Below are 144,179 nucleotides of genomic sequence, written 5' to 3'. Positions count from 1 at the left end.
ACATTATAACAGCTGCTGAACTAAAAGACTTGGTACACTCCATGGGAAGATGCTGTAAGGCCGTAATTCATGCTAAAAGTTACCCAGCTAAGTATTAACTGACATAGTGATCATTTTTGCATATTTTGTTTTTTTCTCTATGGTAATAATTTATATACATATCGCTTTTCCTACGTTTCACTTTTCTTCTTTATACTGTAACTGCTATTCTAATATCAAATCCTTCATAAAAGTTATTGCATTACATTATTGATTAAATTATCTTTTCATTGATATATACTTTTATGGTACTTCTCCAAAAAAAAGTGGTGTTATTAGCTAGTTTTAGAAAACACACTTTTCCCAAAAGGTTTCCACAATTTTGGACACTACTGTAGAGAAGGAGTAATATCTGAGTCTCAGGTGGAGCACAATATCTTTACATAGAATGCTGCTATGGTAGGAGATGGAGTTTGTTGCCAACCATCTGCACAAAAAACTTTGCAGATGGTTACTAGTTGGTTATTAGAAAACTGTGCAGATGGTTACTAGATGGTTATTAGAAAACTTACTAATGTTGGTGTTTCTAAAACCATATGACCTAGCATCTATGAAACTTGATATAAAGAACCACATAAGTGTGTATAAGTTATAGGACCACCCAATTTTTCTTGAGCAGTTCTTGCCTGGGGATCTTATAAATGTGTGATTTGTTTAATGAATCTAAAGGATGCCTTCCATATGAGAAAATCTTACCTGTGGGACTTTATAATTCCTCAAAACATTGGCTATGTGTTGATAGATGTGAGAGGTTGGTCCTGCAATTACAGCAACTGTACTATCCTGGCTATCACACTTATAATTAGGGATGAATTTGTCCTTACTGGAGAGAAGCTTCATCGAAGCAAAATAAGTCCACCTTGCCATGAAATAGCTGTTGAAAATTTGGATCCCTAGGGTGATGTTAGGTAAGAGAGTAGCCATTTCATTGATTTCATTGACAGTGAAAGCCAAGGACAGGATATGTTGGTAGTTCTGCAAGAATATCCTAGAAAAAAAATTAGACCCTTAGCCATAGTACAGTGTATCTGATTTTTAAAAATGATTTTTTTTTTTTTGGTATTTAAACATTTATGCTAGCAGCATTTGTTTTATTTATTTACATCCTGCCTTTATTTATTTATTTTTTACAAATAACTCAAGGTGGTGAAGATATCCAACACACCTTCTTCCTCCTATTTTCCCTTCAACACCAACCCTAAGAAGTGAATTGGTCTGAGAGAGAGAGTGACTTAGCTGACTTTTGTGGCTAAGGCAGGAGAAAACTCACCAGAATATTGAAAAAGCATTTAGTCTCAGTGCCAAAGTTTGCAGAAGGGCACTCGTAAGGATCATGTTACAAAATCCTTATTGAGAAATAATGAAGAGACTCTTAGGGAAACGAGCACAAAAAAAGTAAAAGCATAAAAGTACAAAGATGATTAGGGGACAGGAGGTTAGAACATATGAAGAACGGTTGCAGGAACTGGGTATGTCTAGTTCGATAAAAAGAAGGACTAGGGGAGACATGATAGCGGTGTTCCAATATCTCAGGGGTTGCCACAAAGAAGAGGGAGTCAAACTATTCTCCAAAGCACCTGAGGATAGAACAAGAAGCAATGGGTGGAAACTGATCAAGGAAAGAAGCAACTTAACACTAAGGAAAAATTTCCTGACAGTTAGAACAATTAATCAGTGGAACAACTTGCCTGCAGAAGTTGTGAATGCTCCAACATTGGAAATTTTTAAGAAGATATTGGATAACCATTTATCTAAAGTGGTATAGGGTTTTCTGCCTAAGCAGGAGGTTGGACCAGAAGACCTCTAAGGTCCCTTCCAACTCTGTTATTGTTATATTTGCTTCTGATCACACAAATTGTGTGAATTGCTGTGAATTGCCCCTGCAGTGATCATGCCATTCCATTTTTAAAAAAGGAGGACTATTAAAATAAGCAACAAAAGAATATAGATTACTGAAAACAGCTCTAGCTCTAGCCGAATAACAGGATGGTCTAGGGAATATTCCAACAGTCTGGATTCAGATAGAATGAAACATTTAGAATCAACTCTACCCAATCTTTTCACATTAACCAGTTCGATCTCAAGGGACTGGGGAAAAAAAATACAAAATGAAGTGGGAGAGGTTTCTCTGTGGCGGCACCGGCCCTTTGAAATGAGCTGCTTCTGGGGTTGCACCAACTCCCCGACCTCCGGACCTTCAAACGTGAACTTAAGACTCTATTATTCCATCGAGCGGAACTGGCCTAAACATAATTTTAAACTGAAATTTTAGATGGGTTTTATGTCGGTCTATGACCATTTTAGTTTTGATTCGGCCTATTAAATATTTGTTTTTAATTCTGTTTTTTAAACTTGTTCTTTGTATTTTGTGTTTTAAATATGGCTGTAAACCGCCCTGAGTCCTTCGGGAGAAGGGCGGTATAGAAATTAAATTATAAATAAATAATAATTAAAAAATCATATTGCAGATTATGCAGCCTTTCCTCTTAGCCCCTATGATACATTTGCAGTGTTTTAAATGCCCACTGATATATTTGTCAGAAGAAGCACATTAAATGACATTGGAGAGAAAAAAAAATGAACGGAACTATTTAGCTTCTTTTAAAAAAATAGTGCAGCAATCATTTGGCCTCACTGAGATGTAATTAAATCTCTCTCTCTCTCTCTCTCTCTCTCTCTCTCTCTCTCTCTCTCTCTCTCTCTCTCTCTCCTTCTCTGTGTATGCATTCTGGACTGCCATATAATATGATGACAATTAACAACTCCATACATGACATCCCCAACCGGCTCCTCAGATATATCTCTTCTGAATGTTGTCAGATCTGAAAGCGTGTAGATTTGAGAAATAATGCCCCCAATGATGAGATCTCCTGACTGATAATATTTATGTTGAATAGGAAGAGGTGTGCTAACAATACATTTCTTTTCAGGGGTACAGGATACCCATTGGGGTAATAACATCAACACTAGCATTATGAATGATGCCATGGCATGCCAACATCTACTGACACTGAAGCACCTGTGAGAATTGCTTTGCTGCCCAATAACCATCTGACTTCAAGCCATAACTGGATAATGCAGTTCTTCAGCTTCCTAGAACTGTATGAGTCTTTTGTCCCAGCTATGACTGAAACAGGGAACAATGACATCCAAGTCTTATTTCATTGTTTTTTCCAGCCACCAGGTGACATTGAGGATTGAAGAAACAAGTCAAATTAATCATAGTCATTTTACTAATTACAGGGAAGGTAACCATATGCGGTAGTTGAAGCGTCTTTGTAATACTGCAGGGAAAAAAAATGAACTGCATTCAGATTTAAGAATATTTACATGTGAATTAAATTAATAGCATCACATCCATGTCAATGGGACTTTTCCTAGAATACATATCCATTATTACATTTCAGAACACACTCACTGTACACAAAAGACTGGTTGATTGTTTCGACTCCACTATCATTGTGTTACCATCACAATTAATGTTGCAGGTTGGGGGCCTGCTACACCCTCGTATCAATAAATAGAATATAGTAGGTGGATTGAACTGGGAATAAAGTTTATTTGTCTTTCATGAGGGGCAGTGGGTACATATTTTCCACACAGACTCTGTTTAGCCCCCCCTATAGTCCACACATAAGTGAAGTACTGGAACAGTACCGGGGCAGTGACTTTGGGTCTGGCAGGTTGGATGAAGCTGCACTCTTAATGTTTGTCTATGAAGTTGCAGTTTGTCTAGCTCACGGGGCATGATGGTTTTTGGCAGTGTTGCTCCAGGGACAATTTCAGTGGCACAGTCCATGTGTAAATGGAGAGGGAGTTCGTCCGACCCAGTCTTGCTAAACACCTCTGCCTGGTCATGGTACTCCTGGGGGATGCCCTGCATCTGCTCGCACTTTGAGGTGGCTGCCACTTCCTTTCTGTGGTTACTCTTCACCTTGCAACTTTCATCTCTTGGACTTTCTGTTATGTCCTCAGCCAGGCTAGTTGCAAGTGTTCTGATTGGCTGAGACGCAGGCACTAAAAGAGCGGGAAATTGGAGTCTTCCTATTGGTTGTCTGTTTTGACAGCTAGTATTTAGTATGTAGTAGCACTTTAAGGTTTTGGTTACCACCTTTAAAGTGCTCCATGGCTTAGGGCCTGGGTACTTATGGGACCACCTGCTGTTACCTTATGCCTCCCACCGACCTGTACGCTCACACAGAGAGGGTCTTCTCAGGGTGCCGTCCGCCAAACAATGTCGGCTGGCGGCCCCCAGGGGAAGGGCCTTCTCTGTAGGAACTCCTACCCTTTGGAATGAACTTCCCCCTGGTTTGCGCCAATTACCCAACCTTCGGACCTTTCGCCGTGAGTTGAAAACGCATTTGTTTATTCAAGCGGGACTGGCTTAAATTTTTAATTCTAAACTTTTAATTCTAAACAATTTTAATCAGGGTTATTATTTTTAAATTTTAAGGGTTTTTAAATTTGATTGTTTTAATTTTGTCCATTTATGGATTATGTTTGTTTTAAGTTTTGGTTTTAATTGTATATTGTGTTGTTTTTATACTTTGGCTGTACACTGCCCTGAGTCCTTCGGGAGAAGGGCAGTATAAAAATCTAAATAAATAAATAAATAAATAGTATTAAAGCAGCTGTCTAGTGTGTCTTGTTGTTCTTAATGTGTGAAGCCGGCGCGAAGTTGATTCATGGTTGTTATCGTTCCTGTCAGTTATTAAAGTATTCTTGCATCAGACAAGCCTCTGCGTTATATTAATAAGTCCTTAGGACAGAATAGTTTCCCCTTAGCCTGGAACTTTAAGAGCCACTTGGTCAAATCCACTCACAGGTTCCATTTTTAAGCCATGTCAGTCCTAAGACCAGAGGCCATTCCATACCTGGTGCCACAATAAAGGTAATTGTCTCAGAGTGGCGAGTTTGAAGGGTTCTGTGGCAAATGTGGCCGGGACTCCCCTGGGATGGACCCATCAAGCTGGCAAAAGGTGATGGGCTGTTTTAACCATCTCAGGTGAGTCCCCAGCTTTCCCACTAGGGTTCGGCTTATTAAGTATCAGGTGCACCCAGTGTCTAATAAGGCCGTCAATGCCAATTTCCTCCCCAAGTTTGGGATTAACATTTCTATGAGTATGGTGATTGGCTTGATCGGCTCACTTACCAGGTGGTAATCATCATAGTCACTGTTCAACAGGACTAGTTCTTCTTTCTGTGGGATCAGAGTTCCAGGTCCTTGTTTAGGAAGGGACCAGAACTCTATGTCTGTTGTGTCTGCGCCCCCGAGCTGGCCCTCCTGCAAGAAAGTGACTTGGAGCCAGGCCTGCTGCCAGAAAGTGACTTGGAAAGTGAGGGGAAAGGGCCATTAGGACTTACTTCAGAAGCACTGGCTTCCCTGGCTCCGCTCCAGGAGCCAAAAGCAGGACAGGTAGAGAGATAACGAAGCCTCCGTCTCCTGACTCTTCCTCCCCCAGGCCACGCCTCCAGACCCAGCTGATGGCAATCAGGCCTGGCTGGACCCTAGGTTTCGTAGACAGGAGAGGCGGGAACAACAGAAGCAGGGGTGGGGCAGGCCTAGGAAGTGCTGAGTCATGGAGCCACAACCCAAAGGATATAAAAGTCAGCGAGAGCTGCTGTGTCTCTTTGTAACAGGCAAATCCATTGAATAACTAAGAGCTGAAGTTTGTTCCTGGGTGACTCACCAGCGTCGTGGAAGATAACAGAGGCTCTTGGCAGATGCTGGCTATTCTGCTGCCAGAGTTGATAGTGCCGGCTAATTAAGCCATCACTCGGACAGAGGCAAAGGAGGACAGAACAATGTCCTTGGGATGCTGCAGTGGCTTCACTGGATTCCCTCCAAACAGTCGGTCTCCCTTTCTGGTGGGAATCTTTACATGACACTCCACAGCATGATGGGCTTCCTTCCTGCACTTGAAGCAGGCAGTTGAGCATGGCAGTGCAGATTGAGGCTTGGCCACCTCTCTTTTACTCTTGGGTGGAGACCGCTTCCAAGACCTGCTTGAGTGGTACTGGTTTCATGCTCAATCTCTGCCTCCTCTGCCAAAATGTACCAGTTGTAAAGATGGTCTGGGGCTCCCCAGGTGATGCAGGCATGGTACAGGTCATCCTTCAGCCCTTCCTTGAAGTAGCTCACCGGTATTTCTTCCAACCAATCTACATGGCAGGCCAGGTCTCGAAACTCCTTCGTATGTTCGGCAAGGGGGCTGACCTTGCTTCATGATTTTAATATGGTCCCTGGCTTTTTTTTGTCAGGCAGGGGGTCTTCAAATCTTCCTCTCAATGCTATCATGAATTAGTCAAGGTTCCGGAGCTCTGGGCCATCCACATTGTGGAGGGTCACCATCAGGGGTAGGATTCTGCCGGTTTAACAACTGGTTTGATGATCGTGCACACGCTCCACGTGTGTGCACAGTTTTACAAATACTAACCTTCTGTGTTACCACTTGGGGGTAACACAGCTGAGGCGTGGCAATCCACTCTGCTGTGCCAATCAGCTAAGAAGATAAAGGTAAGTGAAGTGCAGGGGCGGGACAACCTGATAGTTGGAGCAAACCAGTTCACTCCTAACTGATCATCGGAGCTACCTTGTAGATGACCCTCACTCTGTCAAGGACCTTGCAGTACTCATATCTAATGATCTAAGTGCTACTGTAACAACATTGCCAAAAGGGCAGGTAAAGAAGGGGCTGGTTGCTTCAAGACCCCTGAATCACTGATCTGCAAGACCAACAATTTGGCAGTTTCAAAGGAGCCTCATCCTTTCTTAACTTCTTTCAGCCCTGACAAGTGACCTCTAGCTGAAGGGATAGCAGGAGAAACTTCTTAGAGAACTAAGAAGCAAGTGGACGATGTGTGACTCTTTAATTTCACAATACAGTGGAAATATCTGTCTTGCAAGCTCCTTCCAATGTGCCTCTAATTTCTGATTTAACGGAAGACTGGTACTTGGAATACACTACCTGACTCTGTGGTCTCTTCCTGGAATCCCCAAAGCTTTAACCAAAAACTGTCTACTATTGACCTCACCCCATTCCTAAGAGGTCTGTAAGAGCACAAGCGTGCCTACCGTTCCTGTCCTATTGTTTCCTTTCATTATATCCAATTAATATAGTTATTACATACTTATGCTTATATATATGCTTATATATTGTATAGTTATTTCATGCTTATGCTTATATATACTGTTGTGACAAAATAAATAAATAAAATAAAACAAACATAAAGAGTTTGCATTGTGGAATTACGGGACCGCCTGCTGTTACCACATGCCTCCCACCGACCCGTACGCTCTCACAGAGAGGGACTTCTCAGGGTGCCGTCCGCCAAGCAATGTCGGCTGGCGGCCCCAGGGGAAGGTCCTTCTCTGTGGGGGCTCCCACACTCTGGAACGAACTTCCCCCGGGTTTACGCCAAATACCTGACCTTCGGACATTCTGTCGCGAACTGAAGACATATCTTTTTATTCACGCGGGGCTGGCTTAAATTGAATTTTATTAAATTTTAAATTCTTATTACTAATTTTAAATGGGGTTTTAGTTCATTGCATATTTTTACTTTTCAGGCCAATTTTAAAATAAGTTTTTAATTGCATTTTAAATTGTATATTGTACTGTCTGTTTTATTTTTGCCTGTACACCGCCCTGAGTCCTTCGGGAGAAGGGCAGTATAAAAATCAAATAAATAAATAAATAAATAAATAAATATACTGACGACACAAAACCTCATATTGGCAGAAGACCATACCCAACCTTTTCATATAGATGTTGAATGGGAAAAGAGAAAGTCCTATGACACCAAACAAAGCAGAGGGTAGGGAGTGGCCTCTTCTTCAAAAAACAACATTGATTGGAACAGGCTCCAAAGAAGGAAGAGAATTTCTGTAAAATGATGCTCCCCAACTCCAAACCACCAAAGCTGAGATGAAGGATACTGTGCTCAGTGATATTGAATGACTCCTCTTAGAGGCCAGAGAAAAGGGAAGAAAGAAAGAAAGAAAGAAAGAAAGAAAGAAAGAAAGAAAGAAAGAAAGAAAGAAGGAAGGAAGGAAGGAAGGAAGGAAGGAAGGAAGGAAGGAAGGAAGGAAGGAAGGAAGGAAGGAAGGAAGGAAGGAAAAACCAAACAAACAAAGAAATGCTTGCAAGCTGACTTGCATCATTTAGAATTGTTGGAACTGAAGTTATTTTTCATTAGAGTAAGAATTTTATATTCAGAATTTATGCCTCCAAAGAGCGAGAGAGGGCCTAAACATGAAGATGCTTGCCTCCTTTCGGAAGGTTGTGAGTTTGATCCTAGGCAGCGGCAGATGTTTCTCTATTTATTTAATTTTATTTATTTATTTATTTATTTATTTATTTATTTATTTATTTATTTATTTATTTATTTATTTATTTATTTATTTATTTATTTATTTATTTATTATTTAGATTTTTATACCGCCCTTCTCCCGAAGGACTCAGGGTGGTGTACAGCCAGATTAAAAAACAGTACAATATACAAATTAAAACAAAAATTAAAATAACATATTCTATAAATGGCCAAAAATTTTAAACCGTCAAATTTGACCCATAAAAGTCATAAAATACCCCAATTAAAATTATTAAAATTCAAAAGTTTAAAAAATTAAGCCAGTCCCGCTTGGATAAACAAGTGCGTTTTCAATTCACGGCGAAAGGTCCGAAGGTCAGGTAATTGACGCAAACCAGGGGGAAGTTCATTCCAGAGGGTAGGTGCTCCAACAGAGAAGGCCCTTCCCCTGGGGGCCACCAGCCGACATTGCTTGGCGGACGGCACCCTGAGAAGACCCTCTCTGTGTGAGCGTACGGGTCGGTGGGAGGCATAAGGTAACAGCAGGAGGTCCCGTAAGTACCCGGGCCCTAAGCCATAGAGCACTTTAAAGGTGGTAACCAACACCTTGAAGCGCATCTGAAAGACCACAGGTAGCCAGTGCAGACTGCGCAGGAGCAGTGTTACACGGGAGCAATGTGTGGCTCCCTCAATCACCCGCACAGCTGCATTCTGAACTAACTGAAGCCTCCGAGTGCACTTCAGGGGTAGCCCCATGTAGAGAGCATTGCAATAATCCAGACGAGAAGTGACAAGAGCGTGAGTGACCGTGAGTAAGGCATCCTGGTCAAGGAAGGGGCGCAACTGGCGAACCAGGCAGTCCTGGTAAAAAGCTCTCCTGGAGACGGCCGCCAAATGGTCTTCAAATGACAGCCGTCCATCCAGGAGAATGCCCAAGTTGCGCACCCTTTCTGTTGGGGCCAATGACTCGCCCCCAACAGTCAGCTGCGGTTGCAGCTGACTGTACCGGGGTGCCGGCATCCACAGCCACTCCGTCTTGGAGGGATTGAGCTTGAGACTGTTTCTCCCCATCCAGACCCGTACGGCTATGAGGGCACAAAGAGAAAATATCTGCTATGAACTCTATGTAGGCATCAGGAAGGGTATCCATCTAGCTCAGCTCAGTCACCCCAACACAAAGGGATTAAAGAGTCATAAAAAGAAAAAAATGTCTGCCTCAAATGAGCATAGAGTATTGTTCTGTAAACAATGTATGTTTCTCGTATGAAAATTGGGGTTTGATGGGGAGTGATGTCCTCACAACTTGATAATAGTTATGAGAAAAACATTAAAATCACTCAAGATAAATTACTATGTTTTCCTTGATTTGATGGACAATTTAGGAATGGCTCACATATGGAGGGCGAACTGCCTTGTGCTATTGTTGTGGCTCCAGCCCCCCCTCCCCCGGCCCTGGCCCCCTGCCAGAGAGTGATTCAGAGAGTGAGGAGGAAGGGCCGTCAGGGCTCCCCTCTGTAGGGCCGGCCTCTCTGGCTCAGCTCCAGGAGCTTGGGCCACTTCCTGAGGGTCTGGCTCACGGCACGGCAGAGGAACTAGCCGCAGCATCAGATGTTTTTTTTTCTTTTTACTTTTAAAAGCATTTTTTCTTCGGCCAAAAATGCTTTTAAAAGTAAAAAAAAAAGCCTCTGCTGATCATGAGGCTCAGCTGGGATCGTCAGAACCCTTTAAAAGCATTTTTTCTACAAACCTCAACTGAAGAGGTTGTAGAAAAAAATGCTTTTAAAAGGATCCTCTGGCAATCCCAGCTGAGTTGTCTGATCATCAGAGGCTTTTAAAAGTATTTTTTTACAACCACTTCGGCCAAAAAGGTTTTAGGAAAAAATGCTTTTAAAAGTAAAAAAAAAAAAGTTGACCATGCCCAACCAGTCACATTACCCCCCTACCAAGCCACACCCACAGAACCAGTAGTAACAAATTTTACATTTCACCCCTGCTATCAACAATTTGTCTCGGTTATTGCAATAGCTGACTTTTGCCACAATAACTTGTCCATCAGCTAATTGTTTTCCTTGCAAATAGTTTCTGTCTTGCAAATAGTTTTTTCTTTGCAAACAGTCTTTCTTTAAATGTGTCTTTTTACCACAAATGAAGTACTGCTGCTTTTGCTAGGCTATAATCTGATCTCTTCTGCTGCTACATTTATCTTTGCAGACATCTTGTCTGTTGCTCTAGTCTCTGAAGACAGCCAGTATGTGGAACTTTCTGTTGCTTTTATCTCTCTGCTCCTTGGACCCCATTTCACGAATTTCTCCTCATGGCTTCTCCTAAAATGGCACTTGTTCTCTTCAGCAATCAGATAAGTCTTCGAGGCCTTCAAACACAATTCCTGCTCTGGTTTGCACTCAAATACTGCTGAAACAATGTCCCATGTTTCATCCAGACTGTTTAACATCAACAGCACCTTTTGAGATTCAGGAAACTTCAATCCACACTTTTCTAACTCCACAAATAAAGTTTGTATTTGTATAAAATACTGCTCCATAGAATCATATGTTTCAAGGTGGGCTCTGTATAATTTTCTTGATAATTGTACAATATTGCATGCTGACACACTCACATGCACACTTCTCAACTTCAGCCAGACTTCTTGTGCAATCTTTAAATCAGCTACATTGTTGTTGTTTTACATTTATACCCCGCCCTTCTCCGAAGACTCAGGACATTGATAATTTGTTCTTCTTCTAAACTCAAAATAATATAAGCCATTGCTTTATCATAATGTCCCTGATCTGCAGCTGCTAATGGTGCCTGGGGTGGATTAACAATAATATCCCACCAATCCTTATTTTTCAGGAGACATTTCATCTTTGCAGCCAAAATTATATAGTCCTTCTGTCCCAATTGAGGCAGAGAGTATAAAGTATGTAAACGATGTATGGAGATACTAATAAATTTCTTTTATGAAAATTGGGGTTTGATAGGGAGTGATGTCCTCACAACTTGACAATAGTTATGATAAAAATATTAAAATCACTCAAGATAAATAACTATGTTTTCCTTGATTTGATGGACAATTTAGGAATGGAGGGAGAAAAATGGCAATTCAAAAGTACACCTACTTTTCTGAAAGACATAAATCTTTTACCAGAATGAGCATGATTTGGATTTCAAAGAATTTAACTACAACTGCATAGATCGTGAGACAACATTATCAATGAGAAAACTACATTTTCAGTATGATTCTAATATCCCTCTGAACTTCAAATATTCCAGAATCGAAACTGACGCAAACTAGAACTGGCAAAGTCTAAGTGTTACCATACAAAGACAGATTAATATTAATAAGTGTTTCTTTCCAGCATATGGAACTTTTAAATCTTTTAAAATCTTTTTATTGATTATTCAATAACTTTTTTCCCATTCCAAATATAAACAATTCCAAAGAAAACCTCCCCAAACAAAAACTTATCCCATTCAGAGAAACATTCCATATCTTAACTTTCAACTGTGACACATCCACATTTTGCAAATATAAAGTAACGCCAATATTCTGACATGAATAAAAGACTAAAGTTTAACATAACAAAGAGAAATAATTCACCAGACTTCCATAGGTAAAGGTAAAAGTAAAAGGTTCCCCTCGCACATGTGTGCTAGTCATTCCTGACCTCTAGGGGGTGGTGCTCATCTCCGTTTCAAAGCTGAAGAGCCAGCATGGTCCAAAGACATCTCCATGGTCATGTGGCCGGCATGACTAAATGCCAAAGATGCACGGAACGCTGTTAGCTTCCCACCAAAGGTGGTCCCTATTTTATCTACTTGCATTCTTTTACATGCTTTCGAACTGCTAGGTTGGCAGAAGCTGGGACAAGTAACGGGAATTCAGTTGCAATTGGTATGATTACATCTACAATTTCCCATCTGATTTTAGGATTGGAAAGCTGATTCCATTTTTGACATGCCACACCCAGAGTTGAATAGGTACTTGGTATAAAGTAATGATAAATAAATTCAAAATAAATATTGAAATAGAATCAAGTCCATGATTTCCATATTAACAATAAATTCTTGATGTTGAGAAATCCTCCTGCCTTCCCTCCCTCCCTCCCTCCCTCCTTCCTTCCTTCTTTCCTTCCTTCCCACAAAATCTGTATATGAGAGCCATAATTAAGTAAAAAAAAAATCAAAATCCAATTTAAAAATTCTTAATTGGATGTTTTGAGCCATGTATTGTAAATATCTGTAAGTCATTCTTTATTTTTATTTATTTATTTATTTATTTATTTATTTATTTATTTATTTATTTATTTATTTATTTATTATTCACATTTTTATACCGCCCTTCTCCAAAGACTCGGGGCGGTGTACAGCAAATAAAACAACAATAATACAAAAACCATTTAAAATACCATAACAAAATTAAAAAACTTATTAAACTGCTGCATATTTAAAACTATTAAATAAAAATACAAAGATAAAACCCCTGTTAAAAACCCACTAAAATCCCTAATTATTAAAATCAATCAATCAGGCCAGCCCCGCTTGGTGGAAAAAGAAAGTCTTGAGCTCGCGTTTAAAGGTCCGAAGATCAGGGAGAAGATGGAGTCCCACTGGCAGCTCGTTCCACAGAGCCGGGGCCTCCACAGAGAACGCTCTTCCCCTGGGGGCCGCCAGCCGACATTGGTTGGCCGATGGAACCCTAAGGAGGCCCTCCCTGTGAGAGCGCACTGGACGCACCAGACAATGGGAGGGAACTGGTGGCAGCAAGCGGTCCCGTAAATATCCCGGTCCGATGCCATGGAGCGCTTTAAAGGTGATAACCAACACCTTGAAGCGCACCCGGAAGACCACCGGCAACCAATGCAGCCCGCGCAGGAGAGGTGTTACATGGGAGCTACGAGGAGCTCCCTCAATCCCCCGCACGGCCGCATTCTGTACCAGTTGGAGCCTCCGGATGCTCTTCAAGGGGAGCCCCATGTAGAGAGCATTGCAGTAATCCAGGCGGGAAGTGACGAGGGCATGAGTGACTGTGCATAACGACTCCCGATCCAGGAAAGGGCGCAATTGGCGAATCAGGTGAACCTGACAAAAAGCTCCCCTGGCAATGGCCGTCAAATGATCTTCTAAAGACAGCCGTACGTCCAGGAGAACGCCTAAATTGCGCACCGATTCCCTGGGGGCCAACGATTCGCCCCCCACAGTCAGCAATGGGGTAAGCTGACTGTGCCGGTGTTTGGGGACAGAGCTCTCTGAAGTAATAAATGAGATTATACTAATTTCCTTTATACTGGAAAAAGACATTTATAAAGCACATACCCTTGAAATGTAAACATTTGTAGTTTGCTTGGGAAATTCACCATATGCCTAGAATGCCTGTTAAGAGTTATCACCAATTATTTGAGAGCAGTAAAGCAACACTGAAATAATATTTAAAATAAAAAAAAAATTCTTTGCAAACATTTTGATTTCTGTTTCCTTTATGCTTTGGAACACAAAATCTACCTTAAAGAATAAGATATATATTTTATGCTTCTCTTAATCTACAATCTGATTCACCTGTCATGCTCTGAAGAAGATACCTGATGCTTTAACTTGTTGCAATAACTCAGAACTTCTATTCTGTATCCTGTACTTGCCATAAAGACAATTATTAAAAATCCAAAGATGGAACTTTCAGGTTCCGTGTCGTGGACAGTAATTTATACCTAAAATAGACATGATAAATAAAGGTGCAATGGCTCAGTGGTTAAAGATGCTGAGCTTGTCAGCTGAAGAGCTGACAGTCAAAGTTTGAGACCCAAGCTCCACACAATGGGGTGAGCTCCCATTCTTTGGCCCAGCTCCTGCCCAATTAGCAGATCAAAAGCATGAACATGCAAAAAGATTAATAGGTTCCACTTCTATGGGAAAGTAACAGCATTTTGTGTACCTTTGGCATATAACCATGATGTCCACATGTCCACAGAAATTCTCTTCAGACAATGCTGGTTTCTTTAGCTAAGAAACATAGATGAGCACTGCTCCCTAGATTTGGACATGAATGACAGGAATAGAAGAATTTACCTTTAGAAGAATTTGCTTTATTAGCACTTCTCTTTACACCAGAATATTTAATATCTAAATACAAGAGTGATGCCCAGAGTAAATGTAGTTACTGTTATTTAGGGTCCTACTGCTGCTGTCTTTATGGCAAGCATGCTCTGCATCTATGAGATTTAGATGAGTCATTCATCAGTGCTCTAGGGACTATATAACATTTTGCAGATAGAGGCCTATTATTGTAAAGGGAAGTAACTTCATTTGAATTATAATACCACTTAGAATTGTTTCAGATTGATGGTGGATACCATTATATAAAGAATAGGTAAATACTGATGGGTGGGCTGCTGAGGGTTCACAGGGGTTCAGAAGAACCTCTAGCTAAGATTCTGTGCAGTTTGGAGAAACCCCAAATTCTGCTCCTGGCTGGCCCCTCCGATCCCATCCCTTGCCTTCCAGGAGTCCCCACTTTGGATGCAGATAAGTGCAAGGCACACACGGACAATTGGGGATGGAAAAAATGGGCTTACCGGAAGTTTGGGAAGGCCAGATATGGGCCTGTTTCTGGCCTCCAGAGGGCCTCCAGTGCCTGGGGATGGCAAGGAAAGGCTCCGTTGCTAATATTTTACAATCTCTGAAGAAACTTCCCTACCTCTTTCTCACTCATGAAAAAAAATATATATGATGCAATCTTAATTCAGAAATTTAAAATAATTCTTAAGCATGTAAAAGCTCAAAGATTTGTGGTGTCCTTCAGCACTTGGAAATGGATTGATGATGTGAGAGAAGCAGTGACCAAAATTAAACTCCAGAATGTTGATGCACAACAGAGAGATGAACTTACATGGCATTTATTAACATTCAAGTGTTTGCCCTTTTCATGGAAATCACAGACTTGATTCTATTTTGAGATTTGTTTATTTATTATTTATTTAACATAATTTTATACCACCCATCTATACAACTCTGGGTGAGGCATATCATAAAACATTAAAAATGGAGCCAGCTCTCCAATCTTAAAATTAGATGGGAAGTTGCAGATGTAAGAATAGAATAGAATAGAATAGAATAGAATAGAATAGAATAGAATAGAATAGAATAGAATAGAATAGAATAGAATAGAATAGAATAGAATAGAATTTTTTATTGGCCAAGTGTGATTGGACACACAAATAATTTTTTCCTTGTCTTGGTACTCTCAGTGTACATAAAAGAAAAGATACCTTCATTAAGAATCATAAGGTACAACACTTAATGATAGTCATAGGTTACAAATAAGTAATCAGGAAACAATCAATATCAATATAAATCATAAGGATACAAGCAACAAAGTTACAGTCATACAATCATAAGTGGAAGGAGATTCCAAGTAATATGTCCCCAGAATAAAAATCCAAGGGGGGGGATTTTTCATCAAAGCCCATTTATTAGGAACGTATCAAATTGGGAAGGTCTTGGTGTAATTCCGACTCTGGCCAGACTCCGGAATTACACCCAATAAAAGCAAAAGTTTTTTTTATATATAAAAAATTTTTATTTTTACAATCATATCCAACAACTCATCCAATGTACAGTCATATACAATTAGTCTGGCTTGCCCAGTCACCACCCCCTCCTTTTAACTCTCTTCCCTCTTCTACCTTCTTCTACTTTCCACACCTTCCTCCCCTTCTCTTATCTCCCTCCATCCATCCTCTCCTCCCTCCGCCCTACACCTTCTTTCTCCCTCTTCTACCCCTCTTTCTTCCTCTTCTCCTCTTTCCTACCTCCTACTCTCTCCTCCTTTCTCCCTCCCCACCATTCTAAAATGGTAGCTGGGCAGACCCGACCCCACATTAATTATATTTATACATCTTCAATAATCCCTGTACATTAACTATCACTCCATCCTCTACCCTCACCCCCCCCCAATTCCCGTCCCCCTTACCCCCCACCCACCCCTGACTTCCCAGAACAAAATGCGGGGTATCAAAACTAACAATCATAATCCAAAATAAATCTTAAATTATAATCTCTAGTCACTCCACACATAACAATAAAAGCAAAAGTTTGAAACTTCCCCCTTAGTCACAGTCTCCAATCAGCTCACTGTCCCCCAACCCGATAACTCCAAATTCCACCTTCCTCGAGCTGCAGGCAACTTCTCAGTTCCCATGGGAAGGAATGCCATCTAGCCATAACATTCCCCCTTATCTCTACAACCCCGCTTCCTGGTGCTAGAATGTGGCGAGCCTGAAGCCCCATTAAATTCCTTTGCAGAAAACCTAAAGAAAGCTAAGAAAAAAAATAGAAAAAAATCTACAATAAAATATGGCTACACATATGTCAGCTTCAGGGTTGACAAAACTCCACAATCTATCAGGTTTGGTGGGAAGAGGCAAGGCAAGGAAAATGCTATGGGATGTTGAAAGCTACCACTCAGATTGTTTGTCGTGTATTTTAAATGAAACTAAAATAAAAATCTCCTTGAGCCAAGCTCATCTTCTGCTAACACAAGAATAGTTGTGTAGTTTTAGAATGGAATGGAGGAATTTTGTCTTTGTCTTCTTTGTGGGTTTATTTATTTATTTTTACTTTCAACACCCTTGGGATATTTTCATTTTTATTTTTTTTTTGGTATTGTGGGAACTAATAAACCCAACCATTTGACTGAGCTTGTTTCCATATGAATTAAAGTCTGTTAGATTGCTGGCATGTGCTGTGATTTAAGGCAATATATGATTATATTAATGGAGTGGATTGTATTCTGCAAAGGTCATCATGGAATAAGGAAGTAGGTTCGAAAGAGAGGTATTTGTTCTGATTCGTAGATCCTTATCGGTTACATTGAATTAGTTACCTTTTTCAATACTATATAACTATATAAAAGCTTTATTCAAATGGTTATGTTATTATATCACTTCTGAACTTTTTTGTAACTTGGAAGCAATATTGATAAACATCCTTCCCTATAATATTAATCAGTACAAGATATCCCTAGTGCATCTCTTAGTCCAGCTTCAGGAGACAAATATTCCACATCTCACATCTATTCTGCCTAGTAGGTAATGTTATCCTGGATTATCTAAATATGAATTTCAGCCCAACCTGGTTAAATCTGATTGGCCAAATGATGGCTTCCTCATGGATCATTAATGTGTCCTCTTGGGAAGTCGTAGATCCTATTCCACCAATTTTTACTTTTAAAAAGGTTTTATTTGGGAATGTGACCCAACTGATGACATCAAATCCAGCATCTAGTTCTCCATTTTGATTGAAAGATAGTGTTTCTCCTTTAGTATGATTGAATGATATGCTTCTTACAATTTCATTGAGCTACAAAACAAAAACCTAAAGTAAGAAACAGAAGAAACCTCTATGGCTCAGACTGGTAAGACAGTCTGTTATTAACAGCAGCTGCCTGCAATTGCTGCAGGTTCAAGCCCCACTAGGCCCATGGTTGACTCAGCCTTCCATCCTTTATAAGGTAGGTAAAATGAGGACCCAGATTGTTGGGGGCAATAAGTTGACTTTGTATATAATATACAAATGGATGAAGACTATTGCGTGACATAGTGTAAGCCGCCCTGAGTCTTCGGAGAAGGGCGGGATATAAATGCAAATTTAAAAAAAGCAATTGGTCAAGGTCTAGAAAATAGTGAAAGTCTTATTTCATTTCAGAAATAAATGTTTTTGTATGTAGTTGACTCTGCCTTCCATCCTTCCAAGGTGGGTAAAATGAGGATGCAAATTGTTGGGGGCAATGTGCTGACACTGTAAACTGCTTAGAGAGGGCTGTAAAGCACTGTAAAGTGGTATATAAGTCTAGGTGCTGTTGCTATAATCTTATACCCATGCACCTGATGAAAGTCCTAAATACTTAGTGTTATTGCTAAGTGCTATATCTTAACTGAGGAGATAAATGCTTGCTATCATTCTGTTACAAATTTTCAAAGTCATACAAGAAGCTTATTCAAAATTGACAATTTGAGTCTGGCAAAGAGCTAGAAAAAAGACATTGTAGTTTGTGGGAGTTTTAAGAGTTGGAGGAAGGAAGGAAGTTAGAATGATCTAAGGAGTTTTCAGGAAGAGACTAGTTAGAATGGAGATGACTAGAAAGCAAAGTTCACTTTAAGCAGTATCAGATGCAGAAGGAAGCTCCTCCATGAAAGATATTTAAGTAATATTTATTTATTCATGAAAGTTTATATGGTTGCCCAATTCAGTGACTCTAGGTAACTTACAATAGCAATAGCAATAGTATTTTAGCATTTTATAGCACTCTCTAGACAGTTTTCAATGTTGCATTATTTGCATATTGCCCTCAATAATCTGGGTCCTCATTTTACCAACCTTGAAAGGATAGAAGATTGAGTCAGCCTTGAGCACTGAATCAAACTCTAGGCTGTGGGCAAAGTTTGCCTGCAATGGTACACTGTAACAACAAGGATAAAAGCCCATTACAAAAACAATGAAAAATCAATAACGCACCCACACCCCAACACTCTGGTAACACTCTGGTAACAAATATGAGAACAATAACAAATTAATTTCTAATCTCTTTGGCAGTTAGAAGGAGAAAGAAGAAATATTTATCTCATTTAGCAAAGAGCTCCTCTGTTGTCTGCAGAGCTATTTATATGAAAGAATTACACTTCTAGATAAACCAGCGTACTTATAATTATTAAATGTTCGATATAAAAGGGAAAGTAAAGTTCACCAGATGATTCTTGCACACTGTCACTTGGACAATTCTGAAAAGTTCCCCTTACACACACGCCCATGAGAAAGCTAACAGAAAAAGATCTTTATAGAAATACTTTTCTTATCAATACGGTATTTTTCAGAGTATAAGATGCACCGGAGTATAAGACGCACCTTAGTTTCTGGGGAGGAAAATAAGGAAAAAGCTGATTGGCAGGTGGGTTGGCCTCCCGGAATACTCCCAATCAGCTGTTCCCAGAGGTGAATTTTAGCAACAGGTTCCTTGGTTGTGAGCTCTGTGCCTTGCTTTTTTTTTCTTTTTGGCTTTTTTTTTTCTGCCTCTGAAACTTCTGAAACTCCATTTCAGAAAAAAAAAATTCTTTTTCTGCCTCTGAAAGCCTCCGAAACAACTTCAGAAAAAAAAAGCCTCTGAAGCTCTGTTTGGGGGCTTCTTTTGTGAAGCTCTGTTTGGGGGCTTTTTTTCTGAAGCTTCATTTCTGATGCTTTTTTCAGCCTCTGAAACCTCCATTTGAGAAGCTGGGCAGGGCTACATTCGAAGTATAAGACAAACCCAGATTTTCACCCTCTTTTTTGGGGAAGAAAGGTGCATTTTATACTCTGAAAAATACAGTAATTACAAGGATATGGTACATTGCTATGGGGGGAAATACCACTGAATAATTAAAAGCAGTAAACAAACTATTCTGAAATCCATAAAAAGATGTTAAACAAAGGATAGGGTCAAGAAAACAAAATCTTATTTAAATGAAGAGGAAATCTGTGACCGAAAGCAAAACAACATTGAACTATGTATATAATTTGACTGCTATGATGATATAGAGATAAAGCTATAAAGCTATATACTTGACACCTCACAGTGCCCTTGAGACATTACCTTCCATGGGTGAAGTTTCAAAAGCTCAGTAAGTCTTAGTTTGCCTATCCTTGCTCTGTATTTGAAGGTGGTCAACTGAACAGTGTGTATTGCCTGGGCCAAAATATAGGCTGCATTGTAGACGCTATAGCTGTGTCCAGTCATGTCCATTTCAAAAATAGATGCTGGGAGGGTCTCTAGCTTCTCCTCCCCAGTGCAGATTGGTTGATTTTCCATCATGGAGTTGTGTTTCTCCTCCACTATGGAGTCTGGGAATACACATCCAAATGTCTCCTTCCAAAAAACCTGAATAAAACTATCTTCTTGGTTGAAGTTTGGTTTTATCATCCGAAGAAATTTTTGAAACCCTAGCATCTCTCTTGAATGAACGCAAAGGATAGAGCACCATGGAGAAAATCTAGGTCTTCCCATCTCTGAAAGGGAAGAGATGTGAAATCCATTGTCATAATCCAGATTTTACTCTTTCCTTGTAATGGTATCTCTTCATATTTTGACACCGCAGGAATCATTCTCAAAATTATCATTATATCAATTTCACCTTGAATCAACACTGAATTGACAGTGCTGTTCATCACAATACTGTACATTATCATCCCTTCTTTCACCATAGCGTGAATGTCAGTAGAATAAGAAATTAAGGAAAATCTTTCAACGAAGTCAAAGCAGATTCCACTCTTGGCAAACATGGGAATCACATTTTGTACAAACTTTTCCCCGTTGTCATTATTCACGCATACTACCCCAATCCATGTCCACATAAAAGGCTTCAGTAACTGAAGAATCCCCTTATACTGAAAATCCATATTTGGAAACATTTGGTGAGAGAAACCATCCCGTTTGTGCTTATTTGTTGCTGGAGCAGAACCATACATCAACTATAGAAAATATAGAGAGACAATTTAAAAGGAGACAATAAGCTTTGATTTTTTTTTAGAAAAAGTATGTCAATATTTTTTTTTCTAATTATAGTGCACAACACAAAAGTTTAGTCTTATTTTGTAATAACAGATTTAGATTTGGCAGTTGAGTTCCTTGAACACTTTCAACCATAATCTTTTAAGATCAATTGTGCACAGTAATCAATCTTTGCTAGTCTTAAATTTGCTTACATTTCTTTGTCTCTTCCTATCTGGACATATAGTTCAGTCTATTGTATGAACTCAGGGCTAAATTCAGTTATTAAGTATGTTCTGTGAATGTATCCAGTAACATTTGGTACATCGGGAACTTTCTAGGTTTTGTTACTATCATGAGGTTTTCCAATATTATTACGCATGCAATTGAAAAAGGAGCAGCCATTAACAATGTATGTTTCATAGATTTCAAAATAGGTATAAAAGAAAAATATTCTGCTTGATTTTACTTATGGTTTACTTTCTCCCAGGCACCAAGTGTTATTTAAAAGAAATGTTATATTTCACCAGATTGTATATGTACTCCATGTACATGGTTACCTGAGGAAACTTGTAGATATGCAGATTGGTGGCCACATGAAGACATACTTCTGTGTCAGGTCCTCCAATGATTGCTACTGGATATTTATGGATGTCACAGTTGTAATTAGGGATTAATCTGTCTTTAGACAAAAGGAGTTCCATTGATGCATGATACATCCATTTTGAAATAAAATAGATTTTGAAGCCCAGTGTAACATTGGGTAAAATCTGGGGATTAGTATTGATCTCCTTGACAGCAAATACTAAAGCGAGGCTGTGTTGGTAAATCTGAGTTATGACTCTGAAGAGAGAGTTACATGCACTGCTATAATATATTTAACTCAGAATATGTTATCTATTTTGTCTATCCTTTCAGCGATAATACAAGGTGTGGTATATGTGTATGAAACGATAGGTTTCATTCATGCCACTCCTAGAATAATCAAAGCACTTCTTTTAAAAATATTTGATTATCATCAGATTAACCAGGTTTCTACTGCTCCTGCCTGGTATTCCAATACATTTGTTCTAGGAGTGTATTATGTAGGCTTTAGCATGCCAGTGAGCCATTTTTTATGGCTGTTGCTAGTGAGATCAACATGGAGTTCTTTGTCATTCAATTTTCTTCAATTCCATCTTTTCTCTGGAAAGATCTACATGGCATGAATAGAATATTTCTCCTTGTTTAATTAGTTTAGGATGTTCATCAACTGTGGTTGATGGATTAAGAGAAGAATCTTCCTCCCCACCCCATGTCCATTCCCTCTCTTCCCTTTATCTTTGTAAATGTAATTTGTTACTGCTATTAGGAATATTTATTATTCAAGATTTTATTGGATTCTAAGGATTGTAAGCCACCCAGAGGCACCTTGAAAAGAGATAAGTAGTAAATAAATATTAGAGAGAGAGAGAGAGACAGACAGACAGACAGAGAGACACACACAGAGACAGACAGACAGACAGAGAGAGAGAGAGAGAGACAGAAAGAGAGACAGCAGAGGCAGAGAGAGACAGAAAGATTATTAAGGAAGAAAATTTTGCTTGTAACTCCCTTCATTCAGTTTTTATATTATGACAGAGGAGGTACTCTTTGGATAAATTTGTCTATACAAAAATATAATTAAATTGAGTATATGGTACAATATCTCCAGAGACTAGACCCTGGCTAAATCTAACTTTTATGACATTTAGGTAATGGGAAAGGGGCATTCTAATGATTACCTCAATAAAGATAAATATCTGTTTTCTAACATTCCTTGTTTGGCGATACAAGATCTATCAAATAGATGAAGGCTATAATTATATAGAAAATATAAATGCCATCAAATCATTACGTATATGTATATGCAAAGCCAGTGAATACAGTCCATGCATATATTACATAATCCGCAATTATTTTATACTCTACATAAAATAAAATGTTATACTCTACATAAAAGTACTCGGCCTTATATTCAAGGCCAAATGCCACCCTTTATGCTAGATATCTACCTAGATGTGAGCATGATGCTTATGTGATACAATTGAAGGAATGCTCTTAACTCTTACTCACAATCACATCTGCTTTACATGCATGCATCTTGCCATTACTGAACACTTACAAAATATCTTCAAAGAGGTCACTAGAAGGAGGTTTCTTGAAGTCCATCATCATGTAAAACAGGTGGATCTGAGAAATGATGCCAGCAATGTTGATGTTCCCTGCCTGGTATTGCTTGTGAAGGATAGGCAGAGGTTCGGCAGTGCTGCATTTACTGTGAGAAATGTTACATATGACTTGGGGCCAAAGTATTGCCAGGAATGCGGAAGACACACCGCATAAAATGAAACAATTCATTCAGGATTCACACCCAGCTTTTGTGTCCGTGTGTTACTAGATTTTTCAATTGAAGAACCCCCCCAAAAATACTATTTGGTCTGCATGTGTGTGTGCATGTGTGTATGAAGAGGATGGGAAATTTAGATTTTAAGGCAGAAATAATTGGCTAAATTTAATTGAAGATAGGAATGGAGCACAGTGCATTAACAGTTTTTGATTCACTGGAGGTATCTCCATGTCTCCTGACAATCATAATTAATACTAGTCATTAGATTTGAGGTAATCACTAACAAGAATGAGCATTTTTTTTCCATCATTCCTCAGAAAAAATATTTTTCTGGCTACCAATAAGCAATAAGCTACCCAAGCATGGCATGGGACCTGGATATCTACGGGACCGCCTGCTGCCGCTAGTTACCTTCCATCGACCAGTGCACTCTCACAGGGAGGGCCTCCTTGGGGTGCCGTCGGCCAACCAATGTCGGCTGGCAGCCCCCAGGGGAAGAGCGTTCTCTGTGGGGGCTCCGGCCCTGTGGAATCATCTACCTGTGGGACTACGTCTTCTCCCTGATCTTCGGACCTTTAAGTGCGAGCTCAAAACCTTTTTCTTTTACCAAGCAGGGCTGGCCTAATGATAAATTTTAATTTGAGGGTTTTTTAGTGGGGTTTTTTAAGGGGTTTAATTTATTTAGTAACTTTTATTCAGTAATTTTAATATTTAGCTTATTGAATCAGATTTTTAATTGAATATTGTATTTAAAATTTTTTTGATATCTATGTTTTATTTATGCTGTACACCACCCTGAGTCCTCGGAGAAGAGCGGTATAAAAATATGAAAAAGAAAGAAAGAAAGAAAGAAAGAAAGAAAGAAAGAAAGAAAGAAAGAAAGAAAGAAAGAAAGAAATTTGCAAAGGCTATAGCAAGTCTCAAAACAAAACAAAACAAAACAACAACAAAAAAACAACAACAACCCAACAAGGATGGAAAAAGAAGAAAATTCAGACATGAAAGAAGGGAGAGTCTTTGTGAAGTCCACAGTAAATAAATGCTTTCAATCACTTAATCAATTATTTGGTCCAGACAAACTGGTTTATTTGTGCATTCTCCATAATGTTACAAACTGACATTGCAAGATGTGTTTTCTGTAGTTTCATGTAATGATTCTGCACAGTTCATACTATGATCAAACCCAAAGCTCAAAAACACAGTTTTTAGAAGTCCCTTCCTCAATAAAAGCTCTCAGCTGTTTTGCTCATTCCTGGGACAAACCAGGGGTAAAATCCAGTAGGTTCTGACAGGTTCTGGAGAACCGGTAGTGGAAATTTTGAGCAGTTCAGAGAACCGGCAAATACCACCTCTGGCTGGCCCCAGAATGGGGTGGGAATGGAGATTTTGCAATATCCTTCTCGCATGAGTGGGGAGGGAACGGGGATTTTGCAGTATCCTTCCCCTGTCACACCCACTAAGCCATGCCCACCAAGCCACACCATGCCCACCAAGCCATGCCCACAGAACTGGTAATAAAAAAATCTGGATTTCACCACTGCAACAAACCTGTTCTGTACCCCTCCCCACCTCACAAATAAGAATGCATGAGTGAGCATCTAACAGTCATTAAATTTACAACCGACCTGAATTTCATTTTGTGGATAAAAGACTTGGCAGCTGCAGTTCAAAGGCCTGCCAAGTTACTTATCACTTGGCAGAGACAGGAGTCCACGTGTCAGAAGCCATTGCCGGGGCAGCCAAGAGTTCACAGAAAAATTCCTTCACACAGTCCAAGCCTTAACTCAAAACCAACCGATCCTACGGAGCAACTCCACCCGCTTTTATCCCCTGTGGGGTGTGGCTCAGTGACTCAGCAATCTCTGGGCCTGCCACACCACTTCTTTTGCTGTGCCCGCTTCTCTTTTCGATGCTGCCTGGGATCAATCCAGGATTGATCCTCCTCTCCCTCTATCTGTGGGGGCTCCGACACGCCTTCTTCCTGGCCTTCCGCTGGAACCTGTGGCATTGCCAGAAAGGAGGGACATGAAAAGGGAGGCCTTGTCGGCTCCTCTCCCTCATTCTCAGAATCATCCTCCTCCATGAGAACAGGCTCGGGAGCTGGAGTCACAACAAAACCTCTTTGAGTTCTCTTAAGCTAGACTATTCACTATTGCTATTCCCCTCCCAATTTTTCCAGAACTGAATCCCATCTAATGTGATTTCCTAGCAACAGTCACTCAATGAACTATCTGCCTAATCTCTCTCTATATATAAATAGGTGTGTGTGTGTGTGTGTGTGTGTGTGTGTGTGTGTTCCAGCATAACTCTGGAATGCCTTGAGCAATATCAACCAAACTTGTTACATAGTGTAAGCCACCCTGAGTCTTCGGAGAAGGGCGGGATATAAATGCAAATAAAAAAAAATAATAAATAAATAAATAAATAAATCATAAATGAGAAAATGTCATGGTTATATTTCTGTACAAATATTGTTTATGCTCTTCCAGTGAAGTAACAAGAAATGGCAGGTACCATAGCTAGTAGAAGAACTCATTTGGGATTAGAACATGCAATTGAAAAATATCTTGGTAATTACAAAGGAGAAATGTCCAATTTAGAATTTAATAAAACATAGGAGGCAACGTATTAGTCACATCTCTCCTGACCTGATATTCTCCACTGTTATAATAATAGTATAAGAAAGGTCTTATTAAGAGCAATATCATAGTTGTCACTCCAGTAAGAATGTTAGGAAAAAACAAACAAAGTAAGTGAAAGTGGAAGGAAAGGAAGAGAAGGGAAGCGGTGGGGAGGGTTAGGGCAGTGGTGAAATTCAATTTTTTTTACTACCGGTTCTGTGGTCGTGGCTTGGTGGGCGTGGTGTGGCTTGGTGGCTATGACAGGGGAAGGATATTGCAAAATCTCCATTCCCACCCCACCCCACTAGCCTGCTTTCCAACTCCATTCTCCTGTGTCCCGATCAGCTGGGACTCGGGAGGCAGCGAATAGATCATGGGAAAAGACAAGGAAGAGAATATAGAGGAAGTGATCAGATGTAATGGCAGAAAGACACAACATCAGGAAGAAGGAATACGAGAAGCTGGAGAAGTATCAGAGCCTGAAGGAGGAATGAGAAAGCATGTGAAAAATAAAAGGCAAATTGGTACCAGTGTTGATAGGAGCACTACGGGCTGTGACTCTTACGCTTTCATAACAGATATAGACACACTGACACATACAAACATATCAAATACATTAGTAAACTCTATTTACTAATGCAGAAGGATTAGGGATCATCCAGCTTTACATTCTTATGTGGGTGTTTTTATGCTTAGCTTTTGTTTCTTGTTTAGATCAGATCTCCATATAATGATAAAACATTTGGGGGAAAAGATGCAAATCAATATTCCAATACTGGAGGCTAGGATAGAGAAAATCTCCACAGCAACCATGTATTTTCCTTTTGTGCTCAGGTATGTTGGAACAAAGGACAACCAGACGCTGCAGAAGACCAGCATGCTGAAAGTGATAAACTTGGCTTCATTGAAAGCATCAGGCAATTTCCTTGCTAGGAAAGCCAGTGTGAAGCTAACAAAGGCAAGGAAACCCATGTAGCCCAAGACACAGTAGAACATGTAGGTGGATCCTTCATTGCATTCCAGGACTATTTCTTCTACCATTGAACTCATGTTAGCATCAGGGAACGGGGGAGATGTTATCAGCCACACCGTGCATATAATCCCTTGAACAAAGGAACAGCCAAATGCTACAGACATAGCAAGTTTTTTCCCCACCCACTTGGTGATCTTGGTCCCAGGCTTGGTGGCCATAAAAGCCAGAACCACAATGATAGTTTTGGCTAAAATGCAAGATATGGCCACTGAGAAGACAACCCCAAAAGCAGTTTGACGAAGAACACATGTCATCTTGGATGGTTGGCCAATAAATAGCAAAGCACAAAGAAAAGATAACAAGAGAGCAACCAGGAGAACATAGGTCAAGTTCCGATTATTGGCTTTGACTAGAGGAGTATCCTGATGTTTAATAAAAATCCAGAAGATGACAGCTGTAATGAAAGAACAGAAAATAGCAGAGCTGGCTAAAATGGTCCCCAAAAGTTCTTCATACATCAAGAATGTTAACACTTTTGGGAGACACAGATCTTGGCTGTTGTTTGGGTACTGATCTTCTGAACAATGAAAGCAGACATCCATATCTAGAAAAGAAACGATTAGTTTAAATATAGGGTGGTTCTGAAATTCTTTTCACTAATCAAATGTGAACGTGACCATCATCAAATGATAATTACTATATTTTTCAGAGTATAAGATGCACTTCCCCCCCAAAAAAAAACAGGTTGAAAATGTGGGTGCATCTTATACTCTGAATGTAGCTTTTTCAAAACTTTTTTCAGCCCTAAAAAAGGCACTAGCGATCTTCCGTGTGCTCTCTCCACCTCTCAGCTGTGTTTTAGCTTTTTTTCAGCCCTAACGAGGTGCTAGTGATCTTCCAAGCGCTTTGCCTGCTCCCTCCGACTCTCAGCTGTGTTTTAGAAGGTATTTTTCAGCCCTAATGAGGTGCTAGCGAGTGAAGCAATCTCCGTGGTTGCCTGCTTTTCTCATTGCTTCTCACTCCAAAGATCAGTTGTGCTTTAGAAGATGTTTTTTATTCCCAAGCGGGAGATAAAACCAGCAAACTAATGTGCTGAAGCTGACCAGACTAAGGATGCTAGCTAGATGAATACCTGGTAGGCAGATTTCCTATTTCCCCCAAAAAAATACTAAGCTGCATTTTATACTCCAAAAATACGGTGGTTAGAATTTGAGAACCATATAACTTTCCACTATTTGCATAAAGGTCTATCACCAGAAATGACTAATAAGTCAGGACATGTGTTGCATTTCAAATAAATGCAATTCCTAGGCAACTCTCAAAATTTTCTTCAGAACAAAAAAGCAACCAAACAAAATTATTCTATTTGCTTCTTGTATATTAAAAAGCAGACGTGGTGTACCCGTGGTTTGTGAACTTGTGGTATTTGCAGTTGGAATTTGTAACTGGAATTTTATTTTGTAATCTGAAAATATTCTGTTTTTGCTTGGCTTTCTAGCTTGAAGTCTCACTTGTAGTGTTGAAAATCACACATTAAAAATTGACAGCTGGGGATCATGGAGATAGAGTCTAAAATTATTACAATTGCAAATAAATATGCACTTTTTTTTACAGTACTGATCGTTTTAATTTTCAAAGGAAGATTAAAAACTGTTGTGACACCTTGAGACCATTTGCAGACCCTTTCTAATGATGCTACCAGATGCAGGTAAGTTTGACAATAAATGACCTCCAAATGTTATCAATTAATTGGTCCTAACTCATAAAATAATAATCACAACATTAAGAATGATTTTACTATTTATGAGTTCGGAAAGAGGCCAAGAAATTCAGTGTGATCTCTGCTTTTATTTTAATTTGCATGACCAATTTTATATGTCTATTTCTAAAACAGTTGAGAAAACAAAATTGTTATATCCAGTTATACCACAAATAAAATAACCACAAACAATGTCATTAATAACAATCAAATAGCCACATATTTTGATTGCATTTGGGATTTTTGTCCCTCTATTGGTTTTTTCTGTGGACTTGGAAAAGGCAGATGTTGATGTTTGATGATGTTAGAGGTATTGTCAAGGGTTTAAGCTGTTTTGAGTAAACTTGCCTTTTGCAATTGACCAATGGTGATTTTCTCAGTGGTGTTTAAGTGGTGAACCCAGGGCACCTATTATTATTGGTTACGTAGATTACGTAGTCACCTATTTTCCTAGTAAGTAGAATTGCATAATATCACCTCATGGGTGAAGGGCAAGATTCACTGCTACTATTTTTCTGATTTTCCTATCCAGGGCTTTTAATTTTGTGTATGTCCAGTTTACCATTCCAGCTGTTTATGTGATTCGGTTGTTGTGGTTCTCTGAGCTATCTTCTGTTCCTGCAGACATTTCATTACCAGGCTGAGTAACATTATCACTCTCTCAGAGAAGAAGTTTGTGTCAGGGTTCCAAGGGTAAATGGCTTCCAGGCCTGACAGTTTGCTGATTACTTCTAGAGCAGGGGTGTCAAACAAAAGGCCTGAGGGGCTAGTTCCAGCCCATGGGTTGCTGGGGCCATCCTGGAAACAGTGAAGGACCGGCCCACAATGCCTCTGCCAGCAAAAACAGAGGTTGGGAGGGCTGCGTGCAGCCTTCCCGAGTTCTGTTTTCACTGGCAGAGGATTGCAGGAGGCCATCACAGCCAGAAACAGAGCTCGTGTGGCTCGTGGGCCGTTGGTGGCACTCCCAAACTCTGTTTTTGATGGCAGAGGGTTGCAGGAGGACATTGCAGCTGAAAATGGAATTCTTGAGGGCCACGGGTGGCATTCCCAACTCCATTTTCACTGGCAGAGGGTTGCAGGAGGCTATTGCAGCCAAAAACAAAGCTTCTGAGGCCTGTGGGGTGCACTTCCTAGCTCTGTTTTCACTGGCAGAGGGTTGCAGGATGCCATCACAGATGAAACGGAGCTCAGGAACCCATTTTCTCTGGAAGAGCACTCAGGCCAACACAGGTGTCCATGACATGAATGACGTCGAGCTAGCCACACCAACCCTGGCCACGCTCCCCCCCCAGGTCAAACACAACCCTGATGTGGCCCACAATGAAATCGACTTTGACAATCCCATTTTAGCGTACAGTATGTGGTTTACAGCTCCCCCATGCATTGATGATGTTCCCTAGCTTGATAATGAAACATCTGCAGCAAGCAAAGGAAACTTAGAAAATCCAACAGGGATTCTATTTCTGGTCTTTGTTTAATACTGTGATATTCTGTGAAGAATTAAAGTATTGTGATCATCAACTCCTTTTGGATAATAAAAGAAGGCATGCCTTTGAGTATTGCTGTCAATATATCTTTCAGCTTTCTATGCAACATCTCTTACCTTCCTGGCTAGCAATCTTCCCATCAGGACATCGAAGGCAATCATAGCAGCAAAATGGCTTTGATTCTATCCTTTTTTTACTGTATCCTGAGCGACATTTGTTATTACATAGAGAAAGTGGCTGGACCTGTCCATTAAGAAAGGAGAGAATGCTCTTCATTGGACAAGATTGTGCTACTACTATTTATTTGCATATTGTTACACTTTCTTGTGGCAAACCAGAAATGGAGGATACCTCCCAGGCAGAGGTGGTATTCAGCAGGTTCTGATCAGTTCTGGAGAACTGGTAGCAGAAATTTTGTGTAGTTCAGAAAACCGGTAAATATCACCTCTGACTGGCTCCACCCCCATCTATTCTCTGCTTCCCGAGTCCCAGCTGATAGGGAGGAAATGGGGATTTTGCATTATCCATCCCGTGGAGTGGGTTGGGAATGGATATTTTACAGTATCCTTTCCCTGCCACACCCACCAAGCCACACTCACCAAGCCAGGCCATGCCCACCAAGCCATGCCCAGAGAACCAGTAGTAAAAAAAAAAATTGAATCCCACCACTGCTCCCAGGGCCTCAACAACAAGATTGGGTTCATGCCTCCCTTATTTATGTAATCCAGTCAGATATTTCTGTCCTAAAACTAAACTGGCCAGCAGAAAAGAAGTTATCACTCACTCACAACCAACAAAAGATAATGAGGACTCAGGCTTTGCAAACACTCAGCAGCAGGCCCGCTAAGGAAATTGCAACAGTGTAGTTGGGTGAAAATTCACAGACCTTCCAGTTCTAGATTAAGAGCATGCACCTAAATCCCCCATCACTCGTTAGCATGGACAGACCATTTCCAAACACTGATTTATGAGCCAAGGTGGCACAGTGGTTAGAGTGCAGTACTGCAGGCTACTTCTGCTGCCTGCTGCCTGCTGCCTGCCTGCAATTTGGCAGTTCAAATCTCACCAGGCTCAAAGTTGACTCAGCCTTCCATCCTTCCAAGGTGGGTAAAATGAGGACCCAGATTGTTGGGGGCAATAGGCTGACTCTGTAATCTGCTTCAAGAGGGCTGTAAAGCACTGTAAAGTGGTATATAAGTCTAAGTGCTATTTCTCCTTAGTAAAAATATGAACATTCCCTCCTTTCATAAAGTAAAAATAATTGGACCCACCCTCTGTGACACTAGATAACTTCCAGCAAATAAGAACCCAAAGGTTTCCTGCGCTCCCATCGAAGTCTTTCACATTCTTTTGCTCCCATTCCCATTTCTCCTATGAACTGGAACCCAATGATCATGGCTTCTAATAAGGAGTGATCATTTTCCTCAATGTTGTCTTTTGAATCTACAACACTTTATACTGACACAATCAAGAGTAGCTCCTGGTGGTTTGTAATGGAAATATCAGCTAAGTATGAAATCATGTGATACATGATAAGCAATTAAGAATCACTAAAACAAGACTAAAATAACTACTGTGTTTCCCTAAAAATAAGACCTGGTCTTATTTATTTATTTTTTGCCACCAAAAAGGCACCAGGTCTTATTTTTTTGGGGGGGAGGGGTCTAATTACTGACTCACCTCATAGAGGCAGTAATGACAGCCCCACCCAGAAGGATCCTGCTGCCAGCCCACTTCTTCTGTGGCCGCTTGCTGCCACTCACGTGCATCATCCCTGGCCTCTGTTTCTCCATCAGAAGCTTCCCAGAAAGCTCTCTGCAGCCAAGAAATGGATTCCGGATTGACAAGCACAGTGCCTTCCAGTCCTTCTTTCACCATTAGAGACATTCTGCAAAGCCCTCTGCAAGCAATAACAGAGTTCTGGATTGCTCCGGAGCTCTATTATTGGCTGCAGAAAGCATTCCTTTGATGGCAAAACAAGGCCAGGAAGCACTGGAGCTTTATTATTGGCTGCTGAGGAAGGCCTCTGATGGCAAAATGAGGCCAGGAAGTCCCCATGCGTCAATCCGGACCTCGTTTCTTGGTTGCATGTAGAGGGCCATCCGGAAAGCCTCTGATGGCAAATTGGGGGCCGGGGTGATGCATGTGAGCAGCGGCAAATGGCCACAGAAGAAGTGGGCCTGAAAGTCAAGGCATGTTCTGTCCCCCCCTCGCCTCCGTCCAAGTAATGGCTTAATTAGCTGGCACTATCAGCTCTGGAAGGAAACTAGCGAGCATCTGCCAAGTGTCTCTGTTATCTCCCTTGATGCCAATGAGTCACCCAGGAACAAACAGTACTTCAGCTCTAGTTAAGCAGTTGATTTGCCTGCTACAAAGAGGCATAGCAGCCTTCGCTGGTTTTATATCCTGTGAGGTGTGACTCCATGACTCAGCACTTCCTAGGCCTGTCCCACCCCTGCTTCTGTTGTTCCCGTCTCTCCTGCCTACGAAACCTAGGGTCCAGCCAGGCCTGATTGCCATCAGCTGGGTCTGGAGGTGTGGCTTGGGGGGAAAAGAGTCAGGGAATGGAGGCTTGTTATCTCCTCCACCTGGCCTGCCTCTTGCTCCTGGAGCTGAGCCAGGGAAGTCGGTGCTCCTGAGGTAAGTCCTGATGGCCTTTCCCCCTCACTTTCCAAGTCACTTTCCGGCAGGGGGCCTGGCTCAGGGGGTGCAGACACAACAAGGCAGGAGTCGGAGTCAGCAAAATCTGGTAAGCAGGGCAGCTCCACACACCCCATCCCCACCTTAGCTTAATTTTTACCTGTGCACCTCGCCTCACCCTCTGCACCCTGGAATGGGTGGGGGTCTTAATTAGGTCTTATTTTGGGTTAGGGCTTATATTGGGCGGTAATTCCAAGTCATAATTCAGGAAAACACAGTAGACAGAAAGAAAACATAGTATAAATCACTATGAAGATTTCATTTCAAATGTCCCAAAACATCCCGGGACAGGATGTTCTACACACTAGGAACACTACAGAAAACATTCTCTCTATGTTCCCCTGATATCTCATAACAGATTGGGAAGATATTTTTGTATGTCTTTTTATCCCATTGTTTCCCTTTTTTGGAACACAACACAACTTTTTGTAAAAAATGGCAGAATCATCTTTAGATAGTTGACTATGATAGTCCAGTTTAGTAAGTTATTTCAATAAATCAGAGTTGCTATATATAAAAGGAGGAAAAAAAGCAGATATAAATGGATATTGTTGAACTCCTAATGAGCTGTTCTCATTATCTCTTAAGGCTTTGTGTGATATTTGTGAAATTATTTTGTCTGTTAAACTATTTAACCTTTAGAATAAAAAGTTATTCTAAACCTTTTAATTATCTTTTTTCTTCTTCTTTGGTCTTTGGATAACATGTGACTTATGAGATCCCAAACTATCTTCTTATCAAATTCACATATGCCACCATCAGTGGTGACATTGAAATTTTTTACTACCGGTTCTGTGGGCGTGGCTTGGTGGGCATGACAGGGGAAGGATACTGCAAAATCTCCATTCCCACTCCACTCCAGGGGAAGGATACTGTCGTGTCCCACTCCTCCGCTGACGGCCAGGTCAGGGAAATCTGAATCAGGCGTGCCTCTGCAGCTCTGCCAAAGTCCTAGCAAAGTCCTCAGGGCAGGCAGGAGACCAGAAAGTGACTTCAGCATGATATGTTTAGACTTTGCCTGACTCAGAAAATGCCAGAAAGCAGATCCTTTATATAGGCCATGGGGTGTGGCTCCATGACTCAGCACTTATCCAGGCCTGCCCCTCCCTTGCTTCTGTTGCCCCCGCCTATCAAGTCTTCTGATGCGAGGGTCACTCTAGTCGGCAGCTGTTGGCAATAGACCTCCCTCAGGCTCACATGCTGTGGAGGAGGGGGAGGGGTCTAGTTGCTCCGTTTGCCTGGGCATGGAGCCAGGGCTGGGGGCTGGAGATATTTCCTCCTCTTCAGCCTGTCTGGGCATGGAGCCAGGGCTGGGGCCGGGAGGCACACTAGGACATTCCTCCGTGTTCGGAAGCAGATAAGAAGGCCCCGGCTGTGGTGAGATTGGGCGAGACACAACAGATACTGCAAAATCCTCATTCCCTCCCCACTCCTGGGGGAAGGATATTGCAAAATCTCCATTCCCACCCCACTCTGGGACCAGCCGGATGTGATATTTGCGAGTTCTCTGAACTACTCAAAATTTCCGCTACCAGTTCTCCAGAACCTGTCAGAACCTGCTGGATCTGGACCTTTGGCCACCATACTTTTTCAAATATTCATATGTCTCCATACACACAATGACTCATGGAAAATGTATGGGAGTAGGAAAAAGCCACGGAGGGTTTTATTTCTGAAGGTAACAGGAGGCTGGGATGTTGGATCTGTGAATACTTCTAACAATGGAATAACAATGAAAGATAATCTAAACTGTAATTGGACCATACCTGATTAAATCTCCTAGGCCACACAATGGATTCTTCAGGAGAAGAAAACGTTATTTGTTGAGAATCCATTTCATTGATCCCTCCAATTCTGACTCTCAGAAAAGACTGGTTTGGAAATACGATCCAGTTCATAATATCAAATCCAACCTCTAACTCTCCGTTCTGACTGAAGGAAACTTTTTCCCCTGCACTATTATTGAAAGACACCCTCCTTACAAATTGGTTGAGCTAGATGTAAGAAAAAAGAAGAAGAATTAAAAAAAAAAAAGAGTACAGTAAACATTCCAGTACATTAAGAATAATGTTCTCTCCTCTTTGTCTTCTTTAGCACAATTATCACTTCCAAACAGAATAAAACATATAAGAAGCAGCACCAATTAATAAAAGATACACATCCATGAAGAACGATTGCATGAAAACTGTATAAGAAACTCCTGTTTTTCATTTTATTTCAGGAAAACATTAAAATGATTATTTTTGATCGTATTTGGGTAAGGAGAAAAAAAATTGCAATTACGTTTAAAGTTGAAGCTTTAAATATCTCAACTTTCTATGGATTAAAAAAAATAAAGTCAGCATTTCCTTGAAGATAAGTTCAACTCCTTATGAATTGATGAAAATATCACTGTTTCTTTTTGTGGAGGATAATATACGAATTATAGATAAGGATTCTAATGTTAGATAAAGTTGAAAGAAGAAGACCAACAGTAAGATTTATGGGCTTAGTTACAGTAATAATAAATGCAGCAATGGGACATGTTCAATGAAATAAATAAATTCCTTGTGTGTCCAATCACATTTGGCCAATAAAAAATTCTATTCTATTCTATTCTATTCTATTCTATTCTATTCTATTCTATTCTATTCTATTCTATTCGATTCGATTCGATTCGATTCGGTTCGGTTCGGTTCGGTTCGGTTCTAAATTACAAGAGCCCTGGTAGTGCAATGCTTAAAGTAGGCAAACTCTGCCCATAGTCTGGAGTTCGAGCCTGACAGAGCTCAAGGCTGATTCAGCCTTCCATCCTTCCAATGTTAGTAAAATGAGGACCCAGATCCTTGGGGGCAATATGCAATATTATTTGCAATATGCAAACAAGGTTTTGATGTTGTAAACCAATCAGAGGGTGTTGTCAAGCTCTATGTGGCAGTATATAATAGCAGGGGTGAAATCCAGCAGGTTCTGACAGGTTCTGGAGAACCAGTAGCAGAAATTTTGAGTAGTTCGGAGAAACGGCAAATAGCACCTCTGGCTGGCCCCAGAATGGGATGGGAATGGAGATTTTGCAGTATCCTTCCCCTGCCAGGCCACGCCTACCAAGACATACCACGCCGACAGAACTGGTAGTAAAAAAAAATTGGATTTCACCACTGTATAATAGCATATATTAATGCTATTGCTATTAATATAGAAGCTATTTTTCAAGTTCCCAATCAGTATACAACACCTATTTTTGTCTTCTTATTTTTATCCCACCGTCATTACTTTTATAAATAAGTCAAGGTAAAGGACATACATAATGCTCTTTTTTCCTCCTCTTTTACTGACAACAACCCTGTGAGATGAGTTGGACTGAGAGAGCGTGACTGACCCAAAATCACTCAGCTGGCTTTCATTTCTAAGGAAGACTAGAATTCACTGTCTCCTGGTTTCTAGCCTTGGGCTTTAATCTCTAGACCAAACTGGCTTTTCCTAGGAATTCCTATCCAATTCCTTTTTTGAGTTCAGCTAAGGATAAATACATATTTCGATTTCATTCTAGCATTAAGTAGATACTCATTTTCTTTATTCTCTTTTGTTAAAAGGATTTCATTCCAAAGAATTTGGAATTTAATAATTCCTAGGAACGGTGTCATATTAATAATGGGAATTATGAAACATCCTGTGGTGAAATTCAGCTGGTTCTAACTGGTTCAGGTGAACTGGTAGGGGCTGCTGCGGGAGGCTCCGCCCACCCACCCAGATGTCATCACGTACCATTTTTGACACTGCACATGTGCAGAAGGTCCTATGCATGCACAGAGCTGGCACATGCACTCACATTTGCGAACCAGTAGTGAAGGTAAGTGAATAAGGGCCTCTTGTGGCTCAACAGACTAATGCAGTCTGTTATTAACACAGCTGCCTGCAATTACTGCAGGTTCTAGTCCCACCAGGCCCAAGGTTGACTCAGCCTTCCATCCTTTATAAGGTAGGTAAAATGAGGACTCAGATTGTTGGGGGCAATAAGTTGACTTTGTATATAAATATACAAATAGGATGAAGACTATTGCTAACATAGTGTAAGCCGCCCTGAGTCTTCGGAGAAGGGCGGGATATAAATGCGAATTAAAAAAAAAACACACCCCTGGACACATCTCACATGATGGCAGTGTGGTGTGCTTATCTAATTTAATTTTAATTATTTTAATTTTAAAACTTAAGAGAATAGTGACCCTCCCCAGTCTAGGTTCTAATAGTTTATACCTGCAAATATGGTCAACCCAATTGTCATTTACAGTTTGCTTGGTTAGGACTTTACCTTCCATAGACGTTGTTCCAGCAGGCTTAGTTTGGCTTCATGATCTCCTGCTTGGTATCTGAATATGGATGCCTGGATGTCATGCAAAGCATGGGCCACTGCAAAGACTGCATTGTAGACACTGTAGCTGTGGCTAGTCATGTCCATTTCAAATACAGATGAAGGAAGATTTCCCAGTTTTTCTTCACCAGTGCAGATGCCTGCATCTTTCTCCTCCAGCATGGAGTTGGAGAACGAACATTCAAATGCATTTCTCCAGAAGAGCTTGATAATAGCATCTTCTTTTTTCATGTTAGGCTTTTTCATCTGAAGAAACTCCCGGAATCCCAGCACCTCCTTTGAGTGAATTGCAAAGGAGAGAGCACCATGGAGGAAGTCTAGGTCGTCATTCCTTTGGAAGGGAAGTGATGTGAAATGCATCTGAGCTGTCAGCACCCACACTTTAACATTGGCCAGTAATGCTATATCTTCCACTTGGGATATGGTGGGAATGATCCTCAAAATAATCATATCTTCAGCTTCGCCATGGATTAACACTACATTAGTGGAGCTTCTCATAATAACTTTGAAAGTTTCAATCCCAGCTTCCACGGAAGCCAAAATATTATTAGAATAAGTAATTGCTGGCAAAGTTTCAATAAAAGCAAAACAAATGCCACTCAGGGAAAACATAGGAACCACATTTTGTACAAACTTTTCACCATTCTCACAATTTGTATAGACCATACCTATCCAAGTCCACTGGAAGTGGAGCATCAATTGAAGAATTCCATTGTATTGGTGATGCACATTTGGGAACATCTGTTGGTATAAAACCACCTGTGTTTTTTCATTTATCTCTGGAGTTGAGCCATAGATGAACTGAAGAAATAGATGGAAAAGTGGGATTGGGAAAAAAAAATAACAGTTTTCAATTTTATGAAGAAAACATTAGAGAAAACAAAAGCTCAGGAATTAAAAATGAAAAATTAATTGTGATTTCAAACTTCCATTCATAGTTTACATGTGAATTTAGAAAATATTAAAGAAAGTAGCTGAGATGCAATGAATTATCTATTTTTCAGTGGGAAGAAATGTACAGAATGTATCTAGAAACTCATTATTTGTTGAAATAGTGGGTCACTTTCATCATAAGTAGGGTTGCTTTGGTGCAATTGATCAATATCAATAGCACTTAGCACAATATACCACTTCAAAGTGCTCCACAACCCGCTCCAAGCAGTTTACAGAGTCAGCATATTGCCCCCAACAATCTGGGTCCTCATTTGACCCACCTCGGAAGGAGGGAAGGCTGAGTCATCCTTGAGCCTAGTGGCATTCGAACTGTTGAATTCAACAGTTCGAATGCAGAATTAGCCTGCAGTACTGCAGAATTAGCCTGCAGTTTGCAGAATTAGCCTGCAGTACTGCAGTACTGCACTCTAACCATTGTGCCACCGAGGCTCTTATCAAATGCTAATTTTTCCATCAGATCATCTTTGCATTTCATAAAACAGCTATATTTTACTGATAAAGCAGAATTTACAATCCACCCTGTAGTATCAAATGTGATATATGCTGAAAAATAAAAATACCTTCAGAAATAACAAACTGGTTCAATTGGCTCTATTCATAGCTTGTTCTGGTGTAGTATATTAACATGTTTATGGTCTAAGACCAGAGGTGGTATTCAGCAGGTTCTGACCAGTTCTGGAAAACCAGTAGTAGAAATGTTGAGTACTTCGGAGAACTGGTAAATACCACCTCTGACTGGCCCTGCCCCCTTCTATTCTCTTTCTCCCGGGTGCCAGCTAATCGAGAGGAAATGGGGATTTTGCAGGATCCTTCCCCTGGATTGAGGTGGGAATTGAGATTTTAGTTTCCTTCCGCAGCCATGCCCACCAAGCCATGCCCACAGAACCAATAGTAAAAAAGTTTGAATCCCACCACTGTCTAAGACAATAGGCTGTCCAGTGGGTATAATGGATACCCTCTGAATTTTATCTGGTTTCTTTCCCTACAATTTCCCTTTTGATTTACAAAGCATACAAAGTTTTCCTTTTCTTTTTCTTCCTTTTATAAAGAGCAAGTGTTGTCTTTTCAATAGCAACAATAACAACAATCATAACCACTGAAATTTAAGCAGACGTGAAAATAAAGGAATATCAATTAAGACAGACTACCAGAAGCCAAAGCAGCTCTAACCCTAAAAACAATGGTTGCACATTAGACAAACCAAATAAATAATATGTAACTAATTAACTCAAGCAAAATAAACAGCTAAAGACTTTGCAGGATCCAATGGGTCCATTTACTCCCTAAACCTCTCATCCTACCTTCATCCCATGAGAAGCACCCACTACTGGAAGTTAAGTTAAGTTAAGTTAAGTTTATTCAATTTCTATACCGCCCTTCTCCTAAAGGACTCAGGGCGGTTTACAGCCAGAGTAAAAACAACGAAATACAAAAATTAAGAGCAAATTTAAAAGACAAATATTCAAATTGGCTAAAAACAATAAAATCCAATAAAAAACCCCATTTAAAAACCCATTAGGCCAGTCCTGCACGATGGAATAAAAACATTTTCAGCTTGAGTCGAAAGGTCCGGAGATCAGGGAGTTGGCGGATCCCTGGTGGTAGCTCGTTCCAGAGAGTTGGAGCCCCCACAGAGAAGGCCCTCCCCTTGGGGGTCGCCAGCCGACATTGTCTGGCCGACGGCACCCTGAGGAGACCCTCCCTATGGGAGCGCACTGGTCGATGGAAGGCTATCGGTGGCAGTAGGCGGTCCCATAGATAACCCAGAAGAAAGACATAATAAACTTCAAAAGCGCTTGTTTTCCATGTAGTCACTGTACCTGTGGCATCTTGTAGAGGGACAGGATGGTGCTCAGGTGGGCTCCAACTGCAGATGTTGGTCCTCCGATGACAGCTATTGGTCGTTTCTTTATATCACACCTGTAGTTAGGGATGAATCTCTCCTTGGTAGAGAACAGCTCTAATGAGGCACGATAAGTCCATGTTGCAGTGAAATAACTGTTATAAATATGGAAGCCCAGGGTGTGATTGGGCAAAATGTGGGGGTTTTCATTGATCTCCTTGACTGCAAATTGCAAAGCTAGGAATTGTTGATAGATGGGTGTCATCACTCTGAAAGGAAAATTATATATTTTTTTCACACTGTTCAAGGTATGACATTTAATAGAGTTTATTACAACGTATTTTAAAGTACATAAAAGATGTACTTCAGCTGGATATTTCTCACCAGTTTTTACTACTACTCTAAATATATTATAAATATATTGGTGAAAAGAATGATTTCTGTCTCTTTTCAATATATTATTTTGTAATACAATTATAAAATTGTAAAAAGAGGCCTTTGAACTATGGTGCTGGAGAAGATTTCTGCGAGTCTTGGATTGCAAGGCGATCAAACCGGTCAGTCCTAGAAAAGATCAACCCTGACTGCTCTTTAGAAGGCCAGATCCTGAAGATGAAACTGAAATACTTTGGCCACCTAATGAGAAGGACGGACTCACTGGAGAAGAGCTTAATGCTCGGAAAGATTGAGGGCAAAGGAAGAAGGGGACGACAGAGAACGAGGTGGCTGGATGGAGTCACTGTAGCCATAAATGGACCCCAGAGGATGGTAGAGGACAGAAAGGCCTGGAGGAACATTGTCCATGGAGTCGCAATGAGTCAGTCATGACTTCGCAACTAACAACAACAACAACAACAATACGATTTTCAAGACAAAATGACTTTGGAGTCTGAAATATTTGAAATCAATTATGCTAAAGCACATGCTGTCCAATGCAGTGTTTTGTTTTGTTTTTTTGCAATTTTTTAAAAATATTTTTCTTCTTCATTTTTCTGCTCGCTACCATGAAAACACAATTTACTCAAACTTTTTAATTTCATCTCTTTGGTTTTTAATTTTATCCTTACCTTATTACAGTAAAAATATGGAAACATGTAAATAACATAGTTGATAAAGGTGCCAGACTTTTTAAAAACCCTATGGAAATTAGCCCAAATGTGTTGAACATTTGTTGGCGTTGCATAAAATATAATTTATTACCTATCTTATTCCCCTCCCCCACACTTTTGAAAGTCTTTCTTGGATCCACAAAATGTTAATGTGATGGAAATCACAGCTCAATAAATACACATTATACATAATCTTTTTATCTCATTATGTAGAACGTTATTCATTGCCTATGAGGAAACTATATGAGATAAGATAACAAATGAACAAATGTCTCTGTGTTTCAAATAAAATTACAGGATTTCATCAAAAAGATTACTAGACGGTGCTTCACTAAAGTCCATCACTGTATAGAATATGTAGATCTTAGACAAAATGCCAACAGCGATGAAGTCTCCAGGTTCATAGTTCTGGTGAAGAAAAGGCAGAGGTTCACTTATGCTGCATTTAGCATTGGGAATCATGCACACCATTCGGGGTAAAAGCACTATAATTAATGCTTCAAATGCCACAATCCTGAATGAAGCAGTTTTTTCTTTAAGCCAATTCATTCCACTCAAACTGTATTTCATTAATTCAGATACAGGTCCCGCTGTAAACACAAAGGTCAAAATTCAGAATTCTAACCCCAGTTTAGAATACCACCTTGTGTTTCCTCGTGTCTTTTTATTTTGTTCTATTGCTTTTCTGGGTTTGCAGTTCTTGCAACTCATATGAGATCTCTGGGGAATTCAGAAGTTGTCGTGTTTAAATGGATAATTGTAGGGAAGGAATCCCTAACTGAGTCTCTATAGATAAAACAAAATCATGAATAGAAAAATGCATTGGCTATTTCCCCAAACTCCATTGGACATCTTTTATTTTTAATTTTTTTTCAGAGAACAAGGTGATAGTTGTACCTATCTGATTGGGTACAAGAATTCTCTTGGAGTTAAGAGATAGCATAAAATAAAACTAGTTAAATTAGTAATTGCAGTGGAAATATTACCAAAAAGAGCTACGGTGGCGCAGTAGTTAGAGTGCAGTACTGCAGGCTACTTCTGCTGATCATCGGCTGCCAGCAGTTTGGCATATCGAATCTCATCAGGGTTGATGAGAACTTTCCATCCTTCTGAAGTTGTTAAAATGAGGACCCAGATTGTTGGGGGCAATAGGCTGACTCTATAAACCACTTAGAGAAGGCTGTAAAAGCACTGTGAAGCAGTATATAAGTCTGAGTGCCTATATAAGTTATGCCTATTCCCAGACTGGGAGGCTCCGCTCATAGTTATTCATGCCTTAGTCATTTCCTAACTGGATTACTGCAATGCAATTTATATCTATATAGTCGTGATGGTGAACCTATGGCAAGCATGCCACAGGTGACACATGGAGCCCTGTCTGTGGACACGCAAGCTGTCAACCAGCTCAGCTCCACTGTGCATGCGCACACACTTCCTGCCACCCAGCTGATTTTTGGGTCTGCCCTGCAAGCAAGAGACACATGCGCAAGCATGGGTGTCGTGACTCCGGCCCCCGAGCCTGTCCTCATGGAGGAGGATGACTCGGGGAGTGAGGGAGAGGAGCCTCCCTCTCCTGGTCCTCCTTCCTGGCAATGCCACAAGTGCCGGCGGAAGGCCAGGAAAAAGGCATGTCAGAGCCCCCACAGATAGAGGTTGAGGAGGATCAATCCTGGATTGACCCTAGACAGTGTCGGAAAGCGAGGCGTGCATAGCAGAGGAAGAGGTGTGGCAGGCCCAGGGAGTGCTGAGTCACTGAGCCACACTCCACAGGGGATAAAAGTGGGTGGGGTTGCCATTGGGCCCTTGTGATGGACAAAAGCTACTATGAGTGAACTTTATTTATTTATTTATTTATTTATTAAATTTGTATACCGCCCTTCTCCCGAAGGACTCAGGGCGGTTCACAGCCAAGTAAAATAGACAATACAATATAAATACAATTAAAATACAATTAAAAAACTTATTAAAATTGGCCACAATTAAAATTTGAGACTAAAACCCATTAAAATACCTATAAACTTAAAACTAACCCAGGCCAGCGAGATAAATAAGTAAGTTTTAAGCTCGGCGAAAGGTCTGGAGGTCCGGAAGTTGACGAAGTCCTGGGGAGTTCGCTCCAGAGGGCGGGAGCCCCACAGAGAAGGCCCTTCCCTGGGTGTCGCCAGACGACACTGTCGCTACCGACGGCACCCTGAGGAGTCCCTCCTGTGAGAGCGCACGGGTCGGTGAGAGGTATTCGGTAGCAGCAGGCGGTCCCGTAAGTAACCCGGCCCTATGCCATGGAGCGCTTTAAAGACGCTCACCAACACCTTGAAGCGCACCCGAAGGCCACAGGCAGCCAGTGCAGCCTGCGCAGGATAGGTGTCACCGGGAGCCACGAGGGCTCCTCTATCACCCGCGCAGCTGCATTCTGACTAACTGTAGCCTCCGGATGCCCCTCAAGGGGAGCCCCATGTAGAGAGCATTGCAGTAATCCAGACGAGACGTCACAAGGGCGTGAGTGACTGTGCACAAGGCATCCCGGCAGAAAGGCGCACTGGCGCACCAGGCGAACCTGGTGGAAAGCTCTCCTGGAGACGGCCGTCAGGTGATCTTCAAAAGACAGCCGCTCATCCAGGAGAACGCCCAAATTGCGCACCCTCTCCATCGGGCCAATGACTCGCCCCGACAGTCAGCCGCGGACTCAGCTGACTGTACCGGGATGCCGGCATCCACAGCCACTCCGTCTTGGAGGGATTGAGCTTGAGCCTGTTTCTCCCCATCCAGACCCGACGGCTTCCAAACACCGGGACAGCACTTCGATAGCTTCATTGGGGTGGCCCGTGTGGAAAAGTACAGCTGGGTGTCATCAGCGACAGCTGGTACCTCACACCGTAACCACTGATGATCTCACCCAGCGGTTTCATATAGATGTTGAACAGAAGGCGAGAGAATCGACCCCGCGGCACCCCACAAGTGAGGCGCCGCGGGTCGACCTCTGCCCCCGTCAACACGTCATGCATCGTCGGAGAGATAGGAGGAGAACCACCGATAAACGGTGCCTCCCACTCCCAATCCCCCCAACCGGCGCAGCAAGATACCATGGTCGATGGTATCAAAAGCCGCTGAGAGGTCTAATAGGACCAGGGCAGAGGAATAACCCCTGTCCCTGGCCCTCCAGAGATCATCCACCAACGCGACCAAAGCCGCCTCAGTGCTGTAACCGGCCGGAAGCCGGACTGGAACGGGTCCAGATAGACAGTTTCCTCCAGGTGCAGGGGAAACTGATATGCCACCATATTTCTACAACCTTCGCCAAGCGAAGGTTGAGACCGGACGATAATTACCTAAAACAGCCGGGTCCAGGGAAGCCTTCTTGAGGAGGGGCCTCACCACCGCCTCTTTCAATGCGGCCGGAAAGACACCCTCCAACAAGGAAGCACTTGTAATCCCCTGGAGCCAGCCTCGTGTCACCTCCTGAGTGGCCAGCACCAGCCAGGAGGGGCACGGGTCCAGTAAACACGTGGTGGCATTCAATCTACCCAGCAACCTGTCCATGTCCTCGGAGTCACAGGGTCAAACTCATCCCACACAACATCACCAAGACCGCCTCAGATACCTCGCCTGAATCGCCACAATTTTGGTCCAAACCGTCCCTAAGCTGAACGATTTTATCGATAGATAACCGTTAAACTCCTCAGCACGTCCCGCACGGGTCATCCCGCCCCCTGGTGAAGGAGGGAGCGGGTCACCAAACAGGGCAGCTGGGCGGTTATCTGCCGACGCAATGAGGGAGGAGGCGAGAACGCCGCTTCCCTCAGTGCCACTAGGTAGGTCCTGGTATAGGATCTAACTAGTGTCCGATCAGCCTCTGAACGGCTGGACCTCCAGAAACTCTCTAGGCGCCTTCTCCGGCGTTTCATCCCCTCAGCTCCTCGGAGAACCAAGGAGCCGGTTGGGATCTGCGCCGGGTCAGAGGTCGCAAAGGCACGACACGGTCTAAAGCCCCAGCCGCAGCCCGTTCCCAGGCTGCAGCTAGTTCCTCTGCCGTGCCGTGAGCCAGACCCTCAGGAAGTGGCCCAAGCTCCGTCCGAAACCTCTCTGGGTCCATCAGGCGCCTGGGACGGTACCACCGTAATGGTTCCGTCTCCCTGCGGTGTTGGGTAGCGGTCAGAAAGTCCAGGCGAAGGAGAGAGTGATCTGACCATGACAAAGGTTCAATGACTATTTCCTTTAAGTCCAGATCTCTCAACCACTGACCAGAGACAAAAATCAGGTCCAGTGTGCCTCCCCCGATGTGAGTGGGGCCATCCACTACTTGAGTCAGGTCCAAGGCCGTCATGGAGGCCAGGAACTCCCGAGCTACCGTCGATGACGAGCCGGCAGATGGCAAGTTAAAGTCCCCCATGACTAAAAGTCTGGGGGTCTCCACTGCCACCCCGGCTAGCACCTCCAGGAGCTCGGGCAGGGCAGCTGTCACGCAGCAAGGAGCCAGGTACGCGACCAGCAAGCCCATCTGACATCTATGACCCCACCTCACAAAGAGGGATTCACACCCGGCAATCTGAGGTACAGTGGTCTCCCTCGGCTCTAGACTCTCTTTAATAGCAACCGCCACCCCTCCACCCCTACCCTGGGCCCTCGGCTGATGGAATGCACGGAAACCCGGTGGGCACATCTCGACCAGGGGCACACCCCCTTCAGTGCCCAACCAGGTCTCCGTAACGCCTATAATATCCGCGGCACCCCCCTGAATCAGATCATGTATTAGGGGGGCCTTATTGGCCACGGACCGTGCGTTGCATAACATCAGACGAAGGCCCAGGCTCTGAGGGTCTTGACCATCCGGGGAACGGGAGAAGTTGGGGATCGGGCACGCGATCGCCTGCAGACATCGAACGCGTGACCCCTATGTCGACACGATCCCCCTTCCGCCATATCTGCCCCTCCCACTTACCGTGCAAATAGACTCACCTCACACAAAGGAACACACCCCCATAACCTCCGAACCCATTTGATAGTCGCCACGAGCATGCGCTGGAACTGGTTTCCTCCCGACGGGCTACCCCTCACCCACCCTAACCCTCCCACCCCCATCCCCACCCTAACCCTCCCACCCACCCCAACCCAGACCCGTGGTTCCTCCCCTTAAAATTTCCATTAAAACTCCCACTTAAAAAACGGTTAAAACAATTAACTAAAAATCCCCTAAGCCTCCTAGATTTAGCATGCCAGCTCAGTTCAGACAGCTTTTTTTTAGCATGCCAGCTCAAACTTCAGACAGTTTTTGGATTTAAGGCTTGGGGTTTCATGACTAACACTTGACCATTCTTTAGACTCCTGGTTGCTCCGGCAATGGACTGTAAACATGCTGACTCTTGATAAGAAACTTGGTTGGCACTTGGAGAGCAGCTGCCAGAACTTTCCTCTGCCAAAGGAAACCAGGCCAACTTGTAAATAACTTGCTGGCAGACATCCTTCGGCGCTTGTGTTTTCTTAGGTGAGGTGGCGGGGGGGGGGCGACAGAACAATGAGTGACCTACCTTTCTCCTCACTTTCTATTGCCTCTACCTTCTCAGATCTCCAGAGATTCCCCTCCCAGTGCTGTTTTGGAGGCGAGGCTTTTTCCCCCTCTCAGCCGTTTTTGAAGGCTTCCCCCCCAGTTGTTTTGGGAGGTGAGGCTAAAAGGGGGGGTCGCATATGCATGCATAGGGGGAGGGATCAGGATTGCATGTATGGGAGGGCACGCGTGCATGCGTGGGGAGTCACATGCGCATGTGCAGGGGGTGATGCATGCAGAAGGGCATTGCATTATGGGTGTGGGCACAAGTGCACATGCAATAGCATGTGCATGCACGCTTTTGGCATTCAAGAAAAAAATGTTAGCCATCACTGCTATATAGAATTGAATAAAAAGAATAGAGTAGAGTAGAGTAGAGTAGAATAGAATAGAATAGAATAGAATAGAATAGAATAGAATAGAATAGAATAGAATAGAATAGAATAGAATAGAATAGAATAACAGAGTTGGAAGGTACCTTGGAGGTCTTCTAGTCTAATCCCCTGCTTAGGCAGGAAACCCTACACCACTTGCACACTATTCAAATTTTCAATTCATACAACATGGACAGTTGTGAGTGGACAATGATGGGTACAAGTCATTTTCGGGCATGGGGCCAGGTATGGGGGCTGGAGTCACAACAGGAGTGTCCCTGCATTGCATGAAGATCCTGAGCACATAAAATGTGATGAAGGCAAAAGAAAGAGCACAAACAGCCAATTATATTCCCCGAGAGTCTTCATATGATAAGAATGTTATGACCTTTGGAATGCAGGAATTTTTGTTGTGATTTGGGTATTGATCTTCTGGATATGGAGAACAGTCAGCTGTATCTAAAAACAACCATCAAAATTCAATTTATAATCTGTTACACAAGTCCTCTATTGATAAGAGCATGGCCACGAGGTACTTATTCTGAAACATGAAGATGAAAATAAGGCCAAAGAAACAAATTTACAGAAAACAATTAAATCATGCCTACAAAATATCTACTGAGATATGGGAAGTCAGCTCCCCATCTGCCAATAGCATCTGTGTGGAATAGATACAAACGTGCTTTCTTATCCCATCATCTCAATTTTTTTTAAATTTTATTTTATTTGCATTTATATCCCGCCCTTCTCCGAAGACTCAGGGCGGCTTACACTATGTCAAGCAATAGTCTTCATCCATTTGTATATTATATACAAAGTCAACTTATTGCCCCCAACAATCTGGGTCCTCATTTTACCTACCTTATAAAGGATGGAAGGCTGAGTCAACCTTGGGCCTGGTGGGACTTGAACCTGCAGTAATTGCAAGCAGCTGCTGTTAATAACAGACTGTCTTACCAGTCTGAGCCACCAGAGGCCATCAGTATGATGCTACTATGAATGCATGTCTATTGGCCAGGGATGGATGAGCAAGGTTTTAGTATTAGAAAGCTTTGGTGCAAATACCTGACAAGGAAGCTCATGATTTTGACAGATTGATTGACTGATTGATATGCAGTCAAGTTGTTTTCGACTCATATTGACTACATAGATAGATTTCCTCCATTATAACAACCTTTAATCTCACCTTTCAAGTCTCCCAACTGTACATTCATTGTCATGTGTGCAACATTATTCACATTATACTAAATGCCATTTCACATGACAGCTCATGTGGTATAGTGGTAGAAGGTTCTGAACTACTAGTAATATAGAGAGTAAGGAAAATACTTTAAGAGAAATATACAAAACTGCATAAAGAATTGATTTTTTTAAAATTCAGAGGGATGAGATAACACTTGGAAGTAAATCAGGCAGAAACCTCCTTAATTCATTGTAATATAAAAAAGGGAAGAATTCCAGCACATGACTTAGTCATTTCTTGAATGGATTGCTGCAACACAATTTATATCTATATCCATGGAGAGTATTCAAATTTTCAGCTCATTCTACATGGACAGTTGTGGCTGGACAGTTATGGGTGTACGTCACTTTTGACATGTGACACCTACAGTCCATAAGGTGATGATTACGTGCTGCTGCTTGTCAACTGATGACAGAAGAGTTATCAATTTTTTTACAGATAGCTGGTTGAAAAGAACGAAACCACACTGATTATCTCTCTGGTAATTAACAAATTTTATTCAATTTCAGTTGTAGAGTAGGAGGTTATATGACGAGAACACAAAAACCAAGCTGTATAAAATACAAGATGTTTACTTAAAAATGGAATAGCATTATGGAAATCTACTTAATTGCACCCAATGTTAAATTCTTAAATTCTTCCCCTTCTTAGCTGTTCCTTGTTATTTAAGTCAGGCCTCATCAGAATAACGTAACATTTTGGGAAGATGATAAAAGCCAATAACCCCCCGCTGGAGCACAAAATGGAGAAGATCTCTACAGCCACCATATATTTCCCCTTTGTGCTCAAGTATGATGGAACAAATGATAGCCAGATGCTGCAAAATATCAACATGCTAAAGGTAATAAATTTGGCTTCATTAAAGGTGTCAGGTAACTTCCGGGCCAGGAAAGCCACTATGAAACTAATAGTTGCCAGGAAACCCATAAAACCAAGGACACAGTAGAACATGACAGTTGACCCTTCATTACACATTAAGACAATTTCCTTTGGCATGGAATACATGTCAACATCTACGAATGGGGGAGAGGTTGATATCCATACTGTACAAATAATGGTCTGAATAAAAGAGCAAGAAAGGACCATAGAAAGACCCAGTCTCTTCCCCATCCATTTTCTAATTCTGGACCCTGGCTTGGTAGCCATGAAAGCAAGAATTACAATGATAGTCTTTGCCAAAACGCTAGAAACTGCCACGGAGAAGATGATGCCAAAAGTAACTTGCCGAAGAAGGCACTTCCATTGATGAGGCTGACCAATAAATAGCAAAGCACAGAGAAAGGAGAGCAGGAGGGAGATGAGAAGAACGTAGGTGAGGGTCTCATTGTTGGCTTTCACAATAGGGGTGTCATTGTTTTCAATGATGAGCCAGAGCATCAAAATAGTAGTGATAGAAAAAATAATAATAAAACTGATGAAGGTGATACCCAAAGTTTCTTCATAGGACAAAAATGTTACATATTTTAGAACGCATAAATTTTGCTCCTCATTGGGATAATGATCTTGTGGACACTGAAAGCATTTGTCCATGTCTGTGAAAAAAGAAAAGCGGTCTTCTATTTTATTAAATTAAAAAAAATATTTAGCCATGAAAGCAAGAATTACAATGATAGTCTTTGCCAAAACGCTAGAAACTGCCACGGAGAAGATGATGCCAAAAGTAACTTGCCGAAGAAGGCACATCCATTGATGAGGCTGACCAATAAATAGCAAAGCACAGAGAAAGGAGAGCAGGAGGGAGATGAGAAGAACGTAGGTGAGAGTCTCATTGTTGGCTTTCACAATAGGGGTGTCATTGTGTTTAATGAAGAGCCAGAGCATCAAAATAGTAATGATAGAAAAAATAATAATAAAACTGGTGAAGGTGATACCCAAAGTTTCTTCATAAGACAAAAATGTTACATATTTTAGAACGCATAAATTTTGCTCCTCATTGGGATAATGATCTTGTGGGCACTGAAAACATTTGTCCATGTCTGTGAAAAAAGAAAAGCAGTCTTCTATTTTATTAAATGTCACGTTTTGAATTTCTTAGATTTTCCTGTCACGTTTACAATGAGAAATTCTTCAATTGTACGCAATGACTCATATGAATGAGTATAGCTTCCAACTATATTAATTGTTCCCATTGTTCCCATCACCCACCTCTTTTCACTTATGACTGTAACTTTGTTGCTTGTATCCTTAAGATTGATATTGATTGTTTCCTGATTGCTTATTTATACCCTATGACTATCATTAAGTGTTGTACTTTGTGATTCTTGATGAATGTATCTTTTCTTTTATGTACACTGAGAGCGTATGCACCAAGACAAATTCCTTGTGTGTCCTGTCACACTTGACCAATAAAAAATTATATTCTATTTTATTAAATGTCACGTTTTGAATTTCTTAGATTTTCCTGTCACGTTTACAATGAGAAATTCTTCAATTGTACGCAATGACTCATATGAATGAGTATCGCTTCCAACTATATTAATTGTTCCCATTGTTCCCATCACCCACCTCTTTTCACTTATGACTGTAACTTTGTTGCTTGTATCCTTAAGATTGATATTGATTGTTTCCTGATTGCTTATTTATACCCTATGACTATCATTAAGTGTTGTACTTTGTGATTCTTGATGAATGTATCTTTTCTTTTATGTACACTGAGAGCATATGCACCGAGACAAATTCCTTGTGTATCCAATCACACTTGGCCAATAAAAAATTCTATTCTATTTTATTAAATGTCACATTTTGAATTTCTTAGATTTTCCTCCCATGTTTACAATTAGAAGTTCTTCAATTGTACGCAATGACTCATATGAATGAGTATAGCTTCCAACTATATTAATTGTTCCCATTGTTCCCATCACCCACTTCTTTTCACTTATGACTGTAACTTTGTTGCTTGTATCCTTAAGATTGATATTGATTGTTTCCTGATTGCTTATTTATACCCTATGACTATCATTAAGTGTTGTACTTTGTGATTCTTGATGAATGTATCTTTTCTTTTATGTACACTGAGAGCATATGCACCGAGACAAATTCCTTGTGTATCCAATCGCACTTGGCCAATAAAAAATTCTATTCTATTCTATTTTATTAAATGTCACATTTTGAATTTCTTAGATTTTCCTGTCACGTTTACAATTAGAAATTCTTCAATTGTACGCAATGACTCATATGAATGAGTATAGCTTCCAACTATATTAATTGTTCCCATCACCCACTTCTTTTCACTTATGACTGTAACTTTGTTGCTTGTATCCTTAAGATTGATATTGATTGTTTCCTGATTGCTTATTTATACCCTATGACTATCATTAAGTGTTGTACTTTGTGATTCTTGATGAATGTATCTTTTCTTTTATGTACACTGAGAGCATATGCACCGAGACAAATTCCTTGTGTATCCAATCGCACTTGGCCAATAAAAATTCTATTCTATTCTATTCTATTCTATTCTATTTTATAAACAGCTTTCATGAAAATGATACTGAAATAATCGCATCTAATTAATTATTTAAACATGTACACTACTGCATGATGGACAACCAGCAGGTGGTAGCTGTGGCTAGTAGAGTGTTTTTATCATTTTAATGTTTTCTAAATTGTTTAAATTTTAGAATTGTAAGCCTCCCAGACTCACTCGGTTGAGTTGGGTAACTAGAGAAATTGAATCAATCAATCAATCTGAGTCCCTCAGCAGATGGTCAGGTGTTATCGCAGCCGACCAGTAAACAACTATTGCTCTACAAATGATCACTTACCTTTCTCATCAGAAATCTTCCCTCCTGGACAAGGAAGGCAGTCATAGCAGCAAAATGGTTTCCCTTCCTTCTCGGCCTTCCTGTAACCTGGATGACAATGATCATTGCAGAGAGAAAAAGGCTGTGTCTAAATATAAAAGAAAGAGAAGAATCCTCTCCATCTTGCAAATGTGCATATATACAAATAATCATAGCGGTAAGTGCTTTCACAGATGAATCATTCAGATGAATCAATGAATCAATCATTCATTAAATGGTCATTTATAATGCAGAATATTTTAGGGAAAATCATTTATCAATTGTTTCTGCAGATCCAAAAGTTCATCTACAGAGTGATAGATAGTAGGCAGTGAATCAGAGGAAAAAAAATAAGTAATCTGACATATGTCAGCACTAATCGAATGCCATTTAAATGTCACGTTTTGAATTTCTTAGATTTTCCTCCCATGTTTACAATTAGAAGTTCTTCAATTGTACGCAATGACTCATATGAATGAGTATAGCTTCCAACTATATTAATTGTTCCCATTGTTCCCATCACCCACTTCTTTTCACTTATGACTGTAACTTTGTTGCTTGTATCCTTAAGATTGATATTGATTGTTTCCTGATTGCTTATTTATACCCTATGACTATCATTAAGTGTTGTACTTTGTGATTCTTGATGAATGTATCTTTTCTTTTATGTACACTGAGAGCATATGCACCGAGACAAATTCCTTGTGTATCCAATCGCACTTGGCCAATAAAAAATTCTATTCTATTCTATTTTATTAAATGTCACATTTTGAATTTCTTAGATTTTCCTGTCACGTTTACAATGAGAAATTCTTCAATTGTAGGTACTGACTCATGAATGAATATAGCTGCCAATTATATCTAAATCATTATTTTGGATACAAACTGTGGTATAAATGAATGCAATCTAATAAATGTGACATTCCTGCATGTTAAGCCAGGAGAGGTGACATGCTGATCCTGAAATATATGATTCCTGCATATTGGTACTCTGTGCAAAAGGAAATATTTGAACATTTCATGTTTTGTTGGATACTTTCTCCTATGTTATCATCATCTGACATTTCTTTCTACATTTGCTCTTTATTTTCAGACAGCTTCCTGAGATATTGGCAGAAGAGTTACATCAAAAAACATTCTTTTTCAACCTGTTTAATTCTCAAAAAGAACTCAAAGAGCTACAGGACCTACCTGATTAAACCACTTTGGCCAAATTATGGATTCCTCTGAAATAGTAAATGTTTTTTCTGTGAGAGACAAGGGTTGTATGTCTCCAACTTTGACTCTAAGGAAGGAAAGGTTTGGGAATGTTACCCAGTTGATAATATCAAATCCAGTTTCCATTTCTCCATTTTCATTGAAGAAAACTGTTTCCCCAACACTGTTGTTAAATGAAATGATTTTCACAAAATGGTTGAGCTGAAGAGAGAAGATGAAATATCAGGATATATTTAATGACATTGCTCTCTTCCATTTAACTTTGTTTCGTGTAAAACAAATAGGCAGAAAACAGGGATTAGAATAAGAGAAATGAAGAGAAAAAGGAGAAATTAAGATGAATAAATGCATCTTCTGAGAAGGTTTTTGATTGCTTGATAGATGTTGCTATGCAAGGTCATACATATCCCTAGTTGAATGTTAATTGTGTCTATATGGTTAAGTTCATAGGAAACTCTCAGACAAATAGCCTGTCAGAGCTTCAACATTGCATACAATATTTCATCTATGGCTCATCAGGCAGATTTCTCCGCACAAAACTGGAGCGGCTTGGAATCACAATTTCAATCTGTATAGAACTACTATGGAAGAGTTAAATCGAAATTTATCCCATTTAGGAAAACCATGTTATATACTGTGAGAATAGGGTTCACTTGTGAAGCAATGCTAGCTTTCATGGCTGGTATCAGCTATTTTACAATGTTTATGGTCTTAAGAAATATGGAAGTATACGACTTTTCTAGTTAATCTAGGATCTCTTCCATGAACCACACTGAAATCCTGTTTGTCCAGGACATTACCTTCCACAGATGTTGAGCCAGTAGGCTTTGGGTAGCTTCATGGACACTGTTTTTCTTTTTTGATCGAAATGAAAGCATGTTATGCAAAGCATATGCCACGGCGTAGACTGCATTGTAGACACTGTAGCTATGGGAGGTCATGCTCATTTCAAACAATGATGCTGGAAGACTCTCCAGTTTCTCCTCACCTGTGCAGGGAAACCTTTCTTGCCTGTCTACTGTAGATCCAGAAAAGAAACATCCAAACGCCTCTTCCCAGAAAGCCCGAATAAAGCTATTTCCTATTTCATTGGTAGCATTTGTCAATTGAAGAAATTCAGTGAATCTCGGGACCTCCTTTGAATGAACTGCTAAGGACAGGCCGCCATGAAGCAAGTCTATGTCTTCATTCTTTTGAAAGGAGAACGATGTGAATTCCATCTGTGCCGTCATAATGTAAACCCTTCCTCTCTCCCTTATGGCTGCATCTTCATGTTTTGATACCATGGGAAACAGTCTGACAAATATCATGGTCTCAATTTCACCATAGATAATGCATACATTAGTAATACTTTTGATTATGACTTCATACATGTTTAACCCCTCTGTCACCATCTTATCAATGTCAGTAACTGATGTAATTACTGGGAATCTTTCAATATAATCAAAACAGATTCCTCTTTGAGAAAAGATAGGAAGGACATCCTGGATAAATCTCTCTCCATTGTTATCATTGTCATATACCACTCCGATCCAGGTCCACTGGAAATGCAACAGTAACTGGAGAATCCCTTTATATTGTCTGTGTACATCTGGAAACATCTGGTGAGAGGAAATAGCCTGAGTTTTCGTATTCATCTCAGAAGCAGAGCCATATGTGAACTATAGAAATTAAAGAAAAATGTATTAAAGTATTTATATCTAGATAAATCTTTATTTTGATTTTTTTACATGAATTTGACTGGGATAAAATTTCCTTTTTACGTAAAAAGATTATGAACCCAAGTTTGCTAATCCTTTTTTCTCCTCATAGTGTTTCGATCATTACATAAGCCATAGGAGAACATTAGCTGTTTTTAAATTTTTAGAAAACATCTCAAATAAAAATGCTTAATTATAGTAATCTCTAATGCAAATGCACTTTATCACAATTTCAAACAACAAGTATCCCAAAAACACATTGATTAACTAAATTCAACAGTGATCCATATCTATAAGACCATTTTATGAAAGATTAGAGTTATTGTGAATAACTGCAATAGAGCTTAACATGTAATTGTTCAAAAAATTATGAATTAATATCTGAAATACATTAAATAAATACATTATTTCTCATTGAAAGAAAAAGAAAAAAGTGATGCTGAATGAAGATTTTGTGCAGTTGATAGCTGTGTTTCGGGGATTTAAGATATAAACGTAATGAATGGAAAGAATAAAATATATCTCAGAATATATAAATTAGCGTCATTGAGGCTATTATTGATGTACGCCAAAAAGCAATTCATAGGTTGGTAAAAATTGCATTTTACCATTCAGTGAATGGTCATAATTTAATAACCAAAAGAAAGAATCATCTTTTTCAAAATAATTTGTCCTTTAAAAAGTGATGCTTCTTTGTATTGCTATAAGATATTTATTCAAATGTCATTTTTAATTTTTAGTGAACAAAACTATCTCTGTGCATGTTTCAGTGTGAGAAACATACGTAGATGAAAGACAGCAATTAGACATACAGACTGAGTTAAAATCTGGGAGGAAACTCTTACTTGTGGAATCTTATAAATGGACAGGATGACTGCCATGTGGATACAAACTTCAGAATTAGGTCCTCCAATGACTGACACTAGGTTGTTCTCTGTGTCACAGTTGTAGTTAGGGATTAACTTGCCTTGTGTTGAGAAGAGTTCCAGTGAGGCATGATATGTCCAGCTTGCAATAAAATTGCTGTTATAGATATGGGAGCCCAGAGTGAGGTTGGGCAAAATCTGGGGATTTTCATTGATCTCCTTTTCAGCAAATGCCAAAGACAAAATGTGTTGGTAGAGCTGAGTCACTACCCTGAAATGAAAATTACAACTTGAGTACATTGATTTCGGGAATAGAAAGGTAGGACATTTTCATTCAACTCACAGCTTTAAACATAATGAACTCATAATTACCCTCATATGGTTGCTGATGAACGTTATTGAATACTGATTTAAAAACATTAACATCAGAAAATTGCCAAGAATGCAAGTATACTACTGAGTTCCATACACAATTAAATATCATTACTGCCTTTGTGCTTCATGCTGTAATTATATCTATATTCGGCAGCACCTTTCTGCAAGTATGAAACAGCAGCAGCAGTTTTTCCTAGCTATAGTGGTCTTGCAAAATTTGAAATAGCACTAGCACTTAGACTAATATACTACTTTATAGTGCTTCACAGCCTTCTCTAAGTGGTTTACAGAGTCAGCATATTGCCCCCCAAAATGTGGGCCCTCATTTTACTGACCTCAGAAGGATGGAAGGATGAGTCAACCTTGAGCTGTTCAGAATTGAACTCCTGGAGAGAGAGCAGTGAGTTAGCCTGCAGTACTGCATTCTAACCACTGTGGGATCACGCTTATTATACAATAGATAGATAGATACAGTGGTGGGATTCAGCCAGTTCGCACCACTTCGGGAGAACCGGTTGTTAACTGTCTGAACAGTTTGGCAAACTGGTTGTTGGAAGAAATCATTAGGGCAGAGAACCGGTTGTTAAATTACTTGAATCCCACCACTGCATAGATAGATAGATAGATAGATAGATAGATAGATAGATAGATAGATAGATAGATAGATAGATAGATAGATAGATAGATAGATAGATAGAGAAATGGGGAGAGAGGGAGGGGGGAGGCGACTACTTTATATCTGAGTATAAATTATCAGATGAAAGATATTTTAAAATATTTGATAAGATTGTTATCTTCACACATGTACAGGCATTTTATTAAATTTAAAAAATAATTGTTTAACATCAGAAAATTGCCAAGAACGCAAGTATACTACTGAGTTCCATACACAATTTAGACAGACAGAGAGACAGAGAGATAGATGATAGATAGAGAGATGATACATAGATAGATAAGCAGATAAGATAGATAAGATAATTCATAAGATATTATTATGAATAATTAAATTCCCAGGAAATTATTGATAATAAATTCAATCTGTTGATGTTCATTTTAGACACTGTGAAATCAGAGCAACTTTATATCTGAGCGTAAATGATCAGATGAAAGATATTTTAAAATATTTGGGAAGATATTTGGGAATCCACACTGCATTTCGGACATTAATACAATTGAGCATGTCCAGAAATATTTTACAAGAAGAGTCTTCCACTCCTCTGATCGCAACAAAATCCCTTATGCCACCAGACTTGAAATCCTGGATTTAGAAAATTTAGAACTCCGCCACCTTCGGCATGACCTGAGTATAACTCATAAAATCATCTGCTACAATGTCCTTCCTGTCGAAGACTACTTCAGCTTCAACCACAACAATACACGAGCACACAATAGATTCAAACTTAAAGTGAATCACTCCAATCTTGATTGTAGAAAATGTGACTTCAATAACAGAGTTGTTAATGCCTGGAATGCACTACCTGACTCTGTGGTCTCTTCTCAAAATCCCCAAAGTTTTAACCAAAGACTATCTACTATTGACCTCACCCCATTCCTAAGAGGTCTGTAAGGGGCGTGCATAAGAGCACCAGCATGCCTACCCTTCCTGTCCTAATGTTCCCTTTGGTTGTATTCATTTTGTGTGGTTATTTCATGCTTATACTTATATATATTGTTGTGTTTGACAAAATAAATAAATAAAAAATAAAATAAAAGATTGCTATCAGAATTACGAATTCATCTACATGAATGAGAATGCTGAATTGACTTTCACAACCAACATTGTGGTTGGGAATTCTTAAACAATTTCAGTCTTCACGTAAAAGGGTTAATACAATATAGAACCAGCACAAATCCGTGAAAGTCATATTCCCAATAATTAGTTTTAGATTAAGGAACATCTTACTCAGTATCATAGAAAAGGTCAGTAGAAGGCTTTTCATGAAAGTGTATTGTGTTTGAAAATATATAGATCTGAGACAAAATACCAGCAACAATGACATCTCCTGATTGATAGTATTGATGAAGAATTGGAACAGGATCGTTAACAATGCAGTTCATGTTAGGAATCCCTGAGAGTACCCTGGACAAAAGTATTAAGAGAATACAGAAAGCTTCATCAATTTTCATGATAGAATTTCTTCTTTGCAGTCTTTCATTTGCCCAATTTTGTCTTGGCTGAATAGCATAGCCTAACCTGAATGACCACTCGGTTGGTTTATAGCATCTTTGCAATGCATTAAAGGACAGCAGCAACATATATACAGCATATACACTGCTTCTTTACGTTATAGAGCAAATAATGACAAGGTGCTTCTGTCTCTGTTTTCTGGTGATTAATGAAATTCCCTTGAGATTTGGGGATGAAGCAAAAGTAATTGGAGTTAATTGGATAGTTACCAGAAAAATAACCACCTATTCAAGACCACAAATCCTGTGATATATCGCAGGAATATATTCATCACCTTTCACCACAAGCCATCTCCATCCATTCTCCCTGGATTAGCAAAAGACTCACAGGTCCTTAGAAATAAATAAATAAAAAAATACAAGGTATTCCTTAGTGTTCCATATCAAACTTTGGGGATTTTCATTTTCTTTTCAATGGGATTGGAGTGAAACATGAATTGAAAAGCAACCTGGAGTTAAGGAGAAACTTCCTAACAGTCAGGACAATTAACCAGTGGAACAGCTTGCCTCCAGAAATTGTGAGCGCTTCATCACTGGAAGTTTTTAAGAAGATGCTGGACAGTCACTTGTCTGAGATAGTTTAGGTTCTCCTGCTTGAGCAGAAAGCTAGACTAGGAGACCTCCAAAGTACCTTCCAGCTCTATTCTAATAATTCTAATTCTAATTAATTCTAATTCTAATTTTAAATATTTTACATAATATTATAAACTAATCTGTCAGAACTGAATAACACAAATCTTTTTTTCTATGAAAATAAAACTGTCTTTAAAATGTGTTTCATTGTTTAGATTAATATCATAAGCATGGGGCGAATCATCAAATTACCTCAAATTTTGTCACTATAAGTAACAGAATTGGAAGGGACCTTGAAGGTCATCTAGTCCAACCCCCTGCCCATGCAGGAGACCTATACCAGGGATTCAAACTGCTGACCTTTCTGATCGACAAGCTCAGTGTCTTAGCCATTGAGCCACCTAGCCAGGCTACTATACATGAAGAGCTAAAGAACTTGATTTCTTGTGACCACTCCTACATCCCACTATAAAGTCAGACTCACCCCACTGACTTTTCCTTTCTTGAATTTCTCTAGGGAACATTGTTTTGTAGTATACTGTACATTTGTTTGAACACAGATGCAAGAAGCACTGAATAAAAATTACTTTGTCAGGTTAAAATTACTGGATGGACATCACAATATTTATGCAATCTACATTTAAAAAATAGTTCTAACTTTAACAGAGGGTGAAAGGTTCTTATAGTATCTCATGCTCAATAGAATGGAGGTTAGAAGCCACATAATAATAATAATAATAATAATAATAATAATAATAATAATAATAATAATAACAACAACAACAACAACAACAACAACAACAACAACAACAACAGCAGCAACAACAACAGAGTTGGAAGGGACCTTGGAGACCTTCTAGTCCAACCCCCTGCCCAGGCAGGAAACCCTACACCATTTCAGAAAAATGGTTATCCAACATTTTCTTAAAAACTTCCAGTGTTGGAGCATTCACAACTTCTGCAGGCAAGTTGTTCCACTGATTAATTGTTCTTGTAATGTATCTTTAAAAGTTTTGGAGGGAAACTTGGGCAGGAAATAGCACGTTGCTGATTGGTTGAAGCCTCAGCCTAAACTGTATATAAAGAGGGGTTTTGCCGCATGTGTTTGCTGGGTTCACTATAAACTAAAGAGCTGTTGCCACTCATCTGGTCTCCTGCCTAGTTATTGCCCGAATATAACACTGGCGACGAAGGTGGGATCTCGAGGCAGCGAGATCACACGAAAGAGCTGAATTAACCAGGAATTCACGAACCCAGACAGTAAGGGGCGGAAAGCAGTGATGTCCAGCTACACACCGCCAGCGCCATTTGACCCAGCCAAGGAGAAATGGGGGTCGTACATGGCTCGTTTCGAGTGCTTCCTCGAAGCGAACGAACTCCAAAGAGTCTCGGACAATCGGAAGCGAACGTACTTCCTAAGCCACTGCGGTCCGGAGGTTTTCGACACCGCAGAATCGCTTTCAGAGCCAACGCCGGTACAGTCGGTACCGTGGCAAACTCTGCAAACGGCACTTCGAGCACACTACGCACCGACACCCTCCAAGTTCGTCCAACGGTTCGAGTTGCGACAGCGGGTACAGCGCGAGGGTGAATCGATTAGTGTGTACATGGCGGCATTGAGAAAAGCCGCGAACCATTGTGAATACCGGGATTTGGAAGACGCATTGCTCGACCAGCTCATTTGTGGGGTCAGGGACATCCGACTGCGACGGCGGCTGCTGTCGAGAAGCAACCTGACGCTGGCGATAGCCCTGGACGAGGCCAGGGCTCACGAAATGTCCACCAAAGCGGCGGAGACCCTGCAAATGCCGAATGCGCCAGGGGTTGGAGCGAAAACAACCCTGGTGCACAATGAGGAAGTCCAGGCCGAATCGGAGGGTGAGGAAAAGGATGAGGATTTCCACACCGGGAGGCCGGAGAGAGAGGACCGGAGCGAATGCCTGAGCTGCGGGGGGCCAACACCAACGACAACACTGCAAGTTTAAGGACGCGGTTTGCCGACGGTGCGAAAAGAAAGGCCACATAGCGCAGGCCTGCCGAGCCCCCCAACCTTCGCGCCAAAAATTCAAACCGACCAATCAGAGCGCGGGAGCAGCAAAGCGGCCCGGGATTGGTCCATTCAAAAAGGGCGCGAAACTAAACCAGACTGCCGTGAGGGTGGGTCACGCATCAACGAAACTAGAGGAAAAGATTTTCACCAGGACATTCATTGAAGGGGTGCCGTGCCAAATGGAAGTGGACACCGGCTCATCGATCACGATTATGTCCTGGGACACCCTCGTGAGAGACTTGCCTGCCATCGCGAAGCGCAAGCTGCAAGCCCAGAAGCTGCGGGTGCAGGACTACCAGGGAAATCGGATCCCTGTTCGAGGGGTAACGTTCGTCCAAGTCAAGTATGGACAGTTCAGGAAAACCCTGCCAATCACCATAGTTGACGGGACCTTACCAAGTTTGTTAGGACTGGACTGGTTCCGAGCTTTGGGCATGGGAGTGACCGGGGTCTTCAGGAATGAAGTCGACCTCAAACATGAACTTATGAAGGAGTTTGAGGACGTTTTCAAAGACTGCCTGGGCAAGTACGAGGGGACCCCTATTTCCTTTAACCTAGACCCACAAGTTGCCCCCATCCGGTTGAAAGCTAGGAGGGTTCCCTTTGCCCTAAAGTCTAAGATCGATCGGGAGTTGGACAAGCTAGTAAGCCAGGGGATACTAGTGCCCGTTGATCATGCAAAATGGGAGACACCCATAGTCACCCCAGTCAAACCGGACGGATCGGTCCGGATTTGCGCTGACTACAAGGCAACGCTAAACAAAGCGTTGCAGAAGAGTGCATACCCTGTCCCAGTAGTACAACACTTACTGCACTCGTTGGGACAAGGGCAAGTTTTCGCCAAGTTAGATTTGGCCCAAGCCTATCAGCAGTTACCCGTAGATAGCAGCACAGCTGAAGCGCAAACAATCGTCACGCACCGGGGTGCTTTTAAATGCACCCGGCTACAGTTTGGGGTTAGTGTGGCTCCTGGGTTATTCCAGAACCTAATGGAGTGGCTATTGCAGGGACTACCCGGGGTGGTGCCCTACTTTGACGATGTCTTGGTTTCGGCTGAGAATTTAGAGGAATTGGGGGTAAGGCTTAGAAAGGTTTTGGGCAGTTTCCGGTCTGCCGGGTTTAAGGTTAAGCTGAACAAATGCCAGATAGGGGTAGGGTCCGTAGAATTCCTGGGCTACCAGATAGACAGGGAAGGGATCCACCCTACTGAGAGCAAGGTAAGGGCCATCAGGAAGGCCCCCACTCCCCAAAACAAAACGGAATTGCAGGCATTCTTGGGCCTGGTAAACTTCTATGCAGTGTTCTTAAAGAACAAGGCGACCATCGCTGAACCACTACACAAATTACTAGCGAAGACAGCTGTATGGTCATGGGAGAAGGCGGAAGCTAAGGCATTCGAAGGAGTGAAGAATCTCCTATCCAGTGATAGCCTCCTTATTCAATACAACGGCACGTTGCCATTAGTGCTCGTTTGTGATGCATCTCCCTACGGGGTGGGGTCTGTGCTCAGCCACAGATTACCAAATGGGACAGAAGCCCCTATAGCGTATTACTCCCGAACAATGTCTTCGGCTGAGAGGAACTATAGTCAGCTAGATAGGGAAGCACTGGCTATAGTCTCCGGGGTAAAGAAATTTCACGGATATGTATTCGGTCGTGACTTCGAGATAGTTACGGACCATAGACCCCTACTAGGCCTATTGGCAGGCGACCGCCCAACGCCCGTGGCTCTCTCACCCAGGCTGACCCGATGGACTATCTTCCTAGCAGCCTACTCTTACAAATTGCTTCACCAGCCGGGGAAGGAGTTAGGGCATGCGGACGCCCTGAGCAGATGCCCATTACCGGAGACCATCGAAGACCCTACCCCGGGGGCACCCATCCTGCTAATTGACTCTTTGGACTCGGGTCCGGTCACATCCAAGGAAGTGGCCAGGGCATCTTACAAGGACATTACAATACGGACTGGTTGGGTACAAAGGGGATGGCCCGCTGCGCCGGGTGAGCGTTTCAGGGAATTTGTAAAGAAACGAGAGGAGCTATCGGCTCAAGGGGGGTGTCTGTTATGGGGGGATAGGGTGGTGATTCCGGAAAAGTTAAGGAAAAAGGTATTAGAACTTCTGCATGAAGGCCACCCGGGGATCGTGAGAATGAAGGGGTTAGCGAGGAGCTATGTGTGGTGGCCCTTGATGGACAAGGAAATTAGCGACAGGGTAGCGAAATGCCAAGCCTGCCAAGAGTCTAGGCCACTACCCCCTACAGCCCCAATCCGAGAGTGGGAGAAACCCCAGGGGCCATGGTCTAGGATTCACATCGATTTTGCTGGCCCGTTCCATGGGCAAACCTTTCTAGTGATAGTTGATGCCTACTCCAAATGGCTAGAAATCATTCTTATGAGATCCACGACGGCCGAGTCCGTGATCTCAGTCCTGAGACACCTGTTTGTCACCCATGGTTTACCCGACACCCTAGTTTCCGACAACGGGCCGCAATTCACGGCAACCCAGTTTGAGGGGTACTTGGCGGAGGAGGGCATCAGACATGTCCTCTCGGCGCCTTTCCACCCGGCGACGAATGGACTTGCAGAACGTTTCGTTCGGAGTGCGAAAGAAGCATTATCCAGATTAAGGCCAGGCGATTGGCAAATAAAAATAGACACATTCCTAGCCGTCCAACATAGAACCCCCTGTGTGACAACTGGCCGCAGCCCGGCGGAGTTATTGATGGGCAGGAAACTCAGGTGCCCATTAGACCGCCTAAACCCAGCCTACACCCCAGATGGGTACAAGGGGGCACCCGGTAAAACGAGAGAAATGGCAGTAGGCGACTCAGTATGGGCACACAATTATAGTGAGGGCCCAACGTGGTTAAAAGGGACAATCCTTGAGATAACCGGACCCAAATCATATCTGATAGATATGGAGGATGGCCGGGTTTGGAAGCGCCACATAGACCAAATAAGGAAACGAAGTAAGCCAGAAACAGATCAGACAAGCCCTGACTACCACATGTTTGAATCCACAGCTGACTCAAACCGAGAAAAAACGCGGGACTTATCTGAATCCGACGAAGTCCAGCGACACCAACCGGTTCCTCCTGATGACCGCAGGGATGACGCTGCAAATAGTCCAGGGCCGGATGGCCTAGAGGAGGAGCTGGGAGGAACTCACAGTCCCTCCGGCCAGCTCAACTCACTCCCAGAGAATGAACTGCGCAGGTCCGAAAGGGTTAGGAGACGCCCTGTCTACTTGCGTGACTACGTAGAGAAATAAGATGCTAAAAATATGTAAATATGGTACAATGCGTTCTGGGAGGGAAGGAGTGTAATGTATCTTTAAAAGTTTTGGAGGGAAACTTGGGCGGGAAATAGCACGTTGCTGATTGGTTGAAGCCTCAGCCTAAACTGTATATAAAGAGGGGTTTTGCCGCATGTGTTTGCTGGGTTCACTATAAACTAAAGAGCTGTTGTCACTCATCTGGTCTCCTGCCTCGTTATTGCCCGAATATAACAGTTCTAACTGTCAGGAAATTTCTCCTTAGTTGTCTTTGTTCTTGTTTTTCTTTTTCTCAATTTCTTTCTTTTTCATTTTCCTGTAGCTTCTGAACTTTTATTTTTCTATTTTCTCATACTTTATTTTGCATTAGTTACGTTCACCTGACCTGCCAGACTGGGGAGGCAGGGAATAATTGTGGGCCCTGTCTCCTAAAAAGGGGGACTCTGGGACCCAGAAGAAGGGCCTTTTCTATGGTAGCTCTCTCCCACACAGATTAGACTTGGCCTCAATTTGAGACTCTTTTGCAAGGCCCTAAAGACCTGGTTTTGCCAATGGGCCTGAGGAACCAGAGTAGGATAGAGCCCATCAAGTGGCTTGTTTGTCTGTTTGCTGTTGCCAGGGTGGAATGTAAAAGGTAAAGGTTCCCCTCGCGCATACGTGTAGTGGTTCCTGACTCTAGGGGGCGGTGCTCATCTCTGTTTCAAAGCTGAAGAGCCAGCGCTGTCCGAAGATGTCTCCATGGTCATGTGGCTGGCATGACTCAACGCCAAAGGTGCACGGAACACTGTTACCTTCCCACCAAAGGTGGTCTCTATTTTTCTACCTGCATTTTTTATGTGCTTTCGAATTGCTAGGTTGGCAGAAGCTGGGACATGTAATGAGAGCTCACCCCGTTACATGGCAGCACTAGAGATTCAAATCGCTGAGCTGCCAACCTTTCGATTGACAAGCTCAATGTCCTAGCCCCTGAGCCACCATGTTCCTTTTGAGGTGGAATGATTGGGGGGTTATTGTTTTTATTGCTGTATATTCAGTGGTGGGGTGCTGCTGGTTTAACAACCGGTCCAGCGATCGCATGCTTTGCATGCGTGCACACTAACCTTCTGTGTTACCACTTGGGAGTAACACAGCTGAGGCATGGAAATCCACTCTGCTCTGCCAATCAGCTGAGAAGATAAAGATATGTAAAGCACAGGGGCGGGGGCGTGGCGGCTGACCTGATCATCGGAGCGAACCACTTTGCTCCCAGGTAGATCGTCGGAGCTACCAGTTCACCGAAACTGATCTGAACCAGTAGAATCCCACCCTTGTGTATATTGATATAAAGTTGTGGTTTTTTTCCAAGAGGCAACTGAACTTTCTGGTTTTCCTTTGAAGATGTTTCACTTCACATCCAAAAAGCTTCTTTAGCTCTGACTGGATGGTGGGGAATGGAAGGAGTTATACTCCTTGTAGACAGCTGGACATTTCCATTCTTTTAGCGGGTTGTTAAGGCCACCAGGAGGTTTATCTGTGTCATCAGGGTCACCTGAGTGGTGCAAATGGTGTGGAGCCTGTTGAAAGGACTGTGTTGTAGAGTCAAGATAAATGATTTTTTGTTTGTTTGTCATAACAGCATAATGTCAAGCATAAGCATGAAGTAACTATACAACATATAAGCATATATATGAGTATAAGCATATAATAACTATATAAATTGGATATAATGAAAGGAAACAGTAGGACAGGAACGGTAGGCACATTTGTGCTCTTATGCACGCCCCTTACAGACCTCTTAGGAATGGGGTGAGGTCAATAGTAGACAGTTTTTGGTTACAGCTTTGGGGACTTTGAGAAGAGACCACAGAGTCAGGTAGTATATTCCAAGCATTAACAACTCTGTTACTGAAGTCATATTTTCTGCAATCAAGATTGAAGTGGTTAACATTAAGTTTAAATCTATTGTTTGCTCTTGTATTGTTGTGATTGAAGCTGAAGTAGTCTTTAACAGGAAGGACATTGCAATAGATGATTCTATGAGTTAAACACAGGTCTTGTCGGAGGTGGCGGAGTTCTAAATTTTCTAATCCCAGGAATTCAAGTCTGGTGGCATAAGGTATTTTATTGTGATCAGAGGAATGGAGAACTCTTCTTGTAAAATATTTCTGGACACGTTCAGTTGTATTAATGTCTGAAATGAGGTGTGGGTTTCAGACAGGTGAGCTGTATTCAAGGTGAGCTGTATTCAAGGTGTATTCACAGGTGAGCTGTACTCACCAGACAGGTGAGCTGTATTCAAGAATAGGTCTAGCAAATATTTTGTATGCTCTGGTGTAGTGTAGTGTAGTGCTTCTGGAGAAGAAGCTACGTAAGATTAGGGTTAAGATTAGGGAGCCTTTTTTGCAATGTAGTTGCAGTGGGCTTTGGCACTTAGGTCATTGGATATGAAAACTCCAAGGTCTTTGACAGGGTGGGGGTCATCTGTAAGATAATGTCTATCGAGTTTGTATTTAGTGTTTAGATTCTTTTTTTCCAATGTGTAAGACAGAGCATTTGCTGGTTGAGATTTGGAGTTGCCAGGTTTTCGACCATTCTGACACAAAGTCAAGGTCTTATCCCTCCTCCTCTGTTGAGAGAGGGCCCCTCAGTTTTGACATAGATGGCTTCTTTAATCCTTCTTTCAAACAGTGATTTGAAAAAGAAGAAGCTCCTTGGATGAGAAGTGAAACATCTTCAAAGAAAATGACTATGATGATCTAACTCATATAGATTTCACAGAAGACAACGTTGGTAAAGCTCTTCACAACTTAAAACCATCGCTTTCTATTGGACCTGATGGTCTATGTGCATATTCCTAAAAAAAAAACTTTCCATTAATATAGCTGAACCCCTAAGTATTATCTTTGATAAAGCTTTCACTACCAGTTCTCTTCCCAAACTTTGGTCACTAGCCACAGTCATCCCCATCTTCAAAAAAGGAGACCCCAGCTTAGTCGAAAACTACAGACCGATCTCCCTTTGCTGCGTCACCTGCAAAGTCATGGAATCTATCATCAATCAATCCATTACCTCACACTTAGAAACTAACAACCTACTCTCCAACAAACAATTTGGTTTCAGGAAAAAGTTATCATGTAACTTACAACTTCTCCACTGCAAAAACATATGGACTTCAAATCTAGATCAAGGCAAATCAATAGATGCAATCTACATAGACTTCTGCAAAGCTTTTGACTCAGTAGTACACGATAAACTTCTCCTTAAACTAACATCCTATGGCATCTCAGGACCCCTCCACAAATGGATATCTGCTTTTCTGTCTAACAGACAACAAGTGGTCAAAATTGGCAATGCTTTATCAAATCCTGTTCCTGTCAAGAGTGGCGTTCCTCAAGGCAGCGTCCTTGGACCAACACTCTTTATTCTATACATTAATGATCTTTGTGACCATATCTCAAGTAATTGTGTTCTCTTTGCTGACGATGTCAAACTATTTAACACCACAGACAACACTTCTATCATTCAAAACGACCTTGACCATCTAACCGCTTGGTCTAAAATTGACACCTCCAAATTTCAACCAGCAAATGCTCAGTCTTACATATAGGAAAAAAGAACTCTAAAACTAAGTACATACTAGATGGACATTACCTTACAGACGACCCCCATCCCGTTAAAGACCTTGGAGTTTTCATGTCAAATGATCTAAGTGCCAAAGCCCACTGCAACTACATAGCAAAAAAAGCTCTAAGAGTTGTAAACCTAATTTTGCAGCTTCTTTTCCAAAACACCACACTACTAACCAGAGCATATAAAACATTTGCTAGACCAATTCTAGAATACAGCTCACCTGTTTGGAACCCTCACCACATCTCTGACATCAATACAATTGAACGTGTCCAGAAATATTTTACAAGAAGAGTTCTCCATTCCTCTGAAAACAACAAAATACCTTATCCCACCAGACTTGAAATCCTAGGCTTAGAAAACTTGGAACTCCGTCGCCTTGACAAGACCTAAGTTTAGCTCACAGAATCATCTATTGTAATGTCCTTCCTGTCAAAGACTACTTCAGCTTTAATTGCAATAATACAAGGGCAACCAATAGATTTAAACTTAATGTAAACCGCTTTAATCTAGATTGCAGAAAATACGACTTCTGCAACAGAATCATCAGTGCTTGGAATACTTTACCTGACTCTGTGGTCTCTTCCCATAATCCTAACAGCTTTAACCAAAAACTTTCTACTATTGACCTCACCCCATTCCTAAGAGGACCATAAGGGGCGTGCATAAGCGCACAAACGTGCCTACCGTTCCTGTCCTATTGTTTTTCTTTTCTTCTTCCTATATATGTTTATATGTGTATATACTATATAATCTTTTTGTATGATGTTGTGACAAATAAATAAATAAATAAAAAATAAATAAATAAAAATAAATAAAAAACCAGAAAGCCCAGTTACCTCTTGAAACAAAAGCACCTTTGGGACAACCATGACCTAAATAACTGGGAATCTCGATAGATATGTTATGTCAGGTGTTCCTCCTTTCAAAACTCAAGAAAGAAAAACCCAACTCCATTGTTTGTAGAGAAAGGTATCTTTTACTGATAAGGAACTGATTGCAACAAAAGTAAAGCAAGTTCTGAATAATAGGTGTGTCTTACACATACAAGTTCCCCCATAAATCCCTCCTCCCTCCAAAGGTCAGGCAATTGTGTCCACTCCACGTCTTCCTCAGGCATCACGTGAGGTCATCTTCAGATGGTTTCATTACTCTTTGAATTCATAAGTTTCATTTCTGCATTAGCCCCCTCCTCCCCCATCCTATGACAGCCGAAGCAGCGAACCCATATTTAAAGATACATTACCCCTTTACAATGCCTAGCACTAAAGACAGCTGTAAAGCAATTAGCTGAGCAATAAAACAATAAAACCAGCTAGCGGAGGCTGACAGATATGTTGTATATTAAGTTTGTATTTTTTGTAAGTTTTCCAGATTCACAGAGAGTGAGTGGCGGCCCATATAAAATTTTCTAAATAAATAAATTAGCTTTTACTACTTATGTTAAAAAAATGTTTTAAAATGTTTTTTTTTTAAAATCCACTTTAACAATGACAAAGCTATTTGCAAGTTGTATCCCATGGTTACACACTGTTTGTTCATCACCAAATCAGAACTTTTTTGAGTTGATCCATTGTTATTCTTCTTAGTTGTTTCTTACTGTTCAGTTCTGGTTTCCTTATCATAATATAACATTTGGGGAAGAAAATACAAGCCAGTAGTCCACCACTGGAGGACAAAATAGAAAAAATCTCCATGGCCACCGTATATTTCCCCTTTGTGCTCAGGTATGTGGGAACAAAGGTGAGCCAAACACTGCTAAAAACCAGCATGCTGAAAGTGATGAATTTGGCTTCATTAAAGGTGTCAGGTAACTTCCGGGCCAGGAAAGCCACTATGAAGCTGATAGTTGCTAGGAAACCCATAAAACCAAGGACACAGTAGAACATGACAGTTGACCCTTCATTACACATCAAGACAATTTCCTTTGGCATGGAATACATGTCAACATCTACGAATGGGGGAGAGGTTGATAGCCATATAGCACAAATAATGGTCTGAATAAAAGAGCAAGAAAGGACCATAGAAAGACCCAGTCTCTTCCCCATCCATTTTCTAATTCTGGATCCTGGCTTGGTAGCCATGAAAGCAAGAATTACAATGATAGTCTTTGCCATGATTGTCTTTGCTAGAAACTGCCACGGAGAAGATGATGCCAAAAGTAACTTGCCGAAGAAGGCACGTCCATTGATGAGGCTGGCCAATAAATAGCAAAGCACAGAGAAACGAGAGCAGGAGGGAGATGAGAAGAATGTAGGTGAGGGTCTCATTGTTGGCCTTCACAATAGGTGTGTCATTGTGTTTAATGAAGAGCCAGAGCATCAAAATAGTAAGGAGTGAAAAGAAAATAATAAAACTGATGAAGGTGATCCCCAAAGTTTCTTCATAGGACAAAAATGTTACATATTTTAGAACGCATAAATTTTGCTCCTCATTGGGATAATGATCTTGTGGACACTGAAAGCATTTGTCCATGTCTGGAAAAAAACAAACAAAGCCAGAACTAGAATATTGTATTAAACCAATCAAATTCAGATTTTACAAAACCTTGAACAATACTCAGCTTAAAAATGGGGCCAAATAAAGAAACTGACCCTCCTTCTTCTCTTCTGAGCAATTTATTTGTTTGTCTCTTTGCTTAGAATAGAATAGAATAGAATAGAATAGAATAGAATAGAATAGAATAGAATAGAATAGAATAGAATAGAATAGAACTTTTATTGGCCAAGTGTGATTGGACACACAAGGAATTTGTCTTGGTGCATATGCTCTCAGTGTACATAAAAGAAAAGATACGTTCATCAAGGTACAATATTTACAACACAAATGATGGTCAATATATCATTATAAATCATAAGGATTGCCAGCAACAAAGTTATAGTCATACAGTCATAAGTGGAAAGAGATTGGTGATGGGAACGATGAGAAGATTAATAGTAGTGCAGATTTAGTAAATAGTTTGACAGTGTTGAGGGAATTATTTGTTTAGCAGAGTGATGGCATTTGGGAAAAAACTGTTCTTGTGTCTAGTTGTTCTGGTGTGCAGTGCTCTATAGTGTCGTTTTGAGGGTAGGAGTTGAAACAGTTTATGTCCTGGATGTGAGGGATCTGTAAATATTTTCACGGCCCTCTTCTTGATTCGTGCAGTATAAAAGGTCCTCAATAGAAGGCAGGTTGGTAGCAATTATTTTTTCTGCAGTTCTAATTATCCTCTGAAGTCTGTGTCTTTCTTGTTGGGTTGCAGAACCGAACCAGACAGTTATAGAGGTGCAAATGACAGACTCAATAATTCCTCTGTAGAACTGAATCAGCAGCTCCTTGGGCAGTTTGAGCTTACTGCATTGGCGCAGAAAGAACATTCTTTGTTGTCCATTTTTGATGATGTTTTTGATGTTAGCTGTTCATGAATGTTTCATGAATGTTAGCTGTTCATGAATGTTTCATATCATTCATGAACTTCCACAGTCAGACTAAATGAATGTCTATTTTAAATAAGTAAAAGAAGATCAGATGGCCTAACTTGGATTGGGAAATTATCTAAGGTCTAACCTAGCAACTTTCTTCCCCTTTCCTTTTCCATTTTAGTCACTTATCTACAAAAGCTTCTTCTCGTGACCCACAGTGCTTTTCAAAAAGAAACTGGACTTTCTTGGTGAGAGGAACAGTTGTCTTTTGAAAAGCACCTTTGGGACAACCATAACTTGGATGATAGAGAATCTCCATAGGCTTCCTCTCATGGGACATTTGAAGATAAATTCAGATATTTTAAAATCTCTGAGAGTTGTGCAAGTATCAAAGATTTGCTAAGTGTATATCCGCAATATTAGTCTACAAAGTCCAAATTGATTTTTGCCCGGAGGACAGACTGGGAGTCATTTCTGTCCATAGTATTGCTTACCCTTGTGGTTTGAAATCTTCCCTTTGGGACAAGGTATACAATGATAACAGCAAAATGGCTTTCCTTCTTGCTTGACTTTGCTGTAGCCTGAATGGCAACTGGGATTGCAAAGAGAAGAGGGCTGTGTCTGTTCAGAAAAGACATAAAAACATTTTTCTTCTGTTATATTCTGGATGTTCGGCTGGCTTTAGAAGAACACATGACGGCCGTCACCAGGGGAGCTTTTTATCAGGTCCACCTAATGCACCAGTTGCGCCCCTTCCTAGGCTGGGATTCTCTATGCACGGTCACTCATGCCCTTGTCACATCCCGCCTGGACTACTGCAATGCTCTCTACATGGGGCTCCCCTTGAAGAGCACCAGGAGGCTCCAACTGTTCCAGAATGCGGCTGCGTGGGTGATAGAGGGAGCAACACAATGCTCCCATATAACACCTCTCCTGCACAAGCTGCACTGGTTGCCGGAGGTCTTCCGGGTGCAATTCAAGGTGTTGGTTATCACCTTTAAAGCGCTCCATGGCATAGGACCGGGTTATTTACGGGACCTCCTACTGCCACCAATAGCCTCCCACCGACCTGTGCGCTCCCATAGCGAGGGCCTCCTCAGGGTGCTGTCAGTCAGACAATGCCGACTGGCGACCCCCAGGGGGAGGGCCTTCTCTGTGGGGGCTCCTGGTCTTTGGAATGAGCTGCCTCCGGGGTTGCGTCAACTCCCTGACCTCCGAACCTTTAAATGCGAGCTTAAGACCTTTTTGTTCCACCGTGCAGGCCTGGCCTAATGTAATTTTAAATGTGGGGATTTTATGAGGGTTTTATGATAGTTTTAATTTATTGGCCAAATTTAGAATTAGTTTTTTAAATGTTTTAATTTTTGCTAATGTTGTTTTATTCTGGCTGTAAACCGCCCTGAGTCCTTTGGGAGAAGGGCGGTATAGAAATCAAATTAATAAATAAATAAATAATAAATGTGTATATCAACAGTATCTTTAGTTCTCGTTGTCTGTAATTTCTTAGAAGGAAATTCTTTAGGCTTTCTAACTCCACATATCAAATTTAAAGTCTTTTGAGAATAAAATTGCATGAATAAATATTGTCAGGCCTGGAAGCCATCTTTTGCATTGGGCCTTCAGGCCTGCCAAATTTATTACTGTGGGAAACTGGGAGGGGGGATTGTATGGAGCATGGGTGATATATAGTCATAATAACATTCTTTTCTCAGCGAGTCAATGACATCTTGTCCTGCACCTGGGGGACTGGAACTGGGAGGTATCTCCAGTTGGGAAGGTGCTTTGATTGGACTATGTGATGGACTTGTGGGTGCTGGTCAGGGACTTGGACTTTCCTTTGGGTGGGGAAAACCTAGAAGCTTTCAGATTCAGGTTTTCCCAGATGTGCCAATATGACATCTCTAATAAAATGGAACTTTGAGGAACTTCAAACCTCAGAGTCTTCTTTTGTTGGGGGTGTTACTTGGGACCCTGACATTAACCTGAATCTGACAAATATGTTGTTTTGTTTTAAATAACTTAATATAAATAATATTTAATGTAAATATAGGTCCCATTGGTACACAAAATTAAAATCCCTTTCAAGTGTTTCTGGAGACATTAATGAGTTGATGTAAAATCACACATGTAGGATTTTACCAACAATATCACTATTTTTTTCCAATTCAGAAAAATTCTAATCTCCTTAGAAGGGATGAATTTCTATAATATGAATTGGCTATGACTGTAATCGGAATCATTTTTGCTAGAACTCTGACTGACTTTTTTTCAATGCTTCTTTGATTCCCGCATTTTTCTTTGAGGATAGAAATCATGCAGGTTTTTTTTTTTAAAAAAATGTCTGCTCCTAGTAACATTAAAAGGCTGATGTGCTTATGTATTTCTTAGAAAAATGCAACATGATTCACATTTATATCCCCCAAAAAGAGAAAACATTTCTGCAGCAGGATTCAAATTGTATTCATGCATCTATAAAATTTCTTTGTGCTTTGTGCTGACTGGTTTTAGTCTATCAAAGGAGAGACAATAATTGTAACAAGCTCAGTTTAGCAAAACTCTTGACCCAAGTATATACCCGTGATGGTGAACTTATGTCAACACGTGCTACAGGTGGCATGCAGAGCCCCCTCTGCGGGCACGCGAGTTGTAACCCCATCTCAGCTCCACTGCACATGCGCGCATGCCTCCCACAGGTCAGCTGATTTTTGTGTCTCTGCCATGCATGTGCAGGTGCAGGGCGCATGTGGGAGACATTTGCACATGTGTAGGGAGCATGTAAGGGCTCAGGAGCTAGGACGTTGAGCTTGTTGATCGAAAGGTCGGCAGCTCAGCGGTTCAAAACCCTAGTGCTGCCATGTAACGGGGTGAGCTCCTGTTACTTGTCCCAGCTTCTGCCAACCTAGCGGTTTCAAAAAAATGTAAGTAGAAAAAATAGGGACCACCTTGGTGGGAAGGTAACAGTGTTCCGTGCACCTTTGGCATTGAGTCATGCTGGCCACATGACCATGGAGATGACTTCGGACAGTGCTGGCTCTTTGGCTTTGAAATGGAGATGAGCACTGCCCCCTAGAGTCGGCAACCACTAGCACATATGTGCAAGGGGAACCTTAACCTTTACCTTTTAGGGAGCATGTGGGAAATGCACGCGCATGCACAGTGGGCATCTGGGAGACATGCATGGGGGGCAGGGGGAGTGTGTGCATGTGTGGATGGACAGGGCACATGCAAGGGAATCACACATGCATTGCATTATGGGTTATAAGTGCAGGAAGGACTACTGGGTTATACATGAGCTATAAATGCAGGGAGGCCCCCCCACGGTCCATTTTTGTTCCCAGAAGGATGCAGGGAGACCTACTAGGCCCAAAATGGGGTGCAGGGGGAGCGCAGGGGGAGCGCAGGGGAATCACGCACGCATGCACAGGGGGCAGTACACTCAAGGGGTGTTGCAAGCGCATTGCATTATGGGATGGGCGTCCACGTGCACTTTCGGCACACAACAACAAAGGTTAGCCTTCACTGGTATATACTTCTTTGTCTCATCTCCCTCTCTATTTATTTATTTATTTATTTATTTATTTATTTATTTATTTATTTATTCAAATTTTTGTACCGCCCTATCTCCCGAAGGACTCAGGGCGGTTCACAGCCAGATAAAAACATGCAAATAATACAGGTAAAAACAACAATTAAAAAACTTATTAATTAGGCCGAATTAAAAATATCACTAGAATAAAATAATATAAAACCCCATTAAAAACTAAATTTAAAAATTAGCCCTGCGCAAATAAATAGATGTGTCTTAAGCTCTAGCAGAGCAATTGAAAATTAATTTTCATGTGGATAGGAAGGGTAATAGAAGGAAGAGATTCTACTTCTTGTTCCCCTTACAATTCATGTGGCAAGCAACACTTAGCTTTTTCCAAGTCAGAATAAATATAGAATGTGGGAGCACTATTTTTCATATTAATATACTTTCCTCCCAAATCAAAAACAGGTGGAAGGCACATTGCCATGCATATGAAGAAGAGGGCAATATGAGACATAAGCCTACCTGATTAAACCTGTATGCCCACATTATCGTTTTCTCTGAAATAGTGAACATTTCTTCTTCAGAAGACAGGGGTTGTAGCTCTCCAGCTTTGACTCTAAAGAAGGATTGGTTGGGGAATATAACCCAATTGATAATATCAAATCCAGTTTCCAGTTCCCCACTTGGAGTGAAGTAAAGTGTTTCCCCAACACTGTTATTAAAGAAGACATGTCTCACAAAATAGTTCAACTTAAGAAGGGGAAAAAGAAGGGAAGGGAAGGGACCATTTCATCAGTATATAATAAAGGACATTAATTTTTCCCCATTTGAATTTGATCTCCCTAAAGAAGATCTATTCCATGTTAAACAGAAGAAGAAAACGCCGCCTTCAACAGGACCTGTGTTTAACTCATAGAATCATCTATTGCAATGTGCTTCCTGTTGAAGACTACTTCAGCTTCAATCACAACAATACAAGAGCAAACAATAGATTTAAACTTAATGTTAACCGCTTCAATCTTGATTGCAGAAAATACGACTTCTGTAACAGAGTTGTTAATGCTTGGAACACACTACCTGACTTTGTGGTCTCTTCTCAAAATCCCCAAAGCTTTAACCAAAAACTGTCTACTGTTGACCTCACCCCATTCCTAAGAGGTCTGTAAGGGGCGTGCATAAGAGCAAAAACGTGCCTACTGTTCCTGTCCTATTGTTTCCTTTCATTATATCCAATTAATATAGTTATTACATACTTATGCTTATATATATATGCTTATATATTATATAGTTACTTTCATGCTTAAGCTTATATATACTGTTGTGACAAAATAAATAAATAAATAAATAAATAAATAAATAAATAAATAAATAAATAAATAAAGTAACATGAATCAGAATGGTAATGCAATGAAAGGAAATGATCATGAAGCATGAATTAAAAACACTTTTTCAGGAATACTAGGCCTGACCCCTTGAATAGACATTATACATTAGGACATTCTAGGGTGACTGTCTGTGGTGGTATTCAGCTGATTCTATTCAGTTCGAATGAACCGGTAGCAGTAGAAGCGGGAGGCTTCGTCCACCTGGCCTGGACGTTTTTGACGTTCTGTGCATGCGTCGGAGTGCGCTTACTCACATTTGCTAACCAATAGCGAATACCACCCCTGGTGACTGTCATTGACTTATATCCATGTCTTTATAATGGACAATAGAAATATCCTGAAGGAAAAGGAGGAAGAGCCAAAACCAAGACAGTGGTCAGATAGAAGAAATTTGAGTTTGAGGTAAATATTAATAATAATAATAAAATTTGCATGGGCAGCACTTGAAAAACTTGAAAAAAAATGTGATGACAACTTGACATGGGCATGGCTTAAGATGGGAACCATCAAGAATGAAATGGAAGGTTTAATGCTTGCTGCTCAGGAACAAGCACTACAAACTAATGCCATGAAAGCAAAGATACAAAAATCCACCGACAATCCAAACTGCCGACTTTGCAACAACAAAGTCGAAACTGTTTCACATTTAATATGTGAATGCAGCAAAATCGCACAAACTCATTACAAAGCTAGACACGACCGAGTTGCTAAATTAATCCACTGGTCATTATATAAAAAATACGACTTGCCTGTATCAAGAAAAATCATGGAAACATAAAGTGGGAAAAGTTCTAGAAAATGAGAAGGTGAAGATCTTGTGGGACTTTCAAATACAGACAGATCGTCACTTGGAACACAACACACCAGATATCACAGTTGTCAAAAACTGAAACGTGCAATTTATTGACATCGCGGTACCAGGAGATGCCAGAGTTGAAGAAAAAGAACTGGAAAAAATCATGAAATAATGCAACCTGGCCATCAAAACTACGCGGCTATGGATGAAACATGTAACAGTGATACTCATTGTCTCTGAGGCACTTGGTACCATGTCAAAGAATTTTATAAGATACATCAACAAATTGCAGCTTCCTGCAATAACACCAGTGGAACTGCAAAAAACTGTGCTACTTGGAACATCGTACATCTTAAGAAGGTACTTGTTTGATACCTAGGATGCTGGCAGCAACCCGTATCAACCATTAGCACCAGTCAATGGTATTTGTGATATATTTCTGAATGCTCAGTTGACTGAGTTTCATGTCTAATGAATAAGTAAATAGTAGTAGTAGTAGTAGAAAATGTCTCAGACATGACTCTGGCTGTCTCAAAGATAAATAGAGTGAGCATGGGAAGAAATGAATGAAGGCGAATAGACATGTCCCAGGATAATGTTATATAATCCAATTTGGGTCGGTCACCTGACCAGAGGTTTAGTCTTCCAAGCTTTCAGACTCATACTGGAGAGCCACCTTCAGGGAACTTCTCTCTAGCAGAGTGTATGCTTTGGGCTGTACTATGTGTGGTATTTATATGGTACCTGTTGTATGTGGCTTTTAGATGTTGATTGGGGTGTTGATGGCTGGCTATTAAGTCATTGGTTGCTATCTGCTTGTGCTGCCAAGCCCTTGACTCCTAAGTATTTGATAAGCTGGTGGTAAATCAGCACTCCTGTTGACCGATGAGGTTTGCCAGGTTTCACTCACTTCCCTGGCTGCTTTGTGCCTGCTCGTCCAACAATCTTAGTAACTGCAAGATTGAATGTATCTCCTTTTTCATTGCAGTGTGAGGCTACCAATGAGTTTGGGTCTCCTCATCTGACTGCTTGCTTGTGTTCTTGCAATTTGGTGGTTATCTTTCTCCCTGTCTGTCAGCCTCTATGATGCTTGCTTGCTATTGGCTGCCATAGAAATGGGGAGGGGGAAAGATTGGCATTTGGGTGGGGAAGTGAGCTGGAGAGAGATGCTCTGTGTGAACGAAAAGAGAGCATTGCTCTCATGATCTATTGCGTAGCTGAATGGACTTGTTTATACCCAGTCAAGGTCAACTGTTCCAGAATACCAGATGGGCGAAAACACCTGAAGATGCTCCCCACGTGACACCATATGGGTTGGGGATGGGACATTCAGCCTGGGTCCTTGGGGGGAGGGATTTCAATATGTAACTTTCGCGTATTTTGCTTCAGATCTTGCTTTTCTTTCGTTGCTATCATTTCAAACTCAGTAAAAATCCTTTTCTCTACAAACATGAAGTCGGGGGTTTTCTTTCTTGGGTTTTGAATGGAGGCACGCCTGACACTGTCTGCCCTACATAGTCACAGGGGTAATCTATGCAGCGGAAGACACGTACTCGTACTTTCAAGATTGTTACTGGAACATTAAAATAGAAGTATTATATTTAGAACCCTCTCCCTAATCTGATCCATTTCAAAAGGGTGTGAAAAACCTGCAATCTCATAATGACATGCCAAAAGGGAAAAGAGTACCTCCCTCAAGATGATTTCCCTCAATTGAAGAATGGACAAATATCAAATCTGGCAGAAATGGCAAAAATTTCTGCTTATTTGAAAGACTATACACAAGAAAAATATATTTTAGAATGGAAAATGTGGATTGATTATATTCAAAATAAGTATTAGATAAAAAAATATCGAATAGCATATGAGTAAATTTAGGAAATATTTTGTATTAGATATATTTTTTGAAGGAAAGGGGAATTGAGAGTGTGATTATGTGTGGAGTGACTAGAGATTATAATTTAAGATTTATTTTGGATTATGATTGTTAGTTTTGATACCCCAAAACTTGTTCTGGGAAGTCAGGGGTGGGGGGTGGGGGGTAAGGGGAACGGGAGGGGATGAGGGTAGAGGATGGAGTGATGGTTAATGTACAGTCTTTATTGAAGATGTATAAATATAATTAATGTAGGGTCGGGTCTGCCCAGCTACCATTTTAGAATGGTGGGGAGGGAGAAAGGAGGAGAGAAGAGGAGGTAGGAAAGAGGAGAAGAGGAAGAAAGAGGGGTAGAAGAGGGACAAGGAAGGTGGAGGGTGGAGGGAGGAGAGGATGTAGATAAGAGAAGGGAAGGAAGGTCTGGAAAGTAGCAGAAGGTAGAAGAGGGAAGAGAGTTAAAAGGAGGGGGTGGTGACTGGGCAAGCCCGACTAATTGTATATGACTGTACATTGTATGAGACTGTACATTGGATGAGTTGTTGGATTTGAATGTAAAAATAAAACTTTTTTATTTAAAAAAAAGATGATTTCCCTCAGTAACAGTAACAGAGTTGGAAGGGACCTTGGAGGTCATCTAGTCCAACCCCCTGCTCGCGCAGGAGACCTGTACTAGGGATTCGAACTGCCGACCTTTCTGATCAGCAAGCTCAGTGTCTTAGCCACTGAGCCACTCAGTCAGCTGCTGAGCCACTTAGTCATATCAGCTTGCACAGATTATTACCTTCCAGACAAATTGATTGAGAAGGATCTCTCTTCCTTTATGGACCCTTGCTGTCCTCTTGATTCCCAAGGAAAGCATAGCATATAAAGCATGTGCCACAACATAGACTGAATTATAGATGCTGTAGCTATGGGCAGTCATGCTCATCTCAAAACAGATGAAAGAAGTGCCTCCAGCTTCTCCACACCTGTGCAGGTCACTGTTGCTTGGCTGTCCAGCGTGGATCCAGGAAACAAACATTCAAATGCTTCTTCCCAGAAGGGCCGAATAAAACCATTTCTCTCTCCCTTTTCCAAGATAGGTTTTCTCATACGAAGAAACTCCTGGAATCCTAATATCTCCTTTGAATGGATTGCAAAGCTGAGGGCGCCATGGAGGAAGTCTATATTCTCATGCTTTTGAAAGGGAAGGGATGTGAACTCCATCTGAGCTGACATAATCCAGACTTTACACACTGCTATTGCTGCGATGTTCTCATATTTTAGTATGGTGGGAAACATTCTAATAAACACCATAGTCTTAATATCACCATAAATAACAGAAACATTAGCAGTGCTCTCCGTTACAGCATGGTATGTTTGAAATCCTTCCGTCACCATCTTGTCAATGTGATCAACAAAAGTGATTACTGGGAATCTTTCAATGAAACCGAAGCAAATTCCTTTCTGAGAAAACATGGGAACAACTTTCTGGACAAATCTCTCTCCGTTGTCATCGTTGTCATATAATACCCCAATCCACCTCCATTGGAAATGTAAGAGTAACTGAAGAATTCCTCTGCATTGTCTGTTGACATTTGGGAACATCTGGTGGTACAAAGCAATCTGAGATTTCCTACTTAACTCAGAAGAAGAACCATAGGTGAACTAAAATAGAAAGAAAGAAAGAAAAAAGAGGGCATGGGACAGAGATCTGAAAATTGATTAAATATTTCAATTTCAGTTAGATTCAGTGAGTACGGATGAATGAGGGCTACTGGCTATACCATTTGGTAATGAAGGTCATTATTCCATTTGGAGTGTCTATAAATTGTTGAAATATCCTAGATAACCAGTTTGGTGTAGTGGTAAAGGAACCAGGCTGTAAACCTGGAGGCCATGAGTTGTAGTCTTGCCTTAGGCAGGAAGTATCTGATTGACCAGGGGCCAGTTGTTAGAATAATTAATATATAAAGGCATGTCAATCATGCCTGTGTGCATCACATAGCTCTGTCCCAAATTACATGTATTTTTCCTACAGACAAATCCTAGAGGTCAAGTTCAAGTTATTTCTGATTTTGTCATGTCAGTCAATATTAGGGACAAATCTTAACTTTGGTTAGACTGTGAGCTAAAATAGAAAAGCTCCAGGATGTCTCTACTAGGGGACTCTTGGGTACCACATTTTATCCTGAATTCGATGCTATTTTGCTAATCAACTTTATAAAGGTAAAGGTTTCCCTACCCTGTCATGTCCAACCCTAGGGCATGGTGCTCATCTCTTGGCTGAGGGAGCCAGTGTTGTCTGAATACATTTTCTGTGGTCATGTAGCCAGCATGGCTATATGCTAAAGGATCATGGAACATTGTAACCTTACCACTGAAGTGGTATCTATTAATCGACTTGCATTTGCATGCTTTCAAACTGGTAAGTGAGCAGAAGCTGGGACAGGAATGGGAGCTCACTCTGTTGCATGGCACTTGGGTCTCGAACCCAGCTGACAAGCTGAACATCTTTAACTGCTAAGCCATCACGCCCCCTGTTAAATTCGGGCAATAAAGAGGCAGGAGACCAGTGAGTGCCAATAGCCTCAAGCCACAAGAGTTTTGCAGCCAGCCAGTCCTTCTCAGAGGCAGACAAAATGAAACAGAAACAAGCCAAGTGGGTGAGAGACACCTTCAAAGGCAAACAAACAAACAAACTTCCCTTTTGGGAAGAGGCAGCGCTGTGGTAGGGAGGCCGGCTGTTCTCCCTCCGAGGGCCTTGTGGGTCAGCCAGGAGTTTGGCCCTTGGAGAAACGACCTGGCAATGCCCCATGGGGCACAGGGCCAGCCAAGCTGCCTTGGGCCCCAAAGACTCTTTGCGAGGAAGGGCTTCATCCCCCTTAGGCATCCCGGCATCCCAGGACGTTGCCATCTTCCCCAGCTGTGGCAACACCGCGGGGGGCAGGGTGGGGTGGGGGGGTCTCTTCGGCTCTCTGGAGAGGGACAACCCGCCTTCACTGCCCCCCGCCCGGAGGTTCTCCGGGGAGCAGAAGCGTCCCGTTCCCGCTGGGACCCTCGGCAGCCCCGGCAGCAGGGCCCACTCAGCAGCTCGACCCTCCCATCCTCCTCCGCTCCGCTCCCCCGCCCATCCAGCCCTGCTCTGCCGACCCGCCTGGAGAGCCTACCTGCGCGGCGCCACGAGCCGAGGGCGCCCAGAGCAGCGCCGGCAGCTCTGCCACCTGCCCGCCCGCCTCCTCCTCTGTCTGGTGGGCCGGGCTGGAGCCGTGGATGTCCCGGGCGCCCCCTACAGCCCAGTGGCGGAATGGCCGGCCCGCAGCCCCGGGTGGGCGGGGGTCACCTCAGCGGAGCCTCCCGCATCTGCGACCGGGCAAGCGGCTGCTTCCTTGGGGGCCAGGATGGGGGCCGGCCCCCCGTCCACCGAGCGGGTGTCGGGCCCTCCCAGGGACCCCGCCGGGCGGAGACGGGGCTGCGGTGGAGGGCGTTGCCTCGCGTCAAACAACTTCCGCCCAAAGGGAAATTCTTAGAAAAGCGGGCAAGAGGCTCCCAGGCGCGGAATGCTGGACGTGAAATCCCGCCAGAGACGCCAGTGGCTTCGGCAAGTCGTTCCTTGCTCCCAAAGGTCTTCCTGTTTCAGTCCTGGGGAAGCCAGGAATTAGACGGCAGTTCTTAAGGCAGGGGTGTCCAAAGTTTTTTTGGTGAGCGGGACGTCTGGTCACATTAGCCATGTGCGGGCCATATTCAATTATATTTTCAGAATTGACTTCCGGTTTGGCACCGTAGGTGATGGCGGTGATCTTTACGATCACCAACCTCTGGATTTTGTGGAATCGCTAGGACAGCTTAAATCTGCTGTCCAGCGGTTGAAACCCCTCTTCGGGAGAAGAGGAGGGGTGAGCTGAGGGCAGAGGTTGAATTTCCCTAAAGCCCTGAGAAAAAGGGGTTTGAAGGGTTAAGTTCCTCCAGCAACCCAAGAGCTCCAGATCCGAGAGATTCTTCTGCTTGGGCGGAACCAATCACCACGACCAAACGCCGAGATTTATTTTGGACAATAAAGGATTATACCGGACAGAACGAAAGTGGGAGAACTTTATGCAAGTAGCTGCCGATTCCCGATACTTTGTAACAAGTTTGAAAACAGCAAGAAAATGGAGGCGAATTGTTAACAAGTTAACGAGTGGAAAAGCGAAAGTGATACTTTCAGCGTTTGTCTGCAGTTGGTAATTTGCATGTTACTTGCTGCTTTAACTCTTTAACTCTTTGCTGCCTAGAATCTAGGGAGATTTTCTTTTAAATATTGCTTTAAAAAGCTTTAAAAGACTGTGTTTCCCAGAGGTTAAGAAGATTTAAACTGAATATTAAGTTGGAAATAAATAAATAATTTTATAGAAGATGGCAGCCAAACAATTAAAGTCTACTGTAACAAAGGGCTCTGGAATCTCCTCAGCTGGTGCCTCTCCAGCTCATACAGCAGAGACTAGAACATTGAACTTAGAGGCGTACAAGAGAATTTAAAAGACTTTATGCAAGAAAATTTAAAGTAATAACTGATGAGATGTCTGAAATGAAAGAGCAGATATCAGAAATTCAAGTGGAAATAAAGAAGTTAAGGAAGGATTTGTAATTGCAGTACAAAGTTTGGCAAATAATGTGATTTTATTAGAAGAGGAGGTTGAAGAAATTAAGCAACATAATTCAAAATTAGAAAATAAAATGGCTGAATTTCAAAGTAAAATGGAAAAACAGATGATGAAATAGTTTTGATACAATACAGAAATATGGAATTTGCTCTAAGAATTCGTGGTCTGAAAGAGAATAAAGAAGAGGATTTAAGGAAATTTTTCTGAAGTATTTGCTGAGATATTAGCAGCTCGTCCAGCAGATGTGGCTTATCAAATTGATAAAATATATCGTGAATTCTTGGATAGCAAGGCAAAAAAGTTGCCAAGGGATGTTGTTATTTATTTTACAAATAGAACAGTGAGAAATCAGATTTTGCAAGCCTCATATAAGGGGAGAAGATTCAGATTGCTGGTCAGATATTTTAATATTAAAGGAAATTCCACCAAAATGTTAAGGGCTAGAAAGGAATTTGCCTTCCTGGTGAATGAACTTAAAAACGTCAGATTGAATATAGATGGGATATTCCAACTGGTATAATAGTATATTATGCAGGAAAGTACATCGTCTCAATACAGTTGGAAAAGCGAGAGAATTTTATGTTGAGGCATTAAAGTTGGAAGTCTTCTCCACTGGATGCTAGAAGAAAGGAGACTGAAGTGAAGGAAAGAGAAGTGAAGCAGGTACAAGAACAGATTGTGATGGAAGAAGATTTATTACAAGTGTTGGAAATACCTATGACGGGTCCAGATTCAAAAGAACAAAGGCTGACAAGAGCTGCTGCTAAACGCAAGGAACAAGAGATGAAGGCACAACAACAACTGGCAACTACTACAACGGAAACAGTGGGAGGAGCAAGGCCTAAAGCAAAATGTGATCTGCGGCTAGTGTTCCAAAAGTTTCCTTTGGCCGATAATGGCAATTAAACTATTATCTTGGAATGTTAATGGTTTGAATTCACCAGAAGAGAAGGAAAGTATTTCATTATTTGAAACAATTTAAAATGACATTACTTGTTTACAAGAAACACATATTAGATCTTTAGACCAGAAATATTTGATAAATTCAAAACTGGGAGTACATTTTGTTGCCTCCTCTTTGGGGAGAAAAAATGGTTTAGTTATATATATAAAGAAGGATATATCAGCAAAATTAATTGAGGTGGATAAGCAAGGAAGATACATTGCTATTGAACTCTTGTTGGAGGAAAGAAGACATTATTAATAGGAGTTTATGCTGAATCAACAACAAGAAAATTTTTTCAAGTTTTTACATAAAAGAATAGTATTTTGGGATTATAAATCATATATATTAATGGGTGATTGGAATGGTGTGTTGGATACTCAAAAAGACAAAAAAAGTTTAAGGAAGATATCAAGCCGGTAAAATTACCAAAGGTTTTTTTTGAAATGATGGAGGACTTGGAGTTAAGAGATATTTGGAGAGAACATAATACAGAAGAGAGGGATTTTACCTTCTTTTCTGACAGGCACCAATCATTTTCGAGGATTGATTTTATTTTGATTACTAATGATTTGTATTCTAGAGTGAAGAAGACTAAGATTTGTTCAAGAACTTTATCTGATCATAGTCCGGTTTGGATTGAATTTGATCGGGAAAAGGAGGCTAGGAGATCATGGAGGTTGAATGAGAATTTGTTTAAATATGAACAAAATGTAAATGAATGTAAAAAGCAAATGAAAGAATTTTTATTATGAATATGAAAAAGAGACATCTATAGAGATGATTTGGGACTCAGTAAGGCTTATATGAGAGGAAATCTTATACAAATGAATATTAAATACAAAAATAAATTGCAGAAAAGAAAAGGAACTGGAAGAGGAAATTAAAAGAAAGAACAATTATTGATAAATAGCCCAGGAAATAGTAAAATAAAAGAATCAATAAATATATTAAGAGGTCAGTTTAATATGTTGATGGCAGATCAAGTAGCAATTAATTTACAATATGTAAAACATAATACGTTTAATAATGCCAATAAGCCAGGAAGATGGCTTGCCTATTTAATAAGGAAAAAACAGAAATCACGAATGATTGATAAAATAGAATATAGGGGTAAGGAAGTTTATCAAAAGAACTTGATTAAAAAAGCATTTTAGAGTATTATAGTAAGTTATATTCTAGGGATATGATTGATGATACAGAGATAGAAAGATATTTACAACAACAAAATATTTGTGAGCTTACAGAAAACCAAAGAGAAGAACTGAATCAATTAATTACTTCAGAGGAAATTTTGTTAGCAATTAAACAACTTAAAATCGGTAAAGCACCAGGAACAGATGGTTTAACAGCTGTTTATTATAAAAATTTACAAAATGAGATGGTTGAACCACTTAAAGAGTTATTTAATAAAATTCAAATGGGAGGAGATGTTCCCCCTTCATGGAGGACAGCCTTTATTTCGTTAATACCGAAGGAAGATCGAGATGGTATTAAAGCAGAGAATTATAGGCCTATATCACTTTTAAATACTGATTACAAGATATTTACCAAGATATTGGCTAATAGATTAATGCCAGTGATGAATCAAATAATTCATAATGATCAGTCAGGATTTATTAAGGGTAGGCAGATGAGATATAATGTGAGGCAAATCGTAAATTTACTTGAATATTTGGAACGAAACAACCAAGTATCAGCGGCATTCCTTTTTGGATGCTGAAAAGCTTTTGATAGATTGGATTGGCAGTTTTGTTTAAAGTAATAGAAAAATGCAATTTGGGGATTATTTTATCCATGCAATTAAAGCAATATATCAGAAGCAAACAGCACAAATAATAGTAAATGGTGGGTTAACAGAAACTTTTAAAATTGAGAAAGGGACGAGACAGGGATGTCCCTTGTCCCCATTACTTTTTATTTTAACTTTAGAAATTCTTCTGAATAACATACGTGGTTCCGATCGAATAAAGGGAATTAGAGTTAAACATCAAGATTATAGATTAAGAGCTTTTGCAGATGACCTGGTTGTTACTGTATCTCAACCAATATACTCAGTAACTGGTTTAAAAGATATAATTGGTCAGTATGGTAAAGTATCTGGATTTAAGGTGAATCAGCAAAAGACAAAGATGATAACTAAAAATATGAATATACAACAAAAAGAAGAGTTAGAAAGAACTACAGGTTTTGAAATCGTTAAAAAGGTTAAATATTTAGGAATATATATTACAGCTTCAAATGTTAAATTATACAAAAATAATTATGAGGTATTGTGGCAGAAGGTATGGAAAGAAATGGAGAGTTGGAAGAAGTTACAACTATCTTTGCTGGGAAGAATAGCGGCTATAAAAATGAATGTTTTGCCCAGGTTTTTGTTTTTGTTTCAAATGATACCGGTGTTTAAGAATGATATTAAATTACAGGAATGGCAAAAGGGGATTAGTAAATTTGTATGGATGGGCAAAAAACCAAGAATAAAATTAAAAATAATGCAGGATATAAGGGAAAGGGGGGGTCTTAAAATGCCTAATTTAAAATTGTATTATGAAGCAGTTGTTTTATCATTAATTACTGATTGGATTAATTTAACTGAGGAAAGAGTTCTGAATATAGAAGGTTATGGTTTGTTATATGGGTGGCATGCCTATTTATTATATGATAAGAAAGTTGATAAAATATTTAAAAATAATATAATTAGAAATGCATTATTGAGGGTTTGGAGGAAATATCAATATAATTAGATGGAAAGATTCCAATATGGGCAAACCCGAGACACATGATAGAAAATATAAATATATATCAAAAGATGGAGGTAGTTACCTATAAAGAACTTCTTTGTATAGAAAAGGGGGAATTACAATTAAAATCTAGAGAAAAGATGGGGGAAGAAGGGAAAAATTATACATGGTTCCAATATGGACAATTACAAGCTAGATGGAAATTAGATCAAAAATAGGTGTTAAGCAAATTGAGGATAATTTGTTAAAACAAATGAGAGATCAAGGTCAACAGCATATTAAGAGGTTGTATAATGTATTAGTAGAAATAGATTCAGAGACTGATTTGGTTAAGGATTGTATGATTAAGTGGGCACAAAATTTTCAGCAACCAATAATGTTGGAAACTTGGGAAAGAATTTGGGTGAGGAATGTTAAATTTACACAAGCGCAAAATATGAGAGAAAATTTTATAAGATGTTTTATAGATGGCATTTAGACCCCAAAAATTGTCATGTATGTATCCTAATGTACAGGCTAAATGTTGGAGATGTGATTGTGAAGATGCTACTTATTATCATATATGGTGGACTTGTAAAAAGTTAAAGCATTTTGGATTAAAGTATGGTGGATCATGCAGAATATTTTGAAAAGAAGATTAAGTTTACCCGCAGTTCTTTTACTAGGAATAATTATGGATTGTACAGCTATAGAGACTAAATTGATTCTGAACTTAATAACAGCCGCAAGACTTTTGATTGCTCAATATTGGAAGAAAGAAGAATTACCTACAATTGAAGAATGGACTCTTAAAGTATCAAATCTGGCAGAAATGGCAAAAATCTCTGCTTACTTGAAAGACTATACACAAGAAAAATATATTTTAGAATGGAAAATGTGGATTGATTATATTCAAAATAAGTATCAGATAAAAAAATATCAAATAGCATATGAGTAAATTTAGGAAATAATTTGTATTAGATATATTTTGAAGGAGAGGGAATTGAGAGTGTGAATAAGCGTGAGAGACTAGAGATTATAATTTAGGATTTTAAATTATGATTGTTAGTTTTGATACCCTGCATTTTGTTCTGGGAAGTCGGGGGGGGTGGGGGTAAAGGGAAGGAATTGGGGGTTGAGGTTAGTGATGGAGTGATGGTTAATGTACAGGGATTATTGAAGATGTATAAATATAATTAATGTAGGGTCGGGTCTGACCAGTTGCCATTTTAGAACTGTGGGGAGGGAAAAAAGAGAGAGTAGGAGGTAGGAAAGAGGAGAAGAGGAAGGAAGAGGGGTAGAAGAGGGAGAAGAGTGTAGGGTGGAGGGAGGAGAGGAGGTAGATAAGAGAAGGAGAGGAAGGTTTGGAAAGTAAAAGAAGGTAGAAGAGGGAAGAAGGTTAAAAAGGGTGGTGGTGACTGGGCAGGCCCGACTAATTGTATATAACTGTACATTGGATGAATTATTTGATAAGATTGTAAAAATAAAACTTTTTTTATAAAAAAAAAATTATATTTTCAGAATTTGCTGCAGGCCAATAAAACTGACCCATGGTCATAGTTGGCTCACAATGAGTTTGACACCCTGTATTAGATATATTTTTTGAAGGAAAGGGGAATTGAGAGTGTGATTATGTGTGGAGTGACTAGAGATTATAATTTAAGATTTATTTTGGATTATGATTATTAGTTTTGATACCCCGCATTTTGTTCTGGGAAGTCAGGGTGGGGGCGGGGTAAGGGGAGGGAATTGGGGGGATGAGGGTAGAGGATGGAGTGATGGTTAATATACAGGGATTATTGAAGATGTATAAATATAATTAATGTAGGGTCGGGTCTGCCCAGCTACCATTTTAGAATGGTGGGGAGGGAGAAAGGAGGAGAAAAGAGGAGGTAGGAAAGAGGAGAAGAGGAAGAAAGAGGGGTAGAAGAGGGACAAGGAAGGTGTAGGGTGGAGGGAGGAGAGGATGTAGATAAGAGAAGGGAAGGAAGGTCTGGAAAGTAGCAGAAGAGGGAAGAGAGTTAAAAGGAGGGGGTGGTGACTGGGCAAGCCCGACTAATTGTATATGACTGTACATTGGATGAGTTGTTGGATTTGAATGTAAAAATAAAACTTTTTTATAAAAAAAAAAGATGATTTCCCTCAGTAACAGTGTTGGAAGGGACCTTGGAGGTCATTTAGTCCAACCCGCTGCTCACGCAGGAGACCTGTACTAGGGATTCGAACTGCCGACCTTTCTGATCAGCAAGCTCAGTGTCTTAGCCACTGAGCCACCCAGTCAGCTGCTGAGCCACTTAGTCATATCAGTTTGCACAGATTATTACCTTCCAGACAAATTGATTGAGAAGGATCTCTCTTCCTTTATGGACCCTTGCTGTCCTCTTGACTCCCAAGGAAAGCATAGCGTATAAAGCATGTGCCACAACATAGACTGAATTATAGATGCTGTAGCTATGGGCAGTCATACTCATCTCAAAAACAGATGAAAGAAGTGCCTCCAGCTTCTCCACACCTGTGTAGGTCACTGTTGCTTGGCTGTCCAGCGTGGATCCAGGAAACAAACATTCAAATGCTTCTTCCCAGAAGGGCCGAATAAAACCATTTCTCTCTCCCTTTTCCAAGATAGGTTTTCTCATATGAAGAAACTCCTGGAATCCTAATATCTCCTTTGAATGGATTGCAAAGCTGAGGGCGCCATGGAGGAAGTCTATATTCTCATGCTTTTGAAAGGGAAGGGATGTGAACTCCATCTGAGCTGACATAATCCAGACTTTACACACTGCTATTGCTGCGATGTTCTCATATTTTAGTATGGTGGGAAACATTCTAATAAACACCATGGTCTTAATATCACCATAAATAACAGAAACATTAGCAGTGCTCTCCGTTACAGCATGGTATGTTTGAAATCCTTCCGTCACCATCTTGTCAATGTGATCAACAAAAGTGATTACTGGGAATCTTTCAATGAAATCGAAGCAAATTCCTTTCTGAGAAAACATGGGAACAACTTTCTGGACAAATCTCTCTCCGTTGTCATCGTTGTCATATAATACCCCAATCCACCTCCATTGGAAATGTAAGAGTAACTGAAGAATTCCTCTGCATTGTCTGTTGACATTTGGGAACATCTGGTGGTACAAAGCAATCTGAGCTTTCCTACTTAACTCAGAAGAAGAACCATAGGTGAACTAAAATAGAAAGAAAGAAAGAAAAAAGAGGGCATGGGACAGAGATCTGAAAATTGATTAAATATTTCAATTTCAGTTAGATTCAGTGAGTACGGATGAATGAGGGTTACTGGCTATACCATTTGGTAATGAAGGTCATTATTCCATTTGGAGTGTCTATAAATTGTTGAAATATCCTAGATAACCAGTTTGGTGTAGTGGTAAAGGAACCAGGCTGTAAACCTGGAGGCCATGAGTTGTAGTCTTGCCTTAGGCAGGAAGTATCTGATTGACCAGGGGCCAGTTGTTAGAATAATTAATATATAAAGGCATGTCAATCATGCCTGTGTGCATCACATAGCTCTGTCCCAAATTACATGTATTTTTCCTACAGACAAATCCTAGAGGTCAAGTTCAAGTTATTTCTGATTTTGTCATGTCAGTCAATATTAGGGACAAATCTTAACTTTGGTTAGACTGTGAGCTAAAATAGAAAAGCTCCAGGATGTCTCTACTAGGGGACTCTTGGGTACCACATTTTATCCTGAATTCGATGCTATTTTGCTAATCAACTTTATAAAGGTAAAGGTTTCCCTACCCTGTCATGTCCAACCCTAGGGCATGGTGCTCATCTCTTGGCTGAGGGAGCCAGTGTTGTCTGAATACATTTTCTGTGGTCATGTAGCCAGCATGGCTATATGCTAAAGGATCATGGAACATTGTAACCTTACCGCTGAAGTGGTATCTATTAATCGACTTGCATTTGCATGCTTTCGAACTGGTAAGTGAGCAGAAGCTGGGACAGGAATGGGAGCTCACTCTGTTGCATGGCACTTGGGTCTCGAACCCAGCTGACAAGCTGAACATCTTTAACTGCTAAGCCATCACGCCCCCAATCAAGTTTATTCACTGACCCAAAACCCAAATCATTATTTATGATAGCAGAGTCAAATCCTGCGCTGTCTAATATCAAAAGCTATGGACCAAGGACTCCTTCAGAACTATTTTTAATATGAAAATATTTTAATAAATACTTCCTCGTTGCTGAAAGATCAAGGTGTCATTAGTTAGAATGTCAAAATCCATAAGAGAATGACTAATCTTATTATTAGGATTGTTTACTGTTACTTATTCATTTTGATTAGTATTAACAATTAATATGTATTGATGTTATGAGGGAAAAGCACTGTTATTATGAGACTACTATTAGAGAATACTATTATCATTACTGTGATGCTTATTACTCAAAAGAATTGCAACCAGACAAAACACTGTCCATATGGATTTTGAATATGTTTTTATTTATATTAATAAAAAGAAAACCTGGTTTTCCCAGTTGTAATGTACGGCTGTGAAAGTTGGACCATAAGAAAGGATGAGCGCCAAAGAATTGAGGCCTTTGAACTCTGGTGCTGGAGAAGGCTCCTGTTGGACTGCAAGGCGAACAAACAAGTCAGTCCTAGAGGAGATCAACCCTGACTGATCTTTAGAAGGCCAGACCCTAAAGATGAAAATGAAATGCTTTGACCACCTAATGAGAAGGAAGGACTCACTGGAGAATGCTGGGAAAGATTGAGGACAAAAGAAGAACGGGACGACAGAGAATGAGGTGGCTGGATGGAGTCACTGAAGCAGTTGGTGTGAACTTAAATGGTCTCCAGAGGGTAGTAGAGGATAGGAAGGCCTGGAGGAATGTTGTCCTTGGGGCCGCAATGGGTCGGACATGACTTTGCAACTAACAACAACAACAAAAATAAAAGTGTCATTATTTTAATTAGAGCACTTATTCAGGTGACTACTTAGCTTTATGCCAAAAACAGTATGTGTGTGTGTGGTTTTTTATTATTATTATTTTTATGTAAAACGTTTAACTTAAAAATGCTGACACTATGATATATAAAATATCTATTATAAATGCACATAGTGTATTCTATAGCTGCCAGATTAAAAAAAAATTTTTAAGGAAACTGTAAGTTACGCTGTGGTTAAGACTTAGACTTTACCCCTTCAGAAAGTCCACATTGTGACACAGTGATTTATGGTCAGACTTAACGGCTCCAGCTGTGAAACACTTGAATCAAGTTATAACCAGCTGCAAATGGACCCTGTACACAATTATATCAATTCTCGTACCTTACACTTTTAGCCACCCAACAAGTCATTAACATACAAAAACACCTAAACATATGTTACTTAGAGGCAGAGGAAGTTGATAAGAGGGAATAGTCTTTGTGATTTCAGGACTAATCCTAAGAATGATGGAAATGTCTATGTGATTGCAGGGCAGCTTTATGAAAAGATTTTTAGATGGTCTGACCTCTGATTAAAAGTAATCTAGATATGTTTAAATTTGTGGAATTTAAGAAGCTAATAGAAGAATTATTAATGAGGTTTTAGGGAATTTAAATATGGGGACTAGACTTCATTTAAAATTTCAACGGCATGGAACACAACATTTACTAGAGATGTGCAAAAACTATTAATTTGAATGAAGAAGAAGGAAATGTATAGAATACAATGAAGGATGAAATTTGAAATGGGTTTAAGCATGTACTTGACTGACAATCTGTTCACAATGATGTTTTTTACTATTATGTTTATAAAAAAAATTAAAAAATTGCAAAAAGAAAAAACCATACAGAAACACCTATGAAAAGAATGAAAGATCACCCATTCCTTCTGCACATGAGCAATTTGTCACAACTGAGCAACAGGGCTCACATCACTGAGTTTTATGTGAAAAGTCACTGCTAGCATTCATCCTGAGTGAAAGATGGAATGTACAAATGTGACATATTATAAACAATTTCATACAAAAAAAAGGTCACAAATTGAAACAGAATTTACTACAAAACACCGTAAGAACTGCTTCCTTTTAAGCCCTCTCGCCCCATATCCTATGAGCCAACTGGATGTCTTTGGGCATAATGGTAACTCTCTTGGTATGGATGGCATGGAGATCTGTGTCTTCAAACACACCCACCAAATAGGCCTTCTGCAGTGTGCCAATGGCTGCACTCTGGAACCTTAAGTCTGTCTTGAAATCTTGGGCAATTTCCCTTACGAGCCTCTGAAATGGAAGCTTGAAAATCAAAAGTCCTGTTGACTTTTGGTAACGGTGAATCTCATCCAGTGCCACAGTACCAGGTCTGTAGCAATGAGGTTTCTTGACTCCACCAATAGAGAGGGTGCTTTTCTTAGCAGCTTTTTCTTAGCTGTTTATGTGGAGCTTTGCCACCAGTGGATTTGCGGGCAGCCTGCTTGGTACGGGCCATTTTTCTTCACTCTTCTCTTTCGCGAACAAGTCCTTTTAAAAAAAAAAAACACTTCCACTGTGAATACACAAATAACATGTACTGCGCAGCCTTCGTAGAAACCTTAACCGTCCCCTCCCTCTGCTGGGATGCTGCCTTTATAGAGGGAGGGAACAGTTAAAGTTGTGTGTGTGTTTATGAACGATAGCATTTGAAAATAAAATTTAAAAAGAAAAGAAAATACCTTACTTGTGGAACCTTGTAAACAGACAGGATAGCTGCCATGTGGATAAAGATTTCTGAATTAGGACCACCAATGACTGAGATTGGATTGTTCTCTGCATCATACCTGTAGTTAGGAATGAACTTGCCTTGTGTTGAGAAGAGTTCCATTAAGGCGTGATAGGTCCAGCTTGCAATAAAATGACTGTTATAGATATGGAAGCCCAGAGTGAAATTGGGCAAAATATGAGGATTTTCATTGATCTCCTTTACAGCAAATGCCAAAGACAAAATGTGTTGGTAGAGCTGAGTCACCACCCTGAAATGAAATTTAAAGGCTGACTTGTGGAGAATTTGATCAAAAGATGGCATATATTACAAAGCAATAAGATTTCTGGCTAATAAATGCCATTTTATCTAATTTTAATAACCCTGAATAAATATTGATTCATATATCAGGAACTGGGTGTGTTTAGTTTAATGAAAAGAAGGACTAGGGGGTGACATGATAGCTGTGTTCCAATATCTCAGGGTCTGCCTCAAAAATGAGGGAATCAAGCTATTCTCCAAAGCACCTGAGGGTAGAACAAGAAGCAATGCATGGAAACTAATCAAGGAGAGAAGCAACTTAGAACTAAGGAGAAATTTCCTGACAGTTAGAACAATTAATCAGTGGAACAACTTGCCTCCAGAAGTTGTAAATGCTCCAACACTGGAGAAGATGTTGAATAACCATTTGTCTGAAGTGGTGTATGGTTTCCTGTCTAAGCAGGGGGTTGGACTAGATGATCGCCAAGGTGTCTTCCAACTCTGTTATTCTGTTCTATTCAATCTTTCATTTATTTATCAAATTTATTTGCCACTGATCTCATGGTTCAAGGTGATCCTGTCAATGTTCACCAACTACATACATATAAAATAGTTTAAACCATACCAAAGAGTGAGCAGAGAAATTCACCATCTAAACCACAAATATCCAAAACTTAATCAACTTAATCATGCTGTATATACATGGTGAGACTGCACGCAATTTTACATCCAAATGTTTGCTTGGATCTCATAATCCAAACATTCTTAAGCAATTGCCATGTTCATGAACGGGGACTTGCATAGTCATCTGTGCCTTTATGAGAGAAAGAAGGTAGGAGGAAAGATTAGCAAAAGAAGGTTCAGGCAGAACAGAGCAATACTTTCACAAATACATTTTCTATGTCTCTTACTCAGTTTCATAGAAAAGGTCAGTAGAAGGTCGTTCCTGAAAGGTAATCGTGTTTGAAAATATGTAGATCTGAGACAAAATTCCACCAAGGATAATATCTCCTAACTGATAGTATTTATGAAGAATCGGAAGAGGATCACTGATGGTGCAATTCATGTGAGGAATTTTGCAGAGCACGTGAGGCAAAAACGTGACAACCAGGATAGAAAACTTGCATGACATAATTCCGGGTTTTTTTATCACTTTCTTTGACTTCACATGATCTCTTATTGACTTCTTTGCTAAATAGCATAGCCTCATTTTAAAGACTACTTTGCTGGTTTAGGTGGCTTTTGTAGTCAAATAAGCATTTTTAATAAAAAATAAATGAAGTTTCTTCAATTCCAGATCAAGAATGGTAACACCTTTGTCTTTGATTACAATTTTGTTTGACCTATCTCACTGGTCCAGGGACTTGTAAAAGAAGTAGAAATAATTGGGATTGATTTGATAATTACCTGAAAGGTAATTTATGTGTTTATAATTACAACTTCTCTGAAATCTTACAGAAATGTTTATTCTATCTCTATCTCCATGTCTAGCTGGGAATTACACACAGTTCAGTTTTGATTTGCAGTTTTGATGGCTATGGCAGCTCTCGTGAGACACAGAAAGAACTAAGTTTGATGTTAATTTGATAATGATAAGAAACACCATGTTTATGTTTCTTATGATTAACATAAGAGGTTTTACAAAGAGGTATCAAAAAAGAAAACGTGTTTATTATACCTTAGCAAATGTCATTTTTGTGTGACATTGGACTAAGGAAGAACAAGAATAAGAAGTTTATTCCTGTAGAAAGCAACCAAAACAATGTATGCTAAGTGAGAAGCTTGCTTTCATGTTACATATTTTGAATGGTACTAAAGTTGTATCTGTGTCATTTTAGAGGGTAGATGGGACCAGAATATTTCAAACTCTGAAATATAACAAACATGGCAGAGGAATCACAGTCAAATGATGAGGCAATTGGAAAGGCAGGATGAAGCAATAGTTGTCTTCTATTTTATTCTTAGAAGTGAGAAAGGCCACCCTTCCTAGCCAAGCAGCCTTAACAAAATGCTCCTATTCAGCTTTTCTGAAAGGAAACAAGATCTCAATGATCTTCTCAGTTTTATCTAGCTGAGTTGAAATTCAAAGAATATAAAGAGGACTCTGGTTAATCTGTGAATGGGGATGAAAAGTTTATTTTTGGTTACCATTAGCCTAAAATTTCCTCAGGATATAAAAAAATCCTTCTCAATATGACTGTGAAGTTTCAGTTTCTTTCTTTGGTTCATGACAACATTTTAGTTTTCAGTACCTTCTTTTATTTAGTAGATGCTTCTTGCTTAGTTCAGGTCCAAACACAATGAAGAAGTAGACTTGAGTAAAGAAAAAACAAACACTGCAGAACAAAAGATTGTTGAGAGTAGAGAATTTGGCTATGTTGAAACTGTCAGGTAATTTCCTGGCTAGAAAAGCTGAAGTCAACAAATGAATTTCAAAACACAATAAACCATGACCAGAAATCCTTCATTGCCTTCCACTACAATTTCCTGAGACATTGAATGTTGATAAAAATGTGGGAATGATGGGAATGTGATCAGCTATGAGGCGCAAATGGTGGCTTGAAAAGAGAGCAGTAAAATACAATGGACCTCACTTCCTCCATTCATTTCCTCATTTTAGACCCAGACTTGACAGAGACTTTAACCAACAATAGTAGGAGTGTCAAACTTGCAACCCGGGAGCCAGATATGTCACACGCTGGACACTCCCCTTCCCCCCGGGTTTAGCAAACGGGAGGAAGTTGTGATATGTCACATGATGATGTGACGCTGTGAGTTTGATACCCCTGATTTAGAGCAACAACAAAAGTTGGGCAGTATATCACTATAGAGATGTATTAAGTGAAGAAAGAGAATTACAAAAATAACAATTTGTAGGGGTGTCAATCATTTTGTAGAATCTATCGCTTTGAAATGGCTTAATGACCAGCAGCATAATATCGTAATGATTTCATTTGGAAAGAGATGTAGATTGACAATAAACTAGAATTATGTCTATTGCATGTACAGCGGATAATGATTATCACTGCTATGCCATGTTGGTAGTTATAGCCATAACCTGGTATATCTAGAAGATAGATTGTGAAAAATGGGATGTGGGATTCTTTTCAAAACCATGGCTTGAAGCCTTCCCTGAGGGAGGAAATCTTGAGAACCTTTTTATATCTTGGATATTTCAATATCTCAAATGATAACTTACAAGGAAAGCAAGCATGTGTGCCCATATGTAAACTTAATAAGTTGTTTACAATACAGACATATGCTTTCCAAAGAATTAAGTACTGATTCTCAATTCTGGAGATTGAAACTACAAGAAAGGACAAATAAAATAGTGCTCTTTTTTCTACATGTTCTCACTTCACTGCAAATTTTTTGAGTTTTGCTCAATTTATTTTATTTTTTATTTAATTAAATCTGGATCTGGATTTATGGAAACAGACTCTTAAGCATCCTGACTTCAAGATGCTTAAGAGTCTGTTTCCATTAATCCAGCTCTTTGGAAAATTGTAAGCAGCTTTAATACAGGCAAAAGTCATACTACAAAGTTGATTTTCCCATTGTGATATACAAAAGTCAAGTGCTTTATATAAGTGCATACTTTACAATTGGAACATAAATTAATTCTTCTGATACTTCTGAATTAGTGCAGACATGGACAATATCTTGATGCCTTCCAGAGATAAAATATCTATAGTGGCATTAGAATTCTATCAGACTTTGAAAATGCCTTATTATCTTCACTACTTAGAATATTGAAAATCAATGTAAATATGTTTAGAGCAGTCACATTGCAACTAATTCTCAATTTTCAACCATAATCGTGAGTGAAACTTCTATTCTTAAATAAGGCAGTTGCTAAGTGAGTCACTCCCAATTTTACTCTCAGTTTTGCCATGATCTTAAATGAATCATCCCAGTTGTGAAGCTGTTAAATTAAGTCAGCTTCCCTCATAGACTATGTTTGTCAGAAACTACTTGGGAAGATCTGGAATGCTGTAACAGTAGTAAGTTGGAGGATCACTTGCAAGTCACTTTTTTTCAGCGTTGTTATAACCTTGAATGATCACTAAACAAATGGTTCTAAGTCAAGGATTATATTTTTTCTGCACAATAATAAATATAATAGAGCTGATCAAATTGTAGTAAAAGTACTTTGATTTGTAGCAGCACAATATGTTATGATGACAAGTCGATGGACTTTCAATTGTTTGACCTCATCCCATTCCAACAGAATTTGCATTAGTTACTGGGAATAATTTTTCAGGAGTTAAAAATTATCTCTTCATGAGCAAATGCTTGCTGTTCAGTTCAGGTCTGAACAGGATGATAAAGCATTTGGGGGCAAAGATACAACCCAACAAGCCAGCACTGGAAGATAAGATGGAGAAGATCTCCACAGCCACCATATATTTTCCTTTGGTACTCAAGTAGCTGGGGACAAAAGATAACCAAACACTGCAGAAGACAAACATACTAAAGGTGATGAATTTGGCCTCATTAAAGCTATCAGGTAATTTCCTGGCCAGAAAAGCTGCAGAGAAGCTGACAATGGCAAAGAAGCCCATAAAACCCAAGACATAGTAAATATGGTCACTTCATTGCATTCTAATACAAGTTCCTGAGACACTGAATGCTTATCATAACCTGGGTATGGTGGGAATGTCATCAGACAGAAAACACAAAGGATGACTTGAACAAGAGAGCGGAAAAATACAATGGAGCTCACCATTTTCTTCCCCACCCATCTCCTCATTTTGGACCCAGGCTTGGTAACCATGAATGCTAGGACAACCACAATGGTTTTGGCCAATAAACAGGAAACTGCCACTGAGAAGATAATGCCAAAAGCTGGCTGTCGAAGAAGACATACAAGTTTATTTGGTCTCCCAATAAATAACAAGACACAAAGGAAAGAGAACAGTAGGGAGATGAGGATAATGTAGGTGAGGTTCCTGTTGTTGGCTTTGACAATGGGAGTGTCCCTGTGTTTAATGAAGATCCTGAGCACATAAGATGTGATGAAGGCAAAAGAAAGAGCACAAACAGCCAAACTTATTCCCAGAGAGTCTTCATATGATAAGAATGTTATGACTTTTGGAATGCAGGAATTTTTGTTATGATTTGGGTATTGATCTTCTGGACATGGAGAACAGTCAGATGTATCTAAAAACAACAATCAAAATTCAGTTTACAATCTGTTACACTAACCATTGTATTGACGGAACAGGTTCATGACGTACTTTGCATTGCATTGTATCACACTTGAACGTGAGAACAGTTACCTGTGCCTAAACAAACCATTCACAGAACATGACAAGGCACTCAGGCGGAGATGTGAAAATGAAAATGAGACCAATAAAACATACAAATGCCCCAAACAAAATCTGCTGGAAGTAACATGGGAAATAATGTCTCAGTCTCCCAATAACCATGGCATCAATGGGAGGAATAAAAAATAGTCCTGCTAAACTATCCTTTTGTCCAAATTGTATGCAACCAGACACAAAACTGTGTGTTTGTACAATTGGTACAGAATCTATAATATTGAAAAACTCTGATTTAAGGACATTTTGGCCAGGGATGATTGAAAAGGACTATAATACTAGAAGGTTCTGATCCAGACACTTCACTGGTCAAATACAAGTTTATTCACTTAATACTCTAGGGACCTTTGATTTGATGATCAATTTGATGAAGTGCTTAAAGATGGATTATCTAGAAGTAGGGAAAATGTGAATTCCAGTCCTCCCTTTTGAGATGAAAAATAGTTGGGTGATGTTGGGCCATTCACTGCCTCTCAGTCTCAGAAAGAAGATACAATCAAACCACTTCACAGATATTGCCAAAAATATATGCATCTATCCATGTAGCAGAAGTAAAGATTGGTTAAAATGGAAATTTACTCCATGCTGGTCAGGGAAGAATCCAAGCACTGAGATCTCAATAGGAAATTCAAAGCTCAAAGCTCTATGGCGTAGTGGTTAATATGCAGTATTGTAAACTAACTCTGCTCACTGCCAGGAGTTCGAGTCCTTTTAGCCTGACTGGCTCAAGGTTGACTCAGCCTTCCATCCTCCCAAGGTCAATAAAATGACGTCCCAGATTGTTGGGGGCAAAATGCTGACTCTGTAAACCACTTAGAGCAGTGGTTCTCAAGCTTTATAGTGTTGTGACCCCTTTAATACAATTCCCCTTTAATACAATTCCCCATGATGTGGCGGCCCCAACCATAAAATTATTTTCATTTTGAATTTATCGCGCCTGAAGCCATATTGGCTAGCGATTGGGAGTGATTGCAGCTGGCTTGAGAGGAAGACATCAGAGCAAAGATTTCTCTCTTTTTTAATTCATGGCGCCTGAAACCAAATTCCACTAGTGATTTGAAGAGCCTGCAGCTGGCTTGTGGAGTCAATCATTGGAGCGCGATTCTTCGACTCGCAAGTATACTTCCCATATTTCCGATGGTCTTAGGCGACCCCTGGCAAATCGTCATTCGACCCCCAAGGGGGTCCTGACCCACAGGTTGAGAACCACTGACTTAGAGAGTGCTGCAAAGCACTATAAAGTGGTATATAAATCTAAGTGCTATTGCTATCTATTTTATGTCCCATTCTCTCCTTATACTTCATAACGAATTTCTGCATCTCCCTTGTGCTTATATCTGAAGTGTATCTATCAATTCATGCACTTTTTTATTATGAATAATTTCACAAGTAAGAGGATTGCATTCCTGTCTACAGAGGTGATATTAAGCCGGTTTGTACTGGTTCAGGTGAACTGGTAGAAGTTCCTGTGGGTGAGCCCACGCAGCTCTATGAAGTCCTATTTAAGCACGTTTTCTAGGCCAGCAGCATGCATGGAAAGTGCACGAGCGAGCAAAGCGCATGCATGGAAGGCCGGGCGCAGACACAGAAGGTGTGTGCACAAAACAAGTGTGTACGTGCATGGCAAACCAGTGATAAGAATATTGAAAACCCACAGCTGCTTGTCTAGCCAACTCCTCAGGAGCTGATTCACTTCCGTTACTTAGTTTTCTCTTAAAAGAACCCTCTGTACATGATATCTCTTACCCCTTTCAGCTGAAATTTTCCCTTCTGGACACGGAAGGCAATCATAACAGCAAAATGGCCTCCCTTCCTTCTTGGTCTTCCGAAAGCCTCTCTGGCAATGACCATTACACAAAGAAATAGGGTACGCCTATTCCCGCAAAAATAAGAATAATATATTAGCATTCAAATGGATAGAAGGATAGACAGATTTGAGATTTACTCCACGCTGCAAAATCAAATGGATGCATGACAAATATTGATAAGACTTATTGGTTTAATAATCAAAGAATTGCAAAATGGCTGTTAGAACCTGCAATGTTCTTGGGGAAAAAATTATGTGCATGATAAATATTTTGGTCAAAGGTAGCTGTCATCTTGAATAAATGCCTTTCAATGTAATTTACACTTGATGAAACATATCATGCAACCCCTTCACAAAAAAGTTATCACACAAAAATGTTAAGATTCCTTTGAAGGGTTCTAGCAGTGGTGAAATTCAGTTGGCTCTATCCGGATCGCGCGATACAGTAGCACCAGTGGTGGGAGGCTCTGCCCACCTGTCCAAATGTCACCACATCTTGTTTTTAACCTTTTCCGCATGCACAGAAGGCTCTGCGCATGTGTGGAGGAGGCATGCACACTCACATTTGAAAACCGGTAGCAAAGGTAAGTAAATACCACCCCTGGTTCCAAGGATTGGGCATGACAATATTCAAAATTCAGGGTCTCATTACAGCATAAAGTACTGTATATAGTATAAAGATTCAACAGAGAGGGCACGCTACAGGTTCCATCTGTAGCCAAAGGAGTACAGAATGTTGTCGATTTCCCACTAAAGTCATACCTATTTATCTACCTGCATTTGCATGCTTTCGAGCTGCTAGGTGGGCAGGAGCTGGGGTAGGAACAAGCGCTCACTCATTACACTGTGCTCGGTCTTGAACCGAGGTTGTCAGCTCTCTAGCTGACAAGCTCAGCATCTTTAACCATTGAGCCATCAATCCCTTTTTATATTGTAGTTTTACTTAATTGCACTATACCACCCAGAGTACATTCTGATGAGATGGTCAGCTATATGGAATGAATGAATTAATGATGAGTGAATGAAAAAGTTGGTGTTTCAGATAAGTGAAAATCTATAATAGACTTTTATATCCATCAACCCATGTACTGTATTAGTACATCAATATCTAGCCATCATGGTTAGGGCAACATGGGAGCTATAATTGCAGCCTAACACTATTGGAAGGTAGCAAAGCATAAGAAAAAAACAAGAACATAAGAACTTTATACTTTATTCCAAAATCATGGCTAGAATGCCCTTATACAACTTACAGATTGCAGTTCAGATCAGGAATTTTGCATGAAATTAAAACATGCAGGGTGTGATGACACATAGAATTCACATTCACAAAAGCAGGTTTGCTTTAGAGTTGATAAAAAGATCAACTGATTGATCAATAATTGAAATATTTCAGCAACAATCCAATCTAATTAAACAAAGTAAGAGTTGATCTGGTAACAAACCTTTCATGCAGGATTAAATATAAGAGATAGATAGATAGATAGATAGATAGATAGATAGATAGATAGATAGATAGATAGATAGATAGATAGATAGATAGATAAGAATGTCCAAACCTAAACCGTAACTTTTTATAGCAATCCCAATTCATTCCAATTTGTCACTTTTCCTAGCAATTTCAGTAAAGTTAGTTTGCCATTACAAAAATACCGCTGTCTTCTTTAAGTGACAAGTACTGAATCAGACCTCTAATAGTGATATGAGATGGATGATAACAATATTCAAAAATCTGTCTCTCAATCCATCCAAGCCTGAATTTAGGCAATTCAGAAGAGGACTGTTAATAAACTTTCATTGCCAGAATATGGATAGTAAAATATTAAGTGTTGTAAGGATGAATGCTGTCTTCTATGGAGTGAAAAAAAGGCCATGGGAATCATCAGGGATAGAGAAAGAGCTATCGAGAGACAACTATTTACTACAGAACTTTGCTCAGGCTTTATCAAAATTCAAATCAAGAATTTGCTGCTTAATCTCTAGAGTTGGTTTCAAGCCTGAGAACTTTTGAGCATTATGTGAGATCACACAAGTCATATCCAAGATTGTTCTTTTTTTTTTCCAAGTTTTTTTTATTTTATATTATTTAGATATATATCAATGTGTGAATAGTGTGATACCTGAGTATCATACATTTTGATACAATTATTATTCATAGTTATTATATTTCATTTTCATTGTTTCATATTGTTTAAACATACCTAATACTGCCACCCTTTGATTTCTAGACCTCCCTCTTATTACTGCATATATCTTGTTATGTTAATATATACATATACTACAGGGGTGAAATCTAAAAATTTTCCCTACCGGTTCTGTGGGTGTGGCTTAATTGGTGGGTGTGGCTTGGTGGTCAGGTGACTGAATGGGCATGGTCAATAATAATAAATAATAAAAATAATAAAGTATACAAAACTTGGGAGGCACCAGTCTACCTTCTTTAAAAATAGAGGCCCCTGTTGTGCCTTGCTCGCCCCCCTCGCCGCAGCCGGGCCCTTCTCATCTCCTGCCAGACACTGATAGTACAGGAGAATGTCTTGGCATGCCTCCAGCCCCCAGTCCTGGCACCATGCCTGGACAGTCCGAGCAAGACGAATGGCCTGACATGCCTCTAGTCCCCAGTCCTGGCACCATGCCCGGTCAAACGGAGCAACTAAACTCCTCCCCCACAGCATGTGACCCTGAGGAATATGAAGCCAGTCATGAGATGGTATTACTAACAGCTGGAGGCTGGAGAGATCCACGCTTCCGGAGAATGGAGAGGCGAAGTCAGCAAAAGGAAGGGAGGGGCAGGCCTGGATAAGTGCTGAGTCATGGAGCCGCACCCCATGGCCTATATAAAGGATCTGCTTTCTGGCATTCTCTGAGTCAGGCAAAGTCTAATCTGGATTGCTGAAGTCACACCTTGGATTCCTGCCTGCCCTGAGGACTCTGATAGGACTCTGGCAGAGCTGCAGAGGCACGCTTGATACGGACTTCCCCGACCCGGCCGTCAGAGGAGGAGTGGGACACGACAGCCCCAGTCTACCAATTACCTTTTATTGAGAGGCCCCAGTCTACCTTCTTTAAAAATAGAGGCCCCGGTCTACCAATTGTGTTTTACTGAGAGGCACCAGTCTACCAAGTGCCCTTTTTTGGCAGGCACCGGTCTACCTTCTTTAAAAATAGAGGCACTGGTCTACTAGCTGCCTATAGCACTGATCAGCTGTAGTGCGGCCCTTTGAAGTGCTGCGGCAGTCATTTAAGGCCGTTTACAGCAAGGCGTGGGCAGGGGCCCCCAGAGATTTTTGCTACAGGTTCTCCAAACTACCAGCCCCCATCGCTACCAGACCGCGCAATCCGGTCTGAACTGGGAGTATTTCACCCCTGATATACTACCACTCCCCTCTTATCTCTATCTCTATTTTAGCTTTTTTCCCATGTCACCATAATATTCAAAGATGTTTCTTTTCTATCTTTCATCTTTCACCTGCTTTGTTATTCATATTCCCCTTATTTAACTCTTCACATCTATTTATATTAAAGTTTCAATGTACGCTTCTAGTACCAATCATAATCATTTAAACATATAGAATAAATCTATTCATGTTCTTTCCAATTATCCAATCCATGTGATTCTACTATTAATACACGTGTTTACATTAAATCATAATATTTTTATGCATGTTTAATAATACCATCATTCAATCTCTAATTTTCCAATTAATGCTTATATTTCACTCTTCATATCTATTTATATTAAAATATTATCCTAATGTCAAGACTGTTCTTCTTACAAGAGGAAACAAATGCACCAGGAAGTTGAGTGTGACCCAATGATTAAGCTAAGAAATAACTTTTAACAAAGGCTTAGGATTTTGATTTATTTTGTTTTAAATTTGTTGAAAAGATTTAGGACAGATGACCTAAATCCTCTTACCTGATTAAAGTTTTCTGGCCATGTGATGAACTCCAGATGGATATTGAAGATTTTGTCTGGAGAAGAAAATGGATCTATTCTTCCCACTTTTACCTTAGAAAATGACCTGTTTGGAAAAGTGATCCAATTTATAATATCAAGTCCTCCAATAAATTCTCCATATCTATCAAAAGAGATCTTTTCGCCCACATTATTGTTGAAGGAGACACTTCTCAGAAAAGGGCAAAGCTAGATTAGAGAGAAACAAAAAAAATCATAAAAGGAAGGTAAAATTATTTCATTTCTGCTAAATCTCCAGTTGATATGTAGGAACTGAAAAGGGTGTTCCATCCTATTGCTATTGCTTAAACAGTAACTACACAATTCACATTTAAGCTGGGATGAGCTGTATTTCTTCAGACATGACAGGATGAGAACATGCATTTTTGCATTGATGGAAACTGAATTCTCCTGGATGGGCGGTTGTCTTTTGAAGATCACTTGACGACCATCTCCAGGAGAGCTTTTTATCAGGTCCGCCTGATTCGCCAGTTGCGCCCCTTCCTTGACCGGGATGCCCTATGCACGGTCACTCATGCTCTGGTTACCTCTCGCTTGGATTACTGCAATGCTCTCTACATGGGGCTCCCCTTGAAGAGCAGCCAGAGGCTCCAGTTAGTTCAGAATGCAGCTGCGCGGGTGATAGAGGGAGCCGGTCGTGGCTCCCATGTAACACCTCTCCTGCGCAGACTGCACTGGCTACCTGTGGTCTTTCGGGTGCACTTCAAGGTTTTGGTTACTACCTTCAAAGCGCTCCATGGCTTAGGACCGGGTTACTTACGGGACTGCCTACTGTTACCGATTGCCTCCCACCGACCCGTGAGCTCTCACAGAGAGGGACTCCTCAGGGTGCTGTCCGCCAAATAGGGTGCCGTCTGCCAAAGGGGAAGGGCCTTCTCTGTGGGGGCTCCCACCCTCTGGAATGAACTTCCCCCAGAACTCCGTCAACTTCCCGACCTTCGGACCTTTCGCCGCGAGTTGAAGACTTACCTATTTATTCGCACAGGACTGGCATAGAAATTTTTAGCAGTTTTTAATATATTGTTGTAAATTATTTGGGGTTTTATAGTTTTAAATAGTTTTAATTTGGCCTGATATGTAATAAGATTTTTAATAATTGTTTTTATTATGTATATTATTATTGTTTTTATTTTGGCTGTGAATCGCCTGAGTCCTTCGGGAGAAGGGTGGTATAAAAATCTAAATAAACTAAACTAAACTAAAGGAGGTTTTTCCTTCATGGACAATTTTCAGTCCTTTTTTTTTTTTTGGTTTACATTTATATCCCGCCCTTCTCCGAAGACTCAGGGCGGCTTACAGTGTATAAGGCAATAGTCTCATTCTATTTGTATATTTTTACAAAGTCAACTTATTGCCCCCCCAACAATCTGGGTCCTCATTTTACCTACCTTATAAAGGATGGAAGGCTGAGTCAACCTTGGGCCAGGCTTGAACCTGCAGTAATTGCAGGCTACTGTGTTCTAATAACAGGCTCTAACAGCCTGAGCTATTCCGGCCCCTTGTTCAGTACATCTGAGAATAGAATAGAATAGAATAGAATAGAATAGAATAGAATAGAATAGAATAGGAATAGGAATAGGAACAGGAACAGGAACAGGAACAGGAACAGGAACAGGAACAGGAACAGAAACAGGAATAGAGCTGGAAGGGACCTTGGAAGTCTTCTAGTCCAATCCCCTGCTCAAGCTGGAGAACCTATAATATTTCAGATAAGTGACTGTCCAGTTTCTTCTTAAAAATCTCCAGTGATGGACCACTCAAGATTTCTGAAGGCAAACTGTTCCATTAGTTAGTTGTCCCCACTGTTAGGAAGTTTCTCCTCAATTCCAGGTTGTTTCTCTCTTTGATTAGTTTCCAAGCATTGTTTCTTGTCCTGCCTTCTGGTGCTTTGCAGAATAATTTGACCCCCTCTTCTTTGTGGCAGCCCCACAAATACTTGAACACTGCTATCGTGTCACTCCTAAATCTTCTTTTCTTTAGACTAGCCAAACCCAAATCCTGCAGCTGTTCTTCGTATATTTTAGCCTCCAGGCCTTTGATCATCTTAGTTGCTCTTCTCTTGGTTGCTCTTTTCAAAGTCTCAACATTATTTTTTTTGGTAGTATGGTGACCAAAATTGATTGCAATATTCCAGGTGTGGTCTTACTATGGTTTTATAAAGTGGTACTAATATTTCATGTGATCTTGATTCTATCCCTCTTTATAAAACCCAGGATAGTATTAGCTTTTTTTGGCGGTGGCTGCTGCTGGCTCATATTCAAATGATCATCCACTAGGACTCAAAGTTCCCTTTCACAGTTACCGTTTTTGAGCCAGGTCTCCCCTAATCATATCTATATCTTTGTTTTTTCCTGTCTTAATATAAAACTTTGCTTTTCTCCACAGCCTATTATGGCTTGTTTGTTTGGGTATGCATATAATAATTTATTGTTATAATAAATTATAAATTATATCCTATAGGTTTGTATTGGGAATATTGAGTGTCTTTTGCAGATTGAATTTAAAGAAAAAGACCAAGTAGATTTTGTTATGGAGAATTTTTCCAAGATCTAAGTCAAAAGTTATAAATATAAATACTATACATTGTTTTGATGTTTTCTGCTTTAGACTTACCTGCCATGATTGTAGGTTCTGAAACTTCTGCTTCTCCAAATTCACCCAATTTCTTTGCTTGTATTTAGAAGAATGCAATGACTGCACAGCATGTGCCACGACATAGACAGCATTGTACACATTGTAGCTATGGCCACTCATGTTAAGTTCAAAAGCAGAAGTAGGAAGCGTCTCCAATTTCTCTTCTCCAGTACAGAGATTCTCAGGCCTTTTAATTCGTTTATTAGACTTGGGAAATGAGCAATCAAACACCTGCTCCCAAAAGTCTCTGATAAAGCCATCATGTGGTTCCGTTGTTGGATTTCTGCTCCGAAGAAATTCCTGGAATCCCAACACTTTCTTTGACGTAGAGGAGAGGGACAAAGCACCATGGATGAAACATATATCCCAGTTTCTGTTAAGGGATACTGATGCAAAATCCATTTCTGCTGGCATAATCCAGATTTTTTCTCTCAGTCCTAAATCTTCTACTTCTGAAAAACGGAGAAGTGTTCTTAAAATTAACATGGTCCGAAGGTCACCAAAAATAATGATCACATTGGCTGTGCTTCTCATGAGAACTTTATATATTTCAAGTCCTTTATCCATCACTTCCATAAAATCACTGTAGAAAGCTACATTTGGGAACCATTCCATAAAATCAAAGCAGATTCCATGCTGAGAGAACTTGGGGACTACATCCCGTACAAACTTCTCTCCTGCTTCATCTTTCACAGAAAGAAGACCAATCCAGGTCCACCTGAAATATAACAGCAACAGAAGGATTCCTTGGTGTTGTAAGGCCTCATTGGGAAACATCTGTTGTAAAAATACATCTTGGGTTTCTTTATTCATTACTGGAGCAGAGCCATACGTGAGCTAGAGAATTTTGTAAAAGAAACCACATCAAACCAAAAGTCATGTTAATGTCTCCTTTTACTTGGTCTGAATAAAATTATGTTTTCTGAATTTTATTGCTGCTTTCTAAACACCAAGAAAGCTCAAACCCAGGTTTCAATTCAGAGCTTGGCTTGAATTTGGAATGTGCAAAGAGTTTGGGCAAGAGGCTTCAACATCCCATCTGAGCCAAATAAGGGTGACCCAGACAGCAAGCAGCTGGACAATTGGTATCTATATATGTTTGGCATATATTCTAAGTTAGAGGGACATTCTTGATATTTTCCACTAGCATTGCCACTACTGTTCTCTTCACTATACTCATACTCTGTTCTGTTAAGACACTTTCAGATTTGGAGACTAATACCTACAACTTCAAGTGGAAGAACAACTAACTAATATAATATAAGCTTCCAGAGGACTCTGAAATGGGGTCATTGTATCAAACATGCAAAGTATGGAATAAGGCAGTTAGCCATCCTTTTATGCTCTGGAGACTATTTTTTGCAAAATGTGTATAGGGAGATTAAGGTTGAAAAATGACCAGTTCTGCATTGCAAATGACTAAAGTCATTTCACTCCAATGAACCTCTTAACCACCTTTCCCAAATTGGGGCTGGGGGGAGGCTCTCTGTCACACCTAGGCAGACACAGTTATTGAGTTAGGATGTGTACTTTACCATGATTTCTCTAAATGAATGCCAATCTTTATTTTTTTTAAAAAGGATACTGAAGATATTTCAAGAAGCTCTACACATATTTTAAAAAGTAATTCTTACAGACCCCTCACATCCTGGACATAAACTATTTCAACTCCTACCCTCAAAATAATGCTATAGAGCATTGCACACCAGAACAACTAGACACAAGAACAGTTTTTTCCTGAACACCATTACTCTGCTAAACAAATAATTCCCTCACCACTTTCTTTCTTTCTTTCTTTCTTTCTTTCTTTCTTTCTTTCTTTCTTTCTTTCTTTCTTTCTTCCTTCCTTCCTTCCTTCCTTCCTTCCTTCTTTCTTTCTTTCTTTTTTCTTTCTTTATTTTGTCAAACACAACAGTATATATAAGTATAAGCATGAAATAACCATACGAATTGTCAAACTATTTACTAAATTAAAAAAAAACTATTTACTAAATCTGCACTGCTATTAATCTCCTCATCGCTCTCACCACCCATCTCTTTCCACTTATGACTGTATGACTGTAACTTTGTTGCTTGTATCCTTACAACTTATATTGATATTGTTTCCTGATTGCTTATTTGTACCCTATGTCTATCATTAAGTGTTGTACCTTATGATTCTTGATGAACATATCTTTTCTTTTATGTACACTGAGAGCGTATGCACCAAGACAAATGCCTTGTGTGTCCAATCACACTTGGCCAATAAAAAATTCTATTCTATTCTATTCTATTCTATTCTATTCTATTCTATTCTATTCTATTCTATTCTATTCTATTCTATTCTTCTTTTAAACAGATACTTCGCAAATACTGTGCCTTGAGCAGGTTCTGATTCATTAATGATTCATAAAGAGAGATGTTTGTCCATTCTATTACACTTCATGAATCATTTCTTTTAATGAATTCATTAAACCCCCCTAAAGCCTAACTTCATATTGAAATATTTCCCTTGTCCCAAACACAGTGCTTCTAAAGAATTGCAACTAGTTATAATGGGAACTGAGAGAAATTTATATGATCCTGGGAATACCTGTGGAATTTTGTAGAGAGACAGAAGGTTCAACATGTGAAGACAGATGTCAGGTCCTCCAATTACTGCAATGGGAATGTTCCCCATGTCACACTTATAGTTTGGGATGAATGTGCTGTGCATGGAAAGAAGTCTCATTGAGGCAAGGAAGGTCCAGCTTGGACTAAAATTGCTATTATAGATGTTGAACCCAAGGGTGACATTGGCCAAGATCTGGAGATTTTCACTGATCTGTTTTACAGCAAAAACCAGGGCCAGGACATATTGGTAACTCTGAAATACAACCCTGTCGTGAAAATTACATCCTTTGTTAAAGACTGTTATGTTTCAGTTCTACATCACATTACTTCATAAAGTGTGATACAAATATAATTTTGCTTATCACTGAAAAAATAAAATGGAAAAATAAAAATTACAAATCTGCATTTCTGAACAACAGTGGTTATCATTTGGAAATTCTTTAGGTTATACCCGGGTTCATGTTCCCCAAATAATCAACAGAGATGCTTGAGGTACTTGTATGAACTCAGTGAAAAATTGACTTCTTGCTATGGATCTTCTGATTTCAGTGAAAACCAAGCCCCAATGAACTAAATATTAAGCCATACAAAACTATTCCAGGAAGTTTTGCTTAGGAACAACACCTAAGAATTGTTAGAAATAGATCTTGCCCTTATTCATTCGTGGATTGTTAGCATAACTCTTAGAATGTTGACTTTTGGGAGAAAGTCATACTGGAACAATCATAGAAATTGAATAACAAAATAAAGAATGATACAAACTCTCCTTTTTACAAAGCTGAAGATGCAGTATATATGAATACAGTGTATTCTAGCAGTTCAAAGTAAATTGTCCTTTGTGCCATGTGAATTAATGGTGGTGTAGAAATCTTATCTGGGAAGAAACGAACAACTTACATTACTTCATCCTGAAGTTCGCTGGAAGGGTGACGATCAAAAAGAATTGGACTGGAAAAAGTATAGACTTGAGAAATTATACTAGCAATGGTCAAATCTCCAGACTGAGAGTACTTGTGAAGAATAGGAAGAGGATCATCAACATTGCAATTAATATCAGGAACCGTGTGTGCTGCTTGAGGCATTGTTACTAGTAACAACACCAAGAAAACAATTATAGTTGATACTCCAATAATCAACTTCTTTGTCTATTTACTTCTTCTCGTTCATCAGAACATTGAACTGCAATTTTACAAGACCTTGCCTTAAAATCCTATAAATTTCCTGTGAAATGCAGAACATCCAGTTGTGCGGATAAATAATTAAGGAATGAATCCTTCATTCAGAGTGTGACCATGCGTGGATACAGTATCCTCTTAATGTCATTCAACTCCATCAAAGAATGCTTTTATTGCCTATTTATCAGCGATCAACTGACAAATAAATTGGATTGCCATTGGAACAGTAATCAAATTTTACAACATGGGTTTGAGGTCCTGTGGGATTTGGAACAGGTGCATAGATAATCATAGTTAATTTTATAATTATACAGGAGATAACTATATGTTCAACTTTTTCAACTTTGCAACTAATAAAATATTCAGTGCAATTGTCAGGAAAACTTCTCAGATCAAGAAGCAACAATGCACATCAATTTAAAATTTTAAAAAATTATTTTAAAAAGTTAAACATGAATATCAAGAGAACCATTTGAGATACCTTGAGAAATTTTAAAACTTGTGAACTAAACAGCATGAGATGGAAAAATTAGAAAACATATATTCCCAATTATTTAATTTCTAGTAGAGTATGTGGGAAATATGAGATACTGATGACATTTCAGTTCTTTCAGCCGTAGTTGACAGATGTGAATTAGGATTTTTTTGTATATTTTGCTGACTAAATATTTTTGTTTCCTCCTAAAACACACACACACACACACACACACACACACACACACACACACACACACACACACCAGTTTTGGACAACATAGAACAGAGAGAATACTGTATATTTAATCAATTCTACCGAACAAAAATTCTCCCAAAATAAATATTCCAAGCTCAATCAAAATATATGGGTTGTTGTTGTTAGTTGCGAAATCATGTCTGACCCATCACGACCCCATGGACAATGTTCCTCCAGGCCTTCCTATCCTCTACCATCCTCTGGAGTCCATTTAAGCTCATGCCTACTGCTTCAGTGACTCCATCCAGCCACCTCATTCTCTGTCGTCCCCTTCTTCTTTTGCCCTCAATCTTTCCCAGCATTTGGCTCTTCTCCAGTGAGTCCTTCTTTCTCATTAAGTGGCCAAAGTATTTCAGTTTCATCTTCAGGATCTGGTCTTCTAAAGAGCAGTCAGGGTTGATCTCCTCTAGGACTGACCGGTTTGATTGCCTTGCAGTCCAAGGGACTTGCAGGAGTCTTCTCCAGGACCAGAGTTCAAAGGCCTCAATTCTTTGGCGCTCAGCCTTTCTTATGGTCCAACCTTCACAGCCATACATTGCAATTGGGAAAACCATAGCTTTATACGCACTTTTGTTGGCAGGGTGATGTCTCTGCTTTTTAGTATGCTGTCTAGATTTGCCATAGCTTTCCTCCCCAGGAGCAAGCATCTTTTAATTTCTTGGCTGCAGTCCCCATCTGCGGTGATCTTGGAGCCCAGGAAAATAACATCTGTCACTACCTCCATTTCTTCCCCATCTATTTGCCAGGAATTGAGAGGGCCGGATGCCATGATCTTAGTTTTCTTAATGTTGAATTTTAAGCCACCTGCATCAAAAGGCTTTTTAGTTCCTCTTCGCTTTCTGCCATTAGAGTGGTATCATCTGCATATCTGAGGTTGTTGATATTTCTCCTGGCAATCTTAATTCCAATTTTTGATTCATCCAGCCCCGCCTTTCTCATGATGTGCTCTGCATATAAGTTACTCTGCATATACTATCACCTGTAGGGTGATAGTATACAGCCTTGCTGGACTCCTTTCCCAATTTTGAACCAATCAGTGGTTCCGGGTCCAGGTCTCACTGTTGCTTCTTGACCCTCATACAAATTTCTCAAGAGACAAATGAGATGGTCTGGTACGCCCATCTCTTTAAGAACTTGCCATAATTTGTTGTGATCCACACAATCAAAGGCTTTAGCATAGTCAATGAAGCAGAAGTAGATTTTTTTTTCTAGAACTCCCTAGCTTTCTCCATAATCCAGCGTATGTTGGCAATTTGATCTCTAGTTCCTTGTCTCTTCAAAATTCTGCCTGGTAGTTCTTCTGGTAGAACTTCTGGTAGTTCTCAATCCACATACTGCTGGAGCCTAACTTGTAGGACTTTAAGCATAACCTTATTAGCATGTGAAATGAGTGCAATGGTGCAATAGTTTGAACATTCTTTGGCATTGCCTTTCTTTGGAATTGGAATGTAAACTGATCTTTTCCAATCCTGTGGCCACTGCTGAGTTTTCCAAATTTGCTGACAAATTGAGTGTAGCACTTTTATTGCATCATCTTTTAAGATTTTGAATAGCTCAGCTGGAATACTGTCTCCTCCACTAGCTTTGTTGTTGCTCAATTTCCTAAGGCCCATTTGACTTAGGATGTCTGGCTCAAGGTCAGTGACCACCCCATCATGGTTATCAGGGATGTTAATCTCGTTCTTATATAATTCATCTGTGTAATTTTGCCACGTCTTCTTAATCTCTTAATCTCTTCTGTTAGGTCCCTGCCACTTTGGTCCTTTATCATGCCCATCTTTGCATGAAATGTTCCCTTCATATCTCCAATTTTCTTGAAGAGATCTCTGGTCCTCGCTATTCTATTGTTTTCTTCTATTTCTTTGCACTTTTCATTTAAGAATGCATTCTTATCTCTTCTAGCTATTCTCTGTAATTTTGCATTCAACTGGGTGTATCTTTCTCTTTCTCCCTTGCCTTTCACTTCCCTTCTTTCCTCAGCTATTTGCAAAGCTTCCTTAGACAGCCATTTTGCTTTCTTGCATTTCTTTTTCTTTGGAATGGTTTTAGTTGCTACCTCTTGTACAATGTTGTGAACCTCCGTCCATAGTTCTTCAGGCACTCTGTCTATCAGATCTAACTCCTTAAATCTATTTGTCATCTCTACTGTATATTCATCACGGATATGATTTAGTTCATACCCGAGTGGCCTGGGGCTTTTCCCTACTTTCTTCAATTTAAGCCTAAATTTTGCAAGGAAAAGCTCATGATCTGAGCCACGCTCAGCTCCTGGTCTTGTTTTTACTGACTGTATAGAGCTTATATGTGCTTTGGCTGCAGAGCAGATAGTCAATCTGATTTCTGTGTTGACCGTCTGGTGATGTCCATGTGTAGAGTCATCTCTTGGGTTGTTGGAAAAGAGTGTTTGCTATGACCATTGTATTATCTTGACAGAATCCTATCAGCCTGTGCCCTGCTTCATTTTGAACTCCAAGGCCAAACTTGCCTGTTATTCCAGTTATCTTTTGGCTTCCTACTTTTGCATTCCAGTCCCCTATGATGATAAAGACATTATTATTTGGTGTTAATTTTATAAGGTGCTGTGGGGTTTCATAAAACCAGTCAATTTTAACCTCTTCAGCACCAGTGGTTGGGGCATAGATTTGGACTACTGTGAATTTTATCCTCTTCAGCACCAGTGGTTGGGGCATAGACTTGGACTACTGTGATATTGAATGGTTTGCCTGGGATTCGAACTGAGAATATTCTGTCATTTTGGGGATTTTATCCCAGTATTGCTTTTCCTACTCTTTTATTGATTATGAAAGCTACTCCTTTTCTTCTGAGGGATTCTTGCCCACAGTATTAAATGAATAAATGAAGAATTAAATCCACCCATTCCTATCCATTCGCTGATTCCTAAGATGTCCATTTTCAGTCTTGTCATCTCTTGTTTGACCACGTCCAGCTTGCCTTGATTCATGGATCTTACATTCCAGGAGAAAAAATCTTTACAGCATTGGACTTTCCTTTCACCACCAGATACATCCACAGCTGAGCATCCTTTCGGCTTTGGCCCAGTCACTTCATTCTTTCTGGTACTACTAGTACTAGCCCTCCACTCTTCCCCAGTAGCATATTGGACACCTTCCGACCTGAGGTGCTCATCTTCTGGGATCATATCTTTTTGTACTATCTATGGGGTTTTCATGGCAATGATACCGGAGTGGGTTACCATTTCCTTCTCTAGTATACATGGGAACATATAGAAAATCAGATATAAACAGATAAATGTTTACAACTTTCTTTTGTAAGATGATGTTTATTCTTTAATTATTGTTTAATTAAAAATTATGGAAATAATACCAAAATGAATGAAATGAAAGGACATTGAGAAGTTTTAGCTAAGCTACCAGTCACATATTAGGGGACAACCTGTATTTGTCACTTTGTCACTTTGTAGTAAAGATAGTAAAAGGAGAAGGAAGCGAAAATGATACAGAAAGGAGAAGCAGTAGGAGAAGAAAATAGGAGGAGGAGGAGGAGGAGGAGGAGGAGGAGGAGGAGGAGGAGGAGGAGGAGGAGGAGGAGGAGGAGGAGGAGGAGGAGGAGACATGCATTCACTAAAAGGACAGCTGCCACATCTTGCAAATTTCCACTACTTCCTACTGCAGATACTTTCTGAGTAAAGATCCAGGTCACTTACATTTCTTGGATGATATAGCACAATGTTGTGGGAATTTGGATGATCTCTTTAGAAAAGGAGGATACAATCAGAAGGTCATAACCAACCACTCTTTTCTAAAGTACATTCACATTTTCTTATTCAGCATTTGTACAGCATTTGTTCAGGTTAACAGCAATGCAGTAATGTTGATCCTACAGGTCATAGAAGATAAACCTTCAATGTGAAGGAGTTTGGATTGCTCATCAAAAATGTGAACTTGAACTTGTGAACCAAATAGCATGAGATGGAAAAATAAGAAAATATAAGTTCCCAAATAATTAGTTTGTAGTAGAGTAGATGGGAAATATAAGATACTGGTGATGTTTCATTTCTATCTGCTGACTTTGCATTTAACAACAACAACAACAACAACAACAACAACAACAACAACAACAACAACAACAACAGAGTTGGAAGGGACCTTGGAGGCCTTCTAGTTCAACCCCCTGCCCAGGCATATGTGACACATGTAAATGAACATGTTCTGTATATTTTGTTGGCTTCGTATTTTGGTTTGATCCTAGAAAACACACACAGACACCAGTTTTTGAAAATGTAGAACAGCGAGAATGTTGCTTATTTAATCAGTTCTACCTAAAAAACTAATTGTCCCCCCAAAAATATTTCCAGGGATGATCAAAATATCTAGATACATAAAAATAATCAGTGGGAAACAGACAAAGGTTTAAAACTTTCTTTTCATGAGCTGATGTTTATTATTCAATTCAGGTCTCATCACAATGATAAAACACTTGGGGAAGAAGATACACACCAGTAAGCCAGCACTGGAGGAGATCATGGAGAAGATCTCCACAGCCAATGTATATTTTCCCTTTGTGCTTAGATAGGTTGGAATAAAGCACAGCCAAACACTGCAGAAGACCAACATGCTGAAGGTGATAAATTTGGCTTCGTTGAAACTGTCAGGTAACTTCCTAGCTAGAAAAGCAGCAGAGAAGCTAAGCAGAGCAAGAAAACCCATAAAGCCCAAAACACAGCAGAACATGAAGGAGTCTTCATTGCACTCCAGGATGACTTCTTCAGACATTGAGTATGTGTCAAAATCTGGGTATGGTGGGCATATTATCAGCCATGCAGCACAAAAGCTTAATTGAACAAGAGAGCAGGAAAGAATAATGTAACTGATTATTCTTCCACCCACCCATTTTCTCAGTTTGGACCCGGGTTTGGTGGCCATGAAGGCTAGTACCACAACAAAGGTTTTGGCCAATACACAAGAAACAGCCACAGAAAAAATGAGGCCAAAAGCTGATTGTCGAAGGAGACACACAATCTTACCAGGTTTTCCCATAAATAAAAACACACAAAGGAAAGTGAGCAGGAGGGAAACAAGGAGAGTGTAAGTGAGATTCCGGTTATTGGCTTTGACAATGGGGGTGTCTTTATATTTAACAAAGATTGTGAGCACCAAAGTTGTCTTCAATGAAAAGCAAAGGGAAAGGACAGTTAAACTGATCCCCATAGACTCATTGTAGGACAAAAAGCTGATCCGCTTTGGAATGCACATATTTCGATGGAGATTTGAATAATGATCATTTGGACACAGAGAGCAATCATCCATGTCTGAAAAAGAACACAGTGGAATTGATATAATGGATTATGCACCTTGTTGTACCCATAACACTTGGAAATTTCCTACCCTTCTCCTCTGTTATTTTTCCCTCTGGACACAGCCGGCAATCATAGCAGCAAAATGACTCCCCTTCTTTCTTCGCTTTGCTGTATCCGGTCTCACAAGGATCATTACATAAAGATAGAGGTAATGCCTATCAATAAATGGAGAAGAATATTTTAAAATGCAGAGGGGAAACGAAGTGCTTGAAGAGATACTGTTATTTTAGAATCAACAAACTTTAATAGATTGAAAAGCAGAAGTAGAATAATGACATTATTTTGAGATGTATTTTTTTCTGAAACAAATTCATTGAATATCTATGATGATTGGTATTGGTGGCTTTTCTCTAATCATCATCCCACTCTCTAAAAGCAATTTCTATACTGATTAAATAAATTTTCTCAGTTTGCTAATTTTGATGTCACTAGGATATTGAAATCTAGTACACTGAACTGGATCTTTTACATCAAAATCAGTGAATTGATTATTCATAATTAACAGGGAACAAAAGAAAAGGTGCAGTATTGTAAATATATGTATATTCCTTCCCTCGTTATTTATACTTTGATGAGTTAAAACTGGTGCTATGGGAATTTGATTGGTAAGGATATTTTATGCTACATAAATGAATGCTGACCAATTTAGATTCAAACAGCTAACCTGATTAAAACCTACTGGCCAGGTGATGGAATCTACAGAAATATTGAAGAACTTCTCTGCTGGAGCTGTGGGATCCACCATTCCAACTTTGACCCTAAGAAAGGACTGGTTTGGGAATGTGATCCAGTTGATAATATCAAATCTACCAATGAATTCTCCATTTTTATCAAGGGAGATCTTTTCACCAACACTGTTATTGAATGTAATACCTTTCAGAAAAGAATGAAGCTTAAATATAGAGATGTAAAGAGGGAGAAAGAGACAAATTAGAGTATGTTTCTTTAAACAAAGAAATGTTTTAAAAAATTGATTGTGGATAAATCCATAATCATTCCAAAATTTCACATTTCTGAAATAAAATTAAAATATTGTTAATATTTGATCACAAAATATAACTGTATAAATATAAATAGTGAAAATTTTATAAAACTGCAATCTATCATCAGTTTAAGTAAGCTGATCACATTTTATTTTTATTTTTTTATATATTTTTTTTGAATTTATATCCCGCCCTTCTCCGAAGACTCAGGGTGGCTTACATTGTGTTAAACAATAGTCTTCATCCATTTGTATATTATATACAAAGTCAACTTTTATTGCCCCCAACATATATAATTTGATACTATAAACCAGAGGTGTCAAACTCAATTCCATTGAGGGCCGCATCAGGGTTGTCTTTGAACTCAGCGGGGTAGGGGTCATTGTCAGGTGAGCGTGGCTGGGGTAGGCATTGCCACACTTATGTTGGGGACTTCTGTGGTGGCCTAGGCAGGGCTGGGAGCGATCCATTTTCTCTAGTGGAGGAAGGTAAGACCAGGGAGAGCATCAAACCCTTGTCTTCCAGAGGAGCCTTGCTGTCTTTCCTGGGCCACGCAGAAGACCCCTGCATGGCAGCACAGGCTGTCCACTGCCCTATGAAGTGGAGGATAAGCAAGTTTGTTTGGCTAGCACTCTGCCAGCAAAAACAGTGCTCGGAAGGGGTGCTCTGTTTTCAGCTGCAACTGCCTCCTGCAGCACTCTGCTAATGAAAATGGAGCGCGGGATGGCTACGTGTACCCTTCCAAGCTCCATTTTCAGCTGCAACTGCCTCCTGCAGCACTTTGCCAATGAAAATGGCTCCCACCAGGTTATAGATCAGAACCCAGTCAGCCTGGGCTAGGCCGAAGCATCGCAGGCAAGTCCTTTGTGGTTTCCAGGGCAGTCCTGTGGGTCAGATTTAACCATTCTTGGGCGGAATCTTTGACACCCCTGCTACAGACTTTATATTGAGACTATATCATTTCAGACACATGGTTCCCCTGTCCAGTCTCTTTTTAAAAATCTCCAGTGAGGTTCTACTGGATAATTATTCCAACTGTCAGGAAATTTCTCCTTAGTTCTAGGTTGCTTCTCTCCTTAAAAAATATTTTTAGAAAACAATTTTCTAGCTAAGAAATGATATCTAAGTAGGAGATGTTCATCAATAAGAATTGATGACAAAAGGGCATTTCTTTTCTGGTTATTTTTTTTAGAAAAGGCAGAGTCAATATCTGTTGATGGTGATGGAATTTGAAATCTTGCACTGAGCAGAGGTTGGATTTGATGACCTGAATTCCATTTTGGAATCTATGATCCTTTCCCTCGTTAATCTGAATGTCTGAAAAGAGGTATGGCCAAAATGACATCCTGCCTTGCTCCACTTTTATTAAGATCCTGAGATGTTAAGAAAAAAATACCTTCACTCCCTCCCTTGTTTTTTCTAGAACCTTGTTTCTGGGAGCATATAAAACTTTTCCATTTCTTTTCCATTCATTTGCTCTAAAATTATACATTGTTATATTATACATTGTTGTTTTGGATAACTATTCAAAACGTTCCTTGAAGGCATTTTGCTTCTCATCCAAGATGTTTCTTCAGTTCTGACTGCATGGTGAAGGATGGAAGGATTTAAATTACAAAGACCAGATAACTGCAAGAATATAAATCCTTCCAGGTTTCTGCATTTCTCTGCTGAAAGCCTTACCTGCCACAAGACATGATTGTGAATTTGTTTCCTTCCCTCTTTCACTATTGCTCTGTGTTTGGACTTGGATAAATCCAGAGATTGCAAAGCGTGTGCCACAGCATAGACAGCATTATAAATGTTGTAGCTCTGGCCATTCATGAGCGTTTCAAACACAGACGTAGGAAGGCTCTCAAGCCTCTCCCGTCCAGTACATTTTTTCTCAAACTTCACTGCCACAGAATGGTGGAAGAAACAATTGAACGCTTGTTCCCAAAAGTCTTTCCGAAAATGATCGTGCTGATTATTCCTTGGATTTATGCTTTCAATAAATTTCTGGAAGTCTTGGATCTCCTTTGTGTGAATTGCAAAGGATAAAGCACCTTGAAGAAAATGGATATCCCACGATCTGTGAAAGGAATTTGAGGTGTAATCTGACTGAGCTGTTATCAACCAGATTTTTGCCTTCCTTGGAATATCCTCCACTTGCGAAAACTGGAGGAATGTTCTCAGAATAGGTATGGACCTACTTTCACCATACAAGATTATCACATTGGCTGTGCTTTTCATCAGAACTCGGTATATTTGGACTCCTTCATCTACTACATCAGTCAGATCACTGTAAAAAGCTACATTGATGAACTCTTGTATGAAATCAAAGCAGATGCCATGCTGGGAAAACGCGGGAAGCACCTCCTGTACAAATGTCTCTCCATTGTCATCCTTCACAGCAAGAACGCCAATCCAGATCCATCTAAAATAGAGCAATAGCTGGAGGAGACCCTTATGTTGGTGAGATTCATTTGGAAGCATTTGTTGGAAGAAAACTGCTTGAGTCTCTTTATCCATGACTGGACTGGAGCCATAGGTCAGCTAAGAAAAACGACAGGGAAGAATTTATGAAAGTTGAAATAACATTGATGAACTACTTTTTTGCATAGTTCATTAATATAATCTCTCCCTCTTGTAATTTTACCATACTTCCCTTTTTCCTTTTCACAATTTTATGCTGGTTTGGGGACCTGCAATGCCTCAGTTGAAAACTGAAAGCCCAGCTTTGATACTCAAATGTTGCATGACTGGTTGAGCTCATCTGCTTGTCCCCAATCCAGTGGTGAAATTCATTTTTTTTTTACTATCGGTTCTGTGGGCATGGCTTAGCAGGCATGGCATGGTGGCCGTGGCCATGGCAGAGGAAGGATACTGCAAAATCCCCATTCCGTCCCCACTCCTGGGGGAAGAATCTTGGAAAATCTCCATTCCTACCCCATTCTGAGGCCAGCTAGAAGTGGTATTTGACGGTTCTTGGAACTACTCAAAATTTCCACTACCAGTTCTCCAGAACCTGCTGGATTTCACCCCATCCATCTAGCAATTTGAACGCCTGCAAAGAGCTTTAAGAGTTGTAAACTTAATCTTGTGTAGCTTTTTCTCCAGAAAAATTACACTACTAACCAGAGCATATAAAACATTTGCTAGACCAATTCTTGAATACAGCTTGCCTGTCTGGAACCAACACCTCATTTCGGACGTTAATACAATTGAGCGTGTCCAGAAATATTTTACAAGAAAAGTTCTCCACTCCTCTGATTACAACCAGACTTGAAATCCTGGGTTTAGAAAATTTAGAACTCCGCCATCTTCGACGTGACCTGAGTTTAACTCATAGAATCATCTGTTACAATGTCCTTCCTGTTGAAGATTACTTCAGCTTCAATCGCAACAATACATGAGGACACAATAGATTTAAGCTTAATGTGAACCACTCCAATCTTGATTGCAGAAAATATGACTTCAGTAACAGTTGTTAATGCCTGGAATGCACTACCTGACTCTGTGGTCTCTTCCCAAAATCCCCAAAGCTTTAACTAAAGACTATCTACCATTGACCTCACCCCATTCCTAAGAGGACTGTAAGGGGCGTGCATAAGAGCACCAACGTGCCTACCGTTCCTGTCCTATTGTTTCCTTTGATTGTATCCAATTCATATAGTTATTCCATGCTTATGCTTATATATATGCTTATATATCGTATAATTATTTCATGCTTAAGCTTATATATACTGTTGTGACAAATAAAATAAATAAAAAATAAATTAAATAAATTTCCACTACCGGTTCTCCAGAACCTACTGGATTTCACCCCTGCCCCGATCCCATCCATCTAGCACTTTGAAAGCCTGCATATGCGAGTAGATAAATAGGTAGCACTTCGGTGGGAAGGTAACAGTGTTCCATATACCTTGGCAGTTAGTCATGCTAGACACATGACCACTGAAATGTTTTTAGACAATGCTGTCTCTCTTGGCCAAGAAACAGAGATGAGTATGACCCCCTTGTGATGGACAGGATTGGACAGGGCAAATCTTTACCCTTATGCTGGCTTAGTCGATAATTCATAATTTGGTTACTTTACATACTTTATTTTATTTTGCAGCAACTGTCCACACTGAGGAGAAGTTCAGTTATAAAAATGAATGCCTTGCTTAAGAGGGTTTTTGTTGTTGTTGCAATCACTATCTGTTTTGACATCAGATGCATGTTAGACATATTAGAGACTATGGAATAGATGCAAAGCCATATTCTCAGAAACACCTTCGTGTCTGTCACCACATGATATTATAGATGAGAAATAATAGGCAAACACAAATGTCTAATTCATCATGAAGCACTAGAATTTTCTTTTTTTTTTTTTTTTTTTTATTAAAATAGTTTTACAACAATTAAATTTTTTCCCCCTCCCCCCCTCCCTCCTAAACCCCCCTCCCCCCCCCCGGACTTCCCGGAGCAAACACAAGGTATAGTTCCTTAAACAAAACATTCATACATTAAATTTTTAAAATCTAACACAATTATAATCTTTCTCTCACATAACCTGACTTCTTCCATTAAAATCAAAATAACATCCTTCATTCAAAAGCAATCCGAAATTTCTTAATCTGATATCTATTTTGAATATAATCAATCCAGTTCTTCCATTCATTTAAATATTTTTCTTGAGTACTGTCTTTCAAGAAGGCTGAGATTTTAGCCATCTCAGCCAAATTGGAAACTTTCAATATCCATTCTTCTATTGTGGGTAATTCTTTTTTCTTCCAATATTGTCCAATCAACAGTCGTGCTGCTGTTATTAAGTTCAAAATCAACTTAGTCTCAATCACTGTACAGTCCGTTGTTATTCCCAAAAGGAAAAATTGCGGTAGAACTTTATCTTCTTCTTCAAAACATTCTGCATAATCCACCAGATTCTTATCCAGAAAGACTTAATTTTCTTACAAGTCCACCATACATGAAAATATGTAGCATCATCACAATTACATCTCCAACATTTCGCTTGCATATCTGGATACATACATGATAATTTTCTTAGGATCTAAATGCCATCTATAAAACATCTTATAAAAATTTTCCTTAAATTCTGCGCTATGTAAATTTAACATTTCTAACCCAAATTTTTCCCATGTTTCCAACATTATTGGTTCTTGAATATTCTGTGCCCATTTTATCATACAATCCTTTATTAAATCTCTTTCAGAATCTATTTCTATCAACACAGTATACAATCTCTTTATATGCCCCTGAGTTTGATTTCTAATTTGTTTAACCAAATTTTCTTCATTTTGAATGATACCAATTTTCTGATCTTCTTTCCATCTAGCCTTTAACTGTCCATATTGAAACCAAGTATAATTCCTCCCTTCTTCTTTTAATGTATCCAAAGATTTTAGTTGTAAATTTCCACTCTCATTGTATAAAAGATCTTTATAAGTAATCATTTCTTGTTCCTGTTCTATATTTATATTCTCTACTGCGTGCCTAGGACATGCCCATATAGGAATTTTGTAATTTAACTTATAATAATATTTTTTCCAGACACATGAAGAGAAATTCTCAACACATGATTCTTAAAAGCTTTATCTACTTTCTTATCATACAATAAATATGCATGCCAACCATATAATAAATCATAACCTTCTATATTCAAAATCCTTTCCTCCGTCAAATTAAACCAATCACTTAATACCGAAAGAACAACTGCTTCATAATACAATTTTAAATTAGGCATTTTTAATCCTCCTCTTTCCCGTGTATCTTGCATTATTTTCATTTTGACTCTCGCTTTTTTCCCTTCCCATATAAATTTATTAATTCCAATCTGCCATTCATCCAAATTTTTATCTTTCTTAATTATTGGTATCATCTGAAACAAGAACAAGAATTTAGGCAAAACATTCATTTTTATAGCTGCTATTCTCCCTAACAAAGATAATTGTAATTTTTTCCAAGTATTCATTTCCTTCTGAATTTTTTTCCATAACACATCATAATTATTCTTATACAATTTCCATTTGATGATGTAAGAAAGACTCCTAAATATTTAACCTTTTTTACAATTTCAAATCCTGTTATTTCCTCTAGTTTTTCTTTCTGGTTCTTAATCATATTTTTGGTTAACACTTTTGTTTTATTTTGATTCACTTTAAACCCTGAGACCCTTCCATATTGATTAATTACTTCCAACTAATATACACTCAATTTATAGGCTGAGTCAACATAACAACCAAATCATCTGCAAATGCTCTGACTTTATATTCATATCTTCTAATTCTAATACCCTCTATCTCCCTTAACTCTCTTATCTTATCCAATAAAGGTTCCAAAGATAAAATAAACAATAAAGGTGATAAAGGACACCCCTGCCTTGTTCCTTTCGCAATTTTAAAACTATCTGTCAAACTACCATTAATTATTATCTGAGCTGTTTGCTCTCCATAAATTGCCCTAAGTATTCGTATAAAACCATTTCCAAATTGCATTTTGTCTGTTAATTTAAATAAAATTCCCAATGCAAACGATCAAAAGCTTTCTCTGCATCCAAGAATATAAACGCTGCCGGAATCTGATTTTTCTTTTCCAAGTATTCCAATATATTCACTATCTGCCTAACGTTATTCCTCATTTGTCTCCCTTTTATAAAACCAGACTGGTCAGTGTGGATCCTTTGTTGTACAATTTCCATTAACCTATTTGCCATTATTTTTGCAAAAATCTTATAATCATTATTCAAGAGAAATTGGTCTATAATTCCCAGGCTTAGTACAATCCTGATCCTCTTTTGGTATCAATGAAATAAAAGTAGTCCTCCATGATGGTGGTACTCCTCCTCCCTCAATATCTGATTGAATAACTCCATAAGTGGACCAACTATCTCATCCTGTAACTTTTATAATATATTGCTGTAAGTCCATCTGTGCCCGGGATTTCCTATTTTAATTGCTTTATTACCCAAATAATTTCCTCAGAAGTTATAGGCCGATTCAACTCTTCCCTTTGTTCATTAGTTAAACCTTTAACCTTATATTCTTTCAAATATTTATCAATATCCATATTCAATATTGTATCCCTGGCATATAAATTTGTATAATATTCCAAGAAAGCTTTTTTAATTTTATCCTGTTGGAATCGCACTTTACCCTTGTATTCAATTCCTTCAATAGTACGTGCTTTCTGTCTTTTCCTTAACATATAAGCCAACCACCTCCTGATTTATTGCCATTACAAAAAGTATTATGTTTAGCATATTGTATATTGGTTGCCACCTGATCTGCCATTAACTTATTAAATTGACTCTGTAATATCTTTATCGCCTCAATAGTTTTTAAATCATGTGGATTATATACCAATAATTGTTGTTTCCTCTGAATTTCCTCTTCTAAATCCCTACGCTGTTTTTGTAGTTTTCTCCTCTGTCTACTATTAATATATATCAAGTTTCCTCTCATAAAGGCCTTGCTCGTCCCACACCATTTCTATCAAGTTCCTTTCCCAAATTATAATCAAAAAATTCTTTCATTTGTTTTTTACATTGATTTACATTATCCTCATATCTAAACAAATTTTCATTTATTCTCCATGATCTTCTTCCACCTTCATATTGCAACTCCATCCATACCGGACTATGATCAGTTAAACACCTTGGAAATATCTTTGTTTTCCTAACCCTAGAAAGCAAGTCATTGGTAATTAATATAAAATCAATACGTGAAAAGATTGATGCCTATCCAAAAATAAGTATAATCTCTATCATCAAAATTCTGCCTTCTCCATATATCTTTCAACTCAAAATCTTCCATCAAATCAAAAAGATTTAGGCAATTTTGCATGCATAGGAATTTTCTTAGAAAGAGTTCTTTTATCTTTTCTAATGTCCATTACACCATTCCAATCCCTAATATAATAAATGTTTTATAGTCCCAAAAGTCAATTTTTCATGTAACAATTTATAAAATTTTTCTTGTTGTTGATTAGGTGCATATATGCCAATCACAAGTGTCTTTTCCTTCTAAAATCAATTCAATAGCAATATATCTTCCTTGAATGTCCGTTTCAATTAATTTACTTGATATATTTTTCTTCAAATATATAACTATACCATTTTTCTTATTCGGAGCAGAAGAAACAAAATGTTTACCTAATTTGAATTAATCAAATATTTCTGATCTGATAATTTTATATGTGTCTCTTGCAAACATATCACATCATTTTTAAATTGTTTCAAATAATGGAATATTTTTCTTCTTTTCTGTGCTGAATTTAAACCATTAACATTCCATGTCAAAAATTTATTTGCCATCTCTGGCCTCTTGAAGCTTCTGAGCAATTAGCTGAAGACCCTCACTCTTCGGCTTGGCTCCTCCCACAGCTTCAGTAGTACAATCCATTCTTGTCTTTGAAGTCGTTCCTCCATCTCCTTACGCCTAATAGCTCCCCTTGTCACTCTTTGTTCCTGAGATTGTTCTTGAGGGACTGATATCACAGGTGCAGTTTCAGCTTCCCCACTCTGTTTCTCTTGAAGACTTTTATCCACTGTTTCTACATCCACTTTCAATACATTAAAAAGAAAATCTTTTGCTTTCAGTTCAGTATCAATTCGATATCTCCTGCCTTGAAAAAATACTGTTAAACCAATTGGAACCTCCCATCTATATTGAATCTGATGCTTCTTAAGCTCTTGTGTAAAAAACCTAAAATCCTTCTATCCTTTAACATTTTAGCAGGGATCTCTTTCAAAACCAACACCTCCTGTTCTGCTATTTGCAATTTCTTTTGGTATGTAGCTTGCAAAATCTGATTTCTTATTGTAGAAGTTAAAAAATAAATTACAATATCTCTTGGGAGCTTTTTCTGCCTCGCTACCCAAGAATTAACCCTGTATGCCTTATCAATTTGAAAATCAACTTCGAGGGTCCATGCCTAACATTTCAGCTACGGCTTCTGATATAACTTTTTGAGGTCTTCTTCCTTTCGGTCTTGAAGACCCCTAATTCTCAAAGCCTTCTCCAACGCTCTATATTGCAATACCACCACATGATCCTCATTTTTATCCACTTTATTTTGAAGCTCTCCAACTTTATTATCCAAATACTGATTTGCTTGACTAATTACTTCCACTTTATCCTCCATTACTTCCAAATTTTTTGCCAAACCTTGAAAAACCATCAATAAATCTTCTCTAATTTTTTTATTAGTCTCTTTAATTTCTTCCCTAAGTTGATCCTTCACACCATGAATATTATTCATAATTTCTTTAAATCGCTCTTCAGAAACTCTGTTCTGTTCCTTTAATATATCTTCTAAATTAGTTTCAGACCCCTTTCTCGTCATTGGAGCTTTTGGTGGCTTAGAAGCCATTTTATTTTAAGTAAAGTCTCTAATTAAAATTAGTAAATCTCATAATCCCAAAAAGTCAATTTTTCATGTAACAATTTATAAAATTTTTCTTGTTGTTGATTAGGTGCATATATGCCAATCACAAGTGTCTTTTTTCCTTCTAAAATCAATTCAATAGCAATATATCTTCCTTGAATGTCCGTTTCAATTAATTTACTTGATATATTTTTCTTCAAATATATAACTATACCATTTTTCTTATTCGGAGCAGAAGAAACAAAATGTTTACCTAATTTCGAATTAATCAAATATTTCTGATCTGATAATTTTATATGTGTCTCTTGCAAACATATCACATCATTTTTAAATTGTTTCAAATAATGGAATATTTTTCTTCTTTTCTGTGCTGAATTTAAACCATTAACATTCCATGTCAAAAATTTATTTGCCATCTCTGGCCTCTTGAAGCTTCTGAGCAATTAGCTGAAGACCCTCACTCTTGGCTTGGCTCCTCCCACAGCTTCAGTAGTAGAATCCCATTCTTGTCTTTGAAGTCGTTCCTCCATCTCCTTACGCCTAATAGCTCCCCTTGTCACTCTTTGTTCCTGAGATTGTTCTTGAGGGACTGATATCACAGGTGCAGTTTCAGCTTCCCCACTCTGTTTCTCTTGAAGACTTTTATCCACTGTTTCTACATCCACTTTCAATACATTAAAAAGAAAATCTTTTGCTTTCAGTTCAGTATCAATTCGATATCTCCTGCCTTGAAAAAATACTGTTAAACCAATTGGAACCTCCCATCTATATTGAATCTGATGCTTCTTAAGCTCTTGTGTAAAAAACCTAAAATCCTTCTATCCTTTAACATTTTAGCAGGGATCTCTTTCAAAACCAACACCTCCTGTTCTGCTATTTGCAATTTCTTTTGGTATGTAGCTTGCAAAATCTGATTTCTTATTGTAGAAGTTAAAAAATAAATTACAATATCTCTTGGGAGCTTTTTCTGCCTCGCTACCCAAGAATTAACCCTGTATGCCTTATCAATTTGAAAATCAACTTCGAGGGTCCATGCCTAACATTTCAGCTACGGCTTCTGATATAACTTTTTGAGGTCTTCTTCCTTCGGTCTTGAAGACCCCTAATTCTCAAAGCCTTCTCCAATGCTCTATATTGCAATACCACCACATGATCCTCATTTTTATCCACTTTATTTTGAAGCTCTCAACTTTATTATCCAAATACTGATTTGCTTGACTAATTACTTCCACTTTATCCTCCATTACTTCCAAATTTTTGCCAAACCTTGAAAACCATCAATAAATCTTCTCTAATTTTTTATTAGTCTCTTTAATTTCTTCCCTAAGTTGATCCTTCACACCATGAATATTATTCATAATTTCTTTAAATCGCTCTTCAGAAACTCTGTTCTGTTCCTTTAATATATCTTCTAAATTAGTTTCAGACCCCTTCTCGTCATGGGAGCTTTTGGTGGCTTAGAAGCCATTTTAATTTAAGTAAAGTCTCTAATTAAAATTAGTAAATCTCAAAGTCTCAAAAGTCTCCAATTAAAGTTGTAAAATAAAACTTTCACCTTGCCTCCTCTGGAAAGCTTCTATTCAGCTAAAATCCACAAAGACAAACTTCGCTTTCTCTCACAAGCAGCCTCCAATCCACTTCCTTTCAGACGCCATTTCTTCCTTCACTAAGTTCAAGTGAGAAAAGTTTTCCCTTTTAAAAGGAGTAGAAGTCAGCTCTCTTCTTGCTTCCCCAGTAATCGATCGCTTGTATTTGTCCCCGTCTGCTTGAAGTTATTCAAAACGGAATCAATTGAGCAGAGGTGGGCGTTTTCCTCTTGTCCTGCTTAATTAACAGGATCGAGCCGAGTCTGGAGGGGGCTGGGTTATGCAGGCAGCCGTCCGAGACTCTGCATAAGAAAGCAGAGCCCCTGGGGCAATCTTCTGCTATCCAGCCGCTCTGGCTAATTCTCTTTCACCCAGAGAAAAGCTTTGAAGCTGGCTAACAGTCGTTCTCCCGCTGTTTCACCAGCTTTTACAGAATCTCAGTTCGGGACGCCATTCCAGGCGTCCTTCTCGGGGAAAACGAAACCACCGGAAGCCAAGCACTAGAATTTTCTTAAGGAGAATGTAAAATAAAAATCAAGGGAAGAACTATTGGCAGCAGGATAGAGATATCAATGGTGAAGATCTATAAATAATCTGTTACAATAATTTGAAATATTTGAACTATTAAGAAGTAAGTTTTTTTCCACCATTTGAAGCTAGAATTCTTCAAACACCTGTCTATCAAATTCTAAATCTGATCATCTATCAAAAGGTTGTATAGAATTTGAACCATGCACTTTGTTATAAAAGCTAATACTCTGGGCTTCTTCAGGGAGTGCCATACATACTCAACGTATCTTACTTGAGGGACTTTGTAGATGCACAGAAGAGTTGCCATGTGGAAAGAGATGTCAGGTCCCCCAATGACTGCAGCCAGATGTTTTGGGACTCCACACTTGTAGTTAGGGATGAATCTGCCCTGAGTTAAGAGAAGCTTCATTGAGGCAAGGTAAGTCCAACTTGGACTGAAATTGCTGTTATAAATCTGGAAGCCCAGAGTGACGTTGGGTAGGATCTGGGTATTTTCATTGATCTCTTTGATAGCAAATGCTAAGGCAAAGATGTGCTGATAATTCTGAAACCATATTCTGTAGCAAAAATTACATAATACATTAAAAAGGGTCTGCTTCACAATATGACAGGGTTCAACTTTCAGTAGTATAATATTTTGCGGTATTTTACTGCAAAATATTTCCTATTTGCCTAGAATCTTGGAAAATTCAGAGCAAAGCACATATAAACCCCTCCAGAATCTGGAGTTATTTTTTTTTAATACAAGATGAACATTGTCTTCAAATTATTTTTAAATACATAAAAAAGGCTCAATATCAAACTCCATCTTCTAAAAACTGTTTATATCCACAAGGCAATTGATTAATTTTGGCACTGGAAGTATCAAATGATAAAAGTTATCATGGGAAATATAGCCTCCCCCCCCCCAGTTTTAGTTATAGATTTATAAATTAATCTGCAGCAACATATATTTTTTTATAAATATCTAGATGTGATTTATTATAATAGAGATTCAGCATTACCTTTTTCCCCCCAACTTTACATGTAAATTGATTGAAAATTCTATTTAATGTGTTTATTTCTGGAATCTTTGTTACTACAAAGATCATTTTGATCATCATATGATTATCTGTAAGGTCCATAGCTTGACAATAAATTGATGGTTTACTTACATAAGTCTATCATGAAACCCCTGAGAAGGATGTTGAATGAAATCAGTGGGATCAGAAAATGTTGAGAATACAGAAATAATGCTAGCAATGTTAACGGTTCCAAGCTGTTGATATGTGTGATGAATAGGAAGCGGCTCATCCAAGTCACAACGATGGGTGGATTCCTTGCACACCACTTGAGGCATTAACAGAAACAATAATTGCAGGAATATGACCGTCTTCCATGAATGGCTTCTTTCTGTATACAAATACCCCTGCCTGCAACATGATCCTTGGATGTCTCCAAATAGTTCCAAGAGACCTGACTTCTTCTTCTGTTTTTCAGAAAGAAATAGGCAGTGCAACATACTACTGAATAAACTCACAGAGCTTTGTGGCTTCCAAGCATGGTTGGAATATCATGGGGAATAGTAATAATATCCTTCATTTCCTCATTGGTCTTGGAATCCCGTGGGTTTAAAAAAGAGAAACAGGTAACCCGTGTTTAATTGTAATAACAACCCCAAATTCTGAGCTCTTCCACTCAAAAAAGTGTATTGCATCTCAAAAGAAAACATCCCAGGTACCCCAGAGACGATATGCAGTGGTTCTTACCAATAATTCTTTATTAAAATTAGAAAAATCTGCCTAGATTGATACAAATGCAAGATGCAACTACAGGAATCATAATTTATATAAAGTAGTTAACTTTTACATGGTATGTGTAAAAACAGTGATGTCACTTCTTTCAGTGCCATTGTAACTTTGAGTGGTCACTAAATAAACTGTTGTAAGTCGAGGACTACCTATATTCTTCTTTATCAGAATTTCATCTTCTTCTTCTGGTATTTGGGGGCGGGCAATGCACCGGGGCATTGCATTTTGGGCATTCGGGCATGCACACTTTAGGCACTCTGTCCGGAAAAGGTTAGCCATCACTGGTCTAAGCTATATTCCTAGAAATTCTGGTTGACCTCTGTCTAAATATTGAACAATCCCAAATATAGCGAGCTTTTCAAGATATAACTTTGATTATTTGGGTTTTTAAAAAAATATTACAAAACAAATGTAAAGACAAATTTCCTTCAAGTTGGCATGGATCTCTTTTCCACACAAGTCCTAAAACTAGAGAAAGAGAATCCAATTAAACAAATTCATCAAAAACATTATATTTATCCATGTATTTATTGAAGAAAATGATCCAAAGCTCTATATTTGTGTGTGGCAAAAATATAAGAATCTTTGCTTTCAGTAACCGGCGTGTATTCTAACCCTAATCCTAACCCTTGATTAGCAGTAACTGCAAGTAAATGTTTCTGATAACTGTTAATTAATCCTGCACGTTGGCTTGGTGGAATTTAGCCTAGTCTACCCTCCAGAACAGTTTCAACTCAACATTGTATTTCAGGTCCTTCCACAACATTTCTCTAAGATTAAGGTCAGAATTTGAGCTTGGCCATTCCAAAACATTAACTTTCTTCTTCTTTAGCCAATCCTAGATTGTACAACAACTTGTGTGTTTTCTTGCACCATCCACTTTCTTTTGGGTTTCACTTCATGGACAGATACCCTGTCATTTTATAGAGGTCTGTAAGGGGCGTGTTTAAGAGCACCAGCGTGCCTACCGTTCCTTCGTAATGTTCCCTTTAGTTGTATTCATTTTAGGTATTCAATTCATGCTTATACTTATATATATTATTTAATATGTATTTGACTAACTAACTAGCTAACTAACTAACTAACTAACTAAATTTTCCTATAGAATTTGCTGGTACAATTCAGGATTCACAATTCCATTAATGATGGCAAAATGTCCTGGTGGAGATGCAGCAAATCATAACCTTGTTGCCAACGTGGATGGATTTTTCCCCCTTGAAAAGCGGCGTTTTCCTTTGTTGAACCCTTTTAATTAAAATACCTAAATTGGTGGGAAAAAAATGGGAATAGGGATTGCTTATCCCTTAACAAATCTTAGTTAAACACAGATTTAACTTTTTTCTGTTAAATTATACCATTTTTATCACCACACAATTGCACAAGCATACAGTACATCAATCTAACAAAAACCTTTAATTGGTGATTTTTTTTTATTTATTGGAAAGTGGACCACAAATGTAAAAATGATTTTTAAAATATATATTCAACCTTTATATGTAAATTAAATGTCATGGGATTGATTTATTTATTAAATGGTTATGTGAAATACGACATGAAAGTCATGAAATTAAAAATTATGGAAATAACACCAAAATGAATGAAATTAAAGGACATTGAGTGGTTTTAACTACCAGTCATAAGTTAGGGGATAACCTTTTTTTGTAAACTATTGTGAAAATGGTCACTTTGTAGTAAAGATAGTAAAAGGAGAAGAGAGAGAAGAAAAAAATGATACAGGAAAGAGAAGCAATAGGAGAAGAATAGAGGAGGAGGAGGAGGAGGAGGAGGAGGAGGAGGAGGAGGAGGAGGAGGAGGAGGAGGAGGAGGAGGAGGAGGAGGAGGAGGAGGAGGAGGAGTCATCATGCATTCACATCTTGCAGTTTTCCCCTTCTTCCTACGGCAGATGCTTTCTGAGTAAAGATCCAGGTCACTTACATTTCTTGGATGATATAACACAATGTTGTGGGTGTTTGGATGATCTCTTTAGAAAAGGAGGATACAATCAGAGGGTCGTTAAGAACCATTCTTTTCTAAAGTACATTCACAATTTTCTTATTCACCATTTGTACAAATGGCATTAAGGAAATGCTGTTCAGGTTAACAGCAATGCAGTAATGTCTATCCCACAGGTCTTAGAAGATAAACCTTCAGTGTGAAGGAGTTTGGATTGCTCCTCAAGAATATGAACCTGAACTTGTGAATCAAACAGCATGAGATGGAAAAATGAGAAAATATAAGTTCTCAAATAATTACTTTGTAGTAGAGTACATGTGAAATATGAGACACTGGTGAAGTTTCAAAAACCTAGAACAGAGAGAATGTTGCTTATTTAATCAGTTCTACCTAAAAAACTAATTGTCCCCCAAAAAATATTTCCAGGGATGATCAAAATATCTAGATACATAAAAATAATCAGTGGGAAACAGACAAAGGTTTAAAACTTTCTTTTCATGAGCTGATGTTTATTATTCAATTGAGGTCTCATCATAATGATAAAACACTTGGGGAAGAAGATACATACCAGTAAGCCAGCACTGGAGGAGATCATGGAGAAGATCTCCACAGCCAATGTATATTTTCCCTTTGTGCTTAGATAGGTTGGAATAAAGCAAAACCAAACACTGCAAAAGACCAACATGCTGAAGGTGATAAATTTGGCTTCGTTGAAACTGTCAGGTAACTTCCTAGCTAGAAAAGCAGCAGAGAAGCTAAGCAGAGCAAGAAAACCCATAAAGCCCAAAACACAGCAGAACATGAAGGAGTCTTCATTGCACTCCAGGATGACTTCTTCAGACATTGAGTATGCGTCAAAATCTGGGTATGGTGGGCATATTATCAGCCATGCAGCACAAATGCTTAATTGAACAAGAGAGCAGGAAAGAATAATGTAACTGATTATTCTTCCACCCACCCAGTTTCTCAGTTTGGACCCGGGTTTGGTGGCCATGAAGGCTAGTACCACAACAAAGGTTTTGGCCAATATACAAGAAACCGCCACAGAGAAGATGAGTCCAAAAGCTGATTGTCGAAGGAGACACACAATCTTACCAGGTCTTCCCATAAATAAAAATGCACAAAGGAAAGTGAGCAGGAGGGAAACAAGGAGAGTGTAAGTGAGATTCCGGTTATTGGCTTTGACAATGGGGGTGTTTTTATATTTAACAAAGATTGTGAGCACCAAAATTGTCTTCAATGAAAAGCAAAGGGAAAGAATAGTTAGACTGATCCCCATAGACTCATTGTAGGACAACAAGCTGATCCGCTTTGGAATAAACGTATTTCGATGGAGGTTTGAATAATGATCATTTGGACACAGAGAGCAATCATCCATGTCTGAAAAAGAACACAGTGGAGTTGAGATAGTGGATTATGCACCTTGTTGTACCCATAATACTTTGAAATTTCCTACCCTTCTCCTCTGTTATTTTTCCCTCTGGACACAGCTGGCAATCATAGCAGCAAAATGACTCCCCTTCTTTCTTCGCCTTGCTGTATCCGGTCTCACAAGGATCATTACATAAAGATAGAGGTAATGCCTATCAATAAATGGAGAAAAATATTTTAAGATGCAGAGGGGAAAGGAAGTGCTTGAAGAGATACTCTTAATGTGGAATCAACAGAATAAAAATATATTGATAAGCAGAAGTAGTGTGATGACATTCTTTTGAGTTGTATTTTTTTTCTGAAACAAATTCATTGAATATCTATGATGATTGGCATTGGTGGCTTTTCTCTAACCATCATCCTCACCCCTCTAAAAGCTATTTCTATACTGATGAAAATAATTTTTCTCAGTTTGTTAAATTTTGATGCCACTAGATTGATACATACAATACATTGAACTGGTGGCTCAGTGGGTAAGACGCTAAGCTTGTCGATCGAAAGGTCAGCAGTTCAGCAGTTCAAATCCCTAGTGCTGCGTAACAGGGTGAGCTCCTGTTACTTGTCCCAGCTTCTGCCAATCTAGCAGTTTGAAAGCACATAAAAAATGCAAGTAGAAAAATAGGGACTATCTTTGGTGGAAAGGTAACAGCGTTCCGTGTGCCTTTGCCATTTAATCATGCCGGCCACATGACCACGGAGATGTCTTCGGACAGCACTGGCTCTTCGGCTTTGAAACAGAGAATGACTATGTGCGAGGGGAACTTTTACCTTAATACATTGAACTACAGTTTTTACATCAAAACCAGTGAACTGATTATCCATAATCAGTTCAGTCTGAGCCACCAGAGGCACCAGAGGGCCTCTGGTGGCTCAGACTGCTAAGACAGTCTGTTATTAACACATCTGCTTGCAATTACTGCAGGTTCAAGTCCCACCAGGCCCAAGGTTGACTCAGCCTTCCATCCTTTATAAGGTAGGTAAAATGAGGATCCAGATTGTTGGGGGCAATAAGTTGACTTTGTATATAATATACAAATGGATGAAGACTATTGCTAACATAGTGTAAGCCGCCCTGAACCTTTGGAGAAGGGCAGGATATAAATGCAAATAAAAAATAATAATTAACAGGGGAACAAAATAAAAGGTGAAGTATTGTAAACCAGCCATTAGGAATTAAGCATTCTTGCATATATATTTTTTTCCTTCCCTAGGTTATTTGTATTTAGATTACCGTATATACTCGAATATAAGCCGATCCGAGTATAAGCCGAGGTCCCCAATTTTACCCCAAAAACTGGGGTAAACTGGGGACTCGAGTATAAGCGAGGTGGAATGAGGCACCACCGGTTGGAAACCCTCCTCCTCAGCTGAGAAGGCTGGCGGCTCCCCGCCCGCCTCTCACTGCACCGCAGGGCTTCCCCACCGTCCGTAAAATGTGAAAAAAAAAACAACAACTCGAGTATAAGCCGTATATACTCGAGTATAAGCCGAGGGGCTTAAAAAAAAAACAAAACTCGAGTATAAGCCGTATAGACCCGAGTATAAGCCGAGGGGACTTTTTCAGCACAAAAAACGTGCTGAAAAACTCGGCTTATACTCGAGTATATACGGTAGTTAAAACTGATGCTATGGGAATTTCATTGTTAAAGATATTTTATGCTACATAAATGAATGCTGACCAATTTAGATTCAAACAGCTAACCTGATTAAAGCCTGCTGGCCACATGATGGAATCTACGAAAATATTGAAGAACTTCTCTGCTGGAGCTGTAGGATCTACCATTCCAACTTTGACCCTAAGAAAGGACTGGTTTGGGAATGTGATCCAGTTGATAATATCAAATCCACCAATGAATTCTCCATTTTTATCAAGGGAGATCTTTTCACCAACACTGTTATTGAATGTAATGCCTTTCAGAAAAGAATGAAGCTGAAATGTACAGATGTAAAGAGGGAGAAAGAGACAAATTAGAGTATGTTTCTTTAAACATTTTTTTAAAAATCAAATAATTCCACAATCATTCCAAAATTTCACATTTCTGAAATAAAGTTAAAATATTATCAATATTTGATTAGAAAATATAACCCTAGTGAAAATTTTATAAAACTGCAATCCATCATTTCACTGCTATAATTAGTTAAGCCAGATGATCACATATAAATATATTAAAAATACTAGTATGTATAAGGTTGTAGTTTGATATTATAGACTCTATATTGAGGCTTTATACTATTCCAGACAAATGGTTGTCCAGTCTCTTTTTAAAAATCTCCAGTGATGGAGCATCCACAATTTCTGGAGACAAACTATTCCTCTGGATAATTGTTCTGTCAGGAAATTTATCCTTAGCTGTAGGTTGCTTCTCTCCTTAGAAAATAATTTTGGAAACCTAGATTGGAATAGAAATTTTATTCTAACTAAGAAATTATATCTAAATAGAAGACGTTCAGCGGTACAAATTGATGACAAAAGGGCATTTCTTTGCTGCTTATTTTTTTTAGAAAAGGCAGAGTCAACATCTGTTGATGGTGATGGAATTTGAAATCTTGCCCGGAGCAGGGGTTGGATTTGATGGCCTAAATTCCATTTTGGAATCTATAGAATCTTTCACCCCATATGAGTACATATATCTGCAAAGAGGCATGCTATTCTGTCTCCTTCCCCACTTCGGAGCAACGAGCTGGCCTTCAGCCAGTGGATTCATGGCTCTTATCAGTCCTGGCAGAGAAATCGCAGCTGCCTGCCAAAGTTCAAACAAATGACTTACAGAGTAAGACTTCAGCTCTCTTTGAAACAGTTCAGCTAATCTTTTGCTCCCCGTGAAGTGCGAGCAGTCCCAAAGCTCCTTGTATATCCTTTGATGATGCTGCCTCTCTAATCTTCTGAAGCGTGGGTTAATCCAAGCTTGATTATTATTATTATCAGCTGGGTCTGAAGGCGTAGCCTGAGGAAGGGAGGAATCAGGGGATGTCGGCCTCATTATGTCCTCCGACTGGCCTGGTTCTGGCTCCTGGAGCCAAGCCAAAGGCATCGGTGCTCCCGAGGTAAGCCTTACTGGCCCTTCCCCCTCACTCTCGGAGACACTTTCGGGCATGGGGCCAGGTTCAGGGGCTGGAGTCACAACACATGCCCACAATAACATCCTCCCCTGCTTCTCTTTTATTAAGACCCTGAGATGTTAAAAAAAATACCTTCACTCCCTCCCTTGTTTCCTCTAGAACAGCAGTGTCAAACTCAGTTTCATTGAGGACCACGCCAGGGTTGTGTTTGACCTGGGGGAGGGCCAGGGTGGAAGTGGCCAGCGTGGACATGGCCAGCTTGATGTCACTTGTGTCAGAAGCACCTGTGGCCTGAGTGCTGTGCCAGCAAAACAGGCTCTTAAGCTCCATTTTCAGCTGGGATGGCCTCCTGCAACCCTCTCCCAGCAAAAACGGTGCTGGTCCGTGGGCCTTGAATTTGACACCCCTGTTCTAGAACCTCGTTTCTGGAAGGTTCTATAAGCTTGCTCCATTTATTTTTCATTCATTTGCTTTAAAATTAGCTAAAGGTAAAGGTTTCCCTCACACATACGTGCTAGTCGTTGCCGACTCTAGGGAGCGGTGCTCATCTCTGTTTCAAAGCCGAAGAGCCAGCGCTGTCCGAAGATGTCTCCGTGGTCATGTGGCCAGCATGACTCAACGCCAAAGGTGCACGGAACGCTGTTACCTTCCCACCAAAGGTGGTCCCTATTTTTTCTACTTGCATTTTTACGTGCTTTCGAAACTGCTAGGTTGGCAGAAGCTGGGACAAGTAACGGAAGCTCATCCCATTACACGGCAGCACTAGGGATTCGAACCACTGAGCTGCCGACCTTTCGATCAACAAACACAACATCCTCCCCTGCTCCTCTTTTATTAAGACCCTGAAATGTTAAAAAAAATACCTTCACTCCCTCCCTTGTTTCCTCTAGAACAGCAGTGTCAAACTCGGTTTCATTGAGGGCCACGCCAGGGTTGTGTTTGACCTGGGGGAGGGCCAGAGTGGAAGTGGCCAGCGTGGACATGGCCAGCTTGATGTCACTTGTGTCAGAAGCACCTGTGGCCTGAGTGCTGTGCCAGCAAAACAGGCTCTTAAGCTCCATTTTCAGCTGGGATGGCCTCCTGCAACCCTCTCCCAGCGAAAACGGTGCTGGTCCGTGGGCCTTGAATTTGACACCCCTGTTCTAGAACCTCATTTCTGGAAGGTTCTATAAGCTTGCTCCATTTATTTTTCATTCATTTGCTCTAAAATTAGCTAAAGGTAAAGGTTCCCCTCACACATACGTGCTAGTCGTTGCTGACTCTAGCGAGCGGTGCTCATCTCTGTTTCAAAGCCGAAGAGCCAGCGCTGTCCGAAGATGTCTCCGTGGTCATGTGGCCAGCATGACTCAATGCCAAAGGTGCACGGAACGCTGTTACCTTCCCACCAAAGGTGGTCCCTATTTTTTCTACTTGCATTTTTACGTGCTTTCGAAACTGCTAGGTTGGCAGAAGCTGGGACAAGTAACGGAAGCTCACCCCATTACACGGCAGCACTAGGGATTCGAACCACTGAGCTGCCGACCTTTCGATCAACAAACACAACATCCTAGCCCCTGAGCCACTGCGTCCCTTTCTAAAATTATACATTGTTGTTGTGAATAGTTGAGTGTAGATATGCAGGTGAGTCTCAAATAGTGTATGAACCATTATCCCTGATTAAAAAGGACAACTCCAGAATCCTGCTTCTTCCTTAAGTAGGGATGTCAAAATATTATCAGTCCTTCCTCTTCCACTTAGGGTTTGCATGAGAAGATCCTCCTCAGGAAATGCCTTAAAATAAGGGCATGAGTATACTTTCAACAGTCGAAAGAACTGTGCTGACTAAATGCAAGCATTCAAAAGCAAAACATTTAGAACAAAAGAATGATTTAGAGTAGCAGGGGTGTCAAACTGATGCTCCACGGACCAGATGCATCATGTGCAGGACATGCTCACCCCAGTTCCATGATAGGGCAAAATGTCACGATACATGATGGAAACATGACACCGTGAGTTTGACACCCATGATCGAGAGCAGCGGTAGTCAACCTGATCCTTACTGCCCACTAGTGGGCGTTCCAGCTTTCATGGTGGACGGTAGGGGTTTTGTCTGACACTGAAGAACTTTCCTTTTTTAAAAAATTTAATTGACTTTTTAAAAATTTTCATAGCATTATTTAAAAACATTTTCATTAGATTTTCAAAAAATTCCCCATGACAATTTAAATTTTTGAAAATATACTATATGTATCACCCGCACATAAGTTTAGTTCACATTACATAAGTGAAACTAAATGGCGCTATAGTGCGACTGCAAACAAAAGAGCTTCATCCCAGAATATTTTTATTTATTTATTTATTTGTCAAACACAACAATATATATAAGTATAAGCATGAAATAACCATATGAATTGGATACAATCAAAGGGAACATTAGGACAGGAACAGTAGGCACACTGGTGCTCTTATGCACACCCCTTACAGACCTCTTAGGAATGGGGTGAGTTCAATAGTAGATAGTCTTTGGTTAAAGTTTTGGGGATTTTGGGAAGAGAACACAGAGTCAGGTAGTGCATTCCAGGCATTAACAACTGTTACTGAAGTCACATTTTCTACAATCAAGATTGGAGCGGTTCACATTAAGTTTAAATCTATTGTGTGCTCGTGTATTGTTGCGATTGAAGCTGAAGTAGCCTTCAACAGCGCATCTGACCCCACATCAGCCAGGTGTAACAGACAAGCAGAGCTGGTAGCTGGTGCCCTCCCCCTCAAACCCAATCCACGATGTGCAAGAGGCATGCTCGGTAATGACGGTTACTGTGGAACCAGTGGGCGGTTAGAATATTTTACTACTAACAGAGATACAAAAGTGGGCAGTAGGTATAAAAAGGTTGACTACCCCTGATCTAGAGGTAGCATTTACTTACTTACTTAATATCTCCCTTTACTTACAAGCTGCAATGGCGGTGTTGTGCCTCGTCCGCTTTCCCCGCAGCCGGGCCCGTCTTATCTGCTTCCGAACGCTGAGGAATGTCCTAGCATGCCTCCCGGCCCCAGCCCTGGCTCCATGCCCAGACAGGCCGAAGAAGAAGAAGTGCCTCCAGCCCCCAGCCCTGGCTCCATGCCCAGGCAAACGGAGCAACTAGACCCTCCCCCTCCCCCACAGCATGTGATCCTGAGGAAGGTCAATTACCAACAGCTGCAGACTGGAGTGACCCTCGCTTCAGGAGAATTGATAGGCGGCGGCAACAGAAGGAAGGGAGGGGCAGGCCTGGATAAGTGCTGAGTCATGGAGCCACACCCCATGGCCTATATAAAGGATCTGCTTTCTGGCATTCTCTGAGTCAGGCAAAGTCTACCTTATCTTGCTGAAGTCACTTCCTGGTCTCCTGCCTGCCTTGAGAACTTTGCTAGGACTTTGGCAGAGCTGCAGAGGCACGCCTGATTCGGATTTCCCTGACCCGGCTATCAGCAGAGGAGTGGGACACGACAGGCGGTTACTTTAATGGACAGAAGCAAATTCTAAGACTTGTGTTTATAATTTTGTAGAATGCTTTTTATGATTTCAATATAACGATATAAATATTTCAGTGGGTTAAGACGTTGTTTCATTTAACTTTTAAACCTAATTTTGAGACCCTTACAGGGGTCTCTATTGACTATAGAGATTCTTAGTCATCCCGGACATAGTTGTCCTAAAGGTGCTTTTTCAAAAGACAACTGGACTTTGTTGTTTTTTCTTCTCATCCAAGAAGCTTCTTCAGTGAATGGTGGAGGATGGGAGGATTTAAATTAAAAAGACCAGTTGGCTGCAAGAATATAAATCCTTCCAGATTTCTGCATTTCTCTGCTGAAAGCCTTACCTGCCACAAGACATGATAGTGAATTTGTTTTCTTCCCTCTTTCACTATTGCTCTGTGTTTGGACTTGGATAAATCCAGAGATTGCAAAGCATGTGCCACAGCATAGACAGCATTATAAATGTTGTAGCTCTGGCCACTCATGAGTGTTTTGAACACAGACTCTTAAGCCTCTCCTGTCCAGTACATTTTTCTCAGACTTCTCTGCCACAGAAGGGGAAAAGAAACAATCGAACGCCTGTTCCCAAAAATCTTTCCGAAAATGATCATGTTGATTATTCCTTGGATTTATACTTTCAAGAAATTTCTGGAAATCTTGGATCTCCTTTGTGTGAATTGCAAAGGATAAAGCACCTGGAAGAAAATGGATATCCCACGATCTATGAAAGGAAACGGAGGTGTAATCTGTTGGAGCTGTTATCAACCAGATTTTTTTCTTCCTTGGAATATCCTCCACTTCTGAAAACTGGAGGAATGTTCTCAGGGTAGGCATGGACCTACTTTCACCATACAAGATTATCACATTGGCTGTGCTTTTCATCAGAACTCGGTATATTTGGACTCCTTCATCTACTACATCAGTAAGATCACTGTAAAAAGCAACATTGATGAACTCTTGTATGAAATCAAAGCAGATACCATGCTGGGAAAACACAGGAAGCACCTCCTATACAAATTTCTCTCCATTGTCATCCTTCACAGCAAGAACTCCAATCCAGATCCATCTAAAATAGAGCAATAGCTGGAGGAGACCCTTATGTTGGTGAGATTCATTTGGAAGCATTTGTTGGAAGAAAACTGCTTGAGTCTCTTTATCCATGACTGGACTGGAGCCATAGGTCAGCTAAGAAAAACGACAGGGAAGAATTTATGAAAGTTGAAATAACATTGATGAACTACTTTTTTTTCATAGTTCATTAATATAATCTCTCCCTCTTGTAATTTTAACACACTTCCCTTTTTTTCCTTTTCATAATGTTTGTGAATGGAAATAGAATAGAATAGAATAGAATTTTATTGGCCAAGTGTGATTGGACACACAAGGAATTTGTCTTGGTGCATATGCTCTCAGTGTACATAAAAGAAGAGATACGTTCATCAAGGTACAACATTTACAACACAATTGATGGTCAATATATCAATATAAATCATAAGGATTGCCAGCAACAAGTTATAGTCATACAGTCATAAGTGGAAAGAGATTGGTGATGGGAACTATGAAACGATTAATAGTAGTGCAGATTCAGTAAATAGTCTGACAGTGTTGAGGGAATTATTTGTTTAGCAGAGTGATGGCCTTCGGGAAAAAACTGTTCTTGTGTCTAGTTGTTCTGGTGTGCAGTGCTCTATAGCGTCGTTTTGAGGGTAGGAGTTGAAACAGTTTATGTCCAGGATGCGAGGGATCTGCAAATATTTTCACGGCCCTCTTCTTGATTCGTGCAGTATACAGGTCCTCAATGGAAGGCAAGTTGGTAGCAATTATTTTTCTGCAGTTCTAATTATCCTCTGAAGTCTGTGTTTCTTGTTGGGTTGCAGAACCGAACCAGACAGTTATAGAGGTGCAAATGACAGACTCAGTAATTCCTCTGTAGAATTGGATCAGCAGCTCCTTGGGCAGTTTGAGCTTACTGAGTTGGCGCAGAAAGAACATTCTTTGTTGTCCGTTTTTAATGATGTTTTTGATGTTAGCTGTCCATTTGAGATCTTGCGATATGATAGAACCCAGAAATTTGAAGGTTTCTACTGTTGATACTGTGTTGTCAAGTATTGTGAGAGGTGGAAGTATGGAAGGGTTTTTCCTAAAGTCTACCACCATTTCTACGGTTTTGAGTGTGTTCAGTTCCAGATTGTTTTGGTTGCACCACAAGGCTAGTCGTTTGACCTCTCGTCTATATGCGGATTCGTCATTGTCTCGAATGAGACCAATCACTGTTGTGTCATCTGCGAACTTCAGTAGCTTAACAAATGGATCATTGGAGATGCAGTCATTGGTATACAGAGAAGAGAAGTGG

At 39.9% G+C, this 144,179-nt stretch overlaps 5 protein-coding genes and 3 pseudogenes across 5 annotated transcripts in view; all 8 read right to left on the bottom strand.

Moving 5' to 3' along the window:
* LOC131197971 (vomeronasal type-2 receptor 26-like) overlaps positions 1-3,027 on the bottom strand; it is an 11,082-nt gene extending 8,055 nt beyond the window's left edge. Inside the window, exons 1-2 of the mRNA XM_058182478.1 lie at positions 2,810-3,027; positions 736-913 (exon numbers count right to left, since the gene is read on the bottom strand). Of these exons, the coding sequence (XP_058038461.1) occupies positions 736-913; positions 2,810-3,027 (396 nt within the window). The remainder of the gene's footprint in view (positions 1-735; positions 914-2,809) is intronic.
* A 23,497-nt stretch (positions 3,028-26,524) lies between these two features.
* LOC131197970 (vomeronasal type-2 receptor 26-like) lies at positions 26,525-41,496 on the bottom strand. Its single transcript, XM_058182477.1, has 7 exons — positions 41,321-41,496; positions 39,894-40,185; positions 37,060-37,920; positions 34,538-34,765; positions 31,752-31,886; positions 30,188-30,314; positions 26,525-27,429 (listed from the first exon to the last, which is right to left on the bottom strand). Exons 1-7 carry the CDS (start codon positions 41,494-41,496, stop codon positions 26,525-26,527), a joined length of 2,724 nt encoding a protein of 907 aa, XP_058038460.1.
* A 7,315-nt stretch (positions 41,497-48,811) lies between these two features.
* Positions 48,812-58,177, bottom strand: LOC131197969 (vomeronasal type-2 receptor 26-like). Its single transcript, XM_058182475.1, has 6 exons — positions 58,023-58,177; positions 55,724-56,015; positions 53,979-54,839; positions 53,152-53,379; positions 51,943-52,069; positions 48,812-49,713 (listed from the first exon to the last, which is right to left on the bottom strand). Exons 1-6 carry the CDS (start codon positions 58,175-58,177, stop codon positions 48,812-48,814), a joined length of 2,565 nt encoding a protein of 854 aa, XP_058038458.1.
* Positions 58,178-69,351: 11,174 nt separating this feature from the next.
* LOC131197968 (vomeronasal type-2 receptor 26-like) lies at positions 69,352-79,725 on the bottom strand (annotated as a pseudogene).
* Positions 79,726-93,133: 13,408 nt separating this feature from the next.
* LOC131197273 (histone H3.3A-like) lies at positions 93,134-97,779 on the bottom strand (annotated as a pseudogene).
* A 538-nt stretch (positions 97,780-98,317) lies between these two features.
* Positions 98,318-111,461, bottom strand: LOC131197967 (vomeronasal type-2 receptor 26-like; annotated as a pseudogene).
* A 5,217-nt stretch (positions 111,462-116,678) lies between these two features.
* Positions 116,679-131,433, bottom strand: LOC131197966 (vomeronasal type-2 receptor 26-like). Its single transcript, XM_058182473.1, has 6 exons — positions 131,249-131,433; positions 130,366-130,651; positions 120,292-121,143; positions 118,290-118,517; positions 117,654-117,780; positions 116,679-117,577 (listed from the first exon to the last, which is right to left on the bottom strand). The coding sequence occupies exons 1-6, from the start codon at positions 131,431-131,433 to the stop codon at positions 116,679-116,681; spliced, it is 2,577 nt and encodes an 858-aa protein (XP_058038456.1).
* Positions 131,434-134,318: 2,885 nt separating this feature from the next.
* Positions 134,319-139,389, bottom strand: LOC131197965 (vomeronasal type-2 receptor 116-like). The gene is made up of 4 exons (XM_058182472.1): positions 139,192-139,389; positions 136,971-137,198; positions 135,294-135,420; positions 134,319-135,217 (listed from the first exon to the last, which is right to left on the bottom strand). Exons 1-4 carry the CDS (start codon positions 139,387-139,389, stop codon positions 134,319-134,321), a joined length of 1,452 nt encoding a protein of 483 aa, XP_058038455.1.
* Positions 139,390-144,179: the final 4,790 nt, after the last annotated feature.

The sequence above is a fragment of the Ahaetulla prasina genome, chromosome 4 (assembly GCF_028640845.1).
Source record: "Ahaetulla prasina isolate Xishuangbanna chromosome 4, ASM2864084v1, whole genome shotgun sequence".
NCBI classification, from domain to species: Eukaryota; Metazoa; Chordata; class Lepidosauria; order Squamata; family Colubridae; genus Ahaetulla; species Ahaetulla prasina.
This window is presented reverse-complemented; position numbering and strand designations above follow the sequence as displayed.

Coding starts and splice junctions, on each gene's coding strand:
- LOC131197970 (XM_058182477.1), bottom strand. CDS start 41,496: ATGGTGTGCATGATTCCCAATGCTAAATGCAGCATAAGTGAACCTCTG. Junction 34,766..37,059: donor TGGAACAACGTCTATGGAAG/GTAAAGTCCTAA, acceptor TCTTACATCTAG/CTCAACCAATTTGTAAGGAG. Junction 30,315..31,751: donor GTCATTACTGCCTCTATGAG/GTGAGTCAGTAA, acceptor CTTAATGGACAG/GTCCAGCCACTTTCTCTATG.
- LOC131197969 (XM_058182475.1), bottom strand. CDS start 58,177: ATGAACTGCATTGTTAACGATCCTGTTCCAATTCTTCATCAATACTAT. Junction 54,840..55,723: donor CCATTTATAAGATTCCACAA/GTAAGAGTTTCC, acceptor TAATTTCTATAG/TTCACATATGGCTCTGCTTC. Junction 53,380..53,978: donor TGGCTCAACATCTGTGGAAG/GTAATGTCCTGG, acceptor TTCTCTCTTCAG/CTCAACCATTTTGTGAAAAT.
- LOC131197966 (XM_058182473.1), bottom strand. CDS start 131,433: ATGCCTCAAGTGGTGTGCAAGGAATCCACCCATCGTTGTGACTTGGAT. Junction 121,144..130,365: donor GCATCTACAAAGTCCCTCAA/GTAAGATACGTT, acceptor CGTTTTTCTTAG/CTGACCTATGGCTCCAGTCC. Junction 118,518..120,291: donor ACAATCATGTCTTGTGGCAG/GTAAGGCTTTCA, acceptor TCTATATTTAAG/CTTCATTCTTTTCTGAAAGG.
- LOC131197965 (XM_058182472.1), bottom strand. CDS start 139,389: ATGGAGCTTAAGAGCCTGTTTTGCTGGCACAGCACTCAGGCCACAGGT. Junction 137,199..139,191: donor AAACAAGGGAGGGAGTGAAG/GTATTTTTTTTA, acceptor TGTACATTTCAG/CTTCATTCTTTTCTGAAAGG. Junction 135,421..136,970: donor GGCCAGCAGGCTTTAATCAG/GTTAGCTGTTTG, acceptor ATTTATTGATAG/GCATTACCTCTATCTTTATG.